At 40.4% G+C, this 104,674-nt stretch overlaps 1 protein-coding gene across 1 annotated transcript; it reads left to right on the forward strand.

Annotated features, from left to right (window-relative positions):
- Positions 1-13,131: 13,131 nt before the first annotated feature.
- On the forward strand, positions 13,132-91,001 carry LMO1 (LIM domain only 1). The gene is given in 5 exon segments (XM_030562619.1): positions 13,132-13,733; positions 70,201-70,414; positions 85,682-85,807; positions 90,542-90,579; positions 90,582-91,001. Coding segments are annotated over 5 exon segments (465 nt in total). The 5' UTR covers positions 13,132-13,711; the 3' UTR covers positions 90,647-91,001.
- The last annotated feature ends 13,673 nt before the right edge of the window (positions 91,002-104,674 follow it).

The following is a 104,674-nucleotide window of genomic DNA, read 5'->3' on the forward strand; positions in this document are numbered from 1 at the left end:
ATGTTTGAAATGCCGCATTGTATTTGCTTGAGAAAAGCATTTGTGGAAGAAAGGGCACATAGTTCATTGGATCAAGTTATGACATGATACAAATTAACTTGTCACTGTCATAAACAGATAGCTAAGGGTTAATGTCTCTTTCACCTGAAGCACCTGACCAGAGGACCAATCAGGAAACTGGATTTTTTCAACTTTGGGTGGAGGGAATTTTGTGTCTGAGGTCTTTGTTTTCTGTCTGCCTGCTTTCTCTGAGCTTTGGAGAAGTAGTTTCTGCTTTCTAATCTTCTGTTTCTAAGTGTAAGGACAAAGAGATCAGATAGTAAGTTATATGGTTTCTTTTCTTTGGTATTTGCATGAATATAAGTGCTGGAGTGCTTTGATTTGTATTCTTTTTGAATAAGGCTGTTTATTCAATATTCTTTTAAGCAATTAACCCTGTATTTTGTCACCTTAATACAGAGAGACCATTTGTATGTATTTTTTCTTTCTTTTTATATAAAGCTTTCTTTTAAGACCTGTTGGAGTTTTCTTTTCTGGGAAATTTCAGGGAAATTGAGTCTGTACTCACCAGGGAATTGGTGGGAGGAAGAAATCGGGGGAGATCTGTGTGTGTTGGATTTGCTAGCCTGATTTTGCATTCCCTCTGGGTGAAGAGGAAAGTGCTTTTGTTTCCAGGACTGGGAACGGAGAGGGGGAGTCACTCTGTTTGGATTCACAGAGCTTGTGTCTGTGTATCTCTCCAGGAGCACCTGGAGGGGGGAAGGGAAAAAGGATTATTTCCCTTTGTTGTGAGACTCAAGGGATTTGGGTCTTGGGGTCCCCAGGGAAGGTTTTTCAGGGGGACCAGGGTGCCCCAAAACACTCTAATTTTTTGGGTGGTGGCAGCAAGTATCAGGTCCAAGCTGGTAGCTAAGCTTGGAGGTTTTCATGCTAACCCCCATATTCTGGACGCTAAGGTCCAAATCTGGGACTAAGGTTTGACAGTCACAGAACAGATTTAAAAAAATTGTTTTTTTTTCTTTTTTGGAAATGGAACAAACTCTGTTAATGTTCTTGTTGTGAGTTATTTAGCTGAGACACATTCATGTGATGCCACCTTCATTATTTTGAACCTAATTGCAACACTTTTGTAATTATTTGTGCTTATTTGTTCTTGGGGATGGAGAGTTTCCCCTATGTGTTTTCTTCCTTCAAGGCTGCTGCAGTGGTCCTGAAGCAAACTTAACAGAGACTGTAGTACTGAAAGCTTTCTGAAATCATTCCTGAAATATGGTGTATAATCTCCTGAGATTAACTCAATGACAAAATTTAAATGTAAGTTAAATTTGACACCTTCCACTTAATTGATTCCTACTATATAAAAAATGCTTCAGTTAAGTATTTAAGATGACATTTAATTGGTCCTGGGTAGGATACCACTCTGTTTAAAATCTTTGTGCTTCTTAAAAACTTAAATCACTGTCTTTCAAGAAGGGCTAAATTTACCATCACCTGGATTTTGTAGGCATATAAAAGCTTTAAACTGGGACTGACCTAAGAAATTTCCTCCAAATCACACAGCTACTCTTACTGCTTCTTAGGAACTCTTGATTAGTGACTGGATTCTCATTTGGAAAGAATTCTACAAAACTATCAGGAAGTTCCTGTCCCCCTCACCCCATCTTTCTATCAAATGGAGGGGAGGGAGGATTGATCAGTAAATGAGCTGCTGGAGGAAATAATAAATTATCCCATTAAAAATATGTGTTGGGTCTATACTGCTACTTTGGTTCCTTGTGCTTAGCTTGCAGAGTTACAGTATTACAGGCTGGAATTGGAGTACCAGACAAAGAGGGGTAAGTTGTTCAAAAATACTGTTTAAAAATAATATATACATTATTATTAGTCATTCCATGGCAATAGAGGTTATAGCTACATTTCAGTAGAGTTCTTTCACTCTCCTACTGCCTTTTTGGCAGCAACAGTCCTCTCTTAGCAGTCTTTTAGTGCTTAGAGTTGATGGTAAGCTATATTTTATGCATATAATGTTTAATTTAATACAGCAAAGTGTGATTATTTGAATTAATTAGAGGATGTGTAAGAGCTCTGTGTGTAATGCACTTTTGATATTCACCTTTTAAATGAACATTTATATCTATTGATCTATATATATTTGAAGTGTATTTATGCAAATTTGATATACTAGCAACGTGAGGCATTATAGATAACTTGCAAGGGTGTTGTAGTGTAAATCCACACTTAAAGCATCAAACAGCATGAGTTAAAGTTCTGTGTTCTAACTAGTTTATGCTTTTTTAAAAAGGCTTGGCTGTTCACTCTGTTGAAAAATACATCAGAGTTGTAGCTCAACCTTTTTAAGTGATAACTTGACTCCATGCTTGGCATGGTATCCTTAGCCAAAAAAAAAAAAAAAAAAGAAAGAAATCTGTTTAAAACAGATGTAGTCATTACCAGGCTATCTAAACTCTGCTCTTCATGCTCTTCTTACAGGTCTGACTACCTCCAAAGCATGTAAGGGGGAAGCTGTGTTTGACAGTAACTTCACAGTTGTCACTTTTCACCACGGTTGCAATGCTAGGTGCCAAGGGTGTAGCCAAAGGCTTACTTATTTAATGTATTGCTTCGTTTTTTATCCATGATCCTCACTGTGCCCTCTGAATGCTATACAAAAATGTAAATTAAAAAATGATTGGGAACATTCATCTAAGAACCTGACCAAATGAGGCCCCTTACTCTAAAGAATGCCCAGCCTGGGTTTGGGTGAACCCAGGCTGATTCATCGTGTTCTATCTATAATAGTCTTCTTCAGTGAGAGCCCTGCCACTCATTCTGGAGATCTGACTGCTAGTAACTAGTAATACAAGTGTCTAAACTGATCTTAATTACCACAAAATAATGAGAAAAGGGGATTGACTGAAGTGACCTCACTGATTTAGAAAACAAGTGGAAGGATGAGGTGACAGAAATGAGCCAGAATAATTTTCCAAACTCCCCCAACCCTGAATTTTGGTTGAAGAGTGAAAGAGGGAGAAAGTCTCAGATAAGAGAGCTGGATCTGAACCACTGATCATCTAAAACACAAATACTCAGATTTACCAATCTCTAATGCCTTTCACCCTGTCAGTAACGCAGCCATCTCAGCTCTGATGGGTATATGCTAGAATTTTTAGCTACCTTTATAATATTCTGAGCCTCTAGGATGAACAAGTTTTTCACCTTCTTGAAGAAACTGTGGCAGGCCCAAGAATCTTATTCAAAGCTATTTTCTTGTCTTAGGGCACAACGTGCTTGCATTCCTTGACCATAGCTTGACCATTCGCTGATGGACCAGAAGAATATAGCTGGTTAGACTGGCATGGTCTGATTACTGTTCAGTTCAGTCAATGTCTCCATCACTGATTTCCACAGAGATGGAATTAGTGGTCTTCTACGTCTTTACATCTCTCATGTTTCTACGATCCTAGGAATACTTTATCGAAACTGTGAAGGAATGGCCTTAAGCATCTTGCCAGCCAGGGTGGGAAATGTTTTTGTCACCCCATCACAAGGCACCCAAGCAAAAATACAAACAAAAAAAATAGCCCCAGTGGCATGGCAGTATGGTGCCTGACTGCCCTGCTTATCTACCTCACTACCTTCACTCCAAACTGGCTCTGAAACATGACATTGTCAGCTCTTTTCAATGGATGGTACCAAAAAGGAACAGAAGCAACATGGATGGCTTTGTGATTGTTCATATAGAAAAGTGGGAACTATTCATGAGAGAAGGGGGAGTTACAATCCACTTTGCTATGGACACAGTGATGACGTGCTTGTTCTCTGAAACCCAGGCTACATACTAGACGGTAAATTATCTGGGTGTAGAATAAGTGTGTGTTGAACCATTTTGCATTTCACCAGCTATTTTTCAGTTGCAGTCAATGTTACTGATCTGGTAAAATGTTGCCCCCTGTTCACTGTGTGAAGCATGTAACATGCCTTGATGTCAAAGATACCATTGAGTAGAGTGAGCATGGTTAGTCTCTCTGGTTTGTATAAAACTGGAGGGACCTGGTAGCCACAATTCTAGATTAAGTGCTGCCCTTGTACACCAGCAGAGTGAGTAGGGGACAAATTGGCCAGCTGGATTTCCAGCTGATTTAGTGGGCTTCTCTGGGTAGTACAAGGCCAGTGGAACACAGTGGCCTGTTGCAGCACCAGTGTTGGGTCATGTCAGTAGAGGAAAAGGTGTGGCCATAGAACGTATTACAGCTATTCTGTGCTGCTGCAACACCTCATTGGAGACTGAGGCAGACAGATATAAACCAGAGCAGACTCTGGGGATTGTAAATTAGAGCCGGCATCCGCCAGAATCTCGAAGGCCACAAAGGGCAACATAAAGCCACCTGATCTCCTGAGTGGCACTATGCTCAGCGTGGATGCAGTTTAGAATCTGGGCCAGTGTTTTGAACTGGGACCTACAGAATATTCTTCTGGTTTCAATTTAGTTGGGAGGCACAGCATGAGATTGGGGAAGCACATCTAAATATTTCTGCTTCTGCTTGATGGGAGCTTGTTAGGGAAGGTGTGTGCTAGGATGGGTAATATATGGCTGAAACCCGTTGGATGGAGAAAAGGGAGTGGGAATTGGGATAGTTGATATGTTGGGCAGAGTCGATGCATCCGTGGTATGTATTATGGATAATACCTTTATCCTTTGTTTGGAATGATGTATTACTTGATGAATGTGTGCTTATACTAACATATGTATTTGCTATAATGTTATGTCAGCAACTTCACATCTGAACTTCTCTCTGGTGGAATGTATGGGAATGTATGGGACACATGAGGTAATCTTGGGTATTCTTGGCTATTTTGACCCCCTTTTTCCTTCCCTAAAGTAGAGTTAAATTGGAAAAGGGTCAGTTTCTTCCAGCTAATTTTCTGATAAATCAAACTTAAATGTTTAATTCCATACTCTTAATTGACAATCATGGTAGTGACTCAAGCCAGGTTAGAAAAAGCTCACTTGATGGCACATACCTCTGTGGAGTACTATTATTAACAGGCATCATCTTAAGAAAAACAGAGTGCTGATATTCTTCCAAGCTTCACTCATGTGAGTTATCAGAATGAGATGCTGCTTACAGTAGATGATGCAGACATTCAAAATACGACATCCCATGCTTTCTGAGATCTTTGACCTTGGCTCCCCATAAGTGGTGATTGAATGTGGTAATGGGCTCTGTTAGGCTCCTGGAATTTGGTTCCTTCTTGACAGATAGGAAGTGAAGGAGAAAGTAGTGGTTTCTCCCAAACACCAACCGCTTGTGGCACCAACATGAGAGGTCACATCTGTGATGCTCCTTTTCCTTTCCGATTTAAGGAGTAATCACTGAGCATGTCAGCTAATGCCTCACTGAGATTACTGGGACAGATTATGTTTCTCAGAGCTTCTGTAGAGCTGATCAGAAAATTTGGTGATATTCTCACTGAAAATTTTCAGCAGACGATTTAAATTTTTTGTGAGGGGAAAAAAAGCCAAAGAATTCCAACAAAATTTAAAATATTCAGTTTTCAGCTGAAACATTTTCTGTTTTCCTATACATTAAAAAAAATCTTGGAAGGTCGATACTTTCAATTAAACAAAACTTTTCACAGAAAAATCAATTTTCCATTGGAAAAAAAAAGTATTGACTGAAAATTTTTGACCATCCCTCCCATCAGGCTCTGTGAAGACTCATACAGACATTTCTCTGCATGCAGTTTCTCAGCTCACAGGTTTGAGCTTTTCTTTCAACCTTAACAGTGAAAGATTGAGTTTTAAAAAATGAAAGCTGACATGCTGGAGAATGAGATAACACCCGTATCGCTGTGTACTGGGCCAGTTTGAGCCACCACTGTGACCATACAATTCTATTGGTGGGTTTGTTTTGTTTAGTACAAGCCCGCTAACTCTTCCAGTTTTATTGTGAGTCTTTTGTGATATTTGGTGTTTTCCTCCAAGCTCCAGTTCTTACAGGCATAGTATTAATCAAGAATCCCAGCTGTCATTAAAAAAAAATCTAGCTCTCATGATTTCAGAAAAAAGCTTAAAAATATAAACCATAAAAGTTCAAAAACTAGAGCACAAATAAAAAGAATCCAAATGGATTACTTATTAAAATCTCATGATTTTCAAGCCGAGCTCATGATTATCATCTAGATTTGTGACTATTGAATGTATAAGGCTGGCAGTACTAGGCCTGATCACTCTTGCCTGACGTGTTAAAGCAATTTCAGTAGTTGCCCAACTAAGGGTGAAATGTAACTAAAATGTAGCAGCTCCTCACTTTCTTTCATCGAAGATGCCCCAGTGGTTGGACTTGCTCAGAGAGTTTGGGATGTTTAAAAATACCTAATTAGTTGAATGGCCTGTACTTTTCCTTGACTGGGGACAAATTTTAATTGTGACATGACAGTCAAAATAAAAATATACCAGACAGGCAAAGAAGCGGGTGGGGTAATTGACTAACTACAAAGAGGTTTTGAGTGGAGGGGAGGGGAAGGGAGATCTTCATTGGAGAGGAGGCATGTCAATTATGTTCCATGTTTCATGTTTGTAATATAGCAACCTGGCCAGTCTAACCTTGTTTAGCTCCAAATCCTGCTCCCAGCCTGCTCTGAAGCCACTAACTTCAGCCTCAGGCTCTGCGGTCCTAGAACCTACTTTTTTTCCCAACTTTATTGGGGGGAAGGGGATGTTGGATGAATCTGTGCAGTGTTATATCCAACCCTACTCCCCTTATCCACGCCCAGCCATTGATAGTGTGCAGGGTGGTTTATATGCACCCTGGTGGACAGCCTCTTGATTTCCTGTTTCCCCAGCACAGAGAAACCATATGGATTCCAGTGTATCTGGGACCCTAAACACTTGCATGGGAGGCAAGACCTGCCCCATGATAAATTACATGGATATGGTTATAAAGTAGGGAGCAGATTTTGAATTATAGATCTCTTACTTCATTTTAAAAACAATTATTTAACCTTGTAACTTTGTGTCTCTGCTACCCAGAGAACAGCAACCAAGGCATCCTGTTACTAATATAATAACTGTAAATTCCCCTAGAAGGTCACCATAGATTGTGTAGCCTAATGGCTAAAGTGTCAGCCTTATATTACAAGGGTAGAGAGCTCACATTCTCTAGAGGCTGTCCTTTTATGAGCTATCCTTCAGTTTTTATTCTCTCAGTATCAGAGGGAACGCTCTATTTTTAACACAGAGATAATTTTAATAGAAAAAGTCTGCATTCAACAAAAATATTTAATTTTTATTTCAAGAATCAAAACCTAGTGATACAGAATTTTTACAACGCATAGGCATTCAAGTACAGTAGATCTTAGTGTAAGCAAAGAATTCTGGATCTGATTCAGAAAGCATTTCTATTCAGGACATACGCATGTGCTATGCGTCAGTAGGACTTAAGCCTGAGCCTAAGTGCTGTCCTGGATCAGGGCCATACTTCGTATGAACTTGAACAATTATTGTAAGAGCTACAAAAAGTTATCCATGTAGGATCATAGAATTGCAATATTACATCAGTCAAGTCTGACATTAGCCAGATACTTCAGAGGAAGGTGCAAAAACTCCAAAGTGGGCACTAATATGAGAGGAATTGTCTTGCAGCTAATTTAGTTCTAGAGCTGCTGAGTGGGAACCAGATTTTCTATTTCATGAGAAATTCTGCAGTTTTGATATTTTTTCTGTTCCAAATCAATGAAATTAAAAAAAAAACCCTTATGAAATTTCTCATAAAACAAAATAAAAAAATTTCAAGTCAATTGAAACATTTCGTTCTGATTAAAAATATGAATTCTGATTTCATAATATAAAAATATTTTTAAAGTTCTGATTAAAAATATAATTTTATTAAAAAAGGAAATGAAAAGACCTTTGAAAATGGAAATGGAAACTTCCCATCCTACATGTTCTTTGATCTTATTGGACCATTCCATTCTGATTTTGTCTCAATGAAATTTTGTTAAAAGTGACACATTTCTGCAAAACATTTCTCTTGTGATTAATAGGTATTTTCAAACGGGAAAATGTTCTGTTGGAAAATTTTTGACCAGCCCTAATTAGCACCTTAAATTCTATTATTATTGTATGTTGTAACCAATGCCAGTGCATGTGGGACCTTGTCCCCATCTGGGACAGTGTAGTGTCATGGACAAAATTCTTGTTTTATATTGCAAAGAGCTATGGCACTCTGCTCCAGCGGAGGATATGCCACTTGTGCCCTAATGCTGAATTCATTGTGACTGTTCACGTGCGCAAAGTGACTTACATGCACAAGTGTTTGCAAGATCAGGGCCTAAGTTGGAAAGTACATTTCAGCTGCATAAATATATCTACAAACACAGCCTTTTATGTTAAAGTACTAAACAGGGCGCTGGAGCGCGGAGCAGCTCCGGAGCAGTGGAGCTGCAGGTTTTTGCCTGTAGCTGGAGCGGAGCTGGAGCACAGCCCCAAAGCCCTGGTATTAAACAGTAAAATTAAAATAAAGAAGCCAGACACTGAAGAATACAAAATAGCAAAACACAATTCCCTACCTGACCTCCCCAAAAACCACCATGGTTCAGTACAGGAATGGAGGTAGGAAAGAAATGAAGGCCCTGATTCTGCAATTGGCTCCAAATGGGTAGATTCTTGCACCCTCAAGCAGCCCTTCTGAAGTTAATGGCCTTGATTAATATTTTTATTTGTGGAAAAAAGGATGCAAAAATATTCTGTAAAATATTCCTTTAATATGAGTAGTAGTAGCAACCACCATCCCAGGATTGCTTAGCACTTCCCATAAAACCCCCAATTTTTGATTGCTTAGAACTTTGGAAAAATTCAACTATTTGTGTTGATTTTTTTATATTTTTGGTCTTGCCATGAGTAAATATTGTCATTATTTTCCAGTTTTGATCTAAAATGATTAAACTATATTCAAGGAAGCAGCTTCTGAAAAAATAGCTAATTTTACCAAGATTCAAAACCCTCTTGACTGTTTTTGTAGCTGTTCTAGTAGCTACTACTTTTGCTGGCCCCATGAAAATTCATCTAGATTTTTCTGAGTTAGAACTCCCTGGGAAAACAACTTTTACACATGTGGAGTAGAACTAGTGAGGTTTCCTTGTTAATTTTCTGAAGACTTCATTTGCATTTCACATGCATCCAGGTCCTCATGAACCTCCAGACAATCAGACAAAGTGGTTCCCTCCTGTTTACACTCACTAAATATTCTTTGACGTAGGGAAAGGTGCACTTTGCTGTGAGTCTCTCTACTACTGATTGGTGTTAATTTTGTGCACTTTGTGGCCCCTATTTTCGAGGAAAGCTTCATACACAAACCCCATTTTACAGAAATAGTCACTGAAAGGTTGCACAAGGTCATTTCTAAGCCGTCGTCTACATTACAAACTTATGTCGGTATAACTACGTCACTCCTGAGCTGACCGAACTCTTGGTGTAGACAAGGTTATGTCAACAGCAGGGCTTCTCCCATCAACATAGCTATCAGTTCTCAGGGAGGTGGAGGAGTACCTACGCTGATGGGAGAAGCTCTCCCGTTGACACAGGTAGTGTCTTCACTAAGCACTACAGCTGTTCCACTGTAATGCTGTAAGTGTAGACGAGCCCTAAGATATCTAGGAATAAAACCTGGGTCTCTAATATGGCAGATGCAAGTCTCATTCACTCAGCAATGCTGCTTCAGAAATAATCTGTTAAATCTAACTCAGAGTGGTAGGAGTCTGTGCTATGCATCTGAAACTTAGGAAATTAAATTTAAAAAAAGTTAAAACACCACCATGTAATGTTGCCAACTCAGGCACTCAAACATTAGCAAATGCCAAAATGAAGATGGCTATTGAAACCCTAATTCTGCCACATTGAGTATGTATTATGATATGATGGTTAATTGCATGATTGTATACTTTTTTCCTTCACTGGATCCCCGTCTCATTCAAGCATAGGATAATTTGTGGAGGTCTTTCAGTCCAATTCACCCCTGGCTGGGATACAACACAAGTTCTCTGTCTTTACCCTCCAGGAAATCTTCATCTACTATTCTCCATCATTTTTATGAGGCATTTCATTTTCTCCTACTTGTGACCAGACCAAATAAGAAAAGGCAACGTGTGATCTAATACACAGGGAATCGATTTGGGACTCAGGAAATCTGGGCTGTACTCCTGGCTTACCACCAGCTGGTGCATGATCCTGGGCAAGTCACTGCTCCCTTCTGTACTACTTTTCCCTTGCACTCTTTCTCTCTTTTGTCTGTTTACACTGCAAGCTCTTCACTGAAGGGACTGGTCCATGTGGTTTTTGAGTAGCCTGCACCATAATGGGGCCCCAATCCTGGCTGGGGCCTTTAGGTGCTACTATAATATTAACAATAGTGCATACTCAAAAGCCTTGACTGGCATTTTAACCATGTCTAGTCCTGTTTTGAGCAAGCAGGCAATACGGTCTAGTGCTACAGCACTGGACTGAGAGTCAGGAGACCTGGTTCCTATTCCCAGCTCTTCCACTGACCAGTAGTGTGCCCTTGGGCAAGTCACTTGCACTTCTCTGGGCGTGTTTCCCCTCCCACTCTTTGTCTGTTCTATCTATTTAGAATGAAAATTCTTGGACAGGAACTCTCTCTAACTGTGCATTTATATAGCACCTGGTAAACTGGGGCTACTGCAATAATAATCATGAATTATAATTAATGATCATATGGGAAAATTCTTAAGGAAGGCCATTCTCATGACATTCCCAGTCTAGTATTTTTAAACTCCAGAGATTCAGATAAGTATTCAAATGCTTCCTTTTCTGAATGGGTTGTCTGAATATATTTAATTACAAAAGGCTCACACCAGACAATGGTCCACGATATTGTAAAAAGACTTTTACAGGGGGGTTAATCCTACCATCTTTATTAAACCTGCACACTTCAGAGCCCACATAAATGTAAAGGCAGGGATCAGTGCATAACTTTTAAACTGTAAAATGTTTGCATGGAGAATTATTTAATGGTTTATGTTTTATAGTAGTTTGGCTTTGGTTGTGTGACCCCATTTCAATTTGTCTGTTGCCTCTTCTTCTCTTTCTCATCCCCAGTGACCACAATCTTTCTGAATTCAACTGTGAACATCACTTCTAGAGAGGCGATACCAAAATCAATATTCATTTCACAGTTTAGACCCTTTACTCAGTTTCTCGCCGCTTCTCCCTTTGCCTCCTCCGTAGTGTCCTTCAGCTTAGTGTATCCGAACAAATGCCTCTTTGTTAAGAGCATCCTTAGACAAAACTCTAGCACCTCCATAACAAGCTCAGAATAAAATGAAATTGCTGCATACTAAGGTCTTGATTCTTCTGTCATTGCAGTGAAAACTCCCATTGATTACAGTGAAAGCACAATTGGGGCCTTAAAATTTAACATATTTTAGATGTGTGTGAATGCTATAGGTTTCTCCAGGGTTGGGATTTCTTGAGCTGTGCTGTGTTCTTTCCGAAAAGATTCATTGAGTTAGACAGGTCAAGTTCCTGTGGGTGCAGTATATGCCATACACTGGAAATTAAAGACCAGAAAATTAGCAGTGTTTGTTGTGTTACAAAGCTGTAGGCTTTTTTATCATTATGCTCATAGAAAAATGTACTGCACTAATGGAACATAACATTATGTTCCAAGTTATATTTATGCTTGCAAGTAATGAGTACACTTCAGTTAAGTTTGCTTGGCAACAAACTTACCAGTTTTTCACCTTGACTTTATTTGATATGTACAAGGTGTGCTTTAAAGATAATGCCCTAGAATTGCCAAATGAGCGACTTTAGTCATGGCAGTCATAACATGGGTAAATGTGATGCCGTGCAATTGGGAAATGGGAGGAAATCCCAGGAGACAAATCTTTTGGCATTCCAGATATACCAAAAATTGTCTGTCCCCCACCAACAGAAACCAACAAAAGTTTTTTAAAAAAGGCAAGACTGGGAAAAAAATTAAATAAAATCTAGTATATGAGCAGAACTAATATTAGTTTCCTGATAGGTGTAGATAGGCAAATGGAGTAATGGGTCAGCTCAGGCATTGCCTGAAGAAACAAAAAGAAAATCTTCAATGCCCCTGTGCAAATTGAGGACACTAACAATAGGAGTCTTTAGAAAGTAAAAGCCGATTTGGGGGGAATCAATTAATACTTTTTTTTAATGGAAGTTCACATGGAATTGAAATTTGAGTAACCTGCAAGCCACAACTCCTGGGTCTCTAAATGACAGTGTAATGATTGTTGATATCAATTTGTATTAGTCCTGCCTAGTCTCTCGGCTTTTCAGTTTCAGCTAATGGAAATCAAGCCCATTATGGTAAACGTTGGAAGCAAGTACATTAATAGTGGCATTGATATTAATTCAGATTGTAAACAATTCAGAACTGTTACCAGTACATGGCATATTTTGTCATCTTATCTGCTGCTTTCATAGGACTATTCCTTTCATAGCTTTTTAAAATACAGAACACTGACTGCCACACCGTTTTCTGCGTTGGTAAACAAAATTATCTGCAAATACTGTTGTGCTCCCCACATCAACCCTTTACACCTTTCTTGTGTGTAGCTGCAAACACTTTTCAAGCCGGCAAAGCCACCTACATTCATTGCAATGCAGTTCTTGCGCTTTACTTTAAAAAAAGTTTAGCAAGGGAGAGATGTGGGGAAGAATGTAATGTAAGAGGCAGAAAGAAAATGAGCTTATTTATACAGTAACACGTGTGTTAAAGCAATGCCTCCTTTCCTTGACTATACACTGCCGCATTTTCTCTCTCACACACGTATATACACACACTCTCTTTAACTATGCTTTGTCAGAATTAATGAGAAAAGTTCCCTTGCCCTAGGGGTAATTAGTGTCCTTGGAGTTAAATAAGCTAATACTTAGACACCTCTGGCACAGGCAATTATGTTTGTGTATTGAATAATTGATTCAAAGAGGGGGGGAAGGGGCTGCTAATCAGATCTGAGCATAATGAATTGATTTAATTAGCAGGGGAATCTGAGGGTCCCTGGGAAATGTGTGCATTTATTCAGCAGCAAGAGCGAGTGCAAAGCACATAAATTGAGAGGGGAGAGAGAAGCAGGCAGGCAGCAAGTGCTTTTGCGTTCAGTGATAGGCTCGCATTTCCCCCCCCCCCCGCCTCTGAATATAATTTTAGATTTAGAGTGAAATAAAGAGAAAAGCACTTTGGAAGCCTGGAAAGCTCTGCAGTAGCGACAGCAAAAGAGGGGGGTTATGAGCTATCACCTGCAATTTCATTAAAACAAAAATTTTGACTGTGCTCGTTGGGAAGGCGCTGGAGACCCGGCCCTCGATTTTGCCTCCCTTACCCTCTGAAAATTATTATTTATTTCTGAACTGGCATTTGAGTTGGAGGGGGGAGATTGCTTTTGCACTAGCAAAGCTCTTCAGCGCTGCTGCTGCATGTAATTCTAGCTCAGTGCAATCTAGGTTAAAAGTCGTGTAACTGTAGCTAGCTGCGGGGGAGAAAAACAGGGAGGACGATCCGGGTGCATTTTTCGCTCGGCAGCGCTTTGCAAACACTCTCCGGTCCTCCGTCCCTTTCCCTTCCCTGGAGCGAAGGAGCAGAGGCGGCGGCTGGAGGGAGAGAGGACGCCAGAGACGGAGCGGCAGACGCAGCTGCTGCCTGCGCCCCCCGGGACAATGGTGCTGGACAAGGAGGACGGTAGGTAGGAAGCCGAGATCACGCCAGAGCGCGCTCGCCCGGCGCCTGTCCTCTCCCGTGGCTGCGGCCGGATAGGCAGCGCGAGCTGCAGGAGGAGGGAGACAGCTGCTGTGTGTGGAGCAGGGGCATTTCTGCAAGTGCATGTCACCGTTACTGTACAAATCGGAGCATGCTGGCTCGTGTGTGTATGGAGGGGTGTCTAAGGGAGGGCTTGGATGACTGCCTCGCTAAACTCCATCGGATTGTCGGATATTTACTTCCCCAGCTCTCCTTTATAAGAACCAGTTTCTTCCCCTCTCACGTTATTTTTTGCTCTCATTAGCAAACGGAATGTTCTCTTCACTAGATCTTTCGGGCCTGGATTAGGTTTCCTGCCTCTTTAAATCCATTAGTTTTAAGTATTTTCTATTCTCCCAGCCTGTCCACTGTCTGCTATCTCCTATTGTCGTGTTTACCCTCTTGTCTATTCCACCCTCACGCACCTCCCTCCCCTCCCCAGCTCCCTCCTCCTTTATGGCTCTGAACATGCTATTAATGACTAAGAGCTCACAGCTTTGCTAAACTGCTTCACAAAGGGCGCCTTGGCTTATTGTGGGGAAGGATTTACTTTTTAAATGAGGCTGGGAAGGAAAGGGGGTGTGTGTATGTGGAAATGAGAGAGCTGACTGCATGCAAGTTTAGATCAACCATGTGCTTATTGTCAAGACTTGCTAGAAATTCATTTGGACTCACTTGGGAGCGGGGAGGGAGGCAGGATTTACAGGCTATGTAAGCTAATTTAAAGGGAAACTAATTCTGGCGTGTAAAGTATTAAGAAGTGCTGAGGAGAAAAGAGAGAGACTGGTGGTAACTCTCCAGAATAGTCTCCTGCATCCCGACGAAGCATAGACAGCAAGAAATAAGGTGCTGTTGGAAGTGGTTTTTGTAATTTGGAGCCTGGCAAATGGAGAGGGACCTCTGTCATCCACTAGTCTGCAGTCTTAGCTGTCAAATTTGGCAGTCCAGAGTTATTTGCTGCAGAGTGCGGGGGTAATGGTTTTTGCTGAGCTGAAAACAATCCTTACAGGCTTGATGTAACAACACACTTACAAACTCTTGCTGGGCTTATCCTACTGAGGCATTTGAATCCCCCACCCCAATCTTTACAAAGCACCAGTGAGTACTGAAAGCATGATCACCTGCTGTTATGCATGGCGATTGCTTCTTCCAGTGTTCCCCATAAGAGTTCATCATATTGACTTTTTTATTTTTTTAAAATCATTCTATTTTAGTGTCATTTTCTCCATAATTGAAAAGACTGTTTAATTGTCAGCACGATTGCCTGTCAGAAACGAACGTATATATGCCTCCACACCACTGATTCTGGCAGTATTTTGTCCTTTTTCTGTACAACTGTGTTTTCAAATAGTGGCCTCTGCCTTAGGGATGAGCACATGAGTGACTACTGGGTCAAGGAAAGGGTAATCTTGTACGCTCTTCATTGGCATAGGCAACGCCTGGGGGGAAAAGTCCGTGCAGCTCAGAAAATGGTCCTTTCCTCCAAGTCCTTATTGGGGAAAATTGCAGTAACACAACACTGATATTTTTAATTGATCTCCTTCATCTGTTGATACCACTTTCCCACCCTTTCATCTCCCACCAAGCTATGCCAGTAATATTATGTATGGGAATAGGAGTGTTACAGAGAACTGTCTTTTGAGGACACAGATGAGGGAATATGCTGTTGGTCATCATGATCAAAGTCCTCTTGCCAGTTCAGAACTGCATGACAACTTGGTGCATATAACTGTGTCACTGGCCATGAGGTCAGGTGGCATTAGCTTGTCACCATCATGCCAGCTTCAGTTACATTGCAAACTGCAAAGCCTCACTTTGGTAGTGTTGCAGTGAATGCTATATGTTATGTGCCTGTATAAATTACCATAAAACTTCTCTGGTGGATGTGGGAGGGGGCGTTAATTTGGAAAGGTGACTACCAGAATAAAAGAGACAGCGGGAAGTGTCCTTTCCCTCTCAATTTTGGAGTATCTGCCCCTGCAAGGTGAGAGCCTGCTTGACACACACCTTAATGGAATCAGTTGGGGAATGAGGAAAAATCATATGCGTGCTTGTGTGCTCCACCTGTGTGGGAGGTGGTCGAATCTCTAACAGCTAGAAGGTTAAATGCACACTGGGGCTCAGAAGGGTGTGTGGGGAGGGAGCTGAATGCCAAATTAAGCTGAAGACTTAGAGGCCTTTATAGTATTCTAGTTTGTCAGAGTCCTCTGAAGTAAACTGATGCAGTGTTAGTAATGGGGTGTATAAAAGTCAAGTGTGTCTTTGTGTGTGTGTGTGGGGAGGGGGGGAAGTAACGGGGAGAGATCTTGATCTAAATGTTAAGTAAAAGGTATGAAATGTTCAGAAAAAAGAAAAATAAACCTCTCTCACATCTGTTCCTCCACACACCATGATACATGAGGCTAACTAATAGTCAGTGCAGTTAAGCAAGGTTAATTCTTGTCTGGTAGTGCTCATGTGCGATAGGGTTTATATTTCCATCAGGTTGCATTTTTGTGGGTAAGCTACAATGGGCGATCCATGAAACTTAAGTTGTCACAGTGCAAATTTTGTTTGACTAGAGGTAAAAGGGTTGCCTTTTAGTATCAGCATGAAAATCATCCAGTAACAATAATAAACTACGCAACGTCTTAATCTCCCTTAACTTTTTGCCAAAGGGTGCCTGCCAACACATATCTGTTTAAATCTAATTGACGGATTAACAGCAGAATGCTGCCTCTGCTGCAGAAGTAAGGGAAGCAGGCGAGTTGTGAGAAAAGACTGAGATCTAAAGAGGGTTTGCTAATGGGGGTATTTGGGTTCTTTCAAGTATTGCAGATGGACTTGTTAAACATAAGGAGCTCAGGGCTGGAATGATGGTGGTGTAAGGAAGTGAAACTAGAACCATTGATTATCCAGACAGTTCTCAACAGCCCTCATTCCAGGAGCTCTCGTGAATGGCAATATAAAAGGAAATACTGGGGATGGTGGTGAAGGTAAGGAGGAAATTAGAATGAGATGTACTTAAAAAGAAGAATAGTAAGAAACCCCTGACGTGGAGATCTGGGTAACAAACTGTAGTAATGTCTGTGAATCTTCAAAACTATTGATAGTGTAGTTATGCTAGGGGAGAAATTATGCCTGTTAAGTATCAGAGGAATTAGGGACAGAAGGCAAGTTTAAGAGAGGAAATTATTTTATGAGGAGGTTATTTTATGCTTTCCTTTCTCTTTCTGCCTGACTTGGATGGAGCTCCAGTTGTCTGATCAGGTGTGAATGTTAAAAAGGATGCTGGATCTGCACAGGTTGTAAATGGACTAAAATGGAGGCGATCACTAGCTATACCAGTTGCTTGTCTTAAAAGACCTTGTTAGCGGTCTTAAAAGACCTTGTTAGCGAAAATAGGTCTGTTCTATTAATGCAAGCAGGTCTCCTTCTGGGGACAGGTCTGTTCTTTGTTTTTGTTTTGTTTTGGATTTTTAGAAGGTTAAAAAACAAAGTGGCAGATCACAGATACCCAGTTCACTTTTTTCTTTCTTTGTAGGGTCATTTTTAATCTTAAAAAGCTAGCTCTTCTTCATACGAAGGCACTGTGATAGTTTAATGAATGCTGCATGCATCCATGTGGGAAATCAGGAATGGTTTAAGTCCCTCATTCCTCCAGCAGTCTTGGGGCATTGCAGAGAGCTCACATCCTCTTAGGTAGAAGTTGCATCCCTGAGAGCTAGTTGTCCAGCCGTATTGTTGTTTTGGAGGATATTGCTCTCCCAGCCTCAAGGTACAGGGAGTATGCAAGCCTTAGGGTCACACCGTCACCATCACACAGGGTCTAATAATCAGTTTGCTGCCTAGTAAGTGGAAAGCTGCCTTGATGCAAACACTTCTTGGTATCAATATGGGCAACAGAAAAACAATACTACTTTCCTAAGAGCTCTGCAAATATCATTGTGAGTAAAGGGGGAGAGTACAAAAAAATTGTCAGGTTCCTGACTTGAGGTATTGCAGCACTATGTCAAGTTATGTCTGTAAGGTAGCATCAGTTCATATTTTTAAAGTGACACAATATACCCGACTGATAGAACACAATGTAATACTAGGAAATATTTAAAAATGAAAACTTATGCAAATGTTTTCCCAAAATGAATCTTCAGAGCTGAAGTTAAAGAACATCATTCTGAGCCAAAATCTGTAGAGACTTGCACCTGTGCAATTCTGGTGTGTTAGCCACAGCCGAATTTGGCCCTCTAGGTCTCTTTCATTTTGACTTGCACAAACAAACCAGCCCAGTGTCCAATACGATAATTATATAGTTTAGGATTATTATAGATATTCCTCAAATCTATAATTACTGCTAATGCTTTGACAGTGGAGAGCAGAACTTCTGCTAAAAAGAACCCATCAGTACGCGGATCTCAAATATCATGACCAGTTCCAATGATTGGTTTAATTGTAGCTGATTGTGTTAAATTACTAGTAAAGTGTTTTAAGGGTTACAGGAGATGTGTGTGTATATATATCTTTTACTGGCGTCTGAAATAAGTGAGTGTGTGAGGAATGTTTAATGCAAGAATTATTAGTTTGCAAAAGGGAAGCCAAGTGATTGGATGTGTAGAAGTAATGCAGGAATAAAGTGGATACTGGTACAGCGCTACATGTTAATGCATAATATTTTGACAGCTACATAATCAGTCTGTAGGTATATTTACCAAAAAAAGGGCAACAGTAATACATAGCAGCTATTTAACGTAGACAAGAAGCTTAAACGTCATGTAATTACCAAAATAACTACTTTAAATATACTCTTTACAAAGATGGGGAAAAAAGTATTGCCCCAAAACAGAAGCTTTGGGGTAGAAAAAAAGTGTCAAGTAAGGTGTTGTGATCCAAAAACCATTGGAATATGTTTTCTAATAAAGGTTAGCAATACATTGGAGGAAATATTACAGTATTTACCTATGCTAGATTAAGAGAAAAGTAGACATTTCTAGTTAAACACTTTTTGAACAAACACTAGCAAGCATTAGTTACCACATCTTTGGCCTGCAGTCCCCTTCCTTTTTAATTTACAGTAGCTAAAATAAATGATCACTTAGCTGTTGCACTCTTACCCTAAAATACAATTTCAATCCTTGCAAACTATATTAGGAGAAGAATAGAAGTTTTAAGTACTGGATGAAAATGATTCTATGCAAAATGATATATTTAACATCAAATATGTTCAAGGACTGTTAGGATTAAGTATTCAAAATGAAGGGGGAAGGAAAAAGCCATTTGAGCTGAGGATAAGGAATCTAATTAAAAATAGGTATTAAGGATATATAACTTGAGCCTGCTATCATCTTTTAAAAAGAGTACCGTTGTATCAGTTGTAAAGGGGAGGGAGAAATATCATTAAAATGAGAATAAAATGTTTTCTGGGATTAAAAAAAAAACCCATGCCTGAAATTGTAGATCAACTTGGTATTGAAGGACCTCATCCTGTAATCTTGATTGACACGATTGAAGACAATGAGCTGCTTGTGAGAGCAAGGCCTACTCATGTGAGGAAAGATGGAAGATTGCCCTTCCCCAAGCGCGTTGGTTAGTAGAATTAACTGCAACAACATCTCTGAGCAAATGGGCAAGGATTAATATTGCACTCAATTTGTAGAAATTGTACTATTTGAAATGTTGCATGAAGTACTGAAATTCACAAAGTGTATTTTAGAAATTTCCTAAGTGTGCATGAAAAAACAAAGTCAAAATGAGCTTTGAGAAGTGTTAAATCAAGCTCTAAACTGTGACACATCTGCGAAATAGAGTTAATAATGGAAGAAGGCAGTGTGGCAGGCTATGGTCTTAGAACCCATGCAGGGAATTTTAGGTTTTAGTAGGGAAAGCGAGAGTCCCTAACCCATTAGAAGCTACAGGACAGTTTCAAATGACACTTCAAGTTTTAAATGAGCAAAGCAGGGAAGCCGGGAGGGAATGCTTTGGAGACAGATCTCTATCTAGAGAGAGGCGAAAGTAAAACACAGTTGTATAAGATGCAGTACATAAAGATAAATATTGACAGAGTATATTGTGTGTGAAAATTGATCTGTGATAACGAACAGTATGAAAGAGGCAAAGTTAGTAATGTTTGAAACACTAAAGATACTCAGTAGCTAGTAAAACTAAATGTACAGATACTGTACTGCAGGTGGTGCTGCTGAGCTAGAAAGGCTTAAATTCACCATTAAATCCTGACAGAAGAGTAAGAGGGGGTCCCTGGGAAATGCGTGCGTTTATTGAGAAGCAAGTGGGCAAAGCGCACCAATTGAGAGACAGAGGCAGCAGTAGCTGGTCTTAGATGTATTCCCCTCTCTCTGAATATAATTTGAGATTTAGATTAATCTTAAATCCAAGGGAAAACACTTTGTAAGGGTTGAAAGCTGTGTAGTTGCAACAGCCAGGGTTATAAACGATCAAATGCAATTACATTAACACAGATTATACTGTGCAAATTGAGCCATTTAGAAGGTGAGAACCAAAGAAACAGCTCCGATCCCTCTTTTTTTTTCTAAATTGCAGTTTTAGTTCCTTGCAATTCTGAGGTACAAAAGTAGGTGAGACTGCTTTTGTATCTGCAAAGTGCTTCATTTCTGAATGTAATTCTAACTGAGTCTAGGTTAAAAGCTGGACAACTGAGTAATTAGAGCTCACTGGCTGCTAAAGGACGATCAGCTGTGCTGTGGCTCATCAGTGTTCCCAGAGACTAGTTCTCTTCTTCCCTGAGTGAAGGCTGCTGGAGACACAGCATTTGTACCCGGACTCCTCTTGATCCCTGAGATGATGGTGCTGGACAAGGAGGACGGTAGGTGGGCTAAGATTCCTTAAGCTTGTACACAGTGTATGCTGTACGGGGTTACATGTAAGTAAATGGCTCTGACACACATGTGCAGTGTGCATGTTTGGGTGTTCTGCCTTCACCCTTTGATTTTTTTTCCCTGTGCCAGTAACAGGGGAAATTCACTCTTTATCTTAGTTTTCCCCTGGCTTTGCTGACAAGTCAGCTAGCCCAGAAGTGTTTACTTCAGGCTCTGTTTGCTGAAGGACATGTGACATAAACAGTTTATTTTTTGGATTTTTCTTCCCAGCAAATGATAACATGACTCTGTTTTGCCCATCTTAGCTTGTTTATTTTAGTAGCTTTTATTTTTGCATCTAATTTTGAGGCTTCCTTTCCCACATCTTTTTTTAAATTTACATGTTTAATATATATATCTTACTGCTCTTTTTTTATAGGTATAAACATAATGACAATAAGCTATTGGCCTGCTAAACCGCTCTGGCAAAGAATCGTTGGTTTATTGTGAGAATTTATTCTCTAAATGGCAGAGGTGGTGCTACTGTAGGAAGGTAACTTAATGAATGAAGCTGAAGGAGAGATTGACTGTTTTTAAGTTTGGGTGCTGGCATGTGCTTCCATTATTTTTAAAGCTAGCTGTTCTTATGAAGGAAGGAGCAGTGCAGCAATCTAGGGAAGAGTCAAAGATTATGCTGAGGCACTGTTACCTAGTAGTTAGAGCATGAGACTAGGAGTCAGGGAACCTGTGTCTTCCTCATGTGAATGCCATTTGCCCTTGGGCGAGCAACTTAACTGCTCTGTCACTGGTAGTTTCTAGGATGAATATGGTAAGTCTGACCACAAGTTTTCTGATGAGAAAACAAACATTGCTTTGTGACCTGTGTGACAAACATTTTGGGAGCGCTACCGTAATGTTAATGGCAAAGCTAAATATTGGGGATTGCCATTTTCTTTTAAAAAGGCTATTCTGACCTTTAGATAGGTGTGAACACTCATTCTTTTATATTCATTTTCTAAATGGATAACTTCACTGTGTTGTGTCCACCAGTATATGCTGCTGGATAGTATGGATTCTGGTAGCTTTTAGCATATCCGTGCATGTGAAACGTGCATGTGAAAAGATCTGTAACAGCTGAAATGTTTGACACTGGTGTCATTTGGAGGCAGAATGGAGGTACTGAATTTCCATGGGTTTACAGACTGGAGAAAAATTTGGAAGGATGTTTAGTATGCCTGGAACCCTGTGAACTTAAACATTTTGACACCCAATAATAGCAATATTGCTATATTAGATGTATCAGTTCTTAACAAAAAGTTTTCCCCTGTCAAAATTGATGCTAATCACATAACACTAATAGTACTTAAAACTAAGTAATTCAAATACCAGGTTGAAAGGAGAGGATTTACTCCTATGCTTTCTTCTAGTATTAAAATGAATTTTGTTTAGTGGGAAATATTTGGAATAGGAAGAGCCTGAATATTAAAAAGTAACGCACATCTGGTGGTTTCTAACCAGTAGGTTTCATAATTGCTTCATTGAGGTTTTCCAGCATTAAAATAACCATAAGAATTCTGCTCAAATATTATATCAGACCTGTAGCTTTGCTTATAATGGACTTTTTTCAGGTATCTGGAGGACCATCATCAGTAGATATAATATATTTTACATGAGCAGTGCCCTCCAACTTATTTGCAAGTTCAGAGAACCTTAGTCTAGTTTTATGGAGTACACAAGTACATTGTGCCTAACCTTGGATTGACCTGCAGGTTGAGGTGAATAAAATTTGGATGGATTTTTTTTTCCCACCTAGGCTTTTCGTCTTTATTTAAAAAAAAAATAAAATAAAAAAAGTCTTATTGCCATTCTCCTCAGTTCTATGAAATTCATAAAGTCTTTACTCTGAATTGACAGTCATGGTGTCTTATTTACAAATGTCATGTCTGGAATGCATAAGCAGTCTTACCAATACAGTAGGAGTCAATTTGGCTTCCTGAAATTTCCAAATAACCTGGCCTAAAAGATAGAAATTTCTATTGAGTTGTCTGATTGGTTTCCTTGTTGACTTATTAGAGCTTAGAAAATGAAGTAGATAAGAAGCATCTGTTACAAATCTTCTCCAGCAACTTTGCAGATGACTCTACGGTGGCTAAAAGAAGTATTAAGTGGTTGCATATTGCTTATGCTGAAAAAACAAATGAAGGTCTCTGGATTTCAAAGGCTGTGAAGCAGCTCAGCTCTCAAAGGTGTTCTGTTGCTTTTTTGGCTGTGTAAGTTGAATCTAGTGAGTTTATTTTATTAGAAGCATAAGGCTACTCTGTAATCTTCCTCTGAATAAGACATATTTGGCTGGCTGACCTTATTTCCTATTGGGTCACAAGTTGTGTACTGCTTTTTTTTTTTAAACAAAAACCATTTCTCCCACACTTTAAAATCCTCCTTTGCAGTTCATGCTTGCACTCAGAACTATAATCTGTGATGATGGAACAATATGAACAGAGCAGAACCGGCCAAAATTAAATTCTTCAGTTTGAGAAAGAGCTGTTACTTGCATAAAAGCAAAAATGCATCATGTAGAGATCACATTTTCAAGTGTAATGCATGAATAACACTCAAAGCAAAACAAAAATTCAGTGTTTGTAATAGCAGTTAGGAAAATATTGCTGCTTATTCCAGCTGTAATCTTTGCTAACAGTGAAGTGCGGCCTAGTTAGTAGTATGTATGGCATGAAACACACTAACAGAAATCATAATTCTTTTATTACAAAAAATGCAACTTTTTTTTCACCTAACTTGTGCTGTTAACTACTCAGTGTCTTAGACCCAGCTTATTGAACAACTTTTTACTGCCCTCTTCACATGTACGAAGGCACTGATCAGAATGTGTTTATATCCCAAAGCTGGTACGGCCAACAGTGCATGCAAACATAGATCTTGCGAGTTAAAAATAGAACCTGAATCAATTAAATGTGGCAAAAGAATAGGTAACATGAATACCAGGTGGGAGAGTTCCAGCAAATGCTATGGGCGTCTTGGATGAAGACTTGATATTTAGAGGGTGACCCCAAAATATGGGTACCAAGGACGGACATGGGTGTGAGTTTGCAAAAAGAAGCTGCACATCAGTATGAAGTATTTAGGGAAATGAATATTGGAGGAAATGAATATCTGAAACAAGATCAGCTGCTCTAGTGGTAAACAATGGAGACTTCTGAAAAAGGAGGGAATATTGAGGCACCAGGAAAAAAAAACAACAAGCCGATTGGAAGATGGTTGGAATAATTTAACTTGGAGAGAACCAGTGTACGCTCCAGGGCTGCAGTCTTCTATGCAGTTAATTCACGCATTTCTGAAAGGTTGTTTAGCAAATGGATTTGTATTAACTGATTTGATGTGAGTTGAAACAGCAGGTAATAATCAAACACTTGCATGCATCGGGCTGTGGGGGAAGGAGTAATACGAGGTGAATTAACCTTAAAATACAGGACTCCATGAAATAGGGCCACAAAACAGCATTTCTCTCATCTATATTTTAATAGCAGGAGGTTCTCACTTATCCACTTAAAAGTATCACTTACGCAACATGGTAAATGAAGGCAAAGCCACTTGGAGAAAAAGGAAGAAGGACCAGATCTAGATAAAGATGGATTAAATACCATCAATGTTGATTGCTAGGTGGTTATAAAGTGTGAATAAAAGTGATGGGTCCAAACAGAATCCTGTGTCATGGTAAGTCAGGAGAACAAAGATATTTTCCTGTCTTCCAACCACAAACCCAGTGACAAGAATGATCAGTGAGATATGACTCCAGCCATGAGATCGGGGCCCATGCATTCGTCTTATAAATGAATGTTAGATGCCACATGCAGATCTAGCAAGATCAAGATGTGACATTTTACTCAGTGTATAGAACCATTTACAAGATCATTATAGACCTCTAATAAGGTAGTTATAAAATGAACACAAGCCTAAACGTGAAATAGGGCTACTTCTGGAAGAAAAAATATCCAGTGGCTGTTTGTCAGAATTTGGGGCGGGGTTGTGTGTGTGTGAGATTTTTTAAATCAACAGATATTATAGATGTTTGTAAACATTTTTTAGTTTATTTTTAAATTTTCAGTTCTACAAAATTATGAGGGGTGTCAGACAGAGTCATACAGCAATTACTGAATGGCAGCAGACACTGATTCACAAAACTTAAAATTTTATAAACATTAAAACACAAATTGTCAACAGCACATGTCAAAACATACAAATATCTTGAAATCATACTGAGTTCATTTTTCTTACTTTGCCTATCTGTCAACTTAGGGTATTATCAAAATGGAAATATTTTTCAGTGGTATTTGTTTGTATGGTGAAATCAACTTTTACCAGTAAAAATATAATCTTTTCAAGACCACCTGTACATTGCTGATTTTAAAAAAGGAAATGGCAAATTGATCAGACACGTGCTGCAGAGCGAAACGAGGAGTAATGGGGAAAATAGATGACACCTGGCAAGGGCAGAGAGTCATTTTCTTCTTACACTGAATATGGAACTTTATTAGAAATCGGGAAAACTATTTTATTCTGAAAGCTGTTTCTTTTTCCCTCTGCTTTTGCTGAGACACTTCTCCAAGACCTATCAGGTTTTCTGCATGTTCTCCTAGAAGTCACCTTATTCAAAGAATGAAAAACTTCTGTTGCTGAGAACTGGTTATAAACCCAAACGATTAAGGAAATGTATATAGTTGGAGCCAATCATGCAGCCTACTGCATAAGTGTAATTGCTGTGGATTCTGTTTAGAGTCACAAAAGGGAAATGTTTGAGATTGAGATTGTACTTGGTACAGGAAGTGTGAAATAGGTGGTATAGTTGGAAGTGGGGGCTCAGAAAGAAAAGGTTGAGAACTGCTGCCCTAAAGTTTAGCTGCTTCAAATCTCTTGTGGGATTGCACATCTAGAACAGTCATTCTTGGGGCACTTGACTGAAAAGATGACTCTAAAATATTATCCCTATCTCTTCAATATTGCTGAAAGGGTCAGGCTGAATATTTTAGATGAGTTCTTAGTTGAATGAAACTGGTTTTGCCCATCCCGAAAGGAAATGGGGAAGTTAACATTTCTAATAGCAGTGAGTTGTATTTTATGGAGATAATATACACTCCTGTGTTGTACAATCAAGGTAATTTTGCAGTCTGCAGGGATATGGTATTGAGGCTGGACTCCACTTTAAACCTTCAATGTTTTTAAGTTCCGAGGTGCTGCCGCTATGTTGCAGTTGTCTTGTAGGCATATTACATGTTTAAAACAATTAGGAAACACATTTTTTCAACTTTTGGAGGTGGGGATAAAAGAAGAGACTGAATCATGGAAATTTTTAGGTTTAATTTTGGATTTAAATGCAATAAGAAGGCTGCTCAACAGTTAGTAAGATTAAAATCTGTTGCGCTGCCTGTGGGTTGGTGGTCAATTTTCATGTGGTATTCATGAAAGCTGTGTATTTTATCTGTTTGCTGTAGCATCTCTTAAGAGAGTCAAAGTATAGAATCTTTACCAAAAAAAAAAGCCCTTGTACGAGCAGTGCATTATTAATAAAGTAATCCATAAGATCTGGTGATAGAGTCACAGCACAGTCTGAAATATCTGTTTTTAAATGGTTAAGAAGTTATTATGGTTGGAGGATTAATTGATTCCACTTGGGAGGCTTTTTTAGGTTTTCGGAGTTCACCTTTAGAAACACATTTCACTGTTTTGTAAATGTCTGTTTCCTATTCAAAGTTTTTTGTTTAACCTAGGTCAAATAATTAAGCTTATAACAACATTAGGTTTTCATCAAAAGTAACTGAACAGCTGTGAAAGGAAAATATGCTGGCAGCACCGGTGTTAAGTGCATCTTTAAACCATTTTATCTTAAGTTAAGAATATGAAAGTTCATGGCAAACAAAATATTTGAAATCCATCCAAATCATTGTAATGGTATCAAAAAACATTAAGCATAGTATTCTAAGAATAGAATATACATTGAAGATATTGCTAACTGCTGAAGTGTAAAACTCTAATGGGGCTATGTGTTTTTAAAATTGTGCTGAATTGTCCTAGTTTAGAGTATTGTGAAGTTTTAAACAGTATTAAAATCACTGCCCCCAACTCCAGTAATGTGGGTGAACTGTCCACAGGGAATGACCTTTTCAGTGAGTGTAGCACCTATTCTTCAATTTATTTTGGAGGTGCTTGTCTATTTTTTGTTATGTTATTTACTATTAGATTAGCATATTTCAGCCTATAGATGGTTTGTGAACAATCCACAGCAGCTATTTTGATAGTTCTCCAGTGTGTGGGTTATTTTCCTGTTCCCTGACAGGATGACCCACCCTCACCCCCACGTCCAAGGCAATAGAGTTTTTCAAGATTGTTTGTTGCCTACTGTGTCACAAATAGATGATACGCTCTTTGGGGCAGAGACTGTCTTTTTGTTCTGTTTGTACAGCCGCTAGCACAGTGAAGTTCTGGGCCATGGCCAGGGCTCCAACACACTGACTTTTTGTTTTTGTTTTGCTAGAACATTTATAGCAGAAGGAAGTTGCGTCTACTTATGTAAATATATTTATTATTATTAATTGTATTATCACAGAGTGGGCATCAAAGAGGATCACAGGCAGTGGTGAATGAATTTACATTTTTTGTTTAAATGACCATTTGTATATTTTCTACTGCAGTGTTCAAAATTCTGTACTCACTGATCAAATTCCCACGTATGTGTTTATAAAACTAGGGGAATACTTGGTTGATACAACTACTGGTTTTAACAGTTCTGCTCTTTTTCTAAAAGAAACATTTACGGTTATTCATGAGTGAGGAGAACTTGAACCAAAACTAAACAATAAAAAACTCCTTCACTAATATAAACGTATATTTGGGTCAAGGCCAGAGATGCTCCTAGGTGGTTCATTATGGATATGAGATAGAAATGTATTCCAGAGGACTGTATTTCTAATAAATAAAAAAGCATAATGAGACTGTAACTGGGAAGGAAGACAAAAGCAGCCATGCTTTAAATTGTTAATGATGGTGCCAGTGGCTGCTGCTTTACCACAGCTGTTTAAATTGATCTGCTAGTGAAAATGTTTTGTTTTGGCACTTTTCCTTGATGTGTAACCCTTTCAAAGGGACCCCTGGAAGCTTTTCAAAGGGGAATTGTGATCTTTTCCTAAATGGGGTTTAGAGCACCACAGTTCCAATATTTTGGATTATTTAAACATACAAGTGCATGTTCTCTTTTTTTTGTAATACTTTTGACAGGTACACAGTTGTTTTCCCTTCATTCCTTCCTCTCTCCCCCCCCCTTTACAAATTATTACTGCCTTATTCTAAAGGGTATTTCTTTGGCTTCAGCATCACCCTGCTATCCAGTCTCTCCTTTTTCTGACACTATCATACTTAATAAGAAAAGCAAAATAGTACTGCTTAAACTTGAGAAATAAAGGACTACCAGTAATTTCTGTCAAGTGCCTTGTTAGAGATCGTACTTTAAAATATGTGCCTTTATTATTTTATATATTTTTTGCCCAGACCCCCTTATGCTAGGTGGTGCACAAACGTAGAACAAAAAGATGTTTGGGGTTTACCAGTTTATTTCTAGATTTGGGTCTACCTTTTAGCTGATTAATCCACTTCAACATCTTTTCATATTTAGACCATGCATTTGCCTTCAGAAGTGACGAGTAGTCTCCAGATGATCAAATCCCACTAACAAGCTGAGATGAATGTATTGCTTTTATTTATTTTTATTTTTATCAATGTATTGTCTGAAGCAAATTGTGTGTGTTCAAGTAGTTTCGAGAAGCTAGCCCACTCAGGACTGTTTTATCCAGTGCCTACAAAATTACAGTCCCCACCTCAAGGAACTTACACTCTGTGCACAAAACTATTTGGAAACACACATAAAGACTGCTGTGTGGGCCTGTGATGGCACTGTAGATATAGAAGCCACTTACTAGATGTCTCCATGGATAGGCTGGGTCTGGTGTGCTTTAGGTGATCTTGGCAACTCAGTTTCTGCCTAATGTTTATACCTGAGGATATTTAACATTCTTCAGAATCCATAGTATATTCATTTTTATTCTCCTTTGTGGAAAATAACTTCTGTAAGTACCCTGCTATGGATATAAAAGGCTGTACTAGACATCTCAAACCCTTTGACCTGTCTGCATAGACTGGAGCTCTGTTTTTGGAAGGACTCCTTTATATCTGTTTTTACTCCATGCCCTTCCATTCATTTGCCTATACAAAGCAATAAAGGGTAAAACTAAAGTAACATAAATTGGTCTGTCTTCATGAATCCATGTCTCACTAATGTACCCAGATTAACTCAACTGTAAATTGTCTCCTTTGGATGTCGTGTCTTGCTAAAAGTTTCCTATATGATTCATGATTTGGATTGCTTTTAACAGCTATTGGCTAAGCAATATGGTAAATGTACAAGGTGATGCAATTGGCATTAGTGAGAGGATGCACAGGAGCATGTAATGCAGTCAATACTACATTAACTACTGATGCCCAATTACAGAAACTGGAAGAGTGGCTTTTAGGAGCATTAGGACTTGCAGAAGAGCTGAGATCACCTGCCGCTCCTTGCCTAAAAGCTTCACCCTTTATGCGCTGGGATCAAAGCAAACATTCAGTTGCTGCTTTATCATATGTAGTAACGAAGGTGGGTTTTTTCCAAAGAAGTGTCACACTGATGCTTTTAACACATGTAAATTCAAATTTCCATATTTCAAGATTCTCTTTCCATCTCCCGAGACAAGATTTTATTTGAATAAAAACTCTCTAACAACCTTTGTACTTACTGGTTCTGTTTTTCTACATCCTACTTCTTTAGCCATTTTCGTTTAAAGAAACACTTTAAGTGCAGTTTAGAGTGTCCTATTTCAGTGAGTCAGACAGAATAGGACTCTATTTTTTTCCTCCCAGTCTCCTGTCCTTTCTCTAATCTGTACATGATTGAGACCTCAGCTGGCTTACGCTCTAGAAAAATGTTCTAAAATACAGCCAGACACACTATAAAACAGGATATTTAAGTGTGACCTCTTAGCAGTCCATGTTCAAATTAAGCATATATTGTTACTGCTTTTGAAACCCAATTGCAATAGTTCGAATGATTATAGGGCCACATTATGCTTTAAATGCCGTGTGCACTTCTTCTATACTAAGGTTAGTATTGCGGCAGTTTCTATTTTAAAATGAGCAATGTTACTACTGTATCACAGTATTAGCAAGCCACAGAGTTCTTGACTTTGAGACAGGATTGTGGGAGGGAAAGCTGTAAGGACACTTAAATATTTTAATATAAAAGAAAGCTACTAGATGCCTTACCACTCTTTTTTTTCATTAATTCTCATCTTCCAGTTAGGATACTTCGCATATCCCTAGTGCTTTTCTTCCTCAAAACACTTTAAGAATATTAAATAATTCCTCCCAACATGCTATGTATTAGACCCATTTTACAGTTGTAAAACCAGGCCGTACTGAGGTTTGGTGACTTGCCGAAGCCCAGAGAGAGGGAGTTGGTTTTACAAATGCTACTAGAGTGCCTGTGCTAACTTGTTCCTAACTTGGGTGGCCTGATCTCTCCTTGCACTGCCCTTGTCTCCCCTGCTCAGTTGAGTGTGGGCTGCTCAGACAGCATGTCCGACCTTCGTTGGGGAGAGTGCCGGCTGTTGACCCGATACTCTTGTGAGCTGAACAGAGGTGGGAAGTGGGAGCAGTGCTGGCTGCACTCTCCCACTCACCGGCCAGATGCCACTCCATGCCACCCACAGTGGCACTCAATGAAAAAAAGTGGAAGAACCTTACTAGCCCAGGCAGGAAAGGAATAATCATTGTCACAACTCTCATGGGAATCTGATGAGGGTTGTGCAGCTTCATGCTGACTGCCCCTTTCTCTGGGCTGACTGCTGAGTAGCATTTGAAGGTGCTCCTCAGTTTGTTTTCTGTGGCCTAATAGGATATGTCGACACTGTATTCTATACCCGGGCTTACAGTTGCTGGACCTAGGTCTCACTGCCATGATAACGAATTCATGCTGCACTATGCAGACCTTTTGACTTGGCTTTGCGGCCCGAGTTGTGTCCGCACTGCAAAATGACAGGGTTTGGCCCTGAATTGCAGAGGAACTCTGGCTCTGACCCACTCCCTAGCAGGGTCCTAGGACCCGGTCCTGTGGCCTTGCTGACCTGAGTCAGGCTGGTTTGTGTATAGATGGAAGGGGAGGTTGGGCTCAAACCTGAGTCAGTACCTCAGCTTAGTGTGCAGTGTAGACACATCCATAGACATTAGATCCAACTGATGATAAAAGCCCTCCTTTCAGCAAAGAGAAAAATCTCTGCCAGCACATTGTTTTTTGCCACAGTTGGGGTGCAACGCTCTAACATGTTGATTCTTGCTTTTGCAGACAGAAAAACTGTTATGACCGTCTTAGAAAGCCATGTGGAATCCGAAGACAGCTCCCCCAATATCATTTTGTTTGTAGATGGGAGGCCTAAAACTTCTTGACCATTAGTGCCTTAGTTATCAAAGTAAAACTATCACAAGGTCACAATCAGCATAGCCCCTGCCTTGTTTAATGCCTCTGCATATGCAGCTAGCTGGAAGAGTTTGTTCTGCTATAAGAGCAAGGAGAAAAAGCATTGCTGTTTTTAAGAGGATTGTCGCTTTCAGTTCCTGGTCGATGCTCTTTTGAACAGCTGATGGGGAGGGAGCAGAAGGTAACCTGCTGGCTTGCCACCTTTTCAGTACATTAGTGCAAGGAGTACAAGCATTGGAGACATGAGGGAACTTAACTGAACATTGCATTTAGCCTGGCCTCAGTGTGTAGTATAGACTAGTATCCTGCCCTTGATGCATTTTCCTGCACTGATACAAACTGTGGTTTTAAGTCTCTACGTGTCCAGTAGGGCAAGTCAAAACATCCTTGAGTGACTTTTTCTTGAGTTGGTGTTTTCTCTGATTTATTCTTCATAAGAGAACAGATGTGTAACCTTCCCTATGCAAAACTAAAATAAATAATAGTCTTGTTGTCCTTGAGATTACTGGAACACTTACAGTATGTTGTACTCCTCTGAGCTTTGGAGCCCTGGGAATCAAAGGGCTGGAATTTGCAGAGGTTAAGTTAAACAAGCACTAACTTTCTTTTTTTATTTTGTTTCCTTATCTCTCTCTAATTCGGATTAAGCGAAAGTGTAACAACTGCCTTTAAAAATGGGTAAAAACGATTCATTGGCTAGCCTGTTCAGTTTTTTAAACTTGCACTGTTTAAGTGGGCTGCTCAGTGAAACTTGTACATTCATGAAATAGCTGATTGGAAAGCAACATTTCAGATAAATACAAGCCAGCGATCTATCAGCAGTTGTAATAAAAGCTGGGCTTCAGGCTGTGATTTTATTTTGAAATAATAAGAATTGCTTTATTCTTTTTACTTGAGTTACCATGGTAATTCTGTCGTGTAGCAGTGTTATATTGATTTAGAAAGTGGACAGTAATATTTCTTTTGTGTTATTCTGTTTCTAGGGGTTGATTTCTAATTTCCACTTGGAGATTACTTTTCTTAAGTCCCTTCCCCTTTTTTTTTCTCTAGCAGTGTAATTTTCCTCTCTCACACTGCTATTTTCTGAGCTTATTGGTTTGCTCTTATTTTAAATTAAACTTGCTGGTTTCAAATATTGAAATGACGTCTTTGTCTGTGTCTGTACTTTGGTTTAGCAAAATATTACAGTCTGCTGTTTTATGCTTAATAATTTAAGGGAGGCTTTATGTCTGCCATCAGTGGTTGTTGGTAACTAATGCCTAAACCAACACAAAGCTTAAACCTCTGACATTTTAATATTGTGTAATGGTGCTTCCACCTTGCATATGTTTTCTTTTTTTTTAAAGAAAAATCTGCAGTGTACATTGGAGTATTCGTACCAATTAAATTCTAAGGAGATTTATATACATTACAACTGGAACTAGCTGTGGCTATGCTGGGGTTCCGTAGTAGCTAAGATACCCATCTGCTTTGTGTTTTGAAAACCCATTTACCATTTCTCAACCATCCCCCTTTAATCAAATACCTAAGACAGTTTTTGAAAGCTAAACTTTATTTTTAATAGTAATCTGCAATTATGTATAATATAGTAAATGGCAAGCTCTGAAAATCTCTAATAGAAACAGGTGCAGCCCTATAAGTGTATCTTAATAATAAATATTTTATCTATCGAGCTGAGTATGGGTCTGTTTCTTCTTGTAAGAGATGACCTCTTAGAGCTGAGCTGCTTCTCCTTTTGGAGTTTCAGGTTGTCATCTCTTGCAAGAGGAGTAGACCCTCAGCTTGGAGATGAGGAAATGAACATCTACTATCTCACTTTAAGATACATGTGTTTAAAACTTAAGTCTAACTGTGTATTCTGTTTTAGTGTTTAACTTATTAACAGTTTCACTCTGTGCTTAAAAAGCAGTTTTCCCACCCTTGCTACTGAAAGGTAAAGTTCTTCCTCACGTCTGAAAAGTTTCCATTAAAGGGTTTTGAGGGGCAAATAACTGGGCAGACCAGGACATAATTTGCTTTGTGGCTCTTAATTTTTATCCGTCTCACAAGACTGAGAAACAGTCCTAAGAGTGCTGGCTGGTTTAGCTGTTCTAATGGGGGAATTTATGCCATAACATATGATGCTCTGTCAGTGTTTCCATATAAAACTCCTCGCTTCATGAAAATTCACTTGGGATAGAAAGTCTGCACATAAGCTCCTTGCTTGAGGATACGTTTTCCTTTCGTATTTAATTTTGATAATCCCTCCATTTGGCCCTTTTGAGCTCTTTGAAAAATAAAAAGGGAGGCAGGACAGGAGAAATAACTTTTTGATTCTTTCTAAATGACAGTTAATAAAATTTGCTTGACAACTGAATTACACTACAGTAGTATTGCAAACTATTTCTGTAGGCCTGAACTCCTATTTATTGTAGTCCAAGTGTTACAATGCATAAGCAGCCGTCTTTCACAGAAAACTTCACAGCCTTTTGGCAGCAACTTGCTGTGCAAGTGTTGCCTGCAATGGTCTATTTAGGGTCAGTGATCCACAACCTCTAAAGCCTTCAAGTAGGTCTTGACCCTTGAGGTTATAATGGCCTTGGAGCCATTATGAACCATCCAGCGATGTCTGTTACACATTAGTCTATAATAGCTCCAGACAAAATAACTGATTTTTTTAAAGTTTGTAATTCTAGCTCTCCACAGCAGATTGCAATGGCTTTGAATGATAAAATGAAATTTTAAAGTAATGCAGCAAGTGACTGTTTAATGTTAGTGCCTAACAGGCTAAGACTTGGGATTCAACTCCCTAACACTCTTCTTCTTTCCTTCCCTGCTTCGTCCCCTGTTCCTTAACTTTTTTTTCCCCAAGCCCAGTTAATAATTCGTCTGTTAACAGAATTGGTCTACTCTGCCCTCTCCTGCTGAATTTGCAGTCATGTGATAAAATGGTATCTGACATCACAGGTCGCTACAAGGAGTAAGGGTCTGTTGATCTTGAAGTATCCCATGTGCTTTTTCACAAATGTGCTTGAACTGATTATAGGCACCATTTTTAATGTGCACACAATTTTGCATGACACATTACATGTTGGAGTAAGCCATCCAGGTGAAGGGTCTAGATGACATGAAAGGCATTTTACAACGTACATTTCTATAAGCCTGATCTACTTGAGGGGATATAATCCTGCCTGCAAATATCTGAGTCAAGGTTTGAGGTTGCCACCACCTGCTTTAAAATGTAATTTCCTTCCACAGTTGATTCCATTATGACTATATGATACATCTTCTGGGACTGAGTAATTGGCTAGCTCAGAAGTAGTTTTTGTTTCCACTAGAGAGATGTTTACAAACTGATGTTGTAGTATCCCTTTAAGACCCACTGAGAATCTGATTAAAGGCCTGAGGATCTTCTGCAAAGATTGCATGCTCCTGGTTGACATGAAAGGGTCAGCACACTGTCACAGTTTCAGCTATTAAGAATTAACTTAACACTAATTCAAATGCTACTATATATGTACAGCATTCATTGGACTGCTGTCGGATGGCAGTAAGTAACTTTATACCATAGTGTGTCTGAACTCCATTTAGTTACATTGAAAAGCTGAATGAATACGGTCACTTATGACCGGTATCAGAGGTATGCATTAAATAGTTCAGGTGCGGTGGAAGGGAAACATAATCAAAATGACCTCATACACACGTAGACTGCAGAAAATGTTACCATTGACTGGTGCAGCTGCTCTTCAGCAGGTCTGGGTCAGAAGTTTACCTAACATGGGTGGTTTTTACTTCTAGGTTTGAACATGAGTGATATTGTATTGCTGGTTTCCTGGTGGTGATAGTACTAGAACACTAGCTCCATGGAAGAATTAGTTCAGGTGTAGTGGGTACTACCCAAAATAACCATTGCGCTTTTAGCGGTTGATGATAAAAGCCCTAAACTTTTAGCGTAGGCAAACCTGCTGCCTTGAACATTACCCAAATTTCAAACTCCAGTAGTCATCCACTTACAATTAGCACATGAGTTACGGTGGATTATAATGTTATCCTGCCTGAGGCTTTGGGGCTTTGCTGTGCCATGTTTCCATTTACTGGTGTTTAAATAACCTTAAAACAAGCACTGCCATATGGAGCGCTCTGGTCTCCTGACTGCATTCGCGCTTCCATTGTGGTGACAGTGCTGCTGTCGGACCTGAAGAATTCTCATGCTGCCAGTGCTTGCACCAAAGCTTCAGCTACATGGCAGGAAAAGTTGAAGTTCCACAAGAACCTTGTGGAAAGAAAAAAATTGGCTAAGCTAAGATTAAATATGCTCCTGAGGGAACACTTCTTCCTATATTTCCTTTTACATTTCTGCTGAGCCCAGAGTCGTGTGCTTTTAACTGTTTGAAGAAAGCAGGAAAAAGTGCACTAGCACCAAAATACTGGTGGTGACTCTGAGGGTCTTGCTAATAGGCCAGTTCATCTTTATTGTAAGTGTGGTTCCACCAACAGTAAATCTGGACCAGAATTTCAAAGCAAAGCAGAGATTCCAAATTTTTTTTTTTACTAGATATTACAGGGGTCTTTAACAGTATTTTGCCATAACACCTAGGCATGATCTGCCTTGGGGATTTATAGGTGTCTGTCCTCTTGGTATCCAAGTGCTGCCCAACAGAGAGTAGTGGACGAATTAATCTCTGCATGTTTTATGCATTTAAGTTAACTTAGCGTTTGAGTTCCCTCCTCCACTTCAACACACTGGGAAGATTCCTAAAGGGAATGAGGGGAGGACGGGAAGGAAAAAATTCTGATGTTACTCTTGTCGTCTTTATAGTCTCATTTTCAATTTTGTGCTTCCTTTCATCCGTCTCTCTTGCTTGGAATGCCCTGCCCTCGTTCCAGATTTCCATGCCAGTTCCATAGGCTCATTCAGGTCCCTAGCAATGACTTAGTTGTTTGCCCATGAGGAAGAAGCTCAACATTTTGGTTTAAATAATAATAATAAAGTTTTTATTAATTATTTAAATAAATCTGTCCTCAAGGTTTCTCAGTGCATCCTGTGTGTTGGTCCCCTTCCTCACCCCCGAGATTGGAAATTCCAGGCAAGACCATCCTCAGTGTGAGTCACTTTACTGGTGCCTAATAAATGAAAATGCACAGTTCTCAGACTGCTTGTTTTAAGTCTCCATCAGATCTTCAGAAGATGACTTGCTTAATGTTGCTCTGATATTTGTTCTTGTATTAGTTCACAGCTAGAGTGGCTTAGAATAACGTCTTTTTTTTCCATTTAAAAGTACATGTTCATACACTTAAAATGTAATCATCTAACTTTGTTCAAACTGAGCTTGTTTTATAGATCTTATTGTGACTTAAACAAACCAAGACAGTACGTATTGGAACTGATAAACTTAGATACCATGGTAAGTCATAAGCACAAAGGGGAGAGTTAAGGTTGAAAACTCAACCTTAACTTTGCATTTCGTGATTTTGAGCACTTGAGACAACTTAGTGTCAGAATGACTTTATTATGAAAGGTTGAAGAAATGTCATTTAACATGCTCTTTGAACAAAAAGGCAGCCTTGATAGTATCTGTACTCATTTCACCCTTTCCATGCTCAATTCACTGTTTTTGTTCTGTATTTCAAGGAGCATTCTTCCCAGTGTAGCAATATGTTTAGCAAAATTTTTGTAGCTATTGAAAAAATGTTTTGATTAAATGGAAATCCAGGATATTTTTTTTGTTCCTGGAAAGACATTACTTGGACTTTATATGGAAAAAACAGGGTCTATGGTCATTCAGTTATTTTGTACTCTTTAGCACCTAGAGGTCCGAACTAAGATTGGGGCCCTAATGTGTATGTACAGCACCTAGCACACAACAGATAGTCCCTTTCCCAAAAACTTAAATTTTAAATTGATAAGATTTACAGGGTTGGAGGAGAAACAACTGAGCATAAACCTTAGTTTCCTGAGTCCCAGTCCAGCTCCCTGTTCACTGGATCACAGTACTTCTGAACTATTAAGTTCAAGTGATTCTCACATTAGTACTAGTACAAATCTACGTGGATGTTCACATCCAGTCTATTTTGAATTGGTTTTGAGAGCCCATGATAAATAGTATGACTCTGACCAGGCTTTCATTTGAAAACATGACCAGTTTTTTTCTTGGTTACAGAATTTGGCCATACTCTACCGTGTGTTCCGTTCTACAATGTTTTCCTAGAGCACTGATGATGATGATTGATGATTATTATTTGGATTACCACAGAGCCAAGGAGCTCTAATCATGGACCAGGATCCCATTAGGCTAGGCATTTTACAAACAAAGGGAAAAAAATGCTCCCTACCACAATGACTGCCCATTTAAGGACACCATGAGCACAAAATGAAATCTACATTGTGCTGGATGATCTGTTAACAATGATACTTTAAAATGCAACTCAGATGTGTAATGTAGTGGATGAGTATCCTTGAAAATGAGAATGTAATGTAAACATAACTCTAATTGGGATGGTGCTTATAAAGGTGGTTCTGCTGTACCCTCTTTTCCTACAGTTACCAGCTGAATAAAGGGAAGCAAATTGGAGGGGAAGGGAGGATGTACCATCAGTTTCTTCTCTGTCTCTGGGTATAAATAACTGAACTAGATGCAAGTAGAAGATTCTGGCTCTGGAGTCAGTTTTAAACCTACTTAGAAAAGTAATTTCAACTAAGCAAAGTTCAGAAAGTTTTTAAATAGTTTGTGAAATGAGCTATTTTAAAATCAGATCCATAATCATTTAACTTTATGTTTAGGAGACTCAGGAAACACTACATACAAGTTAGACTTGAGGGGGTGGAAAATGAAGAGCTGTAATGGTCATGCATCTATCTTCAGTCCCTGTTTTACTTGGTGGGAAGCACAACTTTCCTAAGGGAAGTACTTAGTCTCAGAGTGGAATAGGCTTCCTATGTCTACACTACAAGTTGGGGGTGTGATTGCCCTTTGTGTGTAAATAGACTTGTGCTCTCATCAAGCTAGTGTGAGTATAAATAGCAGTGTAGCTAGAGGAGCACAGTTAGCCACAGTGGAGGCATGACCTAGCTGTGCCAAATACAAACCCACCTCAAACCTCTGGGTCCATGCTTGGCACAGCCAAATCATCTGCTGCCACTACCGTGGCTACCCTGCTGTTTATACTCTCACTAGTTCAATGAGAGCCAGTGTGTATCTGGGCAGAGGAATCACACCCCCTAGCTCACAGCATAGACGTAGCTTAAAACAACTTTGGTCGGCTCTGTGGCACTTTCATCCAAGGCTTAGAATTCATGCCAGATGCTTAACCCCTTGGTTGACATGGACTAGGAGCACTTTAGAGGCAAAAGGCTCTGCTTTAGGATGGGAAGGGGGAAGGAGTCCCTGAGATCAACAGTTAGAAATCGACTCAAAGGTTGTGTCTTAACTTAACACAATTGGAAAGCCCATTAAAGGCACAGACCAACATGCTTGATGCCGTGCTGACTGGTTCTCCCTGGTTCTTGCTGGCTGGCAAGGGAGCCATGACTAGCCTGTGCTGGAGGAAGCACTGCTGAAAGAAAGGGTTTGATGGATGGGAAGGGAAGGTATGAATGGAAGGACTAATGGAGAGCGCCACACGCACCACAACAAAACTCTCTTTTAAGCTTTCCCTATGGTTGTCCTAGGCAGCAAATTACGTTAACATTTTGTAGTGCTGTGCTGGCTTCCTCATGTTCCTGCAGCTGATGACCACATGCTGCTTTGTAGCCTCTATCCTCTCTATTCTTTTCTAAATTCTCTGTGGCTCACTGGTGATCCAAGAATACAAATCTTTGTCTCCCACTCTTTCTGAATAACTGTGGTTCTTGAGTTCTGGTATCATCTGACTTGCCCTCTGCCATGCTTTCTTAACCATATTCTTTTTGTGTGATCAGAATATTCAGTACATTGCCTTAGGAGTCCCAGTAAAAATAAGTTGCTATAATACTTATGAGTTGCATCCCCAAATTTTCATAACTATGGCAAAGGCGTTGGTGCTCTTCAAATTTAAGGGGAACAGATGGATTTTTTCCCCCCAATTTTAGGAAAGTTCACTCCTGCTTCCTCAAAATTTCATTTTCTCTCTAATAATCATGTAGAATAAAAAAAAATCATGAGCTGAGCATAAACTGGGACCTAAACAGGATTTGAACGTAGATCTCCACTTAACCTATGGTAGCTGGTAGCATCAATAGAAGATCTAGAGAATAGTTCATTTTTAGTTATAGTTCAAAACAGTAGACAGTCTATTCTTTCCCACTGTGCTCTTTCAAAGTTGCTCTAAGGAAGCTCACAAAGAGCCATTTTGAGATTGAAGTGGGAACAAAGTGTTAATTGTTAAATTTTGAGGGCAAAATTTTTTTTAAGGGAAATCCATCTGAAAGATGTTAGTTGCATACAGAGTATTTCTGTCTCTATCCAGTGTTAAGTAATCTGTTTTAGAAATCTTTTATATGCTGTCCTTGGCAGTTCTCAATAGGCTTTTACACTCAAACAATATGGACTCTAGCAGGTGGTATTTTTGGCAAATGACCTCCTCAATACAAAGATTCAGAAGTTGGCCTTTCTCGTCTTTTTTTTTTTTTTTTAAGGTATTAAAATAGGAGGTTGAGGGCGAATGTACTAATAGGGCAGAGATGCACTGACAGGTTAGACTAGAGGAAGATCAAAATATCTGTTACCAAAGAATTCAAATCCCAGTTAAAGAATTTAGTGGAATAGCTGAAGATATTAACTATCAGCAGATCTCGCTGTGGAAACAAAAGCTGCAGACTTGCAACTGCAGGCCTGTTTCTGTGGCAGAGTTTAGTTATACCAATGATTCTGCAACTTGCAGGCTTTGTCTTCTGTGTTTTAGTCACATTGCTTTTCTGACATGAACTGCAAGTAACATGCCCAATTTGTCTGTCTCTCTCTTATTTTGGTTAATTGTAGTAGTAATTACTAATTTCCAACCCCTGACCTATTTTTAATCACATTTTTTAAAATGGGCTTTTTGTGCCATTTTAAAATTTGGTTCTTTGTTTTTAATTCAGATAGATTATGCTAAAGTGTTCAAGAAGGCTGCAAAGAAAGGTCAAAAGCTCTATCTATGCAGTGCCCATTTTCTTTAACGCATTTTAATAATTGTCGATGCTTTCTCTAATAGGGGCTTTTGTTTGAGCTATGTTAAATCTGCCCTTTGTAGGCCACGCTACTGCAGCATTAGCACAGTGTGCTGTCAAATGGGTGATTGGGGTCCAAGATCAACCTCTTGCTAGTGGTGATATAGAGCCAGATTTTTTTTCCTCCCAAATACTCTGAACTCTCCAGACTTTCAAAAGAACTTTGCTCTCACATAAGAATTTAAACAGGGATCAGATGCTCAGGAATGTTCAGCTTCCGTGATACCTATAGCCAGCTTTTTCAAGAGCACAGCCCTCAACATGTTGAGAATTTGGCCACTTACTTTAGTGCCACAGTGAGAGCTGAGCTCTTTTGAAAACCTGCCTTACCTTTCCCATTGTGGGCACTGAGCCTCTTTTGAAAATATTGGCCAAAGAGTATGTTGTATAGAGCTCCAAATGTGGTTGGCTTCTACCAGCTATCCCAAGCTTATAGCCACTCACTGCCTGTCATGGTGCCTATACCCCAAATATACATGGACTATGTATGACCCTTTCAGGGAGGTTAGTGAAATCAGCAGCCAAAAAGCCTCCTTGCATTATAAAATGTGGTGCTCTTTCACTTGAGAAGTTCTTAAGATGTCATGGTACTTAGTGTTTCAAAAGAGCATTTTCTAGATGTCTTTGCATTTTACATTGACTCATGGCCAGCCTCCTTACATTAGAGCTCCAAAACACTTTCTTTTAAAAATACTTCAGAATTAGATATAAAAGCCACTCTTTCTTGTAGCTTACTGTAGAAATGCACAATAAACTTCCACAAAGTGTCTTTTCTCCACCCCCAAATGGAAAAGTTTAACAGAGTTTGATGCTTTCAGACTTGGAAACAGTATTAAACAACAATTAGCTGACCAGCTTCTCTGGGCACAATTGAAAATGCTTGCCAAAAAACTTGTGGTATTTAAACCTTTTGTACAGTCTCTTGTCAAATATAGAAATGATTGCCTTTTTTTCTTTCCCCAACCATTTTCAGTCCTGCATCTGGTTTAATATAATGGGTGTTTGCATGAATGGCTTAGTTAGCCAGAGTGGTAATAAAACACTTTTAAATTTATTGTGACATTTGGATTTAATTAAAAAGTACACACTTAGAAAAGTAAAACATAATGCGGAGAGAGAGTCAGGAAGGTTTTTTCTCCCTTTCTTCCAAAAAACTAATTAGAGTTGTATTTTAAATTGTTTGTGCTGCTAATCATTGTAATAAATCATTTATACTGAAAAAGACACACTCTAAGAGCTTGTGTAACTGTTTATGCTCTCAAGTTTCTATCATGAACAAATTGATCTGGAAGTGAATTTATTAACCACTAGGGAAGAAATCATTAGTGCTTTCTCTAAATATTCCCCAGGTACATTTTTATTATAGTAGTTTACTGCTTTAACTAAAAGTAACATTACACAGCCCTGGTTGTAATTATGATGCAAATTGACTTTCCATCACTTACAAGAGAGAGAGCTGCCTTTTCTCTGCTTATGTTTCCATTTTATTTTCATCAGAGAAAGGCATGTCTTCCAAAATTCCTATATAAATTCAAGCCTGTGTTCTCAGTAGAATGACTGGGAAGACTTTAAAAAAAAATACAAGTTTCCTTGAGTTCTCTGTAATCCATTGGTCCTCATTAAACACTTTTTAAAAACCAAGTTAGCTCATTATATGATTTGAGCCTCTTACGTGCTGTAATAACAGTTTAGTGCTTTGTAATCTTCAAAGCACTGCGCAGCACCTCTGGTAGGGAGCCAAATATACAACACTTCACCTGAGTTTTTTTTTTTTTAAGGTGACTGGAGAGTCTGACACCTCTGGAAGACTTGCTTGTCTTGCAAACTTATTGCACTGTATGTGAAGATGCAAGGAATACTCCAGTCAATAAAGACTCATCCTACCCACTATAACCCAAAGAAAAGAATAATGGCATAAGTGTTCAAATCTGGGTGCTTTGAATTAGTCTGCCAAATCTATATTTAGGTATCTAAATAAATGGGCCTGATTTTTCAAAATACTGAGCACCTGCAGTTCCAGCCAATATCAATGGGATTTGTGGGTTTTTGAAAGCATGTCACTTTTATTTAGGTGCCTAAATATGAATTTAAAGGCTTTAGCTTGAGGCACCCAGGATGGAAAGTTTGGCCAGTGTGAATCGCCTAAAAGAAATGAGCTGTAGTAGTTGTTCATTTATGGAACTGGGCAGGTGGTTTGGAGTGTCTTGCTTTTGTATGTTTTTACATTTGGAGACTGCAATTCCTTAAACTGTGTGGAAACACAAGGTAACTGATTGGGAGGCTTAATGTGCAATGAAAAATCTTAATTCAAAAACTGTGGTCAAGGTTCTGTTTAAAGCAACAATACTGTGTCCTTTCTAGAAGGGATATCATAAGAGGATATGAATGAAAGTGCTGCTTTTTCTATGTCCATGATCAGATCGCTAACTTAGAGATTATGCTGTATGTATAATAAGAGGGGGAGAGATGGGAGGGTGCATATGGGATGCTTGAGGGCAGGCACAAGATGCATCAGGATGTTAAGAAAAATAGAAGGGAGACATAAATTATGAGTGGAAGCAAGGATCACTTGAGTATCAACCTTGTACATACTTGAAACCGTTCACTGCACTTTGTAACCTGCCATTCATAACACAGAGCAGCTTCTAGATGTCAGCTAGTCCTGTCCACAATGGCCTACACACCCCTATCATTTCCCACTATGCATTTAAACTTCTAAGATCCCTCTCCCTTATGAGCTGCCTTCGGTGGGCTCTGTGGAAGTGTGTTGACTATTAGCAATTCATTTTGGCCATTCTGAAACTTTGAGTATTTGAAGAATTTGTGTGGGCAGAGAGAACTAGACAAAGCCATTAACTCCATAAAGTGTCAAAATTAAAAGGCAAGTGTGGCAAAAACGGCAACCATCATCCCTAATGATCACAAGTGCTGTACCTTTGAAGGGTAGTTTGCCTGTATCTTTTTTTCTTTATACTATCAGGTGAGTTCTGGAACCTCCAAGAATTAAGGGGTGGGGGGGAAGAGGGTATGCTAACATTTTCTTAACCTGTTCAAGCTTTTGTCTCCTTGTTATTGTGGTTGTAAACTCTTGATGTAAATCAGAGTTGTGCTTAGTTGTTTGTGCTTGAGTCTGTTTACGTTCTTTCCCTCTGCCCTTATGGGTGGTTCAAGAGTGACAAAATCTGAAATGTTCATTTTTGCCTTATTTACCAAGTTGGTAATACGTAGACTTACACACACACAAGCCTATAGGCCTTTAAGCTACATAAATGTTTGCCACATTTAGGTTCTGCTCAGAGGAAATAGTTCTCATTAGGACAAAGGATATAAATTCTTATTTTGTCACTCCTTTTTTATAATATGCCAAAAAATCTAAAATCCGTTATGCTTGTCACATTATGCTTGTAAAGTAAGTGTGTTTTTAAGACTTGTAGCTATTCGTTTTTCCAGATATCTACTGTATTATGTTCTGCCACATTAAGTTTTCCTAATAATCTATGGGAGGACGTGATCAAGGCCTGATATGATAGACTGTGAACATCACTGAATTTTGTAAAAGAGCTATCGTGGAGACTGACTCTGCAGATGTTTTAATCTGTACTTTCAGAGACGCACTACATTTTCCTTACCATTGTGAAACAAGATACAAAAGGTTGTCTGATGTTAGGTGTGTACCTTCCACAAATATGGCCGACTTTGAACCATACTGTCAAATATTATACTTGTAATTCTTATATAGTTTTTGTAGCCAAAAAGAGAGGCCTTCAGCCATTTCATACTTTGCTAAATCTGATACTCAGGAATTATTTAAACATATCTACTAAGATGCCATTAATTGAGAATAATAAATGCCCCTTTACATGCAATATCTTTTATAGGGACATGGCTCTTTATGCTGTTCCTGAAGGCTTTTATTCCTTTAAAGCATAAAAATTTCAGCACTTACAGCAGCATTTGATATACTGTTGCAACTCTGTCTGAGTTCTGCATTGCCACAACCTATTTCTTTTCTTACAACGTTTTATAGAGTGTGGTATCTAAATAGGGACCTTCTCTGCCAAAGGGTGATGTCCATGAACGAATGGGAGTTGAAAAGGAGCTAAGTGGCAGTTTAACAGAGAGCACTAGAATCCAAGACCAGCATGTGTGTGGAGTAGGGTGACCAGATGTCCCAATTTTATAGGGACAGTTCTTATTTTTGGGTCTTTTTCTTATATAGGCTCCTATTACCACCCACCCCCATTCCGATTTTTCACATTTGCTGTCTGGTCACCCTAGTGTGGAGTAAGGGAAAGGGGAGTGTGACTCAGACCTGGTCTACACTACGCGTTTATACCGATTTTTAGCAGCGTTAAACCGATTTAATGCTGCACCCATCCACACAACAAGGCCCTTTATATCGATATAAAGGGCTCTTAAAACCGGTTTCTGTACTCCTCCCCGGCTAGAGGAGTAGTGCTGAAATCGGTATTACCATATTGGATTAGGGTTAGTGTGGCTGCAAAGCGACGGTATTGGCCTCCGGGCGGTATCCCACAGTGCACCACTGTGACCGCTGTGGAAAGCAATCTGAACTCGGATGCACTGGCCAGGTAGACAGGAAAAGCCCAGCGAACTTTTGAATTGCATTTCCTGTTTGCCCAGCATGGAGCTCTGATCAGCATGGGTGGCGATGCAGTCCCAAATCCAAAAAGAGCTCCAGCGTGGACCGTACGGGAGATACTGGATCTGATCGCTGTATGGGGAGACAAATCTGTTCTATCAGAGCTCCGTTACAGAAGACGAAATGCCAAAGCATTTGAAAAAAATCTCCAGGCTATGATACAGAGTCCACAGCACAGTGCTGTGTGACAAGCATAACGGAAAGCCAAAGAATCAAATGGACACTCATGGAGGGAGAGAGGGGGGACGAGGACTCCAGCTATCCTGCAGTCTCTGAAAAGGATTTACATTCTTGGCTGAGCTCCCAATGCCTGTAGGGTCAAACACATTGTCTGGGGTGGTTCAGGGTATATCTCGTCAATTTACTCCCCCTCTCCCCTTCGTGAAAGAAAAGGGAAAAAAATCGTTTCTTGACTTTTTTTCAATGTCACCATATGTCTACTGCATGCTGCTGGTAGACACGGCGCTGGGGCACTGAACAGCAGCATCCTCTCCCCTCCCTTCCCCGGTGGCAGACGGTACAGTGCAGTAGGACTGGTAACTGTCCTCGTCATCAGCCTGTGAGTGCTCCTGGCTGGCCTCAGGTGAGGTCAGCCGGGGGCACCTGGGTAAAAATAGGAATGACTCCCGGTTATTGCTGGCAGATGGTACAGAACGGCTGGTAACCGTCCTCTTCATAGCAACTGGGGGCTGAACTCCATCAGCCCCCCCATTTCATGTCTAAAGAAAAGATTCTGTACTGCCTGGACTATCATAGCAGCTGGAGGCTGTCTCCCCCTCATTTTATCTCACTAAAAAGTCAGTGTTCCTTATTCCTGCATTCTTTATTACTTCGTCACACAAATGGAGGGACCCTGCAACGGTAGCCCAGAAGGGTTGGGGGAGGAGGGAAGCAACGGGTGGGGTTGTTGCAGGGACACCCCCTAGAATGGCATGCAGCTCATCGTTTCTGTGGGATCTGACACAGAGCGGCTGTGCTCTCTGGTTCTCTGATACACTGGTTCTCTAGTACACTTGCTCCATATTCTAGGCAGGACTGACTTTATTTTTAGATACAACATAAAGGAGGGAATGACCCACTAGGTCTTTTTTGTCTTTGCGCCCCTGGCCGACCTCAGCGAATGTCAGCCAGGAGCACCCATGACAGCAGCAGATGATACAGAACGACTGGTAACCGTCTCTGCTACCTTGCAAAGGCAAATGAATGCTGCTCTGTAGCACTGCAGTACCGCCTCTGTCAGCGGCATCCAGTACACACATGGTGACCGTGACAAAAGGCAAAACGGGCTCCATGGTTCCCATGCTATGGCATCTGCCAGTGCAGTCCAGGGAAAAAGGGTGCGAAATGATTGTCTGCTGTTGCTTTCACGGAGGAAGGAATGAGTGACGACATTTACCCAGAATCACCCGCGACACTATTTTTGCACCATCATGCATTGGGATCTCAACCTAGAATTCCAATGGGTGGGGGCGACTGCGGGAACTATGGGATAGCTACGGGATAGCTACCCACAATGCAACGCTCCAGAAATCGACGCTAGCCTCGGTACATGGACTCACACCACCGAATTATTGTGCTTAGTGTGGCCGCGGGCATTCAACTTTATACAATCTGTTTGTTTTACAAAACTGGTTTATGTAAAATTGGAATAATCCTGTAGTGTAGACGTACCCTCAGTTGCTTAGAAGGCACAAGTGGAATCTAAGTTGCTGATACAGGCTAACACAGCTACCACTCTGAAATTTGGAACTAGTATTACCTTAGTGGAGCAGACACCCTCTAGACTAGAGAGAGCGTTTCTCTGAAGGCAGAAGAGGTATCTGGTTTTATGGACAAGAAGTCTGATGACCTGTTTTGAGAGCTGGACGGCGAGGGGAGAAAAAATACCCTAAACTAAGCAAACCAAATCTGTACGCTGCTTGGATGACAAATAGGGAATCCCACAATGCTACTTTCTTAAGCATTTTTTTAAAGTAGAACTGTATTTTAATATTCAGACTCAATACATCCTTGACAATTATGGTGGTCTTATTTTGTATTAAGCTTATATAATAAACTTGCATTTGTGTGTGCTCAATGGAATTTCAATGCTGGGCAGGAAATGGTTATCCAGTCCTGGGAAAAGTTTTGAAATTTTAAAGCCCAAACTGGGATGAAAAGTCTAAATCTGATTTTCACAAACAGTCCAAAAGTTTTTTTGTTTTGGGCCAATACAAATATATTGGTTTGGTTATTTGCAGAATGTTATTTTTGACCTCTTTTTTTTATTTTTAAGTTGTTTACTATAATTTAGCTTACAGTTGTACTGAACCGGAAAAGTGAATTTTCCACTTTGACAATTTCAAAAGGAGACACTTTGATAATTTCAAAACTTTTTCCAAAATATGTGTTTCAAAGAATTTGCATTTTCTGATGAAAAGTTAGTTGAAATGTTGTTGTCCATCTGTAGAACTCATCAGGGCACTGAAGGCTCAGACTATCCCAATTACCTTTGGGGCAGTTTTTCTGAGTCACAAGCTTTTATACAACAAAAAGGCCTACGTTGTGTGCTGTGACGTTCTCTAAGCCTATTTGTTCATGGATAGTCCTTCTATAAGCTTTGGAAGGAAGAAGGTCATAGCACACTTTCTGCAAGACCGCAGGATAACCTTTTAATGGATTTTTTTCCCACGCTGCTTTTTCCCCTTTATCTTTGTTTGAGTGGAAGTGAATATGAAATATGGAGTTAGAAACCTGCAAGAAACCAAGAGAGAGTCACATTAGCTGTAGAAGTGAGCAAAAGAAGGCAGTAGTAAGTGGCAAAGGGGAAGTAGCACAAGATCAGGGGACTATAGGAAAGTCTCCTTGAAGATGTGACTGTGGAGAAGGATCTGATTTCTTTCTTTCAGTGGGGCCAGGATTTCACCCTGTGTCGTGTGTACTCTTTTGTACCAGTGCAATTTCCCCAGGGTATGTGCCTACATAGGTGTAAAATGGATTTGCATCACTTTTATCCCAGTTACTTATTCCCCCATATTGAACCTTAAACTAGATGTTCATGCCATAGTTTAGAAAAGACTTAAAACCACTCAATGCACACAGCCTTTAACTGTGAATGTATTGTCCGGTATGTCTGAAACTGTCTCTATTGTAGCTACTACTTTTTACATGCAGTATTTGGTAAGGTTGAAAGAATACCTGAACCTAGGTTGCTGTTATGGGGATGTGAGAGAAGTGTGCCCTGTGAACAAAAGGAGAGGAATGAGTCGGTGATCTCCTTGCCAATACAAATACTTACCACTAAGTCAGTCTTAGCTCAGGATCCAAAAGGAGAAAACTGCTAGACACTGGTGGCTTAGGATATTGGTAGGAGTTAAGACTTCAGAATAGCCTGTAGGAATGAAAATAGAGTGATGCCTTTTACTGAACAGGAGGAATGAATTTAATACTAACTGTGGATTAGTTTAAGGGCTCTGGAAGAGGTGGAAGTTTGGTGATAACTTCATGGACTGGGACAAAAAAAAGTTTAGTAAAAAAAAATTGTTTATTCTTGTCTATCTTAGGTACTTAATGACACCCATTACCACAATTATTAATGGACTTATTCTCACAACATCCCTCCAGGGAAGGGCAGTGTTATTTCCCCCACTTCACAGATGGAGAACTGAGACCCAGGAGACTAATCTGCCCAGGGTTACCCGGAGAGTCTGTGGTGGAACAAGGAATTGAACCCAGGCCTTCTAGGCTAGCAGCTTAAGCACTGGACCCTCCTTTTCTCAGAAAAATATTTTTTGTTCTAATTGCCAGTCTCTGTGAAAGATGTATCCACCTGAATCACTAATAAAGTACACCTCTATATAGGAATCTGTTTCTACATCGTTTCTGTACAATGTATGGATAAAGACTTGCTTGTAAGATCTGTTCCTGACCTTCCAGAATTTCTTCATTTTGACTTTTATGAACTAACTTTCAAAATGCTTCTGTGTACTGATGTTGATGTAATATTAACAATTATGCTGAGATTCGCCATATTCTTATGCTATATGATAAGACTAGGAGCTCCAGAAATGCTTTAACATGATTATATTTTAACATGAAAATATTTTTCTCCCATGAAAGTCGGTTGGTCTTTCTCCCTCCCTCCCTCCAAAAAAAAAAGTTATACGTAGAGAAGGTATTATTGGGATGTCTGTGCAAACTATATGTTATAGTTCAAGTGCATTTTGATACTGGAAAAGAAAGAAAATTGAAAACTAGATCTTGGGATGGGGGCATGTTTGATATTCAGAGGCTGTGGAACCACTAGTTAAAATCCTGTTGACTGAACTCTTCCATTTCTTTTTGCAGTAGATAAATTCTCTCTTACTATGTGTGGTGGTGGTGTTGTTGTTGAGATCTTAATGTTCTGCGTGGTCACTGGAGATCCTGTGGCTCTCTTTAGAGCGAGAGAGAGGGTTTTCCTGATCTCCCTTGGATATCAGTGCTATGTGCCACCTGTCCAGCATTTCAGTCTTGCTATCTGCATATAGCTTGTGAAATGTTTTGAGATTCTTCAACCTGAAAGAAATGTAAAATGTGTTCACAGTGGAGGGCAAGCATATTAAAAATGAAGTTTCAAAAAACGAAGTTTTAATTTCAAATTGGCCAGCATCTAAAAATAGTGCCAACCCAAGTAACCTCACTGAAGCAACTGAGTATTTTCTGTGGTACTTCATTCATTTCTTTGGCACCGTCATATGAAATTGCCAGTTTTTCATTTTCAGGAGATCAGTCTGTCAGTTTTAAAGCAGCTGTGTGCTGTAACCTTTGAACATTATGAAAGTTGCTTCCACCTACAAACGCTTCTGTAGGCAGTCTCTGTGTGTGCTTATATTACAATAGCTCCCAGAGGCTTCAGATGAGGTTGGGGTGCTAGGCACCCTGCAAATGCTTTATAAGAGACAGTCCTTGCTCAGAGTCTCTGCAATCTAAGTAGACGAGAGATGGGGAGAGAAGGGAAACAGACATTGGAGGTGAAGTGGCTTGCCCAAGGTCATACTGCAGGGCTCTGGCAGAGCTGGGTATAGAGCCTAGTTCTCCTGACTCCAAGTTCTAGGCTCTATCTGCTGGGCCATGCTGACTTGCAGTGTGGAGACCTTCTTTGCTAGACATGGACTGAAGTTTGTGCTTGAGATCCAGGTTAGACCAAACTCTGTTTGGGTTTGAGACTGGATCTGGGCTGAAGTTCAAACCAGGTACAGTTTGCATTAAAAGGTGGAAAAATCTTCTCCTGAGAGGTTCTTGTGATAAACGCTACAGCACTAAAAGTAACAAACTGCTTATCGTAAACTTTGCTGTAGTAGCTCCAGGCATGCTTTAGAGTAACATTTTATTCCAGTGCTGCAGGTAATTTAAACACTTTTCTGAAAGGAGGGACCACAGAGTACTGCTGAGTTGAGGTGGATCGGTGAAGGGCATTATGTTTTGCAGGTGGAAGCACTGAATGTTGGCTATAGATGAATGGGGTAGGTTTAGAGAGATGACTGGACCGCAGCTTGATTTTCAGGGACAGGTTGTCTTTTTCAAAGATCTGCTGCACTCCTGACTGACTGTATAGCATTTGCTCATGGGACTTGTGCCTTCTTCCTTCTAGCACAGTGGTTCCCAAACTTTAACAACCTGTGAACCCCTTTCACTAAAATGTCAAGTCTTGCGAAACCCCTCTTAAAAATGAATACCTGCAAAACCCCTCTTAAAAATGAATATTTCCAGAGATTTTCTCCTTTACCTGAGTATGATTTATAAAAGCAGTGATCTTGGAAATATAAAATTTTGTTTTTATGACATGCTTATTACACACTTTATTATTTATCATTACAGCATTTTTATTACATTATGAAAATGGCAACACACTTCCAAGATCTCACTTACAAGCTATGAAACACGTTGAATAAGCCTGTTATAAGACCAGGCTCCTATGTTTCATCAAGGAGTATCAGATGTGAAACTGCATGAATGTATTTAAGCCAACTCAAAGAGTTCCTCCTACACAAGCTTTCAGGTCATAATAACTTTAAAAACAATACTAGCTGCCTATTTAATTTTAAAAACAGCAAAAAAATCTGCACCTCCCTTTCCATCTCTTATAAGGAGTTTTGAAGTTTAAATCTCCTCAGTGTGATAGATATGCTTCCTTTGATGTGCTTAGCTCTTGGAAGTCCAAGGGCTCAAGGCTGCTGGGGTCTGTAGGGGCAGCTCTGTCTGCCATGAACCCCAGGGGTTCACGAATCCGGGTTTGGGAACCACTGCTCTAGCAGTTTGTCACCCCATTCCCATTCAAACATGATTCTAGGATCACCTCTTTTTCTTGATGAATGCATCCAGCAATGGTAACGGAACTGAGTGATAGAATGCTACTTTCATTTCCAGTACTGAAAACCTGTGGTGGATTTGCCATATACATATGAACATTCATTTCATAGCTTTTAAAAACTAGAATTGCAATAAGATGAACAGTTTTTAGCCAGTTCGGAGCCTCTTAATTTAATACGCAAATGTATGTTTGTGGTTTAGAAGAAAAGTTGTGCTTACTTGCCAAAAGATGTGGCAAGCAATAAAAGTTTGAATTGCTTTCTCACCCTGCAGAATAAGTTTGAAGTGGGTGTTGTGCTGGTGGGAGTGAGTCTGGGCAGCGCCGGCTTTAGGCCGATTTGCTCGATTCCTGGGAATCAGGCCCCGCGCCTAAGAGGGCCCCGCGCTTTAGGCACCTTTTAAATTTTTTTACTTACCCTGGCTGCGGTCTGCTCCGGGGTCTTCCATGGCCCCGCTTCCCTGACCAAAGCGCAGGGGGAGCGCAGCTGCCCCACAGCCCTGCTCTCTCAGCTGGAGCTCTGGCCGGAGCGCCACAAGCCCTCTGCCCCTGGCTGGAGCTCTGGGCCCTTTAAATAGCTCTCAGAGCCCTGGGGTAGCATGGCTCCAGCTGCCTTTGCCACCCCGGTCCTTTAAATTGCCGCCGGAGCTCCGCCACCCCCATGCATTCCCCAGGGCTCCCACGGCTATTTAAAAGGTCCGGGGTGGGGTAGAAGCAGGGGAGCCCCGGGCCCTTTAAATAGCCCCAGAGCCCTGGGATAGCGGGAAGCTTGGGGGCTTTTTAAAGGGCTGGGGCTCCAGCTGCCTCTGCTGCACCCCCTGCCCTGCCTGCACCAGCCCCACCCCCTGCCCACAGCCAGTCCCTACCAAACCCCCTGCCCTGTCTCCACACACCCCTGCCTGCACCAGCCCTGCACTGCCTGCCCTGCCCTGTCTCCAGCCAACCCCTGCTGCAGCCCCCTGCCTGAAACCAGCCAGTCTCATACTCCTGTCTCCAGTCCTGCCAACCCCTGCTGCACCCCACTGTGGCCCTGCCTGAAGCCAGCCCACCCCACACTCCCCTGTCTCCAGCCAGCCCCTTGACCCGCCTGCAGCCAGACCCTACCTCCAGTCAGCCCCTGCCCTGCCTCGAACTAGCCCCATGTCCACTGCTGCCCTGCAGTTCCCAGGCCAATAACCTGCACACCTGCTTCAGTGAGCGGGGCAGAAAGCAAAAGGAACCCACACATATGCACACCCCCAGGGAGTGGCAGGGACCCACACATGTGAAACAGTCATTAATAACCAATCAACAGCATATATGATGCAATGTACATAATATACAGTTATTATTTATATAGTTATGGAAAGTAAATAATACATGGAAGAAATGGAAGGCTTTTTTTACACTTTTTTCTTTAAGTCATCCCTGCCAGGGCCCCGCCGAAAGTGTTTGAATTGGGCCCCGCACTTCCTAAAGCCGGCCCTGAGTCTGGGAAACAAAGATTTCTGTTGTACCCATAAAGTTTCCAATAGGAGCACATTCCCAAGCACCAAATGCACTTTATTAAAGGTGGGGAGGGAACACCTAATCTGATTTGTAAGTAATAAGCCCTGTCCTTGAGACTATTTCTGTTCTCTCAAACCTGGTTTCCCAATTATATAATCCATTAAATTTTCTTGAAATCTCAAAATATCTGTGGCTGGTCTTTTCTGTGGGTTACAAATTGCTTGATTAGTCCAGGGTGCCATTCAACATTTGGTAGATAAATTCCTTTTTACAGAGTGAAGAGCCAGGCTGCTTTTTTAAATTCTTATGGGCCCTTTAATTCATGGAAGGAGTATGTGTGACAAGAAAGCATTAGAATGAATCTGAATAGCTGGCATAGGGGAAGCACTATCAGCCTGGGATTCTAAAAGCTTGCTAGCTGCCTGTCCAAGTAACTGTCCGGCTTCTAGTGGCAGATTGACATAATTACCCCTATCTCAAGGGAGCATACTAGAGCACTCCCTGATGTGCTCATAATTCTGAAGGAAATTGGGCCTTTTTATAGGCTTTCTGAAGTGCTCAAGTTCATACAAAGAATTGTGGGCTGTTTAATGTTTTTAAAAGGTTTTTCTAATTGCCACACTTCCCTCCTCTTCTTCCCCCCCCCCTTAAGTGGCTTCAGACTTCCATAGAACTTTTTGATTTTTTTAAACTAGTCTAATCTCTCAAACTATCTAGTTAGGAAAAAAACTATTGTAACTGAAAATGTCTCTGATACTTCTTCCATTTTAATAGAGACATTTAGTCTGGTTTAAAAGCTTTCTTGGGTACTTGTTATAAATGACTGATTTAAGCTTGACAGGTTTTAATTATAATGTCTTTATATGGCAAGTTAAGATGCTTAATGCTAGTGAAAAGTTCTGAATACAAAAGAAACCTGTGTCAAGTTGTGGAGCACTCTTACCCATCTTAATTGCTTTTGGTTTGAACTTTGACATTAACTTTCCCATATGTGTCTTGCTAATTGCCTTGCCTCATCTCAAGAACTTTTTTAGTTGGACTTTATAGAACTCTTGTAATTTTTTTTTCTAGTCCTTCCAGGTGATCTTCCAAAGGCCAAACTTTGCCCATCTTGCTTGCCCTCTAACACTACAACATGATTACTTTCCTTGGGGTCACATTACACCACCTTTGACAACACTGAATAGTATCTTGCTCCATGAGTAAAAATGGAACTGCTTGTGCAGTAAAATAGTATTGTACAAGTGTAAAGATGGCTGGGTCTGGACCTAAGTGTCTTGGCAGTATAAAAGTTCAGTTAAAACAGTGATTCTCAAACTTGTGTACCAGTAACCCCTTTCACATAGCAAGCCTCTGAGTACGAGCCCTCCCCCCCCCAGTTAAAAACACTTTTCAAAATATATTTAACATCATTACAAATGCTGGAGGCAAAGTGGGGTTTCGGGTGGAGGCTGACAACTTACGACCCCCCATGTAATAACCTCACGACCCTCTGACGGGTCCTGACCTCTAGTTTGAAAATCCCTCAGTTAAAACAAGCTTCCGGTGAATCTCTGCAGTACATTTTTGTATGCAACTTTTATAAGTAATGCCTTAAGTATATTGTTCCTTTTTAGGATTGTTGGTGTCTGCATAATTTTCCCTATGTGACCCAGCTTTGATACTTTAGTAACAAAGGTTAGTTGCATCCTTTTTCTTAGAGAAGTGTGAGTTGCACCCAAGCAGTAGAAAATATCCACTGAGAGCAAATTCTTTCCCTGCATTCTGGAGAGTGCATTTAAAAATTTGAATCTAAAATTGATTTGGAAGAACTCTAATCTAAAATAACCCTGATGTTAGCAATGTGTATCTAACTCCTGCTAGACTCTAGTGTTCTGGTTCAATGCATTGGCACACAATTCCCTGATGCTGTGAAATTGAGACTCATCTGAAGATTCAAACTTTTTTCTAAAGAGATTGCAGGGCACTTTAGACTCTCTATTTCATTAGTAAGGTGAGAGTAGTTCTTTTCAGCGGTCAGGAATTTTATGATGAGGTGTCCACTCAAAACACAGACTACATCAAGCAGTTGGGACTTGACTGTTGAAACGGAAGGAAGGTAAAGTACGCTAACTGGAATTTCTTGTTCTGCGTTGTCAAAAGTTTGGAGGTGAAGCTCGACGTTTACTACCCATTTGAAGCAGCTGGAAATGTTTGGGAATCCACTGAACCACTGCAATAAACAGAAGAGCCATTAAGCACAAATTGATGTGGACTCAATCCAGGTTCCAGAACATCCCAAATTTCAGAGGCTTTCAGATCTGGGTTTTTGGTTTGTACTCACTCTTTTAATAATAATAATAATAATTAATAATTAATAAAAACCTGCTAGTTTTACACTTAATTTTTTTAACATGTCAATGAGAATTAAATGGAGCATAAGTAACTGGTCTTAAGAGCAAACTTCCTCTTAAAGAGGATCTGTTGCCGCATAGAGCATTTGTAATGTTGGTGAACTACATTCAGTGTGTAGGCAGCAAGTCGTCTGTTTTTGTGCTGGTGGTGGTCTGAGGTCCAAGGAATAGGATTAGAAAGGTATTATAGGTTAATGAAAATGGTTCCCTTGGGATTAGCTTGAATGCAGCCCAGTGGTCAGCCGTAAAATGAGGAGAGTCTCATGTGATCCTGTCTCCGTGTATTCTGAGTACCATGGTACTATAAATGTTGTATATAGTAGACTAGACTGTATTTGCAGTCTATTTTATGTGCTTTCATGGGTGCAGTAAACTAAATGTCAGAATAGTTTGTCCCAGACCCTGAGTGCTCATTCCATTCTGGAATAATGAGCACAGTGTTACATAAGTATTTTCCAACTTTTTGTGCAATGCACAAAAAAGCCATGCAGTTTCCCCCCATTTTGTTGCCTTTGTCCATGTAGCACTCGAGTTATCTCCACGCATGATTTACTCAAATAAATAAATAAATAATGATGGTATTGAAGGAATGTAAAGAGAGTTGGCACCAACTAATTACTCTGATAGTTACTAATTTTTGTCACTCCTTTTCAAGGTGTTTACATGTTAGACTTATAGCGTAAGGGGCCAATTGTGTATTGCTAAGCCCTGATTTAGCAATATAAATAAAAATGGATTAAAAAACTCTGATCTATACCGTATGATTAGTTACTGGCTAATTCTAGGTCTACCAGATATTAACAAGTTTTTCCTGTGCATTAAAGGGGAAGGGTAGTGGCCCATGCTAATGTCACAGTTTTTTCAGCCACCATCCTCAGAAAAGACTTCAGCTAGTTAAGGCTGCATGGAAATGAAGTTGTGGGTTGGGTTATGGGCCTGCCTAAGTACTCTCGTGATCTGGTCCTGTCTTTAAATAGGTGAGTGGAAGCAGTGCTGCGATCTGGCACATGTTTTTTTCCTGCCCATTCTCCACTACGTTCAGATACTAATAGATTTTGAAGGCATAAAGGAGCATTATGATCATCCAGTCTGACCTCCTGCATAATGCTGGCTGTAGAATTTCACCAGACAATTCCTGAATCAAACCCATAACTGAGCTAGTGCATTTGAAAAACTACATTCTGCCTTCTAATTAATATCAGAAGGTTCCACAGGGCAGGAGCATTGGGGAACTTTCTTGGGAATTGGGGTGCTATTTCAAGATGGTGTTGGGAGGGAATGGTAAGGAGGCCTTTTCAGTATAATCCTTTACGTTGGGTCTGGTGTGTTTTCTGCAGGTCCAGTGTTGCTTCAGGATCACTGATTGTAGCTCAAGGCTCACCACAGCAAAATGTTCTCACCGCTTACTAAACTTCCCCTCCCCCCAATATAGAATTCTTTCCTCCTTTACTCTGACCTATACACTGACAAATCGGTTTCTTAAGCATGTGTGTACAAACAAGGAGTTTTACCTTCTCGGTTGCCCCATATGTTTCCTCAGGAGTGTCTATGCTATGAGTTCTACAGAGGCACAGCTGCAATGTGGAGCTATGCCGTTGCAGTGCTGTAGCGTAACGTAGACTTCTCCTACGTCGATGTAGGTGTTTTCCATTGATGTAGGTGGTTATCTACTTCCGCTCCTCCCTGAACAGCGGTAGCTAGGTCGATGAGAGAATTCTTTTCGGTTTAAGCTTAAAAGCTTGCTATTCTCACCAGTAGAAGTTGGTCCAATAAATATAGTACCTCACCCACCTTGTTAGTTTAAAAACTTGGCACTTGCGAACAGTGAAAGCATAGTTCTAGCAGAGATACCACAGTTTTCCCTATTAAACTGAGGAAAAATTGGTAACAGTTATCTGTTGGTAATTCTTGACTTTTTTTTAATGGTGATCACTGTACATACAACTGTCTCCTGACTATCTTCATCTGGAGGCTTCTATATACACTAGAGCAATATGTCATTCTGGAATATATTGGCTAGGCAGAAAATTATTTACCTTTGGTAACCTTGGTTTTCTGCCACTACTTTCATGAGACAGATTTCCAGCCTGCTTTATTTTTAAGACAGCAAACTGATTATATATTGTAAAAGATCAGTGTTTTCATGGGTGAATAGTAATTACTGAGTAATGGCTTAAAACATTTCCTGAAGGAACATAAAGCTGTTTTGAAAAGTCAAGAGTACATTAAAAGGATTACCATGTAGATTTGATTTTTAGATAACACTAAAATGGATCCCAAATGGACTTATGAAAGGGGATGCTATCTCTTTAATGGAAAGTGCATGGTCTGACAGTTAAGCATGCAAATGGTTTGTACTTCTTGCTGCAAAGAAGTGGGTTGGCTTTTTTTTTTTTCTTCTTTCAACAAAGGAGAAGGAAATAGCTCCCCCCAGCCCTCTTTCAACTTTTAATAGCAAATAGGCTTGTCTGGTAGTTGCTTGGGAAGATAAAAAAAAAAACTAGGTTTTTCAGGATAAATGCATCTTTATGAATCATTAGAGAGGTATGTTTCATGACACTAGAAGGTCAATAGCAATTGTATCTGTTACATGGATTGAATTAAGTGGAAAGACTCTGTCTGCACTCTTTAAAAGTAGATTCTTGCTCATCTTTTGAAAAACCCAGGGGAAATGCAATTAGATCCTTAGAGGTAAAGGTGAAGAGTTGACTGTGAAATACACTAATTCTGTGCAGGGGGTGTATTTCAGAGTGTGAATCTGTTGTAAGCTTTTTGAGGTCTTCCTGCTTACATATTGTGATGAACTGTGATGGCTGTAGCTTTTGATGATTTTTTTTAATGACTTTCTAGCTATTGATGGCTTCAAATACTGCCTCTGGCTTCAATATTATTCCCTTTTAAAAACATTTGAAAAGCATATAACCATATTTCATTAGGCCTTGGTTGGTTTCAGATTTTGTGGTAGTGCACAAATTTTTATTGTCTCCAAAATTCTTGAGAAACTTCTGTAGGCCTGTGAAAGCTTTGGATTAGAGAGTTGTTATTGCTTGTATTAGGGTTTGTGACAGATTGCTTCATCTGTGTACACAGAGCGGAACATCAAATGGCCATTTGGCAGTGGGCACTGAAATTCTATTAAGGTTGCCGAAAGCTTAAACTGACAATGTGTATGTCTGCAAAAAGGAAAAAGAAATGATGATGATCTTACAATGATACGGCTCTGTTCACCTGAAAGTACTCACTAATTTAAAATAAATAAATAAAAGAACCTACATTAAAGCAGTGTTAAAGAGTCACTGTTAAAACTGAGTTCAGACATGTTCTGTATCCTTTTTTAATATATGTGTTGACAGAGTTCCTCCTCTACCTTGGTGGATCCTGCGCTTATTGGCAGATTTGCTCACCTCCAGTGATCTTCCCCACAGTCTCAGTCAACTTCTCCTGTGTCTGATCAGGAGTTAGGAGGTTTGGGGGGAACCCGGGCCCGCAGCCCAGGGCCCTGTGGATTGCAGCTGTCTATAGTGCTTCTTGTAACAGCTGCATTACAGCTACAACTACCTAGGCTACTTCCCCAAGGCCTCCTCCAAACACCTTCTTTATCCTCACCACAGGACCTTCCTCTTGGTGTCTGATAATGCTTGTACTCCTTAGTCCTCCAGCAGCACACCCTCTCACTCTCAGCTCCTTGCACCTTTTGCTCCCAGCTCCTCACACACACTTCCTCTCCTCTGGCTTCCCCCTCCCTGACTGGAGTGAGCTCCTTTTTAATCCAGGTGCCCTGATTAGCCTGCCTTGATTGACTGCAGGTGATCTAATCAGCCTGCCTGCCTTAATTGGTTCCTGATTACTCTAGTGCAGCCCCTGCTCTGGTCACTCAGGGAACAGAAAACTACTCACCCAGTGACCAGTATATTTGCCCTCTACCAGACTCCTGTACCCCACTGGTCTGCGTCTGTCACAGTGTACTTCTTGCATCTGACGAAGTGGGTATTCACCCACGAAAGCTCATGCTCCAAAACGTCTGTTAGTCTATACTGCTTTTACAGTGTACTTCTTGCAATCTAAACAAATATATAAAGCAAGACACTTAACAGAAAAGTAGGATATTAATAATAATAATAACAAAATTATTTAGAGTATTAACTGCCTTTAGAGTTGATTTCAACACTTATTCCCCTGGCTTTTGGGGAGATTTTAACCCTGCAGACTTAAATTAAGGTTTTTGCATTTAATTTCTTTTTAAAAATAGAGAAAAGAAGTTGGCTTTGTTACAATATAGTTACCCTAAGTGAAGGGTGAGTTCTCACCTTTGTTGCCATTTGGCCTGGAGACAGACCTGTTTTTCTATTTGCTTTGGCAGTTAAATGTTCTTCATAAAAGAACCAAAGAATTTAATTTTGTTTTAATGGTAACTTACAAATTTGTAGAATACGGAAAGAATTCCAGCCAAATGCGAAATCACTGAATCTGCAATATTTTCCCACCAGCAAGTTTCTCATGTCTCTGCTAAGGTGCTTTAGGTTGTTCTTTCACTTGTAACTTTTTATTTATTTCTGCTTTCCCTGTCTCTAAACAAAGGTACTAATAATCCTCTTAAAAAGGCAGCCCATGCCAAATTTCAACTCAACTGATTTTGTTTTAGCAGTGTCTTTAAGAGATTAGAATATTCTGACACTGGGGAGATGGGAGGTGAGAAATGTGGGTTTTAGTTAATTCTCCCAGAACTCAGAACTATTGCATGGATTTTGTGAACATGCTAAAAAAAAACAAAAACAAAACAACAACAAAAAAAGCAACCCAACAAAACCATAGATACTCTGTCCATATCTTTGGAAAGATGCAGAACCTGGAAAACTTAAGCCCACAACTAGAATATTTTTATGAACATATGAAAATGTTACTTATGGAAGCTGTTCTGCAACCTTCACCATTGTTGATTCCATCTAGTGCCTGGTATGTGAGATAGATATAGAGAGATTTTATCAACTACAAGTTGTTCACTTGAATGCACTAGTACATAAGAGATTGGCCCGCACTAGGCATCTGAACACCCCAAAGGAAGGAAGTTTGGATTCTGAGCTGTAATCCAAATTTTGTGGCTTAGGTCCATCTGTATGCAGTTCTTGGACAAGAAATGAAGAAGAGTGACTTCGGATATCTGTGTTTGGGTGCCCAGCTTCAGCCAGCACTCTTTGAAAATTAGTACCCTGTCTTGCCCTTTTTAAAAGTGTTGCAGGTTGGGCAACCAAAATCATTAGACACTTCTGAAAAATTAGGCTACCTTGTGCAATTGCCTACTGCAATCTAGCAGTTTCTATCAGAGCATACAATCACGTACTGCAGTTTGGCCAAGACTCTAGGGCTAAAGTCCTACTCATTTTACTTACACACGGGCACGCACACACAAAAAGCAAGCCGTGGGATATCTAACTATGAATTGTTCTGAACCTCAGTTTTACATCTCTTCTTAGAAACTGCCCCCTGCAACAACAGTGTTCCTTATTATGTTTGAGGAATTTGTTCTGTAATGACTCGGAGGAAAGAATGCCATCAAATGAATTCCCAAAGCCATACTGAAATCACCCACTGCATATCACAGTACAAACTAGAATTAAGAAATAATCATGGGTTTTCTGTAATACATTCATTTTTTAAATTATTCATTGAATAATTTTGATGAATATGACTTGGTCTATAGCTCGTTCATAAGCAGTTTGGTGCGTATATTGAATGTTTTGATTTGTACATTCATCACATGGTAATGTTCAGCTCATTCATTGGATGCCCTAACTCATTAAATCAGGTTCTGGAGCAAATTTTCAAGTTTGCAAATACTGAAAATGTACTCTTTGGGTTGATAGTTTCCTGTTTAGCAAACAAATTTGCTAGAATAGTCACAGAAGATAAACACAACAGTAATACGAGCACAGTCAAAGTGCTTTTGTTTGAAAAATAAGACTGAAAATTCTCTAAATCCTCTTCTTTTTTTGTAAATACTTGCCCAGCTCTGCTTATGTTGGTGTTGAGACTAAAGCTTAGAAATGTCAGGTCCTCTGATGAAAGACACCACAAGAGTGCTGCTTATTTACTGTGTTGACAAAAGTTAATAAGATTACTTTACTCTTCATTTGCCATTTTGTCTTTTGCAGCCAAATGCTAGTTTTGTTACTGGAAGGTCAGTTTTTTAAATTAAGCTATTAGATGTTGTAAATAAGATTTCTTTAAGTACTCTGAGATAGGCAATTTAACCTGGTATTTATCTCCCAACTTCCCGAAGTGCGATCTCTAAGCACAAATTGCTTTAAGCCCTTATTACTTTAGCAGTTCAGTGTTCCATCTACCCTCTTCTTATATTTGTTTTTGCAATTAATGTAGCATATGCACTGAGAAGAATTGTAGCCCCTGGTTTCCAATCTGAAGCACGTTGGTTAATTATATGTTTGTAAGCACTGGGCAGCCATTTAAGCAATAGTTCATGGCTGAACAAAACACTACCACAGTGGTCCCCAGATCCCTGCATGCTCCGCGTTGTACAAACCTATATGGAGATATAGACCTTGCCCTGGAGAGTGGCAGTCTGCTAGTATGTTTTGGGGGAGGGGAGGGAGGTTACCCAGTCTGCTGTTGCGAGAAGTTATGATGGTAAAAGCGCTAATCTGTGGAAAAGTTTAAAAAGAAGTTGCTAAAAGAAAGAGTTAAAGCCATCTGCCTGGAAGCATTGTGTAAAACATACACACAATGTTGGAGAAATAAGCCAATTATGTGTGCTTCACAGGAGGTGGGGGAGTGACCTTTGTGTATAATTAGTTCTTTTATTTAAAGCAAAGATTTTGAATAGAATAACTAATTAGCTGTCATAAACGGCAAATTGAAGATTTTGGCCAGATTCCTTAGGGAATGTGGGAGGACTTCCCTCCTCCTAGCCCATACTGTACGCTCACACACTTTCCTCATTAGGGTTGTTTTTAGTTCTTTGCAGTGGTAATGAGAAGTGCAGTTGCTGCTCTTAACTGAGCCCCCTCTAACAAGGCATGAAATGCAGGTGGAACAGAACTGCCTTCAGCTACTGCTGCTTTAATATGAAGCATTTTAGATGTATTGGTAGGTTGGAGGGCTGTTGGGGGAAGGAGGGGAGGGCTCGAAAAGTCATGGTGATCTCAGCTGCGTATTATGCTCTGGACTTGATTGTATAAAACACAAGAAAGCCAGGAAGCCTTGAGGCATATATTATTAGCCAGCAGTCCACATTACTCTTTCAGACCAATTAACCTTTAGAGTTGCATTAAAGAAATTAGGTGGTGAACTTCCATGCTTTCAGACAGGACTAGGAGCCCTCTTGCAGAACAGAGCACTGTAGAAACGTACATCACAGAACCCTTTTCAGGTAACTATTGTTTAAATGTGTGGCCCACCCTTTATAAAAGTTCTCCAGTCCCTTGAAAATGAAGATATTCGAAGGGTGTCCTCAGAGGTATAGTTACAAATTGCCCCATGAATAAAATATCTGGGAAATGATTGAAAAACATGTAGGGTGTATTTAGTTGATACTTGTGGTATAAGGCAGCTGAATAATTTTCTTGAAAGACCCTTGACAGAGAAGATATAGGCTGATTAAAGCCCATTTGTCAGCTCTGGAGTAGAGGTAAAGTTTAGCTTACCCAGTACAATAACATCCTCTTTAGACACAGTCGTAAATTTCAGTATGACCAGAGGGTGGTGTCTGTAATTTTTTTAATGTGTGTTGGAGCTGTGAGCGCTAAGTATAGCTTTTATTTTGTATTTACCAGCAGCAAGTCTATTAAGTTGTAAAGGGCAAGGAAGGGAATATAGGTTGCCAAAAATAGAAAATCTTCATCTACTCTTTCTAAGAAGAGTTACCATGGATGGTGAGCAATGGGGGTGGGGGGCGGGGCAAAAGGAGAGGAAGAGACAGAGAATGGAATTTGATATCATTTGCAAATTTTCCTGTTTAGTACTTTATCAAAATTCCTTTGTAATACATTTTTATTACGTATTTAAACAGGTAAGCATCGGCATGTTACTTTTCCCAGCTCCACAGATGTATGTTCCTTTATAACCGTAGCTTGACCAGTGCGTGTGGGACTGTGCCTGAGGTGGTCTGTTAACTCTTGAGGAAATTCTGCGTCACTGCACATGTGCAGAATTTCTGTCCCCTGTAGATTTCTTTTCTTTCCCTCAGAAAAATGACTTTCTGACAGAGAAGCAAAGGAAAACCACAAGAGCAGTCACGTGACCCTCCCCAGCAGTATGTTTTGGGTGCCCAGGGCAGCTGGAAGAGAGGTAAATCACTGTGGGGTGGGGGGACAGGACTGGGGAAGACCTGGTTGGTGGTTCAGCTGTTAATGAACCACCCTAATGAGCCACCCACATCCAGATCCCCATCCCACCAAGCCCCAAACATCTGCACCTGGATCCCCACCCCACTGAGCCCCATTCCCTCAGCATCTTGACCTCCCCATATCCAGACCCCCCTGATTAGCCCCAACCACCTTCACCTGGACCCTCCCCCTCCCGCAGAATGCCATTACCGTTGCACCCAGAACTCCTTAACAGGCCCTGTGCATCCAGATTCCCTTCCCTCCCCAGGTCCCTCACTGAGCCACCCGCCCCCAGATTGCCCCATACAGAACCCTCTCAACCCACACCTGGATCCTCCGCACTAAGCCCCTCTGCATCTGGAGCCTTCCTTTCTGAGCCTGCCTTGTGTACCTGGGGTGTTTCTGGGGCAGAATTAGTCCTTGCAACCCTGATGCAGCGCGTGCAGCCTCCCTGGGGGTGCGTGTGACTGCACAGTGATCTCCCACTTCTAGACAGTCAATGGCCTGTGCTCCCCAATGATATGCTGGAGCCTCCACATTTAGGTGACAAATAAAATTTGCAGAATTTTAAAATATTGTGCGCAGAATTTTAAATTTTTTGGCACCCAATTTTTAAATTTTTGGTGCAGAATGATCTCAGGAATATCTTTTTTTTTTTTTCTTTTTTTGTTAGCACCCATTTCAACACCACATTTCGCCAGTCAAAATGAACTGTATTTTTTGCTTTAGAGCCTTTCAGTGCTGAAATTTTTGTCGTTCAGGGGCGTGAAAAAACACACCCCACAGCAACAAAAGTTTTAGCGCTGAAAAGCACCAGTATAGACAGCACTTTATTACTGGGAGCCACGCCCCTGGTGATAAAGCTACCACCGCTCATTGGGGCTCTCCCCCCAGAGATAAAGCATGTCTATACTGCCTATGTTACAGTGCTGCCGCGGCTGTGCTGTATTGTGGGTAGTATAGACATACCCCTAGATAAGTACTAGAAAATAAAAAATACTCCAGTGGTGTTTCATGATGTTAAGGTAAGGAAGTGACTTACTAATAAAAACTTGAGGCTCTGAATACTGGCTGGCTGGCATTATTCAGCCATGGCCGTTTGTTTTTCGGGGGGAGAGAAGAGTGAGGTTTGGTATTTATACCGACCCTGTCTTCTGAGATTTCCCTGTAGGGCTCGGGCTGTAAAGTTACAATGCTTTGGAGATTCTGCTCGCTCATTGTTTGGAATGAAATGACAAGTACCCTGTGAATCCATGCTGATAAACTTCGGTAGTTTTGAAATTTTGTTTCACACCTCACCTGCCATGTCAGTGTGCCAGCTAATTGCAGTCAAAACTTTTTATAGTTTCATTTGTGCTTCATCCAGATTGGTTAGGGTGTTGGGGGTGGGGAACCTTCTAGACCAAAATGTAATTTCAAAACGCTGAACCTGACCAGCACAGGTTGACCTTGCTCGTTATTATCTGAGTGGGAATAGCAGCTTTGAACATCATATGATCTCTGAAACGCTGGCTTTTTTCATTAGAAAACCCCCTGCTGAAAACTGACCAAATGTGTGGCATTTCTTTCCTTGCAAAGGTACTGTAAAAAAGATCTTCACTGCTTTTCTGCTAGTTATTAAAAGAAAATTGGAAAGTGCTGCTCTCCTTCTGTTCCCATGAGCTTCTCCTAAGACAATCGTGCACAGAATGGAGACTGTAGAGATTTGAGAGAGTCATCTGCCTACAGGCCACATATGGGACAACAAATCGTACTGTGGTTCCACTAATCATCCTAAACACAGACTACTAGTGACCCCCTTACAATTTAGTTCAAGCCCTGCTTAACTTTTATTAAGGAAAATTTTCCCCCTATATTGATTAAACTAATTCTTTAAAAAATGTTTTAAGAAAGAGAACTGCATTTTCCCTCCATCCCTCACAGCCTCAGCAGAAGTCCTGATCTTACCGCAGTTATTAAGAGCCCAACTTTTTGAGTGAAGGCAAATGTCATTCTTGTAGTGTGTAACTTCTCCCCCTCAACCCCACAGTGACTTGGAAACACAAGTCCCATTGAAAGTCTTGTATTCCTAAGTCACTTAAGTGCTTTAGAAAATCCCACCTATATAACTATTTTCTGTTTGGAGAAATAGAACCAATTAAACTTAATGTTTAAACCTTGAAACTAGAGGCATCTACTGTTCCTGGGATGGGTCTGAGGCAGGATCTCCAGACTTGTTTAAGATCTCACGAATGACACGTGGTTCCATGTAGGGGTAGGGAAGGAGATCTGTAAATTGCTGAGCTGTTTCAAATCATATTTATGAATGAAAGTGTGAGTGTTGATAAAGCACACTACCAGAGGAACATAACCTGGGGTTTGGTATTTTTCAGTGCCTGCTAGATTTCCACTGATGCTTAAACTTGGGTGGATATGCGTAGATCTCTTGTAGTATAAAGTTAATAACTACAAGAACAGTAACGTTTTGTAGTGGAGTAGAGGCTACTACAGGTGGGGCAGACTACTCCAAATTGAGTTGATTTTGTTCTGCCATGTACAGCGTTTCTTTCTTGCACTTTCTGTATGAGCTTAGGTAAGTTAAACTCCTCCTTTTTTCATATTGTATTAGAAAAACTGAACACTGAGCCTTACCCATGAAACTTGTCCGAATACGAAGCAGCCTTATATAGATTGTCTGACGGTGTGGCTCAAGAAGCAGACTGGGGTGGGGAGTGGTAGTGCATTCTTCCAAACTCTGCCCACAAAACAAGCTCCGCCTCCGTGAATATCCAGTACGAGATGCTGCTCACAGTAGATTGTGGAGATATTCAAAATATGATTGTATGCTTTTTGGCTCCCCCTCTCAGTCTACACTATAGCCTGTCGGCAAAACTTATGACGCTCAGGGCTGTGAAGGAATAGTCACACCCCTGAGCGACACAAACTTCACTGGCATAAGCACTTGTGTGCACAGCTTCTCCTGCCAACATAGCTTCCGCTGCTCATGAAGGTGGGGTTTTCTGCCAACGAGAGAGCTCTCTCCCATCGGCCTAGAGCATCTTCACCAAACGTGCTGCAGAGGTGCCTCAGTAGCACCATATTTATAGACATGGCCTTACGTGAAGAATGAAACAGTAGACACTTTACTCAGATGGCCAGGAATGATGAATTAACCCTCTGTTGAGATGAATGGGGCAGTTCATGCTCTCAGAGCTGTTGTTCCAGGCGTTCACAGTATGGGCTCTGAAACCTAGGCTGAAGTCCAAGTTGCAGCTTCATGCTGTCAGTCCTGCTATTTTTAGGGCTCTAATGAAAACCCCATTTGGTGACCCAGTCTGAGAGGTTTGCTCCAAAATACTATGCAGACATACCCTTAGAGATAGTAGCTTCAGAGGAGTATCAGTACAACATGTAGGCACCTACTAGCTGGTTTTGAGCCCTGATAGATGTACAGTAAATGCATATGCGACTGGCAGAGAATGAAAAAATTAGAGATACTGACACACACACACACAGCTCCTGTTTAAAATCTTGTTAACATGGCAGCAGCAACTTTATATATTGTTAGCAATATATTTTAAGTATCTTGAACTGTAAAGGTTTGAACTCAAATTACTAATGTTTGTCACAGCCGAGCATACCCAGTGCCAAAGGGGATAAAAGAACTGCTGTCAAACATGGGTTTTTCCTACAGTATCCCAGAGTATTGATCTAAACACATGTTGTGAGTTCAGTTTTTCTGGATCTCTTTCACGACTTGGCAGCTGAAAAGCTAGTACATGATTTGCGATCAGCTGCATCAGAATTTCAATCTCTTGTGATCACCTGAAACTTGATTTTTCTAATATTGACAACTAGCAACTTGGATTGTGTCTTCTCCCTTGCTTTCCATCCACTGGTGATCGGCAGCATTGACATTGGAGAGTTTTAAGGTAGCCATTTGAAGAGTATCTGGATGAGAGATTGGAAACACTGATTTTTTGCACAGCAAACCTATCTTTCCATCCACTTTTGAATGACCAATGAGAGTGTGGTTATTTTTGACAGACAAAGCTGAAATTATACAATTTGTGACCAGACTAACTGTGCTAATACAAAGGAGTGGAAAGCCCTTCACTCATCCTGGAACCCAAGTACATGATTAGTAACAAATCCCATCCAGTACTATGTGGTGTCGCAGCTCTTTAAGGACCTTGGAGAGTCTTTGATTACATATATCAAGACAGTTTAGTTCTGTAATCCAAAATGTTGTATTACTAGATAGAGTTGTTTTCTCTTCCCTTCTCCAGTACCTAGAGACACTGTCTTTCAACATGATTCTTACATTTAGGGAAGCCTGGTGCTTGGTTTCAGTAAGCTCAGAAAATTGTAAAAAATTTTTAATGTTGCTACTGAACCCTACTTCTACATCCAGTTAGTATTTCCACGCAAGGCCTCCATTCTGGCAAGGGATTGCAATCCTTTGTCTGTGGAGTTAGTCTGCTGGTGTGGGGCTTGAGCTGGCACGTGATTATCTCTTGGTGGGAAATATTCTGAGGAAGAGATCAGCTGGAAAAGTGGAGCTCCCAGAATGCCCAAGTGAAAAGCACAGTGTGTAGAACCCACGAGCCCCTTTCCTGTCTCTTGTGAGCATGTCTTGCAATATCACAGCTGCTCACATTTTACCCCTGCAGTCTAAGAGGTTCCACTTCTGAATTTTTGCAGTTCGCAGGGGAGAGGGGTTGTTTGTGGGTTTTCTTTAGAAAACACTTCTGTGCTTGCTCCTACTTTTGGGCAGCCTGATGGCGCCATGCGTTTGAGTAGCATTGTTGATTTGTGTGTGGTATTGGAGCTGAGGCTTAGATCTTCACTTACTAATTGTTACATAGTTGTCACCAGTGTCTCAAGTTTGCAGATATTTCTAAGCAAGTGGATTTTGAGCCTCTGGCAGCCTAGAGCAAGAGGGCTCTTTTAGCCTTAAGAATGTTACTTGACCTGTCTCCACAGTACCGAGACCACTTTGATAACAAATGGATCAATAGCGCACTGTTTGTGCAGAAGTGTCTTAAGTGCTGTTGTCCTCCACTTGCAGCTCTGACAGAGCAATTATTACTGTAAGAGTGGTGGGTTCTACATGTGCCAAGTGTTAGCCACCCTCGAATCTCCCTGGCTTTTAAGGAAAGCAGCAAATGTCACTTATTACAGCAGCACTAAGTAGTGCCACTCAGGTTAAGGGGCTGTTAATAATTCCAATATCAAGCTGCTGCTTCCTAGGATCTATAACTTGCTATTAAAACTGTTCTAAAATGTTGCACGAGAGCAGATCCTGTGCCACCCCCACTGTTGCCATCACCGCCACCTTCTCATCTCCCCAACTTCGTCTAAGCCAGTTCAGAGGCTCAGCTCCCTCATTTCAATGTGGGTATGATATGGGGCGGGGCCAGTAATAGACACTGTGAAGATCTAGGTAAAGTGGCGTTCTGACTCCTTATATAGTCACTTCCCCCATCTAGGTCACTTACAGAGTGCACTTTTTTTTTTTTTTTGCCCACTCTGCCCCACAAAACCATGTTTGTTTCCTTTGCCCTTGTGCTCTAAAGCAAATTTCTCCCTTTTCCCTGTGAGGATACTGAGGGGTAGTAGAATACAGGCTCACTCCTTCCTAAGCAACAGGCGAGCAGCTTCTCTCCAAGACTTCTGGGCACAGAGCTCAGGGAACAGGAGTCCTGTGATGACTGAGTACCCAAAAGGGAGAGGAGGCCTGTAGGGAAGTTGGAGGCGGTAGGGAGGAGCAGCTTATTGGAAAGTTGGAAGAGGAGCCCATGAGAGGCAGTGTACTAACAGGCCTGGGGGCTTTGGTGTCCTATCACCATCTAGCGATTTGGGGGCCAAAGAACTGCTTTCTCTCCCGATTCCCTGATTGAGAACCTAGCTATCTCCCTGACATGCTTGCACTCATTTCTACTGTCCAGCAGGGATATCCAGAACCTGAATGAGGCCCAGAGTTTTTGGTACCTGCTCTGATGGCACAAGGCAAAGGGAAAGCCCAGATTAGCCAGTTATCTGGAAATACATCCTAGGTGCTAGTGCAGAGCCCTTGACATAAGCAGCACTGTTAAAGAATCCTTGTGCTCTGGCTATTCTCAGTTGCCCTCAGAGGCCTGGGGCAGCGTAAGTTAGAGCAGCCTGCGGACTATGCTAGTTTTCAGCAGGGTTTTTATGAGGGAGGAGAGTGCAAAGAGTAAAAGGGTGGAATATAGTTTTCTTTGCCCCCACTTTCCTCCCCTTCTACCAAGCTCAACTCAACAGCAGACCAGTATTAGGGCCTTGGAATATGTGCCATTAAAATCTTCATGATTGCCTTTTACCTGTCTCGTTAATTGTCTGTTAATGCTAATTAAGAGAGAGAAAAATGTTGAAATTGCAACTAATTTATTTGCTGAAGGATTTTAAACCAACAACCTGGTGCTCGGGTCAGTTTATCATTTGGGAAATAACGATCACATCCTTGTAGGTGAACATCCCTTCCAAGATAAAACCTGTTTCTTTGATCACTGCTGCCGAAAGCTGTTTAAAACATGATCTCCTCCAAACCTGCAGCACTGAAAGTCCCCAACTGTGCGGGAAAGCAATTCTGCTTAAAATATTTGTCTGTCTGCAAACGTCTCATGAATTGTAATGGTTTGTTTTTGTTCGTAGGTGTGCCGATGTTATCTGTACAACCAAAAGGGAAACAGAAAGGCTGTGCTGGCTGCAACCGAAAGATCAAGGACCGTTACCTTCTGAAGGCCTTGGATAAATATTGGCATGAAGATTGTCTAAAATGTGCCTGCTGTGACTGCCGTCTTGGAGAGGTTGGATCAACTCTTTACACAAAAGCAAATCTCATTCTCTGCCGTAGAGATTACCTGAGGTAAATACAGGTATATTCTGTGGGTTCTTCCTATAAGCTCCCAGTTCACTGCCGGCTGTTTATTTTTTTTTCTAAATTTGTACTGTGTAGATATCCACATGCACAGTTTTTAGCATTGCCTAATAGTTACATTGAGTACAAGATCCATAGCTTTCTCCTTTTTAAGGACACCTTTTCGTTTGCTGTATTATATTTGATGGAACTGTTTATGTGTAAGGCTTGGTAGTGAGGGAAGGGCATGCTTTATGGCATTTTTTTAAATTACGAGCTTACAAAAGAAAGGGACGTTTATTTTTAAAATGGAGGGCCAGATCATGAGTTGGTGTAAACTGATGTAGTTCCTCTGAATTCAGTGCTATGTGGATACACAACTGCTGAGGGTCTATCCAACTTGCCTTTCAATGGCAGCTTTTAAATAGACATTTAACTGTTTTCTGTCCATTTCTGTCCCGCCCCTCAGGCAAATGAGGCTCCTTGGTGACACAACAAAGCAAAACAGTATCAAAATAAGAGATCAGGTTTTTTTAAAAGTTTTTCCTTCAGGAAATCTTGTTGTGACCAACAATGACTCTTCCTCCAGGTAGAGCTATCCTCACCCATGTGCATTTGTAGCGAATAAAATCTGTTACTCAAGGACAATTGTGACTTTTTTTTTGGATTGGATATATGCAAATACGTATATATGGAAGCTTAAATGAGTCTTAATAAGACAATAGCTATAGCATACTTTTCCTAATAATGGGGCTTACTTCAAAAGTGAAGGGAAGTGAAGTCCGCTGTATAGAATATATAAAATAAATAAAAAAGAAATTGATAGTAATGACTATCAATCAGAATGACTATCAATTATAGAAAACTGATAAGGGAAGCAAAGGGACACAAGGAGAAATATGTGGCCAGCAGAGTTAAGAACAATAAGGAGTTTTAAAAATATATTAGGAACAAGAAGAATCCTGACAATGGTTGGTCAATAATAATGCAGAAAAGGCAGAAATGTTCAATAAATGTTTCTGATCTGTATTCAGGGAGGAAAAACAGATGATATACTCTCCTCATATGGTGGTGGAGACACTCTTTCCATTCCACTGGTATCTCTGGAGGATGTTAAACAAAAGCTACTAAAGTTAGACAGGCCATCCAGCTAAAGTGCATCCAAGACTTCAGATTTTTAAAAGAGCTGGCTGAGGAGGCCAGTGGACCATTAATGTCGATTTTCAATAAGTCTTGGAGAATTGGGGAAGTTTCAGAAAACTAGAAGAAAGCTAGACTCATGCCAGTTTTTATAAAAGAGTAAACTGGATGGCCCAGATAATTATAAGCCTGTCAGCCTAATGTCGATCCCGGTCAAGATAATGGAGTGGCTGATATGAGACTCGATAAAGAATTAAAGGAGAGTAATGTAATGGATGCAAATCTACATGGGTGTATGAAAAATTAACTTCATATCTATCTTTTTTTGATATTACAAGTTTGGTTAACAAAGATAATACTGTTGACATCCTATACTTAATTGCTGTAAGGTGTTTGACTTGCTACCATGTGACATTTATGATTTAAAAAAAATAGAACAATATAGAATTAACCTGGCACACATTAAGTAAATTAAATACTGGCTAACTAATAGGTCTCAGAATGTAACTAAACAGGGAATCAAGGTCACTGATTCAGAACGATCGGGGTTACTTGGTAAAGTTGGTGCAAGCAAACAATATGTGTTTTAATACAGTTAAATATAAATGTATACATCTAAGAACAAAGAATGTAGGCCATTCTTACTGGATGGGGAACTCTGTCTTGGAAGCAGTGATTGAAAAAGAGTTGGGGATCATGGTGGGTAATCAGCTGCAGATGAACCCCCCATGTGATGCTGTGGCCTAAAGGAGCTAATATGATCCTAGGATGCATAAACAGGAAACTCTCAAGAAGGAGTAGGGAGGTTATTTTATCTTTGTATTTGGTACTGATGTGACCTCTGTTGGAATCCTCTGTTCAGTTCTGGTGCCCACTCTTCCAGAAGGATGTTGATTAAATTAGAGAGGGTTCAGAGAAGAGCCATGAGAGAGAATAAAAAACATGCCTTAGAGTGATACTCAAAGAGCGATCTATTCATCTTAACAAAGAGAAGGTTAAAGGGTAACTTGATTAGTCTGTAAATATTTACATGGTGAACAAATATTTAAAAATAGGCTTCAGTCTAGCAGAGAAAGGTATAACATGATTCTATGCTTGGAAGTTGAAGCTAGATCAATTCAGACTGGAAATAAGGTGTAAATGTTTAACAGTGAGAGTAATTAACCATTAGAACAACTTACCAAGGGGCGTGGTGGATTCTCCATCACTGATCATTTTCAAAACAAGACTGGATGTTTTTCTAAAAGTTCTGCTCTAGGAATTATTTTGAGGAAGTTCTATGGCCTGTGTTATATAGGAGGTCAGACTAGATGATCACAATGGTCCCTTCTGGCGTTGGAATCTGTGAAAAGATATAATGTTGAGGTTTTTTTGGAGGGGTGAATGACTTTTAGCTGCTAATTTTTCTATAACACCTGTCCCCATAGAATTTCCTCCTGTATCATCATCCCCTGAATAGATTTTCAGCAATAAACAATAGACTGTAATTAAATTGAACACTTGTTAACCCTGTGGTTCCCAGAAACCAGCCATATTTGTGACAATAGTTAAAACCCTTGAATTATCTGGGATCAAAGTATTAATGGATTCAGGGTAATATTTTAGGGAGTCTGTAGTGTTTACAATTCTACAAATCAAATTTTCCTTAATTTTCCTTTAAAAAGAAGAAATGGAGTGGTTAATATTTGATTGTAATTAACTGTTACAGTGTTTAGAACTGGAACCTTGTAGCCTATCAGTGGAATCAGAGCATCTTTCCTGTAGTTATGAATTCTGCGCTTCAATCTCTCAGGCATATAAGCAGTGCCTGTGCTATCAAGAATCCGTAGAATTTCAGCTGTCTCAGATCCAAGTATAATTGTATAGGTAGGCCACCCCCAAAGTGTAGGTGAGGGGAGGCCTGTTTGAAGAGGGAAGAGAGACTGGGGTATGGAGCAGAATGTTGTGGGATTTGCTTGGGTGGGGAGGACTGAATACAAGGGTTTTTAAGAAGGCAGAGAGGAGAATAATATGAAACAGAGGGAGGCTGGACTTTGGGGAAGAGACACCAGGAATAGCAAGGAGTTCTGGACGGGAGAGACTGAGGAATTTGGCAGACAGTGAATTGAAAGTACAGGTGATTTTAGAAGATAGGAAGAGAGAGGACCTTGAAGATTTGTAATGTCAGTCAAAGACTGCTCCTGGCTGAGCATGGACAATGAATACAAGGCAGCTAGCCGAAGCTGCTGGGAGCATGAGGGAGTCCAAAGGAGGATGAAGCACCAAAGTGCTGGGGTACTCATAGGAAGTGGAGGGGAGCTTGTGCTTCTGGGATTTCCTGGTAGGCTGGAGTTTTGTTCTCTCTAACTTCCTTCGCAAAAATTAAGGGGAAAAAAGCGTGTGCGCCCCTCGGATGGGTCATATGGGTAAGAAGTGCCATATAGCCTCCACGTCAGCCTAGATACTCACATGATCCTCATCACTGCAGTATCTGAGTGTCTCACAATCATCCAGGAATTTATCCTCACAACACCCCTGTGAGGCAAGAGAGTCTCATCCACATTCTACAGATTCTTGAAACTTGCCCAAGGTCACACAAGAAATCTGTGGCTGAACCAGGAATTGATCACAGGTTTCTCCAGCAGCACTCTGAGGAATTTACAGGTAATCCATGCTGTAGGTATTCTTGCAGACAGTGGTCTGAGCCAGATTTCTAATTCTATTTGTCTTAACATGGCACCTATCTCAGGGCTGGTCCACACTACGGGGGGAAATCGATCTTAGATACGCAACTTCAGCTATGTGAATAACATAGCTGAAGTCGAATATCTAAGATCGGATTACTCACCCGTCCTCACCGTGCGGGATCGATGTTCGCGGCTCTCCCTGTCGATTCCGCAACTCCGTTGGGATTGATGGAGTTCCGGAATCGATATAAGCGTACTCGGGGATCGATATATCGTGTCTAGATGAGACGCGATATATTGATCCCCGAGCAATCGATTTTAACCCGCCGATACGGCAGGTAGTCTGGACGTAGCCTCAGTGATTACCAAAACATTGGCTCTGACATGAACTAACTCTATAACTTAGGTGTGTCACATCACTTCTCCGTCTCCAGCTATAAGCCAAATATAACTACAGCACTTCTCTCTACCTCTTTAGGGTGTGTGGGAGGTCAGTTAGAATTTGTGCAGAACTCTGAAAGTGTAAAGCAGTGTGTTGGTGGTGAGATTAATGAGTAGCTTACTTCACAACAGTTCTGTGCAGGCTTTCTCTGTGCTAAGGAATTTTAGCTACTGCAGGTAGAAGGGACTTTGGATCATCTCCTTTTTATCACTATCGGATACAAAATATGAGAGAGCCATCTAATCTTTCATTGACTCAAATAACGACAGTTGCATGTGCAGATATATGCAGTCTGTAACTGACTTCATTCATAGATTGTTTCCTGGGTTATCCTAAATTCTTCCTTTCTTAATTTCTGCTTGTGCTTACTTTGTCTACTGGAAAAAACCTGCTAGACTTTCTTGTTACAAATCTGCTTTCCAAAGTTCCCTTTCCAGACTGTGCTACTTTAGTTCTCTTAACGTTTAAGTAAGTCATTTTCTAATAATCTGATAATTTATGCTACCCTTCTTTAAATTTGCTAAGAATAATTCAGATCCACACATTATACTTCCCGGTGTTTCTCTTCTATTACTGCATGATTTCCCTGTTCATGTTCAACTGACTTGATTTTACTCTGTGTAGACACTCGTCTCTGTGTAAGGGTGTGCAGAAGTCTGATTTGGTAGCATTGTATTGCTACTGTACAGATGTAAAATGATTACTATGTACAGGGCAGGAAAGAGTTTCATATTCTCATCAAATGTCTCTTGGTAGTACCAGTTCCCAGCCAACATTCACCCATTTTGCTGGCTTCCTACCATACCACTTTGCATTTGTCCTGATTAAACCTGGTTTTATTTATCATTTTTCCTGTCTTACTCTCCTAGATCCAACCATTTTAATTTTGCCTCCCTTGCTGCTAGGCACCCTCCTAACTTTCATATAGTGGGAAAACTTGGTGAACATGCTCTTCTTTCTTTGTTCTAGGTCACTTATGAAGACATTGAGCACATGATCTAAATCTGACTCTTGCTAAGGGGAGGAAAAGGTATCCATTGCAGGGGTTGGCTATTTAATACACTAGCAGCATTACTTTGTTCCTGGTCGTCCGTCAGTTAGGCATCCATCACATAATATACATAGCCATGCCTTTGTTCAGACTTCTCTGAGAGCACTGTGTGGAGCAGCACTGAATGCCTTACCGAAGTGCCTAATGTTAACCGAATTCTCTGTTGCTGAAATCATTGGGAGCTGCTTGGGTGCTCAGTGCATTTGAAAATCAGTCCACTTACTTAGGTTCCTAAATATGGACTTAGCTTTAGACAATCTTTTTTGAAAATCTTGTCCCTTGTCAACTATTAGTTTTATATGTAACACAGTGCCAGCTTTCCAGCACAAGTTGATATTTGAATTGTCTTGTTCTGTGGCTCTCTCATAGATAACCAAATAAGATTTATTTCTTGTGATAATGCTGCATTATTCTTGTTAATGTTAATATCTTTAGCATTTGATTACCTCTGTTCATTTCTATTTGTTCTTGCAGCCATTTCTGCTTTGTTTTCAGCATTGTCCTGCCAGCCATATATGTTGTTGTGTATCCTGCTGCCTTTATGTTGTAATGTGTATCCATCATCTTCCTCTTCCCTGTTGAAACGCTTTCCCACCAGCCAGGCCAGCCTTCTACCTAGAAGGTAACTTGCCACATCTGTTCAACTAGAAGTTCTCCACTCCAAATAGTCACTTCTGAGCACAGGATCTCTGAATCCATAACTTTTTTTTTTCTCTGCACCGTCTACTCAGTCCTCAATTCACTTCCACTATTTTTTTGCTTCACTCGCAGAGAATTCTCTAAGCCCTTCTTATTTGACTCCTTTCTTTAACGGCTTTGGAGCTAATATGCAAACTCTAGTAGGTAAGACAAAAAAGGAACATCTTCTACAGCAATTGGAACTAAATTAATGCTAAACTACAGTGGAATTATACGTTACAGATATATTTATACTAAAGTTCATTGCAGTGACTTAAAGTATTACAATGACTATCAGAAGAATTAATCACTGGCCGCTTACTGTGATTATGTGGCTTCCAAGGACAGCACTGTCAAATAATGGAATTTGGTACACTAAATATGTTACAAAGTCTTTACAAAGCTAACAAGCAAGCCAGTTTTGAATCTATAAATGTGGACAGAGAAAAGGTACTCTCTTGGTGCCCAAAGGCTTTACATAAAGGATAGAGGGCCTTTTTGAATGGATATTGTAACTGTTGAGATCCACTGGGGAGCTCGAGCTGTTTGAGAATGCGCTGCTTTGTGATTAGTAAACAACTCCTAGCAGTGGACTTGGCTTCCCCCTTCACTTGGTTGGAGCACAAATCTATTAACTTCCAATGGGGATTGTTACTGTAGGTGGCACCAGAGACCCTAGCTTTCTGGCCAACTAGTGTGAAACGAATGGTGTATTTTCCATGGTCATTGGCCGTGGTGCTTATTTGTGCGTACATTTAAAGAAATACTAGACGACATGCTGCAAGTTGCTTCAGTTGCATTTCTGCTCGTTCATGAATGGAAACTTTTGAAGGTGCACTTCAGAACTCGGCGGTGGCTTCTGGGCTGTTCAGTGCTGTGCTTCTTTGGAGCCCCTGACAAGAATAGACATAATGCCTAGATCTTTCCTGGAAGAAGTGCTATCCTGCTAACTGGACAGCTGTGACCAGTGCATGGAACTGGCATGAGAATTAGCTCCTTTTAATGTGAATGTTTTCTTCTCCTTCTGAGTGGGGTAGAGTCCAGTGGCAGGAGCCCTACTGGTTCTGTATATTCTTGGCCTGCCCACAGTGCTTTCGAGCGGGCTGCCATCCAATGCGTCAAATAAGGCAGTGGGCTTTTTGCACTGAATACATTTTGACCGAGTCACTGAGGACATCTTTCAAATGTGCTTCAGGAACTCTTAGCAGACCATATCCTCATCATTTGTTTCAAAAGATAAACTGTCGTCATTGCTTGCAAAGGGACATTGTTAACCTTCATGTTTCCTAAAGCACTTTTTTCTTCATTTTTTAATTCTGAAAGATAAAATCAGATCTTGAGTTGTTTAAATATTATCCTTGCAATCCCACGTCAGTCTCCAGCTACATACAAATGTATTTCCAGATACATTGACTTAGACAATGTATTTACCATTTGGTTAACAGTCGTGATGGCTATCTTTTCCATCTTTAATGTATCTGTCTCCGTTGAATAGGCAAATTCTGTTGGAAACCACTGTTCCTGGTATAGAAATCCTTACAGAGTGCTTCTTTGTAAACTGCTTGTTTAATACAAAAACCAGTTCTTTAAGCCGCAGACATACTTGAAGATCCACCAACTTGGAGCACACAAGCAGTCTCTGTGAGCCCTGCTCAGAATTTCTTGCTGGAACTGCCATTTTAATTCAGAATTTTCAGTGGGGCGCTTTTGGAAGATGCATTTGATTCTCTCCTATCTTACACCAGTGCAACTCCAGTAACTTAAATGGAGCTCTTCCTGAATTACACCCACGTAAATCGGAGGAAAATGAAACGCAGTATGATAGAAACAGACCAAATGACTTCTGCATATTTCATATGTACCAGCACTTGTTAGGAACTTATCACAATTTGATAAACAAAACAGTTGGTCCTGGTCATGACTTAAATGAGGGTATCTCCAAAGGAAGCTCAAATATTGCACAAAGAAATTATGGTAAATCAGTAGAGGGCATGTTTCTCTCTAAGGGTCTGATCCAGCTCCTACTGGAGTTATGGGAAACTTTTCACTGGTTTCAGTGTGCTTTTGATTAGGCCCTAAATTGGTATAGAATCATAGACTATCAGGGTTGGAAGGGACCTTGGGAGGTCATCTAGTCCAACCCCATGCTCAAAGCAGGACCAATTCCCTGACAGATTTTTTTTCCCTGGATCCCTAAATGGCCCCCCTCAAGGACTGAACTCACAACCCTGGGTTTAGCAGGCCAAAGCTGAAATCACTGAGCTATCCCTCCCCCTGGAACCAATGCCTCAGCATAGACTAGGGGTGTGATGTTCTGCTTATCGTAACTTTTGAATGGGAGCTCAAACTGGGGTTTTCATCTTGTCTGGTTGTTAATGGTCCCAAGACCATATTTGCAAAAGAGAGAGAGGTGTTTTTTACTCTGTGTCTTAACCAAATTCCAATTTAGGTAGCTGTAGTGCCTTTTTCCCGCCTAAAAGTTCCTACTTCCAGCTGGATTCAACATTCACCTTTTCCTGTCTCCAGCTTTTTGGACAGCATTGGTTTGTTCTGCCCCAGTAATAACCACATACAGTTTATATTTCAGTTTGTGAGTAAAGAGCTTAAGGATGCCTTTGGATGAAAGTTATTGCATCCAGTAAATGTACAGTATTTTTATTAGTGATTAAGAAAAGTGAGTCTTTGATTTTCAAAAATATGTGATTTCTGTCTGGCAAGAGCATGCACAGCAATGCCTTGCTTTCAATAGACTTCCACATGTAAGTAATGATGGTGGCACCAAATCAAATGGCCAAACTACAGGTCCACATTTCAAGCACAATCTTTGAAAGTTCCAGTGTGTGCACTCAAACTAGCAAAACTTGAGCTCATCTGTCAACGGTGTCATTGAAGCTACGTTCAGGAGCATTAATTAGCAGAAAGAACTCGATAAACTGGGAAGTCTTCCAAAGAGGGTGCTATTTATTTTTTCAATAAATATATGGCATATATGGACATCAGCAGCAGTTATTAAAGGGATACAGTCAACCTGCTTATATCCAAAAATGTATTTTCTGTTAAAAAGATGCAGCATGGCCAGAAAGGACTGTGGTTTAAATTTGGGTTTTACTGAAGATCCTAATAATGGCATAGAGTTTCTTAAACTGACTTTTATTATTCTTAACCACTTTGAGGCATTCTGCATGGGATTTCCCTGCCTCTAAACTGTTTTGTACCTAGACAGATTGACAATGAAAAAGTAAATGCTGAGCTTTATGTGCAAAAGATGGTGCATCTCAACCACATTGTCACACTTTGTATTGTCACAGCAAAGATTATTTCCTATGTGGTAGCGGAGATGAAGGCCTTTCACTTATGCAAACCGGAACTTTCCAGGATAACAAATTGCAGTTGGGTTTGTTCGTTGATTTTAATTTTATTTTTCAAAACTAACAGGGATGGACTAATCCCTGTAGGCTTTGATGTACTGACCTGCCTTGAACGCTTTCAAACTTGCAACTTTCCTATTAATATTTCTAAACTCTCCTAAGAAAACTTGGGTCCATATATGTGTATTTACACAGCATCTGTGAAAGCCAAGGTTGTTTTTAATGTCAATTGGAGCAGTTATCCTGTAGGAAGATTGGAGCTTTTGAAGGAGATGATGCTTATATTCTGACACCAGGTGGGACAGCTTCATACCATGTGTAAATCTCTTACTCTCTAAAATGTGGAGGGAGGGACCAAAAGACCCAAAATGAACAATCCATATGAAAAGTATTTAACTGAAGATGTGTGCCCTTGAGGAATCCTGACATTTATGCCCTGTAGTCTTCATGCCAGTTGGCCACCCAAGTGGAGGGCTTTTTATACTATGCTCCTTCAGTTTAGCTGTCCATGAGTAATAAACCCTCTGGCATAAAATGAACATTCTCTGGAACTGAACTAGAAACCATCATGAAAGAACAACTTGACCGACTTCATTAATGTCAAAATATGTCTCCTTTCCTTCAATGGACACAACTTTCCACGTAGCATTGACTCTGTTGTATTCAGAAGTGTGCACTCACCAACAGGTATTTACCACATGCCAAGCAGTGATTATGGAAGAGGGAATATCTATCTGATTTTTGCCATATGCAGTTTTTGTGGGAGCAGGTTACGTCCGTAACCCACACAAAGACAGATTAGAGACATCCTTCAGCCTTGACTCTGCATTTTAGAACTGGGTTTACATTTTTATCATATTAAATGGCTGTTAAGCTTTTTCTACAGCTATTTGCATACTCAGTATTTTGTCAGCTCATGATAAACGTATGTTGTTCGATCTGTGTCAGCCACGTGCAGTTGACAGACACTGATGTAAGTTGTTCAGGTCCAACTTGCTGGAATGTTTTGAACTGGTAGGAACAGGGCTCTTTCGCATGACTATGAATTCAAGGTATGAGAAATGGACATAGGAACTGCCACACTGGATCAGACCCAGGGTGCATCTAAACCAGTATCCAGTCTCAGACAGCAGCAGCGTGAGATACTTCGAAGGAAGGTGCAAGAATTTTATTATAACGATCACCACCACTTGTATTGTAGAAGTTCCAAGGCGCCCTAATCATAGACCCTGTTGTGCTAGGCGCAGTACAAGCAAAAACAAAGATGGTCTCTGCCCCCAAAGAGATGACAATCTAAATATAACATAATAGCAGATGGTTACAGAGCAGCTAGAGGAGTACAAGTTAAAAATGAGACCATATTGGTTAGTATGGTAGGCAATGGACTCCTCATACTGAAACCACTTAATCCCTAGTTATTAGTGATTGGTTTAAGCGTGAGGTTCACTCTCTCTTCTAAAATATGCTTCTGTTAACTATTATAACTCTGGATATTCTTGGTATCCATATACATGTCCAGTCCCTTCTTGAATATTGCTAAATTCGTGGCCTCAACAATATCCTGTGACAATAATTATCGCCATCTGATTATGTTTTGTGTGGAAAAAGTGTACGTTCTTGTATCTGTTTTGAACTTGCCGCCTCTTTAATTTCACTGAATGTCCTCCTTGTTTCTCATATTATACAGCAGGGAAAAGGGAAGGTCCCAGTGTACCTTCTCTATCCCATTCTGTGCTTTATATACATTTTTATATCCCCTCTTAACCATCTCTTTCCTAAAGTGAACTGCCCCCAATCTTTTCAATCCCTTTTCAAAGGAGAGTTTTCTGGCCCCTGACTTGCTGCTGGTTTGCAAATATCAGGATGGAGGGCAATCTTGGTATTGCTAGGTATTTAGAAATCCATTTGTAGATACTATTTGTAGGTTTAGAGATAATGAAACAGAGGTGCAGATTATCATATAGCTTAGACCATAAATGAATGTGAGTGGGGCGAGAAGGAAGATTCGTGGAAGGGGTACAAATCTAATGTTGGTTCATGAGGGATGAATGAAAGTTGGAAATATAGACTGTGTTTAAAATGATGGAGGAGATGGTTGCTTTTAGGCAAGTCCATCCCTTTCACATACTCACCATATAAGCCCCTCACTCATACCCTAAAGAAAAGGTGAACTCTGGGTAATTATGCCCCTACCATACATTTAGTCAGTTTAAGGTACTTCCACAGAGCTGCTGAATTCCAGAATGTTGTACAGAAGATTGTTACAAGCAGCTAAGTCTTTAAATAAAAAGACGCTTCCCAGCAGTTACATAGCACTTCCACAGAATGCTACCCGCTTGCCCCTCAATTCATTCATATTCTCTGCTGCTCCTGTGTGCCAATTAGCTTTAATTTTTACTATACACAATGACATCAACAGCTAATCGGAATGTAGAATAGCTGGATTTTAGTGAGCCTATAAACTACAGAAAATTGTCCTTGGCTAAACTCCTGCTTTCAGATTGGCTGACGACAATAGACATGGTTAAGTTCAGAGTAAGAGCCATTAAGCATAATTACTACCACAGGGTATAAGTTTAATTGTGTTAAATTTTAAATCTGCATAGTCTAAGCTTATTTACAAGCTGGGGAGGTCCTTCTGTTACATAAGAGAGAATAAATCTGTACTTAAAAATTGCTGTCTTCTAACTTTTTAAAGAGTTTTGAAAGGTTAAAAAACCTTCCTTGTCTCTGACTTTTTTCTCCCCACTGGTGTCATGCCAGTGAGAATATTGAGGATCTTATGGGGGGCGTGTGTGTGAGAGAGAGGGAGAGGGATAGAGGAGATTGGATTTGCTATGGAGAATGCATCCAGAGGATGGAGTATGTGTTTCCTTTTTTGTGGCTTCTTTTTAAACTAAACAATGGGAAATATTGATGGTGAAAGGGAGTTCTCCCCCAAAATTAAAAAAACAAAAATCCAAACTGCCCCTCGTGTGATCTCCAAGTGAGGAGGTATGGAGCATGGCAGCTGGACGTGCCAAAAAACAAAGACCAAATTCTTAGTAGAAGAATGCGTCTCTTCTTTGCCTCAGTCTGCACTTCCTCCAAGCTTGTGATCTTTGAGCTACAAGTCAGGCATGCTTGAGAATTTTAGTGACTATATAGAGCTTTACTTCGTTCCCTGAGAAGTGATTAAAATTAGAAAGTGCTAGAATGTGTGTGAAATGTTCATATGTTAGGGAAGGGAGGTGAGAGCAGTCTGAAACTTAATGGAAGAGAACAAGATTAGCACACTGAAAAACTGGGAGATACGTTTTATGTAGACGTTAAAAGGCAACATAATTTCAGCTGGACAAAACATGAACTGTAGCTCGTATGCAAACATTCAGAGCTGTTTAACACTTGGTTTACCCCCCAATCCCTGAAAAGAGACAGGTGAATCCAGTGCCAAATACAATCTTCATGTTTCTTAAACTGTTTAAATAATTAAGTGAACATCTGTCCAAACTTGCCCATCATTTCCATGTAGAGAAGTATCCTATTTGAAGGGTGAAGAAAACTGCTTGTTTAACAATGCAAATAACTCTGTCTGGGGCCCCTTTATTTTATTTAACTTAGATTGAGCTCCACACAACTGTGATGCTAATGAATAATGGATATTTTATGCTCACAAGAATAGTGGCATCATGCACAGAACAAATTTAGGATTAACTTCCACTATTCTCTTTACCTAAGGTATTGGGCTGCTTGCTTGGGTTTGATTTTTATTTTAAGTGATTTTTTTAACGTTTCCTATGATTCTGGATATTTTAAAAATGCAGACGTCATTGTTCTCCTAATCTGCTAGTTCTCTATCAATAGAGAAATTGAAACTGACTGCTGCTACTGTACTAAGAGTGTTCTAATTATACGATGGAAGACGGTTACACCAAGGAGTGATAGAGACATTCTGTTTTGCCAAGTAAAATGACTGTGAATCAGAAAATACAAATTTGGGGCTAAATTATAAATTGGCACCCCATCCAGAATGAGGGACATTGTAGCTATGCTGGCCCAGGAGCATTCCAGGGAGGGAACTGTGAGCTTCTGCTTCCACTGCTGGCATCACCACCCTTGCTCCAGTCTGCTACTGGTCCATAATAACACACGCCCTTTCTTGCAGTGTCCCTGACCACCTGTGTAGGACTGGACGCAGCAGCCTTCTGAAGGCTACTCTCTCTCTGTCGTGCACTAATCCATAATGCAAGGAGCCCATGCAAGAAAGTGAAGGGCTGGCTCACCTGCTATCATAAGAGCAGGCCAAAATCCTGCCCTTGCTGAATGTTTCCATTTGCTTTGTTTATTTGTAAGACTTATTTAAACTCTTTGCCATTTTGCTTGGTCTATTGCGGTACAGGCATTCCAGCCCTAATGTGGTGAAGTCTGAGGGCAAGAGTATTTAGATCTTACATCGCTGTGTGTCTGGTACTATTTTAACTGGCCCACTGTACCATAGACTTTTATTTTTTTTGTAACGTGTCAGACACAAATGTCTAGTCTCCTCTCACTGAAAACAGTCCCGTGGCCTTCAAGCCAAGAATAACAGAAAAGTAATGGGTGTCTCTTTTAACATCTGAAACAAGAAGTAAGACTTTTATATGCTAAAAACAAGCTACATGATAGCTCAGGAGGCTTGAGAGTGGAAGGGTTATCTTGAGGATCTCATCACACGTTCAGTGATTACTGTCCAGCGATCAGTAGCATTGATTGGTTCAGCAAATTGTAGGCTGAGAAATCAGACATAGTGTTCCTCTACCAGGCTACAAACAGTTCTCTCTATGCTTTTTTGCCTTTTTGTACTGGTAGAACCAGTAAATACTGGCATTAACAAGATCCAACTCCAAAGATTGATACAGACCTTAGGCCCAATATATTTTTAGGAGGATGTACGCACGTGTGCATGTTACATGCATGTCGAACTAACAATCAGCAGAAAGAAGGTGCCTTCCACATGCTTTCTCTTAAACAGAAAGTAACAAGTGTATATTGACTATTTGCAGTTAAGATTCAAATCTTTGATTCGTTGCATGCATCCCTAACTGGTTCCTATAGATCTAATTAGAAGTGCTGTCGTGCCTGTCACCAGGAAGTGGCACTGGGTCATGGGTCTTCAGGGACTTGTCCAAGGGCTGGGGGGATGATGCGGTAGCTCTTGGTTAGTCTCCCTGTGGGAGCTGTAAGAGCAGCAGACATCTAGGAAGGGAGATAGCAAAAGCCATGACAAAAGTGGCAAAACTTCCGGTGCAGAAGGGCTATCTTCAAGGACTGAGGAGCTGAAGTGAACTGTTGAATGTACTGTTTATGCCTTGGTGTAAGACGCTTAGTTGGTTCCCAGGAAGGTTGAGGAGGGTGGAGGTCTTAGCAAAATTTATTAAGTGGCTTTGTAAAACATTATTGCCAATTGTCTTTAGATAAGTGTGTGTTCCTTAAAACAGGAGGTAAGTTGGACTTTTCTCCATTGGTAAAGTTAGTGAGTCTACTGTGTTTCACCCTTTATAACTGGCTCATTGTCATCAGCTTGGATTCCTCCGTTAGATAACAATGAAGAGCAAATGGGTGCTGAGTGGGGTGGGGAAGGAAGCAAAACATTCAGAGATAAAACCTTGCAATAGTTTGTTTTGACTGAATCATGTGAGCCGCAAAATAGGACTGAAGTGTCTTTAATGCCTTTCTCCATTAGATGGCTTGTGAGCCTTGGGCTAATTTACTCAGTGAAGTTTCATCTTGACAATTGGCATTTGCTCAGCAGGCAATTTTATCCCAAGTTCCTGCACACTGGTTGGTCAGCGAAATGGATACTGCAACTCCTATTTATTGGTGCAATACAGTATTTGATACTGCTAATTACACTTAATTAGTGCTTCCACCATTTAATTAAAATGGCTTCTAATGATTGTGCTTCTTTGGCAGGCTCTTTGGTACCACCGGGAATTGCGCTGCCTGCAGTAAACTGATCCCTGCCTTTGAGATGGTGATGAGGGCCAGAGATAATGTTTACCATTTGGACTGCTTTGCCTGCCAACTCTGCAACCAGAGGTGAGGACACAGTTATTACAGAAATTAAAAAACCCACAAACTTTTTTAATTTTTGTCAACGGACCAAGGAAATCTGCTTGATCTTTGCCACCTCTCTGAGGCGGAGAAGCTGCTAGCACTAGCTGGGTTGTCTTATTTGTAGTTGCCTACATAGATTGGGTCTGTCTTGCAATCTTTTCGAGGACAGAGCCAAGGGAGGTAGGGGTGTGTGTGCGCGCGCACACACGCAAGGACTGCAGATCCAGGCACAGTAAGCACTAGACAGCTGTTCTGAAATAGTTGTAATGCAGCTGAATGAACAGCTTCTGAGGTCTTTCAGCATCTAGCCTGTTTGCTGAACACCCATAGACAGAAATAGGACCCTCTCTTGCACAAATTACTTAGAGTTACTTAAATCAGACTTCTGACAGGCTCAGAAGCGAGGAGGGTACAAAGGAGAAATCTATTCTAGGTTAAACCTTTTTTGGAGACTTTGAAGTGCTCTCTTCAGTTTACTGCATAAGCAATAGGGCCTGCTTGTGGGGTAGTTTTAAATGAGGCTGTACCACACCTGACTGGAAGATGCAGAGAGAAATATATATCAAAGTGTACAGTGAAAGGACATGGGTTCAGCCTGACTCATTGGTATCTATAAAAGACTGAATGGGTGTGTGTGTGTGTGCGCAAAGACTTCAGGGCTTGCTTTTCTCTTGTTTTGGTGCACTTGTCGGAAGGTTGAGTTCTTGTCTTGGAAGCTGAGTGCATTAAATGTAACATAGTCTCCCTTTTTGAAGCATGTGTTCATTCTTAAACTTGCCCGTCCTTGCTTAGGCTGCCCGTTGAACCACAAATTAGTATTTGTGAAGGGACGTGGTAAAAGAGGAGGAAAAGAAGAATGAGTAAGCTCAATGGGAGAAAAGCACGTTACTTCAAAACCAAGTTAACATGCCTGATATTTCACTTAAAAATAAGATACATCACTTTCAATTACTCTGGAATTTCAGTCAATATGGGGTTGTATGTGTGTGATATTTACACACACACATGCTCACGCCTCCTTTCTAGCTTTCATGTGACATTTGTGAGAACATATCAGAATACAGGACTTCCCTCTCACGCTTGTTTTATATCCGTATAACTTGGTTGAAGTCTGTGGAGTTACACCCGACTCCCAGCAGTGCATGTCTGAGGAGAATCAGACACACGGTATGTAGTTTGGGTGGCTTTAATTGAAGGCACTGTATCAAACACAAAGCTGGTAGTATTTGTTTGGGGGGTAGAATGCCTTCCTATTAATACTGACAGCTGCAATAAATCAAGCTGTCCCCAGTTTAATAGGGTTATTCCACTGAGGTTATAGTGACATCTAGTGTTGGTGTGTTGGACAGGGAGCGTACTTTCTTGCAGACAAACTGTATTTCCCAGTGTTTTGGTGCATAGTCCTACTTCTAATTCTGTCTTTAATATGTTTCTGATATACCTTATTGCTATCCAGAAAGCATTGGCAGACCTATCCATTTTGTGACTGTGCTGGCAGGAATTCAGCACCTCCCTTCCCAGGGACAAAACTCATAATAGTGAGCAGCCTCTCACAGGCAAAGTGCTCATTTAGGTTTTTTGGGATCCATTGGTATTACCCTATTCTTTTTCAGAGTCCCAGGCTCCATTCTTAGCATAGTGGAGGGTTTTTTTTAAGGCAAAATGATACTTTATTTAATAGTGTTGAGTACGAAATATTTCCATCAGCTATCGGCTCCAACACACGTCAAAAACACTGATTCCTAAAATGTGTCCTGGGCCTAACTCATGTTGCTTCTTTTTAAGGGAAGGTAACTGTTTAACTACTAAATTTTCTTTGTATCACTGTACTATTTTAATACATCAGTATCCTAAGATGTTTCAGGCAGTTCACCTGTCTTTTTCTCGTGGTGAGTTCTATTCTGAAAGTCACTTTATAAAAATGGCATCCTGGGTTCAATGTTCATGTCTCACTGATTCCTGATGAAACTGGCTCAGTAAGATAGGTTTTTCTAACAGTTTGTCACTCACAGTGTGAAGGCTGGGTTCCCTTTTCCTCGCACATCAACCTCCAGAAAACTGCTGGGTTTGCACAGACATAACTCTATGGGTGTGACGCGGGCCTGCTAAATCTTGATTGGTAGTTGTGCATGAGAAGGAAAGAACTCCACTTCCTGCTGGGTCCATGCTGAATTTTCAGGGCTGGCAGTTGGAGAAAAACATCTTTGTCTTGTAATTGAGCGCATTGTGAGAGACAAACATGGGATCCCACAATGCCTGGTTTTCACCTGATTTTCAAAGAACCCACATTCACCACATCCTACGAATATCTTTTCAGCTCTCCTACAGCTGCTCTAGACCCCAGCTAGATTTGGCAAAATGCGGCTGTTGACTGTGCTGCAGTTGTGCTGGTGGCTGACATTGTTTTGTACTCCTGCTCCTTGGGTTTATGGTCACAGTTTAAGTAACATTAAGTAGCAGAAAGTCAGCAGCTGTGTATTAAGTTGCAGTCTGGAAAATGTTGGCTAATAGACTTTGTATATTCAGCAAATCCATTGGTGAGGCCGTGATTTTCAGGAGAACATGTGCAACGCTGCTTTAACTGGAGTTTCCTCTTAAAGAAGCAGCTTATCTGCAGTTTCTTATCTGGAATACAAAGTTAAAAGTTAGCTAGCTGAATTTCAGACTATTATAAAGAGGGCTTCAGGTGCAGGCTAGGAGAGGAGACTCTGGGTGCTGAGATAAATCACACAATGAACCATACTAATTAAGCGCACTGTGGAAGCCACAGGTTTTTGCCATACCGACTTGACACATTAAGCGGGGCATCAGCTGACTTATAGGCATCCATTAGGGGAAAACTTGTATGAGATGCTGGAGAGGCTTGAATCTAGTAGATCTCATACAGATGAAACACTCCTCTTATAATTCAGACTATCCAGTCTGATAGCAGGCTGTCAGTCTCTAGTTACCCACAGAATATCAGGCCTAGAACATACTCCAGACCAGGACTAGAGGGTGACCAGACAGCAAATGTGAAAAATTGGGACGGGGGTAGGGGGAGGGGTGGGTAATAGGAGCCTGTACAAGAAAAAGACCCAATAATTGGGACTGTCCCTATAAAATCGGGACATCTGGTCACCCTACATAGTAGGGGCACATTTTCAAGGCTTCATGACTCTGCTGAGGAAAAAGTTGTCCTCTTTCCGTGGGCTTCATGTTGTGTAGGGCCTATATTTCTCCTCCGAACTCCTGGCTAATGTTTTTGCCTCTTTAAAGTTCATATCTGCCAGTTCCTGGCTGGCTGGACATGTGTGCACCATATATATGTCTTTCAGAACTGGCTGTCCGCATCACTACCAGCTTTGCCTGTACCTGCCCTGAAGTAGGGGGGATTGGCTTAGGACACTGAGGCTGTCTTGCCTATGTCCTGCTTTGTTGTCATGCACTTAGCATGTGCTAAGTCAGACTCTGCCCTTGAGTGGGAGATCAATGAAGAGCACCGTGTGTATTATCCTAAAATTCTAGATTAACTTTTTACATCTATAGCAAACAAAAGGTGTGAGGAGCCTAGTGGCTGTCAAACTGCACCTTGCAGATATTTGTGCAACTTTTTTGACCTTAATGATCAAATAAAATTGTTAAATATCACAAGTCTCTCTGTCAACTTTAATACAAACAGAACAATTTACATGGTAGACAGAGAACTTCATGCTCCATTACATGAAGATAAAGGTTAACCGAGTCTAGCCATCCATCAAAAAACTTCTATTTATTGTTCAGCACTGTACATAAGGGGGTGAGGAAGGACTTAATAGCTATTTACTGCCTGTAAATTAGTGTAAACACTGCCTCACCTGGAAATTTGAATACCATAGAACATTTAAAACATTTTGTGTAACAACCTGTTTGCTTCCTGGTTTCAGTGAAGTCTGAAAGCTCATGTCTATTTGGGGATCTATTCCATCACTTTTCATGTTGATTATTATGGTAGTATCTATAGCAGGGTAGGCAACCTATGGCACACATGCCGAAGGCGGCACACAAGCTGATTTTCAGTGGCACTCTCGCTGCCCGGGTCCTGGCCATCGGTCCGGGGGGAGGCCTCTGTATTTTAATTTAATTTTAAATGAATCTTCTTAAACATTTTAGAAATCTTATTTACTTTGCACACAACAATAGTTTAGTTATATATTATAGACTTATAGAAAGAGACCTTCTGAAAACGTTAAAATGTATTACCGGCATGCGCAACCTTAAATTAGAGTGAATAAAGGAAGACTCGGCACACGGCTTCTGAAAGGTTGCCAACCCCTGAACTATAGGCTTCAACAGAGATCAGGGCCCCTTGTGCTAGGCACTATTCAAATGCATAGTATGAGAGGGCCTCTGCACCAAAGAGCTTACAGTCTAACTAGACAACACAAACAAAAGGTAGGAGAGGGAAACAAGGTGGTGAAGGGATTGAGTCTCTAGAGATCAGTGGCAGGGCCAGAAATAGAACTCTGGTCGCTGGTTCCTAGTCGAGTGCCTATCCACGATAATCTGCCTCTCTAAATTCCAATCCGGTCCAGTATAGTTCATAATGAAGTTAACTTTCCTTTCCATCTGGGCTTTCCTTTCCATCTGGGCATCCGCTACCTCTAGACTTTAATCCTCTGTCATCTTTCCTTGGTATACTGCCACTTGGTTAATGTCAATTAACATTTAGACGTGTAACTTTTTTTTTACGTTCAGATTTTGCGTGGGAAGACAAATTTTCCTGAAGAACAACATGATCTTTGTCAGATGGACTATGAGGAAGGGCAACTGAATGGAAGTTTTGAGTCCCAAGTTCAATAACGATCCCTGCTTGCTGAAGCACTGTGGGATGGACGTTCAGCCACACAAGCAGTGAGGGGCGTCTGTCAGCTTGCCTGCAATATTTTTTAATTCTTGGTCCCAAAAAGGACTATATACATTGTAGTACTTTTTTCCTGCCCCCAACACAAAGCAGTTACAAATTTAGATGTACAGTTGTGCCTGCTTAGCTGAGAGCACTGCATTGCCTGTATGTTTGTGAGTTTTTGGGGTCTGGGGGAGGGCTCTGTACAGTCTGATTTCTGTATATAAACTGGAACTTTATTTTATGAAAAATGTAATGCAATTTTATTACTGGTGTGAATTAAAAATTATGAATGTTTCCTGGTCATTTTAAGTTGTGGTTTATTTGTAATACAAGTTGGGGCTTGTTTCCTGCATTTGATGCTGACCAGATATTTAAAAAAAAAAAAATTACACAGATCCCTGGAACGCTCATGAAATAAAATAACGGGCAAGAGTTTAAACTACCACAAAAACTTACAAGAGTTAGGGGAGAAAGTGCTGCTCTGAAATTCAGCCTCTGCTTGAACTACATGACATTTGGTCTCCACAATTGCTGTCGTGTAGAAAAGGCGTAAATGAGCTCTGTGGCGGTGATAGCTGGGGGATCTTCACTGCATCACTAGTCAATCCCCATGAGGACTGTGGTAAACAACTGCTTTAATTGGTTCACACATGAATGGTATCTGTGGACACAGACCCCTTTTAAGTGAAAGCACGTCAGTTCAGACAGAGCAATGTTATGACCAAGAGCCCTGCTGAACCAGATAATACAGTATATCTTCAGTATGACCCCTAATGAATAGAATCTATCTAGCCTTGTCAACAGGTGGCCAGTTACTGATCAGAATATTCATTTCAGGGCTTTGGCATGGCTTAATTCTCTTATACAGGGCATCAGTTTTCCAAGGTCAGGCACCAAAACAGCTGATGCCAGAGACTTCAACGAAGCCTGGTATTGAAACCCGCATCACCTGTTTTACAGATCTTTTGCTTGTCATTTGCCAGTTGTTGTGACCTCCCACACAACAAGCTGTCAGATTCCAGTTATCTAGGTCATTAAAAAAACTCTGATAAAAAAGCTCCAATATATATTCAGGCTACTCTTTCTTCTGGCAATTGTCAGTGTTACACAATTCACGTGCAAGGTATGGGACCACACCAAACAAATTTTACTTATAACCAACATCATTTTTATACATTGCAGCCAGCACTTGTAAACAATTACTTTCAATTCCACCTACTATATCTCCCTGCTTTTCTTTTCTTGTTTGTTTCAGTTTTTTCCCAGCATGAATATATAGCCGGCTACTGATCTTGAATCTCGTATTGCTTGTTTCCTCTGCATTACAAATATTATATACAGTTTTATCTTGGTCTCTCATATCTATTTTCTTTAACTGTGTTTCACAGTAATCCGGAACTCAGCTGAGCAAACTAAAAAAAACAACAGCAGAACACCAGAGATGTAAGAGAAGCACTGAGATATCGCTAATACGCTAACATTACCTCATAGTTTATCTTGAGCATTCCTTCTCTAGAACACAGAGGTAGATATTTCAAGATCAGGATGGCCATGTGAAATGAGTTGTTTGGTCTCCATTCTGTTTCTGGTTGTCAGGAGACTTTTCAACGGGTCACTCCTCCAGTTAATACCAATTGGTTCCTTTTAGCAATTTCATTGGAGGGGGGTGGGGAGCATGGATTAAATAGCCCTTCTAGCACTAGAGGCTGTCAAGCTCATGGTTGAGGCTGCTTGTGACAGTATAGGAGAGTCTTCATTTCCACTATCCATACTGTATTTGTTCTCTTGATTTAAATTGGTTACCATATCCAGTACTGTCGTTTTACCACCTTTCATCTAAATTCAAGGAAAAAATTGGGTATCTGCATATCCATGATTTCCTTCCATAGTTTAAAATGATGACATCCCATAGTGATGATAGGGGAGCTAACAAAGCTGGTTTCCTATCAGGCTTATTTAAGTTTGAAAGAAGTGTTTTTGGTGGCCAGTTAAGAATCTCTTTAGAGAACTGATACTTACTTTTTGATGTCTAGAAATGCTCTTTCAAGGTTATATAATTTCATTTTATCCTTCTTTCACTGGAAGAAATTCTTAAAAGATTTGCCCTAGACACATTGGCCACCAACCAGTTCTATTATTACCCAGTCATATTCCATAGTGACAATGAAGTTGAATTATTCGGGAAAAGTATAGAAGGGAGAAATCTATCCAGTAGCTTGTAGAGAAGTGGTTCTTAAGAACCTTGGATTTATAAAATGGCTGTGTGGTCTGTATAGGCAGGTTTCTTTTATGTGATTGAACCACTTTTCTGCTTCCTTAGGCTGAGAATATCTGAGTTATCTTTTCTGTTGAGGCGGATCTGGGATGGCTCTTGTTTCATGTAGCCTCAACAACAGGGACACAAACAGAAAGAAGAAAGGTCTCTGAACACATGAGAACATTTTTCTAGTGAATCACATGTTCTGACAGAGTGCTTACACAGCCTTAAGATATAGAAACAACATTACAATTTGCCATTGCTACTATTAAACACTGTTTAGGCACAGATTAAATTTTCCTGAAGTTCTTTCCTTAATGTAAAGAAAGTGGGGGTTCACTTTAAAAAAAAGTGACTTAGTAAGAGATGTCAGAGGGTAGCAGGAGGAGAAAGAGGGAAGTTGGCATATGTAATATCTCTGATGGATTTTTGCATAATCTTGTTCAGTGACACGTGTGCAAGGCACAACCAATGGAAATTATCAGAATCATGAGAATGGCAGACAGGTTAATGTCAGATAAAGATGAAATCCAAAAGATCTGGAAAAAATAGGCCACAGATGGATGAATGGTTTAGGGTTGATGTAGATTGTAAACCAAAAAAAACACCAGGAGAAACTTGACCTGCAATACGACTGACCTAAATGGTACAAATTGCAAGATGCTGGCCAGGAGAGTGATCTGTGATAGAAGTAAGTGGACAGAAACATAAAAACATTTGCCACAATGGTAAGTTAAAAAGCTGATAGGTATAAATAGGATATGTAAGACTAGAAAGAAAAGATTAGACCATCTGTACATGGGGACTGGTCAAAAAGTCTAATAGAGTGTTCTTGAAGCTTTGAAGCGAAGCATGCTATGTTTTTTTTGAGTACCTCTTGCTCCCTGGTTTAAGGGGATGTGCCAAAAGGATATTGTTTCTCTGCCTTGGTAGGGCACAGAAATACAGCGAATGGGTAAAAACGCATTAGCAGTTTCTCATCCTGCCCTGTTCCTGTAAGCTTTCCAGGCTGGCCAAAAGCAAGAACCAAAGACAATACACAGCAATAGACCTTAGTGGCTCTGCCCTTAGTTGTTCTGAAGGAGATTCCTTGAGTCTAGAACGATTTGGTGCTGTACAAAAGGTGAGTGCAAATTCAGCTGGAGCAGCGTTCAGAATTCCGAGTATCCATATTATGAAAAAATAGTACATAAAGGGGTTTGGAAGGCTTGATTGAAGATAGCTGTGTAGCTTTCCTAATGAGGCACTCTTTAATGTGACATGACTGGGCTGTCTGAAACCAGCTCTACTTGCTAACAAAGCTTAATGACTTTTTTTTTTGCTTTACAGAAATCACTCAAGTTAGTGAAAGAAAAACGATTATCCTCATGCATCCATAGCATCCTTCTCTGTTTCTTTTGGCTCCTTTTCTGTTCCCTTCCCCTAGTTCTAGTCTCCTTGGCTCTATCCTCTCCAATGGGGGAGGAAAATAACCATGGGAACAGAGAAAACCATCTCTAGCAGTCTTGAATAGCATGTTCCATGATGTCCTTGTACCAACAATCCTCCAAAAGAGTGAAGCAGGCTTAGGGAGCAAGAACTTTCAAGCGCTCCTTTTCAGCCTGCCTCTTTTTCAGACTGTTGGAGAGAGGACCTCTCAGTAGAAAGGATCATCTCCAATTACATGAACTGGTTATTTGCTGTTGCAAAAACTTCTGCAAACATTAGAAAACTTCCACCCAGCGTGGAAATGGCAAAACACCTAACTTCTGGCGGCTTGCTTTCTGCATAGCTTACACTATTTATTACTTGTGCAATGGTAGCACCTAGGGTTCCTTGGAATGCCATTGTAAGCACTATACAATACAGGACAGTCCCTGCACAGATCCAAGTCTAAGATAAGACAACAGGTGGAAAAAACACCTGGGAGGAGCACAAGGAAACAAAGTACCGGTTAGTCTGCTAAACAGAGTCACAGCCTACCAGCTGCTGAGCCATTGTCAGGATTTTTGTAGGCTTCATTGCAAATAGATGCCTGCCAAAAAATCCCCAAGTAGTGTTCAATTGGTGGAAAAGGGGAAAATGCTTGTGACCTCATCAAGCCAGCTCCTGGTAGAAGTACGTCAGTTCAGTTTTGGAATGTTGTCTTCAGCCAAGCTTCACATCTCACCAGGGTATTTTTGCAGGTATCGTATACACCAAAAACACAGGGCTGAACTCTGCTCTGTTACGCTCTTGATTGCTTTTCCTCAATGGGGTAGTCTTACATCTTCTAATTTTTTCACAAATCCCTTGACTGTGATAGGTCCTAAACTTCAACATAGTGATGAGGCAAAATACATTCATGTGTGCACATCATTCTGAAATCCTATCACCTAGTAGGATAGATGTTCTTGTGGTGAAAGCCAGGACTATAATTCATGAGAGCCGGGTCCTATTCCCAGTTCTGCCACTGACTTCCTTTAAGAACTTGGGCAAGTCCCCTGTGCCTCACTTTCCTTAGGCCCATTTTAAAACAGAGATAATGGCTACATCATTAGGGCACAATGTGGATTAATGCAACAATGCTAGTGAGGCACTTTGAGGTCCTTGGATGGAAGCTGTCATAGTTTGCAAACTGGCTTTAATGTCATTATTAGAAGGCTGGATGCAATTGCATTTAGAAGAGAGACAATGAGGCTGCAGAAATGCTGTTGTAGGTTAATAATTTCTGAACATCAAGGTTTCCAATGACTTACGATTCCCTACCATGGGCATACATCGTATATGTTATCGGTGTCAGTTGCATTAAAAATTGTGGTTAACCACTCCTGTAAATGTAGGGATAGTTGATTTAATGCTTGATAATCAGGATTATTATTGTGCACCTGCAAAGTGACTGACTAAATTTGATTCTGGATGCCTAATAAGACGCTACCTGGACTGAATGATTTCTACTTTTTTTCGTCTCTTGCTCACATTTGTGTATTGCATACAGGCTGAATTTCTGCAAGTTGCTGGGCAAATGAGAGAGAAGCACTGCATGCATTGTGGTTTCTCCTTTTGAATACAGTGCAGCAAATGTCCCGCAGTTTCATATAAAATACAGGAGAGAAATTGCTCAGTGCCTGTATAACCACTTTCATATATATGTATTGGATAAGGCCCACCCGCCGTGACCCACATTCTTATGATGGAATAGAATGTGATTTCTTAAAAAAAATCCCAGAAGGAAAATGCAATCATTTATTTTTGTCTGAACACTACAAATTTGCTTAATAGAAACAAGTGCTGAAGCACAGATCTGCTGTTGAATAATCATGGACACTCTTTGATGAACAGAACATGAAATTCTTTTGATGGTGTGTTAGTCATCACCTTGGTATAAATATTCATTTGAGGAATCACATGAGTAAATGGCATTTTAGACTCTAATCATTTAGTATTAGCAGCTCGCCTTTTTTACTGCTCAAGATAACCGCTGCTTAATCTGTTTAGTGACTACTGGCATGAAGTTTGACATTTCAGCTTTTGCCTCAATCCCTGCATTCAGAATGCTACTGTCAATGACCCCTCTGCTTGAGTCTTAATAATTCTTACTCAAAGTCTAGTAGAATTACTGCAGCACGGTGCTGCTGAAAAAACACATGCAACTTGCTTTAACCTTCTGAACTATTTGCCATTTGCCTACTTATTCTTAGATCAATGTGGCATTTAGGCTCTAGATTCCAAATGTAAAAAAAATCTGGGATTTTTTTTTTTTGTTTGTGTTTTTCCTGACCTAATGGCTGGTGGTGACTCAGTCTGATTTTGAAATAAAAACAAATCGGTGTTGAAAACAAACTTGAGCACTCTTTAAATTTATCTTTAATACTAGTATAATTGTGCTGGTTCTGTGCTGCTCTCTCCAATCTATTATTTTTACCTTTTGTATTCAGATGGATGCTCTACTCTCCTGACTACATTAGCTTTATTGAACACTTGGCTATCGACAATCCTGCTCTCCTGATTTCATATCTGGCCAAACAAGTAAACTAATATTAACAGCAGTTTGTTACCTTGTTGTAGCTTAATTTTACTTTACAGGAAATGCTGTATTTGCATCTCAACCCTGTTCCATTCAGTTATAAGATGTATCCGCCTCCCTTGTGCCATAACGATCATTAACTTTGAGAACATTGCATAGAATGCATCTCCTCCCAGGCTGTAGCAAGTTCCATATAGACAGAGTGACCCTAATGAGGCATATTCACTAATTGGCTGGGAGGTGAAACACAGATTGGAGGAGTCTTTCAAAGATAAGAGCTATAAAATGCGGATCTGTACATATCCTGGAAATGTAAGATTCAGACACATACAAATACAGTACTGCACTTCCAGTAATATAGCTGAATTGTAGACAGTAGTTTTCCCTTGTGGCAAACATATACAGTAAATGTCTTTAGTATGGAAATAAGTAGACATATGGGCACAACAGCAGACATTTCTAATATCAACAGATTCCTGAAGCATTTATATAGTGCTTTCATGCTATTCATCTTGTGCTTCAGGATTTTCTGAGGTTTAACTAGGGGCAAAGGAAGTATCTCTGTCTTTTCACTGCAAATTCTTGTAAGAGAAAAGGGCAAGCGAAGAGCTCAGTCAAACTACATGTTAAAATGCAATTTTCATGGTGACCCAGATTCTGGCCATTATAAGAGGCTCAGATGTGAAAATTATTCTCAAACTCTAATGCCATACCACCTTGGGCACTGATCTCATGAGATCTCATACTAAGCAAGTCAGGTCTGAGCAGTACTTGGATGGGAGACCTCTAAGGGAAAAAAGTGCTGAAGGAATTGTTGTAATTCACTATGTGCCAAGCATCCCCATGAGTTTGTAATAAACCTGTGCCCCAGCATATTGTTAGGTGTAATTGTGTCTTTCAGAAGATGTCCTGACTGTGTTGGCTCACGTGAGTATTGGCCTGGGACCAAATTCTGGATTACATAATTATATTCTGCAGAACTAAATTTTGGCCCGTCATTTTCCATCTAGACACCATTTTTTCTTCCTGTCCTGAACAACAGGGTAGTGTGGTTGTGTACTGTTAAAGATCTCTGTACCATCGGGGGGGAGAAAATTTGTAGTTATACGAGAAGAGATCAATACTGATTTTGTAACACATCCTTTTGGAAGGAAGTGGATAATTAGTATATAACATAGAATTGCAAAAATATTTTAAAAAATTTGACAGCACATAAATAAGCTGATTCCAGTGTAGCAATGAAAAACACTGGGCCACATTATGCTCTTAGGTATATTTGTGCAGTTTCCCATTTACTTCCATCTATGTTGTGCACATGTGCAGTATCTGGGACCAAAATTTAGCTCATTGTCTTTTTACGTAAGTCACACTGGCAAAGTGTAGCCTATATTCTAACTAATGTGTAATGTAATATATTAAATTCTGTTTAGGCAGAACGGTATAACATTGCCACCAGAAACATATATCCCCAAGATTACAGAGTGTGGGCTGAAATAATGGAACTCTAGTACATGGAGAGGTATGATTTTCCTTTACAAGAAGCTGTGCTGGTTTGTCCTTATCATATCTGAGTGTTTGAGAACTCTGTCCTTAATTATAAATTAACCACTTTATTTAGTACAGGAAAAAAAACTTTTAAAATAACCACTTCTAAAATCCTTTTTAAAAGATAGGTATAACATTTGCAGTCCTCCAATCTAGTAGGCTATTTTAATGAAGGATTGGATATGTTTTTCAGGTCTGCCACAAGGTTCGTATTATTTTTTTCAGAACTTTTTAATTATACAATACCTGGTCCGGGTGATGGATTATGCCTTAATTTTCAATTTGTCCCAGTTCCCTCTCTCTTGACATTCAGTCTCTGATTGTCTTATCTTTACTGACCTAAAGAGCAAGGTCTGGAGCAGGTACTCCCTAATATCCTTTATGGCAAAGAAATTACTTAGCTTTCTATTCTAATCCCTGCTGCTCCGCAAACCTACTGATTCTCTTGCAGGCTTCCAGTTTCTGCTATATAAAAATAATTTCATTTTCATTCTCACGTCTTGGCTCTTGGAAATAAGGTTGGTTTTGATCTTAGATTTTTACCTTCAGTGTCCTCTGTTCCTTTTATTGGCATAAATTGGGGTGGATTTCCATTCTGAAGGACAGTTCTTTGGTTCACATTACCTTTTGCCTCTGGCCATAAACCATGTTTGTTGTTTTTCTTGCATTTCTGCTTCCTTTTTGATTTGGTATATGTATTTTTCAACATAGAGGTGCAGCTGCCCTAATCTAGTTCACCCCCGGGCTCCACCAAGGACACCACCTTTAGACTCCCAGGGCTTGTCTACATCACAAAGCTGCAGTGCTGGTGAGGGGGTTACAGTGCTGCAACTTAGAAGGTGTACACATCTGCAGGGCATCACCAGCGCTGCAACTCCCTGTTGCAGCACTGGGCCGTACTCCCGTTTGTCTCGGGTGTAGAGGATCCAGCGCTGGTGATCCAGCGCTGGTAATCAAGTGTAGACACTTACCAGTGCTTTTCTTGACCTCCGTGGAATAAGCAGGTATCCCAGCATACCTGAGGAAGCCTCTGGTAATCAAGCAGGTCTCCTTCCCTGCGGTTTGCTCTCCGCGTTCCCCGAATCCCCGAGCAAGCAGGTCTCGTTCCCTGCGGTTTGCAGGGGGGTTCGGGGAACGCGAGAGCAAACCGCGGCGAAGCTGGTCTCCTTCCCCGGTTTGCTCTCGTGTTCCCCGAAACCCCCGTGCAAGCAGGTCTCCTTCCCTGGTTTGCTCTCGCGTTCCCCGAACCCCCCTTGAAGCCGCCCAACAGCGCTGCAGAGTGGCCACATCTAACAGCACTTGCAGCGCTGGTTGCTAGTAAGTGTGGCCACTCTGCAGCGCTGGCCCTATACAACTGTACTAATACAGCTGTACAACCAGCGCTGCAAAATTGTAGATGTAGACATACCCCCAGTTACTCAGTTATCATCTTTCTTGGGCAGAGACCTGCATCCCTCTCCCTCTGATCAGAGATTTTTCAGGCTGCACAGTTTACTGCCTACACTGTGATATCTCCAGCAAGCAAGTCTGCTTAACCAGGCCAGCTTCTGTGCTTTGCTTTCTCTTCGAAAGCTATGAACAACTGTAATTGCCAGCAGTTACACTTAACACACAGGTCTTTATGGGAAGCACATTTATTCTTAAAATGAAAGCATCAGAGAGAAAAAGATTTAAAGGAACATACACACATGTGACAAATTTACCAGAGATCACCCTGCAACTCCAACAAAGGCTCTGGGAGGGCTCAGACCTTCAACTCCACAACAGGTTTTGTGTGTGGTTACAAGTTTGGAACAGCCTTAGCTCAGGACATAGCCCACCCATGAATACATCAGTCAGCTTGGGCCTTTCTTCTGAGATTCTGAGAATAGGTGATCAGCAGACAATGGTCCCTTCCTCAGGGCATAGCTTCAAAAGCTGGGTTTTTGCATAACCACAAAGTGGGAATTTGCATTCACCTCCCCCAATTCCTTAGACAAACCACTTGACATAGTTTGTCCCAAAAGTCCATTCTTGTCTGGCACATTGTTCAATACAGTCCTTAAAGTTCATCACACTTCCCAAGGTTCACATCACATCTCCTCCCTTAGAAGTTGCATACAATCCTGGCCCTCAATATATAAAAAACAAACTTTGCATTTAATACAGTGGACTCCAAAGACACTAAAATTTAAGGTTTTTTTTTAAGGATTAGTGCAGGAAATTGCATATCGTCCACAGTATGCCTTCTTTTTATGTAGTTTTAATGGTGATTCTAAGGATTTTAATTCACATTTGCACTTCACATTTTTTACCTGCTTCCTAAATTTTTAAGTATCCTTTTTAATTTAGGGAAAAAAAACAAGGAGTACTTGGGCCCTTAAAGCTAACAAATTTATTTGGGTAATAGCTTTTGTGGGCTAGAGCCCACTTCATCAGATGCATGCAGTGGAAAATATATACTCAGAAAACATGAAAAAATTGGTGTTGCCATACCAACTATAACAAGACTAATCAATTAAGGTGGGCTATTATCAGCAGTTGAAAAAACTTTTGTAGTGATAATCAGGATGGCTCATTTCCAACAATTGACAAGAAGATGTGAGTAACAGTAGGGGAAAAATTAGCACAGGGAAATACATTTTACTTTGTGTAATGAGCCATCCACTCCCAGTCTTTATTCAAGCCTAATATAATGGTGTCCAGTTTGCAAATTAATTCCAATTCTGCGGTTTCTTGTTGAAGTATGTTTTTGAAGTGTTTTTTGTTGGAGAATTGCGACTTTTAGGTCTGTAATTGAATGACCAGTGAAGTTGAAGTGTTCTCCGACTGGTTTTTGAATGTTGTAATTCTTGATGTCTGACTTGTGTCCATTTATTCTTTTGAATAGAGACTGTCTGTCTGATTTGGCTAATGTACATGGCAGAGGGGCATTGCTGTCATGTGATGCCATATATCACATTGGTAGCTGTGCAGGTGAATAAGCCTCTGATAGGGTGGCTGATGTGATGGGGTCCTATAATGGTGTCCCTTGAATAGATATGTGGACAGAGTTAGCAAGAGGCTTTGTTGGAAGGATAGGTTCCTGGGTGGGTGTTTTTGTTGTGTGGTGTCTGGTTGCTAGTGAGTATCTGCTTCAGTTTGGGCGGCGCCTGTAAGCAAGGACTGGTCTGTCTCCCAAGATCCTTCAGGATAGGTTATAGATTCTTGATGATGCACTGAAGAGGTTTTAGATGATCACTTCTCTCAGGATATTCAACTTAATTACAAAGTGATCACAATAAATTAGTGGCTAAACTATGGTCACTTTTTTGATCAACTTCTTTGGGTTACTTAAGACTGAATGGAGTGTAGCCTCTCTGTGTGGTCAAGAACTAGTTGTTTCAAGAAGCAATCATTTGAGGTGTCAAGAAATTGCTTCTATAAAACTTGTCTCGATGTGACATATGACAAGTTTATTTGTGGGTAGGTGAATTCATCCATTATTACTTCTTTATTAGATTCAGTTGCCTCTTTGATTTCACTCAATATATTTTTCTTGACATGGAGGCCACTGGTGTAACTCTTAGTATCACAGTGACTTGAGATTTGTATCCACATGGATACAAATACAGACATGTGGTCCTCTCCACTCAGCAATCTTATCCCATTAGTTTCTATGGAACCTTTCAGAGCTACTGCTTCTCTCTCACCTTTATAACCTGCTCTGTCCTCCCTGTAGAGTGTATACGCAGACAATGCAGTGTTCTACTGACTGTCTTTGTCATTCCACCATGTTTCGGAAATGCCTTTTATGTCAAGGTCCTCTTCTAGTACTAGGGATGTTAGTTTACCTACTTTTGCTCTTAAATTTCTGACAATTATCTGAGATTTATAGCTTCTATTTTTGATTGTGGGCCTATTTACATTTAATTAATCTGTCCAACATCATATTATTTCTGGAAAGTGTCTGTGATCTCAGCTTATCGCTTCTCCCAGTTGAGCTGTAATTTCTATCCTGTTCTTTACTACTGGTGTCAAGGTTTTTTCCCCCGCTTTGAACTTTAGCGTCCAAAAAGTAGGGACCTGCATGGACCCTTCTAAGCTTAATTCCTAGCTTAGATCTGATAGCACTGCACCAGCCAAAATATAGTGTTTGGCATACTTTCTGTTCCCCCAAAACCTTCCCTGGGGAACCAAGACCAACCCCCTTGGTTTTAAAACAAGGAGAAATAAACCATCCCCCCCCTTTCCCCTCCCAGACTTTCTCCTCTCTGGTTGCCTTAGGAAGCTATACAGACCCAACACTCCTTGGATCTTAAAACAAAGAGGAATTACCCATTCCCGTCCTTTCCCCCCACCAATCCCTGGTGAGTTAGACTCAATCCCTTGGATTCCAAAACAAGGGAAAATCAATCAGGTTCTTAAAAAGAAAGCTTTTAATTAAAGTAAGAAAAAGTGAAAATTATCTCTGTAAAATCAGGATGATAAATGCTTACAGGGTATTTCAGATTCATATAGACTATAGGGACTCTCTCCCCCCCCCGCCCCAGCCTTAGATTCAAAGTTACAGCAAACAGAGGTAAAATCCTTCCAGCAAAATACACATTTACAGTTAAGGAAAACAAACATAAGACTAATCCACCTTTTCTGGCTAGTACTTACTATTTTGAAACATGAGAGACTGATTTAGAAAGATTAGGAAACCTGGGTGTACGTCTAGTCCCTCTTAGCCCCAAGAGCGAATAACGAATGAAACAAACAGCACAAAGACTTCCCTCCACCAAGATTTGAATGTACCTTGTCCCCTATTGGTCCTCTGGTCAGGTGTCAGCCAGGTTCACTGAGCTTCTTAACCCTTTACAGGTAAAAGAGACATTAACCCTTAACCATCTGTTTATGATAACTGGAAACAGCAATACTTATGTATCAATGACATACCTGGCAGATGTCTTAGTCTGACCAGAGTGCTTCATGGCATCTGTGAGGCTTTCTTAAAAAGCACACACACACACACACACACACACACACACACACACACACACACACCCCTCACATATAAACTAAACTGCTGTCTTTTGATCTTATTGGTGCTCTGTACTGTGTTGATTAACTTGTAGTGCCAGATGTGAAAGGACACCACCATCAATTAATTGCAATTATGAAGAAATCAGGCATTGCACAGCTGACTTCAGTCATCAGTAGAAGGCTTGACACCTGCTGACAGGTAAAATAATAATAATAATAATTCAAGTTATAGTCAACACAGTAGAACCTCAGTTACAAACACATTGGGAATAGAGGTTTGTAACTCCTGAACAAAATATTCTATTTGAAAAGTTTACAACTGAACATTGATTTAATATAGCTTTGAAACTTTACTATGCAGAAGAAAAATACTGCTTTCCCTTTATTTTTTACTAGTTTACATTTAACACAATATTATACTGAATTTGATTTGCCCCTCCCCCATTTTTTTGGGTCTCTGCTTACCCCTGATTGCATATTTCCATTTCCAAATGAGGTGCGTGGTTGACCGGTCAGTTTGTAACTGTGGTGTTGGTAATTCTGAGGTTCTACTGTACTTTATATGTTTAACTGTTCTTACGTATCAGTTACGATGGTATGTAGACCTGTTGACTTGGATTTGTAAAGACATCAACAATTTGTTTCACACAAGTTGCCAAATAGCATACACAGACTTATCAACCACATCTCTGGGCTGGGCTTCTACTGGCAATGTACAGGTGAAAGGCTCAACATCCCATTATTAGTCTCTTGAAAATGGATGTTCTCTCCCTCTAATGGTTTGAACATTTTCTTGTAATTTCTTTGCTAAGTTTGGTAAGTGTTGTTTTTCCTGATAGAGGAAATGTGTTCTCCTAAAAAGCTGAAGAATTTGAAAAGAACTGCAGTAATCTGGTATCATAGTAAAAGATTGGGGTGAGGGGTGCACGGAATTTATAACGATAAGCTTTAGAGTGGGATTTTCAAACTGCCTAAAGGATTTAAGCACCCAGCTCCCACTGGAATTCGATATTAAAGTTGAGTCCAATCCATTTAGACATCTTTTGAAAATCCCAGCCTTAAATCTCCAAGAAGAATGGCCCTCATAAAACAGAGCTAGATGTTTACAAGGCAAATACCATGAAAATGTTAACAATTGAGTCATTAGTGGTGGTTAATCTCAGCGGTAAAAATAAAGGCTAATAGGTAATGACTCACTTCAACAGGCAG

This window comes from Gopherus evgoodei, chromosome 4 (genome assembly GCF_007399415.2).
Source record: "Gopherus evgoodei ecotype Sinaloan lineage chromosome 4, rGopEvg1_v1.p, whole genome shotgun sequence".
Taxonomy (NCBI): domain Eukaryota; kingdom Metazoa; phylum Chordata; order Testudines; family Testudinidae; genus Gopherus; species Gopherus evgoodei.